This window comes from Protomyctophum bolini, assembly GCF_963924005.1.
Source record: "Protomyctophum bolini genome assembly, chromosome: 21".
In the NCBI taxonomy this organism is placed as follows: domain Eukaryota; kingdom Metazoa; phylum Chordata; class Actinopteri; order Myctophiformes; family Myctophidae; genus Protomyctophum; species Protomyctophum bolini.
Genome location: NC_137882.1, coordinates 8,206,386 through 8,350,564, shown reverse-complemented (window position 1 = coordinate 8,350,564; position 144,179 = coordinate 8,206,386). Strand labels below are relative to the sequence as shown.

General features: G+C 43.6%; 1 protein-coding gene across 6 annotated transcripts; it reads left to right on the top strand.

The window, feature by feature from the left end:
- The first annotated feature begins 23,917 nt into the window (after positions 1-23,917).
- Positions 23,918-134,020, top strand: csrnp1b (cysteine-serine-rich nuclear protein 1b). 6 transcript variants are annotated; one of them, XM_080793936.1, is made up of 6 exons: positions 23,918-23,967; positions 68,629-68,686; positions 125,835-126,033; positions 128,641-128,903; positions 129,629-129,928; positions 130,605-134,020. In XM_080793936.1, exons 3-6 carry the CDS (start codon positions 125,853-125,855, stop codon positions 131,613-131,615), a joined length of 1,755 nt encoding a protein of 584 aa, XP_080650062.1. In that variant the 5' UTR covers positions 23,918-23,967; positions 68,629-68,686; positions 125,835-125,852; the 3' UTR covers positions 131,616-134,020. The 6 variants fall into 6 exon arrangements, 3 of the variants coding, with proteins under 3 accessions (XP_080650062.1, XP_080650061.1, XP_080650063.1); XR_013966159.1 differs by lacking the exons at positions 23,918-23,967; positions 68,629-68,686 and adding an exon at positions 116,681-117,022 and having other exon boundaries at positions 130,605-132,888; positions 132,935-134,020; XR_013966160.1 differs by lacking the exons at positions 23,918-23,967; positions 68,629-68,686 and adding an exon at positions 116,681-117,022 and having other exon boundaries at positions 130,605-132,896; positions 132,935-134,020.
- The last annotated feature ends 10,159 nt before the right edge of the window (positions 134,021-144,179 follow it).

Genomic DNA, 144,179 nt, shown 5'->3' with positions numbered 1-144,179 from the left:
GCACACTCATGCAGGCCTTGTGCACTGTTGCCCTGTCCGAGTATTATAAGCGACTTTGGGCTCGTTTTATTTTATAAAGTCGCTTGTAAATATTGGTAATCGCCTCTTGCGTTTTTTTTGGGCTTGTTTCCCTAAAGTGTACATGCTTATTTGGGCTCGTTAAAGCAGTGGTTCTATGTCAAAGTCCCCCATTATTATGTAATTGTCCGCGTACCCCATCTGAATATTTTGCGTCACAGACCCCCATACAAGATTTGTGTTGTTATTGTTCAAATGTTTCTAAAATATTCCACATTTCTTTTTTTGTGGGGGACAATAGCAGATCTACAAGCTCACAGCTCGTTGCATCGTGACTGAGCTTGTAGATCAGCTACTTTCAAAAATACAGTAGCTTTTAAAGTGCTCATAGATTTGCTTCTGTCGGGCCAGCTAGTTTCATATAGACCTGGTTGATTATTTCTCTCGAAGAATCTGGCAACCCTGGACTTGGGTTGTAGCAGGTTATTTCTGTCCTAGACTTGACTGGAGTGGCCCAGCATGCCCACAGACAGCAGGCTGAGTCAATCACAGCTCCCTGCACTGTCATGGTGTTGATAAGATTCCCGTCCACACTGCCCCGGCCTTCCTCCCCTGTCCACATGCATACCCTCTTAGACTTTATTTCGGTTGCATGGCTCAGTGTGTGACTCTCTATGATGTCGGTTTGTTTACCAGCAGCGTTGGCGTCGTTCAGCCTAAGATTAGTGAGGCGCCACAGAGTTCCTTCGCAATTTAATCATCTGCGGTACTAATCGGCCATTACCGTGCCTGCATTTATTTATTCCTGTTTTTCCCCGTAACCCAACTGTAATTCAGATTCCAAACTGATTTAACAAACTAACAATTTTCATTTAGAAGACATGATTAGATGGTACTCACCAGATTCAGATGCTGTTATTTTTTCGAAATCAATATCACCTATGGTCCGTCTTCGGGTTTTATTCACCACCTAGAGAGAGACAATTTGGAGAGATAGAATGCTACCTCTTTTTTATTATTCCACATTATTAGAAACGGAATCCAAAGGAAAGTACGCACATCTCTAAATAAAAACGTTCAGGTGCTGAACAAAAAGATACGTACAGGAGAAGGAGAGAATGTCCACACACTGTTGAGTACCTCCCACTGGAATTTTTATTTAATAAAGGATGACAACGTTTCGACCCCTTGTGGGTCTTTGTCAGGCATGAAGACAACAACATAATATTTATACAGTACATACAACTAACAGTTGGCCTTAAGTTCTACTTATTCTATGTGTTCTTGGCTTGACACTACTCAGCCTGACTTCATAGATGTGGGGGAATGGTAATTATCAGGGCTTGTTCGTTGTTAAAACATGCCTCTATCTGTATATAACGCGCCTATTCTGTTGTCCTCGTACCTGGCGAAGATCCACAAGGGGACGAAATGTCATCCTTTATTAAATAAAAACTCCAGTGGGAGCTACTCAACAGTGTGCAGACATTCTCTCCTGCTCCTGTTCCACATTATTGACACTAAACAGTTTACCTTCAGTGTCACCCCATTTTCTTTAGTATTAGCTTTAGCATCATCAGGCATGGCAATGGGAGCACCAGCAGATGTTGGGCCTCCTTCCCGCTTCTCTGTGGGGGGGTCCTTGTTCCCCTCAAAACCTCCTTTCACCTCCTCTGGTGTAACGTAGGCAGCGCTAGGAGGTGTATCCGTGAGTCTTGTGGCTCTCGTCACCGGGCAAGGGGTGTCACGCTTGGACTCAAACAGAGCTCTCAGGGCCCCCGTGCCCCCGGAGCTGTGCTGTAGGCTCCCCATGGACTTACTGCGGGTCAAGTTGGTCTTGACCAGAGCGGGACGTTCCTTCTCCTCATTCCTCTTCAGCAGGGTGTCCAGTGTGTGCTCTGGTTGTTTGCTTTCCAACTGGACGCTCACGTTGGGAGAGGAGGACGTGGTGGTCGTCGACTTTAGGGTTGTCTAGTGGTGAAACAATGAAACCGTACACATGTCTGGCTTGCAACAGTTTTCTTGTCAAATCTCATTGTTACACTAATAGGTAAAAGAAGATTTTTTTTACCTCTTGCGGTGAAGGTTTCAGATTCGGTTCGACACGTTTGGTTGAAGACACATCCATTTTTCTTTCCAACTGGACGCTCACGTTGGGAGAGGAGGACGTGGTGGTTGTCGACTTTAGGGTTGTCTAGTGGTGAAACAATGAAACCGTACACATGTCTGGCTTGCAACAGTTTTCTTGTAAAATGTAATTGTTACACTAATAGGTAAAAGAAGATTTTTTTTACCTCTTGCGGTGATGGTTTCAGATTCGGTTCGACACGTTTGGTTGAAGACACATCCATTTTTTTGCTCACTTCCACTGTGGTTTGGTATCTGTGGCATGTGAGGAGAAGACATAATATCACCACACAGCCATAACAATTACATAAAGGTCAGACTGGGCGACGATGACTAGTGGTTGTCATAGTTACTAAGTAAGCCTTGCCGAGCCATGAGGCTCATAGGGCAGGATCTCCTGTTTCTGTATAGAGTGAGGTTGCTTGATGTAGGCCTACAAGTACATCCCCAGGGTCCAGCCATGATGTACACCCCTGGACATGACTGCTATGCTAGTATGTCGCAGATGCTTACCCCCAATCCAACCATTGATGCTGAGTGCCAGGCAGGGACGCACTAAGTAAGTAAGTAGGTCGGAGGAGGAGGAGCTTATTGACGGTATCAGCCGAAAACACGGTTCAGTCCCTGTTACAATGCGCTAGACCCCTGGGAGATCAAATGCTAAGGTGGAGTGCCATTTCTACCATCAGCTCCGCATCCAAGCCGTGCTACTCATATGCTGAGTTGGCGGTGCAAGTGATCGAACCCATGACCTTGTGATCCAAAGGCACTGTGTGCCATTTTATAGTCTTTCTTATGACCCGGCCGAGGAATCAAACTCTTGAGTCTGACCTCCCAATCTCAGGACCGGACAACATAACCACAATGCCACTGAGCTGGTAGTTGTCACAGACATGGACGGAATTATGTAGATGGAATTTATCTTACCTAGCAACAAGCAGGGACACCGATGTCTTCCGGTCTTTAAGTCCTGCTTCTGTCCAGATGGGCGTGTCGCATGACGAGGCGACGCTCTTCAGGGACTGAGTGCGTCTCAGGTTGCTCTTCCAGTCCATGGTCCAGCCCGGGTCATCAGACTTCCCTCTGATATGAACGATAAGGCCGTCATCACACGATTAGCACACAATAACAAATGACACTGATCAAGTGATCATCCCCTGTATCGCGACTTTGAACGCATGCCATCTGGACGAAGATACAGGAAAAAAATGCCTTGTGTCTCTGTATGTCTGTTTAGGGTGCCCCCAGCACCTAGTCTCAGCACACCTAGTCTCAGCGCTGCCTCCAGCACCTAGTCTCAGCACACCTAGGGCTGTATTTTGCGTGTCTTAAGTACCAGGTCTTATTCCCTAACTTGAGTAAACTAAAGACCTGGAGGCGTGATCAATGCTCTTTGGCCACTCAGAATAGCCAAATGGCATTGATCACGCCTCCAGGTCTTTAGTTTACTCAAGTTAGGTAATAAGACCTGGTACTTAAGACACGCAAAATACAGCCCCTAGTCCCTAGAGGGGAACGTAATTATGGTAATCCACAGTCCTGTTTATCAAAAGCAATGCATATATATAAAGGTTACTCAAGTACTGTACTTGGCCTTTTGAGGTATTGTTTACTCTCTTCAGTATTTACAATTTTCATTTTTCAATATGTTTACTTCTATCCCACTACATCTCAGAGGGAAATATTGATACATTGTATACAAATATTGATTGGTACAGTATTGATACTGCTTCTTTTACAGGGCAGTTTCTACTCATAAGTATCCCAAATCAATGGATATTCTATTATCCTATAACCACTGATAAACATTTTTGGCATCTATTGAAATAATACACAAAGATGAATATTGAGCACTTACAGTAGGTGGGCCATATGCGGCTCGGGAACAGTTGGTTCCCAAGGCTGTTTACTACTTAACCACTGAGGTAATGTGATGATAACGAGATTATAATTTAAAACATGATCAAAGTCCATTGATTATATTATTAATTTAGAGCATACCTTTTGGATCAGTCAGTCAGACAGACAGACAGTCGAGTGTCTATTCCAAGTGACACCCAGAAGAAGACGTTCTACACACCACATCACAAGATTCATGCACACTGTTTTTACAGTGTGTATGAATCTTGTGATGTGGTGTTTTGAGACCAAAGTCCTTGTTCCTTGTTCCTTGTTAATTTTCTGCGTCTTGGTGGATAATGATCTATGGGAATGTCTAGGAAAAGGCCAGCAGCAAGCCAGCCAACACATGGCAGGACATAGATCGTCAATAGATCATTACCAGTAACAGAGCGATAGTATAATTAAGTCTCTAGAGAGATGTAGAGGTACAAATGCACTGTCCCACTAAGGGGACAAATTACTCAACCTACAGATTTGTGCCATGGCCCCGGACTCTCTCTCTCTCTCTCTCTCTCTCTCTCTCTCTCTACATACATACATACATTGCATTTTGGTTTTGAGCTTCCGTTTTTGATGTCTATTAATCAAGTGAAGTCACCTTTATTCAATTGGCAGATGCCAAAAATAGTTATTTATTTATTTAAATTAAATATTTTAGGGGCATGTCTACTTGCACAGCCTGTGTGATCTACTGGTAGATCACGGTCTACCTTTTGGGCACCCCTGCTCTGGATTAAGAGCGTCAGCTAAACACCTACATTGTAAATTATATAAATTGAGAGAGTACAGTTATTGAATATTTTTTAGACTGATGATAGGTTCTTGATGGTTTCCTTGCTTACTGTAAATCGCTCTGGATGAAGAGTGTCTGCTAAATTGTGAATGATACATTGACAGAGTACAGTGTGGCATGTGATTACCAGTCGTAACCTACTAGTATCTATACTGTCTTCCTCCCTCCAGAGGTGCCTTAATGCCTGGGGGCTTACGCCTCATGAGCTTACATTATTTTGTACATATTACACATTTAAATATATTATAATTACCCCCACAGTGTCAAGCTGTCAAGCATGTGAACTCTGAAGTGCGATACACAGAAACCACAAGAACAGAATAGTGAAATATATAGTGAAATAAGAATATAGTGAGAAAATATTTAAATAAAATATAGTGAAACTTTTATTTATTTATTTAGAGAGCCAATTACTTTACCCCACGGGCCACCCGAGCACCCAGTTCAGTGGTGTTTTACTAGTTGACCTAAGCCTTTAAGCAGCAATGTTGAACAGCACCTGCAAGCAGAGCACCAACGTATCTTTGACCTGGTGAGCCAACTAGCGGTGGTTTACATCCCCCCTTGTGGAGGACAGTAGCGCTGGTAAGAAACTAGCAGTATTTCCCAACCAGGGGTACAAATACCCCTAGGGTTACTTGAGCAGCTTGCAGTGGTGGTTACTGTAGCCTACATTTAAAGATTCAGGATTAATTACAATTTATTTACTGAATGATGAATTATTTTAATTAGTAATTTCATAAGCTCATTGCGAAGATGGTATGTGTGTGCCGGAACTAGTTCCCCATGGTTGACGTGTCATCCGAAGAGGTCAAATTCAATAAATCATCGTCAAATCTGCTATTAACGTGGATAAATGTCTCAAACATCCCAGTTGCTGTCTCTCTAGATTCATGTTTTGGGGAGCCCGATGACAAAAGGATAAAAAGAAGCCAAGCCAAAACACCAACACCAGTCCAGTGAAAATACATTTTGTATGCGTATCCACGGATAAACCACAAAAAATATATTTAATTCTCCCTGCAGCCATACTTTTGTCTGAAACTACAGATTGACAAAACAGCGGCCGATGCAGTCAAGAGAGTTCCATTAGTAACACAGCATCCTGTTGGATTGATCATGGTTCAATCAATGTTGGATAATACTTGAAAATAATTAGTGAGGCGGTATTATCGCATGGCAAACAGCTCAAGGGACGCATAAGGTAAAGGTGGGAAAATGTCACCTGAATTCCCGATCCCCAAGACCGCCAAACTTTGTAAACGTTGAATGTTCCTCTGTATGGGGTTTTGCCTTTTGTATTATACTACACGTTGTTTCAGCTTGTACAGCAAACTTGTATGTCTGTGATCATTTGGCTTAGTTACGAAACATCTCATAATGCTTTCCTACAGCCTGGAAGGACAATTGCTCCAGGATTATTCACATATATTTTTGAAAACTATTAGAGAATGCACAAAGATGCACAAGAAATATGAATCATATTTCTTGTGCATGCTGCCTGTGGGCCAAGGATCTCTTGATGATGTGGATTGGCCTAGTGGTTTAATTGCAAGATTTGCTGCAGCAGACACCGACTGAGAGACGGGTGAATTAACCCATGATCTCCTGGCAGAGATACATATTTATTCATGCTATTCTACTTGCTATTCTTTTCAAATGTATACATAGTGCTTATCCAGACTATCACTCCACTCCACAGTAGGGTTCCTACTCCTAGACATTAATATCTCTATATAATGTGTTTCTTGGTGTCAGCAGCTCTGTGTGTGACCTGTAATTAGAATGCCACTGCTTGAGAACTACTGTGGCCACTTGATCTTGTCTCAGACACCAACGAACAAATGTCCCGGAAGTCTGTCTCCCCACCCAGGGATTACGAGTCCGTCTGACCTCAGGGGTTGAGTTTAAAGCAGGGGAGCTTTCATGGTCTCTCCTGGCCTCAGTGACCCCAACCAGACATGTGTTACATTACATGCTGCAGCAAAACTGCATCCGCAGGGAAAGTGTTCGGCTCTCCTGTACACGGCATTCAGTAACACTACTAAATATTTATAGCCATGTGAATTAAACAGTGCTGAATCATTCTTGGTATAGTGGGAAATGTGAATTGGATAACTCCCTCCACCACGTGGCTGGGTATTTTACTACAGTGAAATCACAGCTGCGGCCTGATTGGGATGTAGCTTACATGGTGCGACAAATGTTGTAGTAAAATAGCCTAAGCAGCAGTTTGAAGAAATCTGCACAAAAAAGCCTTTGAATTTATTATGTGCGGTGTAAAGCAGTTTGACAAGCCCTTGAACTGAGCTTTAAAAATCACAACGGCATGTATAAATACCTCTAGATGTGCTTAAAGCTTAGCAGTAGATTCTTTATTAGAGACTCCTTGGTTTTACACAGCTGTAAAATGGAGGCTGGGGCAGTGGAGTGTTTCGTCGGTGCTCAATCTTCACTGTTCATAATATAGCTACACCCTGTCTCGGCTCCCTCTCTGTAACATCATTTATACTTTATCATACCGGCATTCAGCCACTCACTGAAAATAACAGATTTTCAAGCAAAAAAAGAGAAGAACATTACGCAAGCGACATGGTCGTTGATTTTCAAAGCAGTGGGTGTATAGGTTTGTTACAGCTGGTTTTCTCTGGCCCTTTCATTGTATTTATACATGTCACCTAAACTCTCCAGAACAGATTCCGAGCTACGCTACTGAATCTGTCGGCAGGGGCATTCAGAACGCGTACTGTATACAACAACAATGTATACAGTGGGAATGAAAACATATACGTAGGCACCCCACCGGAAGAGGAGGGCCTAAGGTGGAGCAACCGGGCAACATCCTGCTATCCACATTCTGTTTGGCGCCCCCAGAGGAAAATTCACCACTCAGCACAGCGAGTCGCTCGCCTAAGCTCGCTCGGCGGTGACTTGAGCCACAAGGCACTTGAGCACTCGGAGGAGGCGTGCAACTTTTTCAATCTGACTGGCTTGCATACGGTCACAGGGCAGGCTTCAATGCATCATGGGCTGTGCTTTCATCGCACATTACTTGAACAAAAATAATGAAGACTCTCTCTCTCTCTCTCTCTCTCGCATATATATATATATATATATATATATATGCTCCTTTTTTCTCATTAAGCAGATCTACAGGCTCACAACGTGCCATAGCGTGACACATTGCTAGCCTGTGGATATTTTTGCAGAATTTCAGCCCCAGAAAAGGGGACGTGTTTAATCATTCCTCAGACAAAGAGAAAGCAACAGTACGGTGGCACCCTCACACTCATCCCTGGGGCAAAATCTGGAGATTCTGAATATTTTCCTCCTCTCTCTGCCACTCATTTGAGTACTACGCCCATTCATCCCTCCCCCTTCACCCCCACCCCTGTGGGGCTCAGAGGAGATGAAAGAGAATAAGCAATGCACAGCAATTGACTGCAAAATCTGTAGTGGTGTTAAAAGACTCGAGCCTCCCCCAAATTGACATTAATTAGCCTGTGGACCCCCTTCGAAAATACATGCCAGGGACCCCCATAAGAGAAACAGTGATTCTCAACCTGTTTAATGTCAAGGACCCCCAGTTTGACATGCATTAGTCTACGGACGCCCCATTTAATGGTATTTCTATCTCTGGGACCCCAATTTATATTGTAAAATCAATGCTAATTTAACTCTGAGAGTGTACAAAATGGGGTCCATTTGGTTCCTAACTATCATTTAGCTGGGGACCTGAGAATAAAAAGTCTTCATTGTGATACAGGTGACTTAAAGTATACGGTACGTAGTTCCAGCTGATCCAAGCCCGAACAAAATAGATTAATTGATAAAGTGAAACTGAAAATGCACTATCAATATTTATTTACCAGCCTTTTCAATTTGGCAGGACAAGACTGGGAATGGGAACCACTGCTCTGCATGGATCTGTGGTTGATTTAGAAGGACTGAAGGAGGTTCAAATAGTGTGTCATTTGTGGTGTACTGTCATTACCTGGGTGAACACATTAATGATGACGTCATACTAAGCGCCGGGAATGTTGGGAAGGCGACAAGCTAGACCTACTTGTAAACACACGTTGATGGATGCTCTGAAAACTATTGTTCAGTAAACTACTTTACCCAAGCTCTGGTAGTATTCCTTGCCTCCAACAAAGAACACAACATCATTTACACGTGTTTGATACAGAAGACATCAAACAACGGTCAGCTTATCAACAGGCTACTGAAAATCAACATAGCCTCCCCAGTCCCCACTAGTGAAGGGAAGCGAAGGGAGCTGGTATGGACTCACTCTGGGGAGTGATGGGCCCTTCTTTCTTGTTTAACGTCAGCAGCTACAGGTGGCCACAAGAGGGCGATGAAGACCGGAACACCATGCTCGTATCGCGCGCGTGTGTGTGTGTGTGTGGCAAACTGGGTCACTTCAGTCCAGTAAAACCCAGTAAGACAAGCGAGAACCTGCGTGCAGGAGCTGACCCAAAATGAGATTATAAAGTGGAAAAGAGTTCATAATGCAAGGTTAGTAGGCCATTAGCCCTGAAACATGACTGTCATGATTCTCATGTGAACCATGGCTAGTAGGCAACCCATACACTCAGCAAACGACTTGTCGTCATGGATGAATGGACATAAAGTAAAGAAGAAGCAAAGAGGTCCAATTCAACATAGGACTGTAGGTTTTGTATGTGTGTGTGTCTGCCATAATGTCCCCTATAGCCTGTATAAACTATAGTATATCCCTCTAGTTCTGCGTTTAAACAGCTGTATAGTTTGTTTGCTAACGATATAGCCACGCTAGCTCAATCACTATATCTGTTTCTTCTGTGACGCATTTATTCTCTCTCAATTCAAATTTAAATTCAATTCAACAGGCTTATTGCCATGACATTGTGTTGTTGCCAAAGCACAAGTACAATTATGACATAAACAACATAACGTAAAATCTAATTTATGTAGTGTGTCCCTTTTCTTATGACAGGAATTGACATATTTTGCAGCCAAAAACTGCACATTCTTTGTTGTTGTCCCCCCCACCCCCCCCTCTCTCTCTCGCTCTCTCTCTCAACTCACTGTCTGTAACTGAAAGGTGTGTGAGTGAGTGTCACAATGTAACACTGTACAGACAGAAGGCCAGCAGTCATGAGGCTGACACATGGAGCTGGCTCACTATGGGAGTCAACATGGTGCATGAAATTCACGCTGCTCCTTAATGTGTCTCACAGGCTCATTATTTACGTAAGACTGTCTGGGTTCATTTCAAAACCACCAGACTTGTGAGGACAAAAGGTGTTTTTGTCCACGTGGCAATGAATCATTAACCTGAACAGGCCTATTATTATACACTACTAAAAGTAGTTCATTTGTCAGTAGAAGATGTCGGTGACTCACAGGCGTCAGGCAGACTTGTGTTGTGATTTAGGTTGACCATCTGAGTGTCTCCAAACCAAAGGGGGTGGTGGGTGAAGATCAGCTGAGTCGTGTGCAGAGAACATGTCAACACCAGGCCGCATTGCACATGCATTCTAGTTTATTAAACACACACAGAGAAATATACAATAATACATGTTGAACAGCGGATATATGACGTCCCTAGCAGATTATAGAAACGAGGGTAAGAACAGAATGAACAGGAACAAAGCATGCATCTCATATCATTGCACACATGCAGTCAGTCTGACTCTGTCTGATATACAGTAGTGGCTGTGGATATCAATATGCTTACGTAGATGAGTCTAGACGGAGTCGAGCATAAATCATAACAGACTGGACACCGGTAAAGTTGTGTGGTGTAGTAGTTGGCTGACCAAAATGTAAAATATAGAAGATTTACAACAGCTGGTTGAAGGTGGACGTTCCTCAAGCCATTTAAATGAACTTGACTTACTTGACTTATTCCTGTAGGCTCCTAGGTGGAGCATAGGGCCTGCTGGTGTTGGTTTTGCCACTATTCACTTATTGCGTACATATTTTTCTTTGTTATTTTGTTTTCTACACAGCTCTCTGCACGGGAAGGCGAGGAGGAGATGAATGGGACTTTTGCAGAATATAAGCCAGGTAATGTCATAATTTATGGGAGTAGCCTATCTAATGGGCTGACGTGGGACCCCTGTGTCCAGCGGTGTCCCCCTCAATGTGTACTTTTTTCCTCGTAAAAGGAGACATTCAGGGCTTTGATTTGATGTATAGCATGTATAGGATATTTTATTTTATTTATTATTATGTTATTTTGTTTTCTACACAGCTCTCTGCACGGGAAGGCGAGGAGGAGATGAATGGGACTTTTGCAGAATATAAGGTAATTTTTCCTCGTAAAAGTAGACATTCAGGGCTTTGATTCGATGTATAGCATGTATAGGATATTTTCGTGTTAATTTTTATAACTGCCTGTCAACGTCTGACATAAAACGGCCCGCCTAGCTCGACTTTCTGTTCAAGAAGAGTACGTTACTACAAAAGCAGGTGTTGCATAAAGGTAAATATCTCCAGAATGGATGATGGTAAAATCACATTTTTAAATTTTAGTGGACAAATTAAGCTTTCTTTTGAGCTATGCGGTGTGCTTCTCGCTATAAGAGAACATTTGCTGTCGGCCTTGGAAAAGGTTTGGTCGTCTAATGCTATCAGCGTAGCGTCAGGGATAATCATGCTGAGGGAATCGCTAGCACACTGAGTGTTAAGTGAAATGTCCAGAGAGAGAGAGAGAGGGAGAGAGAGTGACCTGGACGTTAGTCCAACACATGGCTATGATTTGCAGAAATATTTGCTCCTGCCTCCAACGTAACGGCACAAGGAAACATGAGGAGTGGTTAAAGCAGGGATGGTTGTGTGTCCATATTCTTTGTCGTTCGTTCTGTGTGCAGTGGTTCTCAATCTCAACCTTATCTCGACCGTGACCCCCCCCCCCCCATTTAAGCATTACATTTTGTTTCACTCTGTTCCACATATTGTGAAATAGCTCAGCTATTTTTACAATTGAGCACCAATAACATAGAAACAGAAAACTGTTAGGATTTTGATGCTCCCCCCCCACCTAGGAGTCCCGACCAGGTCGGTTGAGAACACAGTGTGTTCTAGAGTGGCCTGGCAGCCAGCAGGTGTCAACTAAGTACAGTGTGTGCTGCATGCAGTTAGTAGAGCCAGCAGCCTAGAGGAACGTGCTCCAGTACAGCTGAGTGGGAGGCGTTACGAGCCAAACCCTCCCCTTCTCCGTGGATGTGAACCAGAGGAGAACCCGCCCCCAAGCTCCTCCCATCTAATTGTAGCCCCGGTTCGGAGCAAGCCAGGCTGCGTGTGTTTTGTGTGTCATCAGCAGTGGTGCACGTTTCACACGTGTGACTGCTGTGGAGGAGCAGCCGGAGAGAGCCCTAAGCTGCTTTGTGAGGGCTTAGGAGAGTAGCCACTCGCTGGCTACTCACAGGGTTGTGTGTGTGTGTGTGTGTGTGTGTGTGTTTGCTAAACGCCCAGAGGGGGTGACAGCATAGTTGAAGCATTGGGAGCACGGTGGCACTGCTGCCCAGGGTTTCATATGACAATGCTGTTGGGTCAGGGGCTGCACACACACACACAGGCCACATCAGCAATTCACTGCATCGTGATCACAAAATGAAGCTCTTTGTTCAACAGTCAATAAAAAAAAGGAAAGTGTGTTTTATAATCCTTTGACTGATTAACGATTTGCATTTTACTGCGCAAAGACAACTGTGCAGCAAGTGTCGTTCTCTCATCTCGGAAGAACAGAAAACATACACATAGCCGTTTTTTAATGCATGCAGTGCTATTTCTAGATGGCGTGGCAGTTTGTGCAAAACCGTTGGCTTTCTTAAAAGGCCCGTGACAATGCTCATTGCTCAAAGTCTGGTCGGTCTGTTATTGCAAGGAGAAATCAGGTTGAACTCCTGCACTACTGACTGGAACAGTTTTACGACTCCCCTAGTGCGGGGGGAAGAAATATTAATTGTCCTGCAGACTGAAATAAAAACTGCCTGCATAGATATACTCCCTCCCTCCCACCACCACCACCACCACCTCCCCTAACCCCCGGCTGCACACATGCACATGCACATGCAAAGAGCCTGTGAGGACTCAGGAGGAGAGGGAGCGTGATGTCCGGGACTTTGTGTTGTTTGGTGCAGTTGATGTCACGCTCCCACCCTCCTCCTCCTCCTCCTCCCCTCTGCTCTGCATCCAGCCAGCCCTGTGTTGTTGAGAGCAGGAATATCAGGTTTCCGGTCTGTGTGCACAGTGTGTACTCACACAGCTTCCCCCCCTGTTCCACTCTCTGTCAGCACAGCAGCACACAGTGGTGGAAAAAGTACTGGTGTGTTTTACCTAAGTAAACACATCAATGCTGCAATGTGGAAGAAGTACTAGTCTGAAGTACTTTGATGTCCAGAATTCAAAATGTACTTGAGAGAAAGTACAGACGTATTGGTATCAAAATGTACCAAAGTGGAAAGTGCTCATTATGCAGAATGTCCCATTTCATGTTTTCAAATGTTTTTTTTTTTTTTAAATGGCAGTGATGTATTTCAGTGTAATGGGTCCCAGGACCCAAGGGCCAGGGGTGGTCTTTTAGATGGGTCCCATGGACATTTTATGAGTCCTACTTCAATGATTAGTACAGTATTGCATCCCAGGACCCCCGGAGGGTGACATGATTGCATCCTTTCTCAATTTAGTGAGTTTATATGAGGATGCAGGATGCAGGCTATTTGCATCACTGCTATTTTGAGGTACTTTTAGTACTGGAATATTTTTAATTTCCAATATTCTTTTTACTTCTACTCTACTTTTGATTAATATTGCAAAACAAGCATGATTAACCCATTAATAACGTGAATAACACTCCTTTCGCCGCTCTCCAGAGGTGGAAGAAGTAGTCTGATATTTTATTCGAATAGATATTTTTCAAATTCTTACTTTAGTACAAAATGTACTCAAAAATAACTTAAATTACCCAAAGGAAAAGTACTAAAATGTTTGAAAAATATCAGATATACAAGCTTGTAGATGGGCTATTTTCAAATGTATGTTTTATAATATAATTTATATCTGCAAAGTAACCAGTAAACTAATAAAGTTTTCAAACAATTGTAGTGGAGTAAAAGTACAATATTTGCCTCTGAGGGGTTCTACTGGAGTAGAAGTAAAAGTGTAGAAAAGTGGAAAAATACTCGAGTAAAGTAAAAATACCTCAACATTGTAGTTCAGTACAGTACTTGAGTAAATTACTTAGTTACTTTTGACACCACTCTCCCAGGAGCTCCTGTTAGAGGAAACCAAAGCCACTGGCAAAAAACTCTGTCACCAATGGAGCCCGCTAGCTACAGTAGCTGCCACTGCCAGGAGGTAATTATCACAGGGAGCTAAAATGGCCCTTTTGTACGCATTGGGATAATTGGGTGGTACAGCAGGCCAATAACGATGCTGTCTAAAAAATACTTAATGAGTTGTTACAGCAATGCTCTCCGAAGCACTGGTTCCCAAACGTTTTAGCCCGTGACCCAAAAAGTGAAATTTGATTGTTTCCCCGGGACCCAAACTATAGTGTGAAACTAGCAGATCTACAAGCTCACAACGCGGCGCGAATAGATTGAATAGAGATCGTCTATTTTCACTATTTAAAAAAAAACAACATTCGTTTTCTAATTTATGGAATTTCTTAGATTTTTGGTTGATTTCTTCATGAAATTAGTGAATTTAGTTTATAACCTTTTGCTTTTTTGGGGAGTGTTTTTTTTTTAATGTTAATTAAAATTAAATACAAAATGCAGGAAATAAAAAGTTAATGGACCCAATAAAGATGTGTCCGTGACACACAAACTTCCCGACCCAGTGTTTGGGAACCAGTGCTCCATAGTCCATACTATGACCAGTATGACTGACCGGGGTATTTTTGTGTCTTCTTCTGTGTGTGTGTGTGTGTGTGTGTGGTGGTTGGTTGGTTCGTGCGTTGGCCCATTCATGGTTTCATTCTGTAACTGTTTGTTTCTACACATTCCACTGCGCTGTGTGGAACCCAGAGTGACCCCGCTGTGGCGCCAGTAAAGGCATGGTGTATGGAGGAGGAGGAGGAGGAGAGGGGGGGACATATGAGGCCGCCTGCCTATGCAGTACCGTATGTGTATGAAGAGAAACACGTGCTGTCCGCTCACAATGATATTCCTTAATTTATGTTAGCAGTGGTGGCCATTTTATTTTGTGGTGCCACAGATAGAAAACCCATTAATCTTTAATGAACATAAAACAATTGATTCTGTCAAAAAATATTTTAATATTGAATTATGTTATATACTATATTTAATAAATCCCCCCCCCCCCCCTATATATATTCTTTCACAGAGAACGTTTTAAACTCAAACCTTTGCTTCTGGGGGGTCCCTGGAACAACATATTTTGAGATGGGGGTTCGGCCACCAAACGCGTATAATTGTGGGGGTCCTTTCACATGAAATAGGTTGAGCACCACTGATATATAATCTATCATAGGTTTTTCAGAAAACTGTCGGGATTTAGAAGACATTTTGTCTAATCTGGTGTTGGGTCTCAAATGTGCTGCAGCCAGCTGCGCCAAAAGACTAAAAAGCGGTTCTGTGGTTTTGACCGCGTGCCAGCCAGTGCAGCCGTGCCTTTTTGAAATGTGATCCCGCGTGCGATACGTCACTCACTGCAGCTCCTGGAATGTCCTGCACGGAGACAGAACAAACTCAGCGCTTAAAGGCCAACTGTAATCTCTTATCTTTAGCCGTGTGTGTGACGTCTTGTGCCTCGATACTGCCAAATTGGCACTTATCTGCGTTATTTGCATGAGATAAGCCTGGGTTATTGACATTTCCTCATTGGTAGGGAATGGCCTTCTTAAACGCACATTGTTTAAACAAAATGTGCAGAATTTGTTGACTTCTGTGCAAATCTAATCTCAGCAGCAGGGATAGAAATCGCATGTTTAAGTTGAGATCTTGCGGTCCACTATCTGTCACCCGTTCAGAGCTTAAACCAACAGACAAAATATAGTTTAATTTAAAGATGTCTTAAATGTCAAAGGATCACATTGCTATTTGCTACAGTCCAGTCTGGCTGTGTGCACTATTGTAGTACTGGCATAACTGTGCCACAGCACTTTCTGCTCCACCGGCCCTGGCCACTGGAGGCAGTGTCCTGCAGATTGATGATGATGCACACACACTCACACACACAGCCTTGAGGAGCGTGACTTTTACAATAAGCACATGATGCAATCATGTTCGATACACTCGCACTATTGCAGCATTTGATTTATCCTATACGTTGCTGGACAAAAGGCAGACTGTTCCAACAGATTGTCTGTTTCTAAGTGAACATGCTCTAAAAGAACAGGAGAGCCACGTGTTGTCCTCACAATGCAAATGGCCGTCGGAACAACCCACAGATTCTATAAGCATTCGGAGATTGTGGAATAGTTGTCTGGCTAGTATACGCGAGACTAAAGTGCACACAGAATGCACAGAACTCTTCCTATTTCCGGGCCGATTCCCCACTTCCTTTACAGGTGTTAGTTACCGATTCCATTTAGTGTGCAGTCAAGTGGTTCTCAAACATTTATTTCAAGGACCCCCATAACTCGTACGGGGCCATTTGAAACCCACTCTCAAGGACACTTTGAGACTCGCTGGTGTAGCAGAGTGTTTCCAGTGAGCCAACACACACAATAGCAGCACACTATACTAACTCTGACCAGAATGGAACAGAGCCTTCATTTGTGTCAGCGTAACACCTGTGAGGCCCAAGTTCTTTCCAAAATGGCGTGTGTGCATATAGAGCCCGAGTCTGTCCACGTCGTTCCCCGACCGGCCTGGTCGTGAAAAACCACCTCCCGCCTATGGAGGTCGAGGGGCCGGCCCTGTTTTCAGACAGTTATCAAAATCACAATAATCATTGTCATAATAATTGGCATTTTATGTCATTTTATTGGTGTTTGATGATATGGATAATGTATCTGGCCTGCTGAGGGTGACGATGAGTTGAACTTGACACTTTTGCAAACTATGCGAGCACACAATCCTCCCCTTTCATGCAAAGCAAACATTCAACTTTTATTGGTGGGCGGGTTTGTGTTTGTTAGAGCGAGCGTGCGTGCGTGCGTGTGCTGCATGTAGGCTGTAGGGCAGTGGTTCCCAAACCCAAAAGAGAGATTAGGGTTTTGTCCGGGACCCAAACTAGTGAAAATAGCTGATCTACAAGCTCACAACAGTTGGATGTCTTCATGAAATTACTGCCATAAATCATTGAATTTTGTATTTAATTCATGAAAACAATTTTTTTGGAGGGAATGTTTTTTGAAAATGTTTTGAAATAATAAAAAAACTAAATGTAGGAAACAAAAAAATAAAGGGACCCATAAAAATGCGTCCGTGACACACAAGTGGGTCCCGACCCTGTGTTTGGGAAGCAGTGATGCAGTAGGGTGGAGGGTAGAGGGTGGAGCGTTGGTGAGGCTACACATGACCAGTACAGGGATGATAAATGACTCTAAGAGACTCCCTCTCACAGAAACAGGGAGTGTGCTTTTCCTTGCGCTCGCCTCCACAGGAGCACATGCAGGCTGATAGTTATTGGGGGGGAAAAGGCCTCCCTCTATCTAGGTTATTGTTGTTCAGCTCGTTTTAACATTAGAGCGTGCATGTCGTTTGTCTGCACTGTTAAGACTACTGTTTGACTGTCTGCACCCATCCAAGACTTGGAACGCATCTGTGTCACCTCAGCTTTTAACCGTTATTTTAAAGTTTAGCTGTGGAAAAATAACAGATTATACAAGCTTCAAGCACCGAGATCTGCTATTTTTGAAAAATCATGAAAATGTGGCACAAATCTTTGAATATATATTCTTTCACAGCTAACCTTTTTAACGCAAATCTTTGCTTCTGGGGGGGGGGGTTTCCTGGTGGTACAATACATTTTGAGATGGTGGTCGGCGGCCAAATAAAATCAGAAAACTGTCAGGATTTAGAATTAATTTGTAGAATCTGCTTTTGGGTCTTAACAGGTTAAGTCCTTCAAATGGACGGCATGCTGTTGTCCTGTACGTGTTTTACTTTTTTCTGACGTACACAGCAAAACAATCCTCGGGGGTAATTTAAGTGTGTATGCAACAAAAAAACATCCATTTTGGTTACATTTCTCAGTTACAAATGGATACGCTTACACGGGCGGATTTTCACCGTGCATGCTCGAATCGCCCGATGTCACGCAGCTGCACCTCTCACGGGCATGTGTTAACTGTAGACGCTGCACTTTTCTCAAGGTTGATTAGCAGTGCCACGCACCTGGGAGGTCACATTTCCATAATGTGATTCCTGCTGCGCCGTAGTAGAATCCTGCTACGTTCTAGCGAGCCGCTGTTTAGTGTTTACCGCGAGAGAAGGGATCGCTTCTGGAAGTCTTTAAGACTACCGCCTCGCAGGTCATAAATAGACACTTCTGTCGTGTGCATTGTAGCCTACACCTCTGGGTATGGGAGCGGGATGGGGTTTGAGCGTACAATAATCAGGGGCAGTGGTCTAAAGCATTGGTTCCCAACCTTTTTATTCTGAAGTACAAAAAAAAACACCTCAGAAAATATGTGGCTCTCCAAGTAGCACCGTAATAAGTGATGTTAAAATACAGGAGCGTATACCTGCCCTTTTTGTTTCATTCCTAAGCCAATAATGCTGCTGCTCTGACAAAACGAATCACTAGTCTGATCACTAATCAGCACAACTGATGATATAAATCCGTTCTCAACTCTTCTATTAACAGCTCTTCTTTCAGCACGGCTGGATAACCTTTTTCAACCAATTGCTCAGTCAGAAGAACTACCTGTAGGTAGTAATATAAATATTTCATTCCACTCTTTTTGTGTGTTTGTGTGTGTTTGTGTGTGTGTGTGTGTAAGATCGGAGACAGTTGAGACAGAGGGACTTTGTGTAAAGAGATCCCTCGTTGGAGGTGCCGTGTAGAGGGGAGGGGGGCAGGCTGGATGGAGGGGCAGTGAGAGAGTGCTGGTGTGGTCATGTGTAGACTCGAGCACCAACTGTACACACACACACACACACAGGTAGGGCAGTCACGATTACAAATTTAAGTTGCCGATTAATGCCACACACAAATAAGTGTCGATTTAACGATTTAATAGAGTTTTCATGCATTGAACATTGGAACGTTACAATTTGTATTTCAGCTGGCCTTTTAATCCCAAACCACACCCAAGGGTCGGGTCGGGACAAAACGTTTTTTTTAAGGTCAACCACACCAATGCAACTCAATGATTTGCATTGGTGTGTGGTTTACCTTAAACACCGTTTTGTCCCGACCCGACCCTTTGGTGTGGTTTGGGCTTTAGGCTTCATGATCACAAATTGCAAAGCGCAGATAATTATGACAAATAACTCAAATATATACAAAGAAATCACTGACGCATTTAATACATTTTTCTTTCCAAAAATGTTTGCAAAATATTGGAAATACTTGATCTACAAGCTTACAGTTTACAACACGTGCTGTAAACCTGTAGATCACCATTTCTTTTGCTATTTTTGTAAAAATGATTGAAAACGTATGGACATCTTTCAATATGGAGACGATTATGACGAAAATGAAAGAAATAAAATCCCCGTGTACATATATAATACTGCAGTGTTTGTATTTGTTGATGACACGTAGACTATTATTGTGTTATTTCTGTTTCATGCTATGTAGTCTATGGATCATATACTGTACATACTGCCTAGGACCACAATGGAAACGAGTCCCCAGGCCAGGACCTTTTTAGTCTTACTGTACCATATGCTGTTTGCATTTCTGACTAATAACGTATTCAATCAATTAATCACACACACACACACACACACACACACACACACACACACACACACACAGATCCATACCGTGCCCCTCCTCGCTCCCTAAGCACTATACTCCCGGGTCGCCGTGTGTGGATATTAATACACTGCTCTGCCTCTGAGTGTGCTCGGCGCAGGAGTGAGAGTATCTGACAGGCGCTATTTATAGCCGCTGCAGGCAGGCCGGGTGGGATCCCATCCCGGCGCACGGCACCACGACGCCATCCAGCCCATCCCGGAGCCGCCGGCGTTCTGCAGGAGAGAGGCAGACGCTTCCTCCTCCTCCTCCTCCTCAGCGGAAGGAACTGTGAAGCCCGAAGCGACCAGGGGGTGGAGGGGGACGGGACGCAGGCAGCCGTGGTGCCCATGCCAGGGGATATTAACCCGCTGGAACCTGACAGTTTTCTGATCAAATCTATGTTGCTTGCTACTGTATGTCAGTGGTTCTTCATGTCAAGGACACCCATGTGTTTGACCATGGACACCCATCTGGAAATATTTAGTTCCAGGCAGAAACTCCAGAAGGAAAGATTTGAGTTTAAAATGTTCACCTTACAAATTTATATATTCAAAGATTTGCACAAATGTTCACGTTTTAGAAGGAAAGATTTCAGTTTAAAATGTTCACCTTACAAATATATATATTCAAAGATTTGCACAAATTCTCATGATTTTTCAAAAAATGGCAGCTTGTAGCCGTTTTTGAATAGCCAAACAAATAATGGTTCAATGGTTCAAATCTAAAATGACACTGATATTTTCTCGGTATTAATGGGTTAAGGCCTTTTTATGGACAAGGCTGGTGGCAATTATGGCTGGGGAATATAATACTATAGCATGACTCTTACAGTAGAGCGAGAGAGAGAGAGAGAGAGAGAGAGAGGGAGGGAGAGAGAGACACACGTGCACTGTGCATGACCACCTAAGCAAGAACACATGTCATGTATTATTCATGCAGGTGTGCAGCACTCTTTGCCCCTCTGTCGTTCCTCTCGCACACTGCCTTTTCACACGTTCGGGCGTGTGTGCGACTGTGAGCACACGCATAGTCACCCATGCGCATACGCGCACACACATACACACACACCCACACACACACACACACACGCCCGGGACCAGCTGCTCTGGGTGTGCGGTGCCTGGTGAAAGAGTGATGGACCCTCTAAGGAATGCGTGTGTGTTTTTGTGGTAGTGGTGTGTAATCATGTCCACATTTAGAGTTGAGGCTTTACAGGAGATGAATAAGAGATGATTCACCCATCATCACGACCTGCATGAAGTCAAAATCCTGTTCATTTAAACCCCTAGTGTGTGAAAATTGACTCTTAACAAGGCTCCATTGGGGTTCAGTTATACACTGAATGTATTATTACTATTCTTTTTTTGTTTGTTTTAAGTTTCCCCAGGTTGTGAGCTTGTTGATTAGCTGTTTCTTTGTTGTTTTGGTTGATCGATTGAATACTTTTTTTTATGATGTTTAATTTTTTTTAATACCTTCTATGTCCGTAACGCTACGCCAGTGCTCCGGGCAAATACGGGCCAATAGTTCACAATTTGTTCGGCTTACAATACCTGTTAAGACGATCCTGGTCTTGTGTATTCACTATAGCATATCCATATACAGTACGTACAGTAAACATGCATGGGAGGGAGGACATTTCTGGGGTGTTTTTCTGGGACCGTTTACAAATTGCAGACGGGTGTTCTGTTATGGCGCTTTTGAAGGAGGGTATAAGGAGTCACACTTTGTTGGGAAGGCATTCCACATTTTTGATGGCATTAGAGCATGTGGAACGAATTGGACCAACATGTTTGTACCGAGTCTGGGTTGAGCGAGATCAGTGGAGCTCCCTCTGGCGAACACTGTGTGTGTGTGTACTGTACCTACAGTATGTATTGGCAGAGCGTCAGGGGGGGGGGGGGGACCATGCTGCATGGCTGTATCATGCTGCACATGCATGGCTAGATAACACCGCATGGCCTGACCTTGGGCTTGGATTAGACTGATCTGGGCTCTCTCCTCCTGGTCTGTAATAAAGCGGAAACATGAGAGAGATGAATTATGGTAAGCACCGAGAGTGTGTGTGTATATAGTCATATACCCCCCCCCCCCCCTCTATAGCATACTGATCACACCAATCCTATAGGACAGACAGGGGACAGGCCCAGAGAGAGATGCGTGCACAGTGCGCGCGCACACACACACACACACACACACAACTGACATTTCGTCTAAATGCCTTAAACACGTTGTTACTTGTTATTGAAGAAATAGTTTGCAATTGGCAGTTATTTTGTTACGCAAATTAGGAGGTTAAAAACTAAATGCTTTGCTTGGGAACCATGTTTTTCAGATTCGGCACCTTTTGAATTTTGTTTAAATAGCCTTCCTAATGTTTACCCCCAAATGCTTCTACCTTCTTATAAAATGCCCTTTTCATAAAATCCACCTGTCAATTGCGTATCAGAGTGATACTTTAACCAGGACTTGTACATGAGATCATATACATAACATTTGTATTTTAGATGTCAGCTTTTCTTGTCTTGTTGTAGTTATTGTAGAAGCACCCTTGAATTCTGTAAAACTAGAGCGGTGCCCGTTCGGCACTGCTGTACTTGGAAACGATGAAAGTTGGAAATGCATGCCCCACCCAGACATTATGTCTGTGTACCTTTTTATGCCCATATACTGTATGGAGTTCTTTGTCAGGCATGCCTGAGTCTATGCAGAGACGTCAGAACAGGCCAGCTCCATATATGGACACTGGGCAGGGGCCCTGTAGCTGTCCAGAGCCCGGGCAGAGGCCTTTTGGGGCCGGTTCTGGACAACCATGGGTCCGACCAACACTACTTCGGGCACTGCACCCTCTGCACCCTCGGGTGGGGCGAACAGTTCTCGTTCTCGAAATGATTATTATTTAAACTTGTGAAATGGGACTGCACAATGAGTACTTTTAGTACCTTTTGTGGCTTTCGCCTTTATTTTATATTTTTTATGGAGGGACAGACAGTAGACAGTAGTAGGAAATGGGGAGAGAGATGGGGGGTAAGACATGCAGTAAAGGCCGTCGGGATCGGGAGTCGAACCCGCGGCACACTGCCAGACTGGATTACCTGCAGCCAAGGTGCCTGGACCGCTGAGCCATGGCCCAGAGACTTTTAGTACTATATTTTGATGCCGATACCTTTGTACTTTTACTCAAGTACATTTTGAATACGTTTTTCTTTTTTTTAACCTTTCTGCCTTTATTTATAGATGGGACAGGAAAACGGGGAGAGAGAGAGAGAGATGGTTGGGATTCGGGGAAAAAATCACACTGTCAGGCATTAGAGCTTATATAGCGCTAGGCCAGTGTGGCACTTGGAGCGTCCGCTAGGCCAGAGGGGCACCCCCAGGATGGTTACTTTTGAGTAAAACGATGTGCGTACTTCTTCCATCACTGCACAGAGCACCTCCGTCCCTCCTCAGATCCGTATAGCGGAGCAGAGCACCCTAAGGCTCACCAGGCCTCATTCATCACCAGTGACATTTTAATAAGAGGTGCGCGTGACGGCTATGTGGCTCATCGCTGCCTCGACGAAGCAATTTGCTTCCGTGGCATCCGTAGTTCCTCCCGTATCTAAACATGCCCGCTGTAATCAGGCCAGCGTGCATGCGGCTGCCAAAGTGTACATCTACATTTCATTAGCATAACAGTTTTGGCAGCCTCGTGGCGTTCATATATATACCTGCACATGATAATTTTCAGTGCTGGAGTGGAGAGAGAGAGAGAGGGGGGGAGAGGAACAGAAAAAGATGGATGAAGCCCCGGTCCCTGCCGGGTGTGCTCAAAGTATGGCGGTGAGCGAGCGAGCCGCGTGCAGCCAATAGAACATATGATGGATGTCACGGATGTTCCGTCCGGGCAAATATCGTAGAATCAGCAATAAAACGGCACAGCACACTTCTCGTGGCTCTGATCTATAAAATCAGCCACAACCCATCTGTTTATGTCTATTTTATGTATCCCGCTGAAAGCTTTACTACTAGAAAGTGGGCCTAGCATCCTGTTTCTCTTCCCTCCTCCCCCCCCCAGGGCCTGCTGTGGTCCAGCAGCACACTGGCCGACAACGTGGAACCGGAGAGCGGTCTGCAGTGTCTCTGCTGGGGGTCTTCTGGGAGGATTTTGGCGGAGGACACCTAAGCCAGGAGGACTGCTGCGGCCAGACAGGACTCCTATGCTGTAGATGGATAGCCTGCCCTGCGTCCTCCTCGAACCCGTTCCCAGGGTAAGCTGCAGTGTTGATTTTGTCCACTGTTAACTATATGACAAAAAGTGTTCGTCGACAAAAAATGTTCACGGACGAAAACCAAATAAGAACTAAGCTATGATGACTAAAACGAAGACTACCGGTAAATATATTGACAATTTTGTCAACAATGGAGAACTAAAAGTCTTTTAGCCTGGTTGCGGACGGGTGTTAGGCTCTGAAAGCTAAAGAGTGAATAAAACTAGAGTCGTCTAATTATTTCTGAAACATATTACATTTTAATCAAAAGAATATAACCATAACTAAATCAAAATGTGCTGTCAAAACCAACACTAGTAAGCTGTGTGCCACCAGACGGTTCTAGTTACGCGTTTAGAAACCTAGCGGAAATACACAGCGTGTAATATATTCATGCCGTCATTCATAATGAATAACTCTCGCATCGCAAGCACAATAGCGGCGGCAGTCGTCGAGTTGGACACCTTGCTGACGGAATTAATTATGACGGATGCTTTTAGAAGTCGCTCGCCTGCAGTGGTTTATTTATTCCCTTTACGGCGAACAAGCTATTTAGACTTTTTTTTTTTTTTTCTTTGTTTATTTTTTCATTCTGTTTTTGAATAATAATGTGTGGCCTTATATGCCCGCTATTATTCTCTGCAGTATAACACGTTTCATAAGAACACAAAATGTGCTTTTCAAGGTGCTTTTTCAGTGCACTGCTGTATTTCTTCATGTAATGATGACAGGTACGCTCATGAGACTTTAAGAAATTATGATCATTTCCTGCAGGCAGTGGATTTCTCCTCTCCTCTCCTCTCCTCTCCTCTCCTCTCCTCTCCTCTCCTCTCCTCTCCTCCTCACCCCCCCCCCCCAACCCCGCTGTTGTACATCTTCTCCTCTTTTTTGCTGCTGTAGCAGAACTGGACTTGATGTTCAGTACTTATGACACATCTCAGTTGCCCCCTCCAGGGCAGCCTCCTCCTTCCACAGCTTGCTCTGTGTGTGTGTGTGTGTGTGTGTGTGTGTGTGTGTGTGTGTGTGAGAGATATATACAGTGAGAGAGAGAAGGACAGGAATAAGTGAGTACTGTTCTGGCAGCAATCAGATTTGTGCATCTGTTTGACTATGTTGCGTCACCTTTTCTGTAGTGTAAACATAATGATCCACTCTGTACTTTGACTGCAGAGGGGAGTTTATCTCCCTAGTGAGTGAGTATGTGTGCGCGTGAATGAGTGCGCGAGTGCCTGCGTGCGTCTGTGCGCGAGTGCCTGCGTGCGTCATGTGCGCGAGCCGTGCGTACGTCCGTCCGCCCGCGTTCTGCTTGCGTATGTGGAGGGGGTCACATGCTTTCCCCGAGTCTGTCTGCTTACCTGATGGTTGCCATGGGAACAGCCAGACGGCAGGCAGTAGACTCAGGGGGGGGGGGATTGTGGGAACACGGAGAGGAGGTTTTCGGGGGCGAGGAGGAATCTCTCTGGATTTCTGGAGACTGGGTTGTTGTGTCTGTGGCTTTTAGAAGAGACAGCGTTTCATCTTTTGATTTAAAGCTTTTCCTTCGGCACCTTTTTCTGATTTTCTGGGGCGCAAAAAAAAAAAAACCCTTTCTTCTCTCTCCCTCTTGTTGAACCATAAAATAAAAAACAGACCCTTTTAACAATAGCTCATAAAATATGACTATATTTTATTATACGAATATTTGTTTTTAATGAATGTCCTGCTGTTTGCATGTGCGTTTGTGTGGTAGCAGCTGAGAAATTAAAGGAGGGTAATTTAGCCAAAAGGCAGTTGGGTTTCTTTATTTGGCCAGGTGCTTGAAAAGCGCCTGGACTACATTTGCTACTTCGCTACTAGCGACCGTAAAGACGACCTTAGTAGACACTTTTTCATGATTGGCTGCCTCTAGGCTGCCTCTAAGCATTACCTATAAAACCCATAGTCTGAACGGCATACAACCCATACTCTGAATGCCGCAACGTGAAGCCGTGAGCTGAGGCAGAGGCTGAGGCACACAAACTGATTATAGATGTTCATAAACGATCGAAAATATGAATGCTTTTTGGATCATATATCGTATAAATTAAAACGATAGCAATGTAAGCTAGCAAAGTGAAGCAAACTATTTCTCAGTTTTTTTTCCCCTAATTTTTTCCGGGGGGGGGGTTGTGTGTGTGTGTGTGGGTTTCAAAGTAAAAGCGGCCATGTCTTTCCGGCACCCCAGAGCTCCTATTTTGAAGGAATCCCGGGCGCTGATTGTGTTAAAGACATTCTTGTGTAATTTAAATGAGTAGATACACATTTGTCTTTGACGGCAGGGTGTCGCGGCACAGCAGAGGTTAACATTAACACACGTACGCTTGGCTCTCTGTGCTCTCACACTGCATGGCACACGACTGATCATTTGCATTCCCCTCGAGGAGGAAACAGAAACGCACTGTTGTCCTGCGAACCCAGCCCCGTCCGTCTACTCTCTCTGTGTCTTCAAGACTTCCCCGAGGCGCCCGCAATGCATGCCTCTGAGTTGTAAACAAGCGAAGCGTTACTCTCCCGTATAGCTAACAAAATGCCGCCACGCTGAGCACTTAAATCTTTAAATTGCGCCACCTCCTCCGGTTTATTACGCTGACACTCAAATAGCAAAGATGTTCCCAGCTTTTATCGCACCAGTTGCACACACACTTCTCCCTTTTGTGTTTTGCCAGCTGCCCCGGGGAGAGGTGTATGTGTGTGTGTGTCCTGTGTCTCAATGTGTACGTATATTTATGACCGAGGCTAATTGTGTTCTCGCATCTCTCTCACCAGTGGTGGAAAAAGTACTCACATTTTGCTGAAGTAAAAAGTATACCGATACTGCTATGCCTGCAGAAACACTCTTTACCAAGTCTGGTGCATAAAATGCACACGCATTGTGAGCTTGTATTTTCAAATAGCCCATGCTTTAATAGGGGCTGAAGTGGTAAATGTACAGGTATATGTATGTAATATCAATAATCCAAATCTACAAAGTAACTAGTAGAAACTATTGCTATTTTCTAATGGCCGAAATATATATAGGAAGCTGCTACTGTCTGTTTTGTAATAATAATAAAATAAATCTACAAAGTAACTACTAACTAACGTTTTCAAATAAATGTAGCGGAGATGAAGTGGAGTAGAAGTAAAAGTACTGGAAATTGGAAATAAATAAGTACAAATACCTTGAAATTGTTCAAAAAGTACAGTACTTTAAGTACATGTACTTAGTTACTAACTTACTTTCCACCAAGGCTATCTCCTACATCTGGAGGGAAACATGGAGTCGGGGAGTCGGATCACACGTCTTCGACCCCACGACGACCCCCCCTACACACACACACACACACACACACACACACACACACACACACACACACACACACACACACACCCTCCTCCCCCCCTCTTGTCCTCTGTTTCCCTGTGTCTCCGACTCTCCGTGCACTCGCTCACCCCTCCCTGTCCCACCCAGCGACCCAACAATGCCCTGCAGGGGTTAAACCTGGGTGGAGTGGTAGAGGGGAGGGGGGGCAGGCAGGCAGACAACAACACAGCACAGACGACAACACAGACATACAGACAGACGACAACAACAAAACAGCACAGACGACAGACAGACAGACAGACAGACAGACAGCGAATCTGTCTGTCTGTCTGTCTGTCTGCCTGCCTGTCTGTCTGTCAAACAGTGAGCGAGAATGTGTGTCTGTGACCACAGTGCAAATATGTGAGGCAGTCCAGTCCGTCTCCGCTGCCAGACAGTCACTTACATAAAAAACACAGCTCCCGTTCACTCGCCATTCACACTCACATGGTGGGCCATGTGAGAGATCGCCTCTGTCTCTCTCTCTCTCTCTCGCTGCCACCGCTGTCTTGTCAGACGCTCTCACAGAGACATCCCAACACGCGTGCGATCTTCAACATTCATTCAGCCCAAGGACCTCCTAGCTCAGAGGTGCATGAAGCCGGGACCCCCTCACCCACCCACTACATATTGTATCAAATTGACTCGTAGATTAAACCTTTTTCATAGATTTCATAGATAGCTTCATAGACAGCACTGTCGGTGTGTATTGGATTCGTGTTGATTTGTATTTAACAACTTAAACCATCAGTACTTGGTAAACTTGATCACTCTGTTGGTCTGCTCGTTATTCCCCTCTACGCCAAACCTCTTTGTCTAAAATAGCTGATCTACAGGCTCACAACGTCTCGCGTATAGCTATAGGGTTCTCCTGAGAATATAGATGCTAAAAGGTAAACGAAAATCACACTCGTGTGAAGTGAGGGGCGCCTGGTAATGTTTCTTTAAATGTCCTAAACAATCATTAAAAGTCCAGAGACTTGGCTGCCACTCTGTTTGTTTAAAGTGAATAGTTTATACATAAACATTACATTTTGACTGCTTGTTGTGGGATTCTTTGTGGGTTTTTTTGTCCTTTTATTTTTGTCTTTTTCCTTTCCTTTTCCTTCCTTTTTTACACACCATTATATATTATATTCTTATTTTGACCATAAGACCCATTTTTCTGGTTGCCAAGTCTCCAGATTTTCTTCAGTATGACACTGATTTACTACGATGCTATGGCATATGATATTGCATTTCTGGTAATATTGTCCACTAATTTTTAATGTCCGTGGCAAAAAATGTCCAAAAAATGTCCACCACAAGCCAGCATGGCGATGACCCCTGCCCACAACCCCCCACTCCAATCCCCCCCCAACCACACCCCCGCTCTGAGCCGGGGGGGGGGGGTGTGTGCGTGTGCGCGTGCGTGTGTGCGTGCGTGCACGCCGCTGAGCGGAGCAAGTTGTAAAGTGCTGACTAAGTGCAAATGGGCCTGGCCGCCGTGTGACGTCATGGTCACCGTGACAGACTCCAATCCAATAGAATCCACTGTATTTATAGATTTAAAACAACGTTGAGACAAAGAACAGTCATAAATACATTTGCGTTAATTCCACCCCCCCCCCTCTTCTGTGGCATCTATCTTCCAACGCTGCGCCACTCCACGCCCCTCGCGCAACATTGATCTGTGCTCTGGCACCAATGTAGGCTTCTCTCACCACCTTCAAAAGAAAATCCCCCCCCCCACCCATTTTCTTTTCCTACATAAAAAAAAAGAATTTCAAAAGAATATTTTTTTACATAAAAACATTTTAAATATATATATATAAAAAAAAGAAACAAATGAAGTAGTGAAAATAGCCGATCTACAAGCTCGCAACGTGGCACGACGCGTTGCGTGCTCGTACTGTATAGATCTGCTATTTTCACTAGTTTGGATCCCGACTTGAGCAAACGTCTAATCACTATTTCGGATCTCGAACCTCGAACAGTTTGAGAAACTCTGCTCTATACTCGATCTCAAACGTTTAAGCTCGAGATCCAAGAGAGCAGTTTGAGGACTCCCTATATTCACGGATTAGGGCCGATTCATACTCCTATTTTACCGCTGTTTCGGCGCTGTAGTGCCGAAATGATTTCGAAATTTTCAGTAGCACCGAAGAGACGACTTTAGGACGGTACCCACCCCCCCCACCCCCCCCCCCCCCCCCCGAACCTCAAACGACGTCACAGACTTTTATTCGGCTCTAAAATAAGAGTATGAATCGGCCCTTACTCTTTCTTCATTGATATGCAGCGGGTTGACACATGGTTCTTTCCACTGGAGTCAGTTGTATTTCAGGGCCCACAGTCCAAGCATGTGCCTCTCGTTTTCCTACAACATCAACACGGCACAGACAGTCACTCACACTGCGTTGTCTGTACGGGATATAGAGATATAAAAAAGGAAGCGTGTCCTTCTATTAATAGTCCCACCACCACCCCCCCCCCCCCCCCCAGGCCACATAGAGACGACACAAACGGCGCAATCCACTCGATCCACAGTGGCGATGCTTGTTTCCATTTTTAACGTCTCTGTTTACCCGTGTCCACACAAGGGAAAGAGGCAGGTTCCATTTTCATCCCAATGCAAATAGAGTGCTCTCTATACCAACACAGATCAAGAACAGGATGGGCCTGTGAAGCTACTAAACACACTAAAGAGGAAGTGTCTCTGGTGCAGTGTTGGCACTGTGATTTACACAAGTGCAAAATGATTGTGTTGCAGCTGTATTATATGCATAGGTAGGTATACTGAATAAAAATAAACAGTAGGGCGAATTCTGGGCTAGTCTAATAAACTAATTAAATTGCACTTTCAAATGTAGCCTATGTTTCAAAAATATTCTGTTCTATTCAAGACATGCATTTTTGAGCCTTGAAATACATTGTCACAAATGTATTTCTGTATGTTTTTAGCATTGTTATATTTTTTGCTATTGAAAACTAGCAGATCTACAAGGTCATGGCTTGGCACTGAGTGCCACCTCACGAGCTTGTAGATCTGCTATTTTTGAACAATCGTGAAAATGTGGCGCAATAGGTTTGTTTTTATAGCGGTGAATACACTGAATCACCATAAGACTGGTGGTCCCAAATGCCTCCAAGTAAAAGTAGCAATACCACAATGTAGACGAGTCTGTTACAAGTAAAAGGCCTGTGTTCAAAATTAGCCTCAAAATATATTAAGTAAGTACCAAAAGTACTAAAATGAAATAAAGAATTGCCTCTAAAGTGGTTAATGTATGTTTTATCATATAATTACTTATACAAAATAACTACTAACTAAAGTTTCAAAATAATTGTATTGGAGTAAAATGTACAATATGTGCCTCTGAGATGTAGTGAGGTAAAAGTAAAAAAAACAAAAAAAACAAAAGACAAATAAATAAATAATGTAGTTAGTTACTTTACAGCACTGCTCCATTCATAACACCTCATATTTCCTGTTGGCTGTGATTCATGCTTTTATCTTTCAAAGAGAGAGAGAGAGGGGTGGGGGGTACCCTACTCATTCATGTTCGTAGTGATCTCATGCTGACTCATAGAGTGGGCGACTTGATGTTCTCATTAAAGTGCATTGTCAGATGATCACAACCAAGGCCTCTCTTCGTCGTCATACGTCATGTGTGTGTGTGCGCGTGTGCGACTGCGTGTGCGTTCATGACTGCACGTGACTGCAGAAAGTGACCTATAGCATGTGATTTCTATCTAAAGGACTACAGTTGTGTCGCAGATTAAACTCTTTCATAGAGTTCATAGATAGTTTCATTGACTATCATCAGTGCTGTTTATATTATTATTATTATTTATTTTTAATTTCAGACATTTCAATGCTTGATTTGCTCTTCTTCCCCTCTACACCGAACCTCTGAATATCTGCTATTTTCAGATACTATTCCCCAGAATAGAGAGGCTAGGGTTCAAGTGGTTAAAAACTAACACACACACACACACACACACACACACACACACACACACACACAGATTCGACGTATTGGATTACTGTGATACAATTTACTCAGAATTTCAACATCTGCACCGCTGAGTCCACGAATGGTCAATTACATAATTGTGGCCACATAGATTTCACAGAACAGATACACAGAATAGTACTTAAGAAGCCTTACTGGGAGCCTACTGGCCTATGACCATAAGTCATGGGCAGTGGTGGAAAAGGTACTTCTATGTTCTACTTAAGTAAAAGTATCAATACTGCAATATACACAAAAGTAATAGTACTCATTATGCAGAATGTCCTATTTCAAGTTTTCAAATGTATACAATCATTTTTTCAAATATCTACTAGCAATGTAGATTGGCCATTTTCAAATGGCCGAAATGTATATGCTATGGCTGAAGTGGTTAATGCACTGTATGTTTGGCACAGTAATAATCTAAATCTACAAAGTAGATGTAGTGGAGTAAAAGTATTGGAAATTGGAAATACTCAAGTAGGCCTACAAATACCTCAAAATTGTACAGTACTGAAGTAAATGTACTTAGTTGCTTTAGCCCATTCTGACCGGGAACCCATGTTGGTGTTAGCATCATGTTATGCTTTATCTATTGAAAAATATCAGATCTACAAGCTCATAGCGCGCCACCGAGTGGCGCGCTACGAGCTTGTAGGTCTGATATTTTTGAAAAATCGAAGAACGACTGACATTTTTAGAATCTGATCTCAGGTCAGAATGGGTTAATCAGACCAGTGTGTGTCCAGTGGAAACCTCATATGAATCTGATCTCAGGTCAGAATGGGTTAGTTTACACAATTGGTCAGGGACAATGCCATGATGTACAGTGACCCCCTAGGCATGACGCAGGTATATGTCGCAGGGACATCCAACCCTTGATGCGGAGGAGTGCCAAGCAAGCAGGGAGGGAGGCATCCGGTCCTATTTTTATTGCCTTTGGTCCCCAGACGCCACTTTGAGAACGGCTGAACTAGAACATGCAGTAATTCCCGATAGTCAAATGGCATCCGACTGTCCTTTGCCACATAATAATAGCGGTGACAAAGTTCTCATGAACGCATCCTTCTGGTTGCACACGCAAATTCAATAGGAGAGTTTGTGTACAGTGAAAAACAAAGAAAAATAAATCCTCTCCCTTGTAGAGAATTGATTGATTGATATGTGCATTAACAATGTTTACATGTACAGAGAAATGCACATAGTTATACATCACTATCAAAAGGATAAATGCAAGAAAAAGCCAACGGCTTATTTCCATTGCAGTCCCTTAGTTGAAAACAATGATTGAGTGAGTGTATGAGTGAGCGTCCATGTGAGTGTTTTAGGAATGTGTTATATAATTATTATTATGTTATTCTTATTTTTAGAATAGCTCACTACTTGGGTCAGTGCCTTAATCCATTCTGAACGGGAACCCATTTTGGTGTTAGCATCATGTTATGCTTTAGCTATTGAAAAATAGCAGATCTACAAGCTCATAGCGCGCCACCGAGTGGCGCGCTACGAGCTTGTAGGTCTGCTATTTTTGAAAAATCGAAGAGCGACTGACATTTTTTTAGAATCTGATCTCAGGTCAGAATGGGTTAATCAGACCATTGTGTGTCCAGTGGAAAACTCGTATGAATCTGATCTCAGGTCAGAATGGGTTAACAACCCACTAAAACCGGGAAAGCATCCGTGGCATAGACTTATGTTACATTTTAGCGCTGGATATTAAAACATTGCAGATATCCTGAAGTTCACAGCTTGGACACTTAAACTTTGTAGCCTCACAGTGGCCAAGTGCGATTTTTCCGATTCCAAAAAAATTGCCCTTGGCAGATAGTGTGATATTAAAATGGTCAAGCCAGGCTACACACTTTGTTGCCGCGCTGCAAGCTTGTACATCTGCCATTTTTTAACAATTTAGAATAATCTTGAAAGTGTAAAAGGCATTTGTAGAATTGAGTTAAAGACAGACAGACAGACAAGACAGATACAGTAGTAGAATAAAGCTTTCAAGAGTTCATTAAACACTCGAGACATTTAAATATACATATATATATATATATACACACACACACACACACATGCGAGTGCTCTCGCACTGCCTGTTGAGAATGCAGCACGTGTAAAAGGAAGAGGGCGAGACAATCCAGACATCCCCCAACCCCCCCCCACAAGACTTTGGCCGCTTGCCCCCATCATGTCTTCCCCGAGTTCAGGTCGCCTAGCAACCGGTCCTCTGCCATTAGAATTTTCATGCATCACTATGTCTGCATTGATGTCATGGTTGCCGCGGCAACCATATGACCGAGTTACCGTGACACTTCCCCACTGTGTTAACGACCTATAAGCCCTCCGTATGGTGTTGACGTGTATTCAGTGGCGCCGTGGACAGTAGCAAAGTACATGTACTCAAGGACTGTATACACTTTTAGATGTATTTTGTTGTACTTTCTTCTGTATTTTCAATTTCCAGTACTTTTCCTTGTACCCCACTATACATCCCAGAGGAAAATGTTGTACTATTACTCCACCTCAATTATACCGGTCTGAAAACTATAGTTACTAGTTACTTTGTAGAATTTGAATATAATTACAAAACACACAAACCACTTTGTATATATATATATATATATTGCGGCCTCTTGAAAATAGCTGATCTACAAGACACGTGAGCTTGTAGATCATTTTTAAATACATTTTGAACTTGTGAAATGGCTCATTCTGCACAATGAGTACTTTAAGTATATTTTGATGCAAAAAGATCATCATACTGCCTGTCTAGAAAGGAGGTTTTCCAGATTAACTCTGGACAGACAGACGGTTTTCCAGATTAACTCTCGACAGACAGACGGTTTTCCAGATTAACTCTGGACAGACAGACGGTTTTCCAGATTAACTCTGGACAGACAGACAGACGGTTTTCCAGATTAACTCTGGACAGACAGACGGTTTTCCAGATTAACTCTGGACAGACAGACGGTTTTCCAGATGAACTCTGGACAGACAGACGGTTTCCCAGATTAACTCTGGACAGACAGACGGTTTTCCAGATTAACTCTGGACAGACAGACGGTTTTCCAGATTAACTAGTCTGGACAGACAGACGGTTTTCCAGATTAACTCTGGACAGACAGACGGTTTTCCAGATTAACTCTGGACAGACAGACGGTTTTCCAGATTAACTAGTCTGGACAGACAGACGGTTTTCCAGATTAACTCTGGACAGACAGACAGACGGTTTTCCAGATTAACTCTGGACAGACAGACAGACTCTCTTGAGTCTTGCAGAGTCATGATGCCATAAAAACATATTGCTTCTAAATTGACCTCATATGGCCCCAGTCCCTGCCTCGGCCCGTGCTCAGCCTATCAACTCCTCTACATTACCATACGTACCTACTGGAATACGCTATGTTTATTTATTTTTTTAACTTGTTTATTGCCATAATTATAGGTCATTTACAGGCAATTTGTTTCATATTATGACGTGTTCATTTTCTCTCAGTTCATTTTTTTAAGTGTAAAAAGTAAGAAAAAGAGGAAAAAAACTAAAAAAACAAAAATACATAGTTTGAGTAATACATAGTAATATTATTTGCCTTGCGAGTGCCTTGGGGGTGAACTTGAACTTTTCACTGTGACATGGGAGGTTTTAATTTAGGGTATCTCCCGTCTCCTTTTGAAGTTAGGGAGCTTAATTTGTAACTGGGCTGTCATATATTCCATTTTATGTGTTTGTTTGAGTTTTTGTAGCCACTGATCAATAGTAGGGGGTTGGGTTTCGCAACTATCAACAGAATATGACCATTATTAAACTATGTTTTAATGGTAACAGTTTTGGGTGAATTAAGTGGAGAAGATTTAGGTTTTTGTCAAGAAAAGTGGCAGCACAGAAGTTATAGTGTAGAATGTGTGAATAAGTAGTAGAATAAAGTTGCACACCGGCCGCGTTTTTTGGAAAAATCCGAATTTGGCCCGGTGTCCAGGGACCTTAAGTGTCATTTTCAATAACCATAACAGTAAGTAATTTACAAGACATTCTCTAAATAGTTTTTTAAATATTTACTGTCAATAATTTGGGACATTACGAAGCTACAAAAAAAATGGACGTTTTAAAGCAATACCAGTCTTCCCATTTGCAGAAAATAACATCACTTATTTATTAAATCTTTCCGGAATGCACCCTCATGATGCCCCCCTAGCTCTAATACTGCCCACTCACAGAGTGTTGGCTTTGCACGACGACACCCCTGATCCCATGCATGGGGACGTTGTGTTCTACAACAGTGTTCTTCCTCTCAGTACAGAGTTTAAATACGCATGCAGATCATGATGGAAGCACTTTGGCAGTCCCCCAACGGCTGACTTGGCAGTACAGTAGTGTCAACGGAATAAACAGCGGCTGCAGGGAAGGCACCGTCCAGACTGCATTAATCTTCGTTCCATGAATAAACCAGTCGCACCCGCCGGTTTCACCTGCGGAGACACTACTCTGTGGCTGCCGTCCTCGTCGTCTTTTCTCTCGTTGTGCGACTGTGTGAGTGTGGAAGATCCCCCCAGACTGTTCTTTTATTTATTTTTTGTCTTCCTTTTCTTTCCGGGCTCTCTTCCCAGTCGGCAGAATGCCCTTTGGCAGTGCCAGACGTGGTGGTGAGTGCTGATTCCTCATGCCCATCCTTTACCTTGCTACCCCACAGCCCTCTGTGCCAGTGCCATTGACTGTCTGCAGCCTGAGGCTTGCAGGCAGGCAGGCACAGCACAGTTACAGTTACAGTACACAGTGAACTAGACAGATTATCTTTGTCGAGGGAAGAGATCGAGACAGATTATCACAGAACAGTCCTCACCATCAGTATTTATTTTCCCCCTGCGGGCCAGCCAACAAAAAAGTCTCTGTCTTGTACAGGATGATTATCAGCTAACAATATGGTAGGTAGTTCATGTGGATGCTCCCGGAGTCCCGGGGGGAGACGCGGCTTCCACAAAAGGATTTTCTCTGAAGCCTTCAGCTTAGCATTTCCGTTTGGAGACAAATCTACGCTAAAGATCAGCCGCTTGATGTGCCTTTTGACAAATCTTAAGTTGTATCACGTAGATAATCTAATTTCTGATTGCCAGACACAAATTGCTGGAACGGGACGAATCTATGAATAGTTAATGAGGAGAGAATTAATGCGTCAACATTCTGCCACAACTTGGGGGGGGGGGGGGGGGGGGTTGTAGTGCATGTGGCGTGTGCATTGTGACAGATGCAACAATCTCATCACACAGGCATTGTTATAGACCTTAAAAATGCGTGTCAGCATTTTTTTTGCTACTTGCTAACATAGACTGCTAACATCGTACGTCTCAGGAAACCAAGGCTCATTGTGGCTGTGATGGTTGCGGTGCGTTTAGCCCTTATTCCTCAGAAGATTCACTCTCTGCTGCAGCTGCTGCCTAGCCTGGGGGGGGAGGGCAGGGGATGGGAGGGCAGGGGAGAGAACCGGAGAGGGGTCATGATGACTCCTCGAGGCACGCCGCGAGGCCAGCGTGCTGACTAAAGTATGAGCAGGGGTCCCGTTCCTGTGACCGTGTTTGCTTGTGTTCACAGCTGTGTCGAAATGTTGTGCCCACCGTTTTGCGGGCCTCGCTGCTTCTCGTGCTTATAGTCCGACAGGACGGGACGCGACGTGGTCATAATGGAAGGGAGCCTTTGAGAACAATGAAAGCCAATCAAGCAGTAAATGGCAAACTCGACGTACAGCAGTTAAAAAAAAAAAAAAAAGCAACTCTCTCATTAGTCCTAACTTTCGTGAAATGCACAAGGAACATCAACCGGGATGGAAGTCTACTCCGGCCGCTCTCGGCTCTGCCCTGATCTAAATATAGGACTATCCCACGGCTTTATGGCTTATTTGGCAGGGCCAGTGGCTGCATGGTGAGATTACCACCATTCCAGGGTTTTGACAGGCTGCAGTGTACAGTAGATTCATGCCAGTGGCATTAATGACGTGCTTTTGTCACCAGTGGATTATCTTAAGATTGTTTGTTACTACAGGCCCGTTGAGGAGCACCACAGACAAACCCCCCATTTAACATGGTTTGTGTGAGACCGAGGCAGCGCAGAAGTATGATCACATCTGGCCGATTCTGGCCTCCCTCCCACTGGCTCCCTGTTCGCTGCAGAATTTGCGGCGCGATGCTAGGGGGTAATATTGGTGTCAATAAAGGGAACAAGAAAATGCACCCACATTGAAGGTGGTGAAACCTCTGGTTTCCTCTTGTTTCATGTCCCCTGCGTCTCCCCGTCCCGACATCATTACATCACATTATTAACACCGCTCTCGTAGACATGGGTCACGTGCTTTCACTTTGGCACACGAGAGATCCGTTTCCTCAGCAGAAAATGGTCCAGGTCTGTCCTCCAATTTGCAGAATCCTACATTTCAATAACAATGCGCCGTGGTGGTGCAGGGCACAACATGCTGCAGCTCTCTTTGAAGAGAATGGGAGAAGACACGCTGATTGTTCTAATAATCGATGTTGTACCCCCCCCAAACACACCCATGACTAATTTAGAGATGAACCCTGCAGTACATTTTAGACCAGTGATTCCCAAACTTTTTAGCTCAAGACACAAAATAAGAAATCAGATGTTTGCCTGGGACCCCAAAGTTCTTTGCTAAGTTTTTATTGTAATTGTGAAATTATTTTGGAAAAAAACACTTATTTCGAAAATCTGAGATTTTGACAACATTTAGGAAACAATATATTCACTCGCGACCCACAACAATTTATCCATGTCCCATAAATGAGCCCCGACCCACTGTTTTGGTAAACAGTGTTTTAGACCATACATTGTCTAAATAGGACCCATCTTGTTTCATTGTTTTCTTTAATTGCTTACTTGCGTTCTGTGAAAAAATTGTGAAGCGAAATATTGGGAAAGCATGTGCAAAGTATATATTTATTTTAAAAAGTACAACTATTTTTCAGAAACAGCGACAGGATTAAGTAGCATTCCCTCCTCCACCCTCCCAACAATCCTAAAAAATATTTTCAGACTCTCCTCAGGAGACTCTCCTGCCACTTTCTCAGAAGAGTTCTCCGAAAACAAGCCGAGGGGCACGGACAGAGACAAAGTCCTTTGTGAATGCCGAGATTTCGCAATGACAGATTCTTTTCGGCGTGTGTGTGCCGTGTCGTGCCGAGGCCTGGCAGGCTGGTGGTTTGTGTTTATTCTGAAACAGGATAGCCCCCTTGGGACGTACTGTTCAGTCCTCGCCACCTGGGGAACGTCTTCCAGAGCAGGAGGAGGACTGCATCTGCAGAACAAACAGTGTGTCGCGTCTCAGTCTTACTACTGTCCTGTACCCACCCAGTAGTGGTGGAAAGTAACATAGAATCTCCATAGCAACCAACTAGTCTTCCTGGGGTCCACATAAGAATAAACATTCCAGTACAGTACACATACAATTACAATTACACTTTTGTTAAATAGTCAGTATTCAACTTACATTCGTTCGAATAAAATAAAATAAAAAATTGCCAAGATTACAAGTGAGAGTGGGAAAACAAAACAAACAACACTTCACTGTATCAAATGGAATTTTAGATACTTTTTAAACGTTAATTTACTGTAAATGCAACAGAGGTTTTGAGGCAGGTTATTCCAAAGTGACAATGATCTATAAATAAATCTCTTTATTTTGGGCGAGGTAACACAAGCTGCCCATTACTGGTTACAGAGACCACTCTGTAATACTTGCTATGTATGCATCCCGTGTCTATAATTCTTGATAAACATACTTATAATGCATTATAAGACTGTATAATTATAGTTATGAATCAAATACTCATAATGCTATAATAATATGTAAGTAAGTATGTCGTAGAGGCTTATTGTTGGTATCAGCCAGTGCGCAGGAGTCTATTCCTGTTTAACAATGCGCTGGCTAGACCTAGACTTCTGGGAGATGGGTTTCCAAGGTGGATCGCAACACCTACCAATCATACCACATTATAAAGCATAATGACTCGGTCAAAAATCATAATTCTTTTTCTTCTAAATTTGTATCCCACAATTTTCGAACCCATTTTTCACCCGGTGCCAATTACCTAAGCTGTAAGCCTGAGCGCTACACTCTCTCTCTCTCTCTCTCTCTCTCTCAACTCGCCAACCTGGGGAGAGCCCCGAACTGAGCTCATGCATTTCCAACTTGACTAGTTCCCAACAGGCACCGCTCTAGTCACACTATAATGCATCATTATTATTCCATGGATGAAATGGGCCTATAATACCTCTCCCTCGCTCCCCTGTCACTTTCCCAATCCCACTCTCCCTCTCTCCATGTCCCCCTGTTCCTCTCCCTCCACCCCCTCCCTAATCTCTCTCTCTCTCTCTCTCTCACGTTCCCTCCCCCTCGGAGAACAAATTAGACGTGCCTTTTTTATTATTATTATATATACTGTATGTTTATTTGGGAGGGACAGCTCACAGACAGAACACCAGGTCACCACACATACAATGCTGTGTAAATACACCGGATTTAGTAAGAATGTTAGTTTCCATCCACACCACAGTCCCCGGTCATGTACTTAAGTGTTGTTGTCTAAGTAAAGACAACCATACTGTATTCTGCCCTTATTGTGTTGTTTACTGTGCCAGGTGGGGGCCACAATAAGACCAGGGCTCTGCCCAACAATAATTATACAGCAATTGGGATCAGCTGCTGCTCGTCCAACCCCTTTGCTCCCCCCCCCCCCCCCCCACCTCTCCACCCACCCTGCAGAGCAAACGGTTACGCAACACCCCACCGCCCAGTTGGAGTGGAGTTTCTGTCACCATGGAGACTGAATATGCACTGAAAAATATTGTTTGGTTGGGGGGGGGGGGGTTGTTCAAGGTTCCACTCTTTAGCAGGGTTAATCCATGTGAAACAGACAGAAGGGAAAGTCGAACTAGGACACGCGGATCAGTGCGGGTTGTTTGAGGGCAGACATGAGACGACTGTTTGGTCCGAGTGCGTGTTTTTGGACACTCAGATCATTCTGCACCACTATCAGAGCGGACGTATCAATAGAATCAGTAGAAATTGTCTTTTATTACCATGTACAAGTCCTGTATTCAAGATTTACTTGAGTAAAAGTACATCAACATGTATAGGTGCAGAAGGTCCCAGATTTCACAAGTTTTCAAATGTATGAAAATCCTTTAAAAAGTGGCAGATCTACAAGCTTTGCGAAGCTTTGTGAGCTTGTAGATTGGCTATTTTTAAATTGCCAAATCATGCACAGTTGTTTTGAAATAATCTATCATAAAGTAAGTATAACTACCGTTTTCAAGTCATTACAGTGGCGTAAAAAGTACAATATTTGCACAGTACTTGAGTAAATGTACTCACACACACACACACACACACACACACACACACACACACACACACACACAGAGAGTGTGTGACGGTGCATGGCATGACAGTGCACAGGGAAGGAGCATTTCAGTCTGAGCTACGGCCAAAGTGTGTCACCGTTTGTTGTTGTACGATACTGGGGGTTTAGTCGAGTTCACGACCGACTTCACGTGACAAGTGGTATTTTAGTCCAACTGCGTGGAACTCGACTCGTTTAGCCTTTGTCCCTGTTTCTCGCGGTTGACCTTATCTCACTTTCTGCCTGCCTCAGTGCCTGGCTGAGTCTCTGTCTCTGTCTTTCTCTGCCCGTTTTCTCCTGCCTCCTCCTCCTCCTTAACTCCTCTCTCTCTCTCTCTCTCTCTCTCTCTCTCTCTCTCTCTCTCTCTCTCTCTCTCTCTCTCTCTCTCTCTCCTTATTTCCCCCACATCTGTGATGACTCATGCGTGCCTCCACACGTCTAAAACCTCCTCAGTCATGACATGATGTTTTCTTGAAGACGACGTGGTGATGAGTCATTCCCGGCCGGTACACTCCTCCGTACTGATGTAGGCAAAGAATGTAGTCCTGTACATAATTGTACACAGGATGACAACAATGCTTTTGTTATACGTGCATGCATGCATGCATGCATGCGTGCGTGCGTGCGTGCGCTCGTGTAACTGTGGGTGTATGAACAGAACACAGGAACTATTGCTGACCAATTATTGTTCCAGCAATCAGCCTTTCTTTCTTTCTTTCTTTTTCTTTCTTTCTGGTGTTTTTCATGGCTGAAGCACGGCTTCGGGGGGAGATTCAGGGATGTTGTTTCTCATGAAAGGAACATAGCAACTGACAACACGGAAACTTTCCACCTGCAAGGATTAAAATATAATTACTGCATCGTTCATTTAGTGAGTCAAAAGGATTTGCCTTTCAGCTTTTCTTCCCGTTATTCAGCTGATTTAGAAGACATAGTCCATAGTGGTTTTGGTATTCCTTCATTTATTCCTTCTCCTTAGATACAAGCAGTCAAAACAGCATCCTGGATACCAACAGCGTAAAGTAAACACTTGTGGCAGGACCCTGCAGACTCCAGTGCTCTGTGTACTGCAGTGGTGTCAATTAACTAAGTACATTTATTTAAAGCACCACTTCACCACTTTTCAACCTATCTTCATATAATTGATCCTAGTAATCATGATGAAATGTCATGTCTTTCTGGCACCCCAGAGCTCCTATTTTGAAGGAATCCCGGGAAGGATTGTGTTAAGGGCCTTGCAAACGTGAAGTGAGGAACGCAGGCGTAGTTTCCTGGATTAACACAGGTCTCCTCCAGGTCTGTTGAAGAGGGGCGCAACAACGCAAGCGTGACACTAGACAGGCTACTCATCTCCATCCCCCCCTTTATCTTACTAGTCATGGTCAGTTTTCTATTAGATACAGAGGTACTACACTTTATCGTACTAGTCACGGTCAGTTTTCTATTAGATACAGACGTACTACACTTTGGGACAAATAGTCTACTGGTTTACAACTTTCTTCTCTGAACTTGTTTAAGAACAAACTGAAGGTTGTTCTGATTGACCAAATCACTTAATTTCCATAGTTTTGTATTCTCTTCTCGTCTCTAATCATGTCTTAGATTATGAGTATGTTTGAATCATTTTATATATATGTTTATATACTGCAATCACGTCTACTGAAAATGATTTATACCTTGTTATAATGTCTTTATTGTAATTTATATATAGGTAGAGGCCTCATATAACCCCAGGGCTTCTTGCCTCCTCCTGGCACTTTCCCTTTTTTATTTTCATGCTTTAATGTATTGCTAGTCTATACTGTGCTAAAATCAAATCAAATCAAACGGTATACTCAAAACAAATTGAGACATCAATGTCATATGGTGTACTGCTGTTTGGAACAGTGACCTGCCTCCAAGCCAGCGGTCTGTCTTGATTATTGGTAACAGACTAGGCACCCTCCCATTTTTGTCACACTGCCCGAGTTGAGTCCCAAATTCGTACACCCATCATCAACCCATACTAGCCTCTTATGTTCAACGAACAACACACTAAAACGTCTAATAGAAGCCAGTTGTCTCTCGTCGAATAATCAACTTAAGGAAAACCAGCCCCTCCTCACATGATGGGGGGGGGGGGGGGGGTTATTGACGCAACACAATGGCTCTGTGGGTAGAGATGGATCGACCTTTGGCCTCCAGCCTGACCTCTGACCCGGCCTCTCTCTGATCATCTAATTGGTAGAGGGAGGAGTGTACTTTTCAGGAGCCTTGAAAAGCTATTTTGGCAAGGGTGGAGAGTTGGATTGGGACCAGGCAAAGCCCTGCTGGGGAGGGATGGAGCGAGCTGGTGGTCTCGTTAAGGACGATGGAGATTGAATGGTGTCATTGTGTCCGCCAGGCCAGCCGTCTATAGGGCCTAGGAGTCATGGGAGCCTCCCTTCACTAACCATTAACCCCTACTAGACAGGTACTGTATATAGGTTCATATTAGGGATGGGAATTATTGATTCATTCATGAATTGATCATCGATACGTTTTGATAACCTTATTGATCGATTAACCGGTTAGTTGATAAGTGCCATTAAAAATAAATCTTAGAACCTTAATTTCCCTCAATGTCTAACACATAAATCTACATTTTGCTGATATCCAGAAAGAATGCAAAAGGCATATTATATTCCTTAAAGCTGCTATAAGCAATAATATGTCAATAGTTTAATGACCTTTTTATTTTTTGGGTAGAACGCTCCCAAAAAATGTAGTCTCTGTGACACATCTAGGGGCCGCAATCTGCATTCAAAGATGTTCCTAGAAGCTTTGTCATTGGTCGGGAAAAAAACCCCGTCGCAATGACTAACCAATCAGGAAGCAGACAGGCAAATCAACCAATTACAAAGCTTCTAGGATTTTTTTTTAATGCTGTCAAAGTTTTGACATGTTATTGCTTGCAGCTTCAGAGCCCATTTCAAGGTGACGCAGGATTCCATCTTGATTGTGCAGATAGCATAGCATCTAACCGAAACACCCGCAGGAAAATCGCCGACCACCCGAGGCATGACTAGCGACGGGACTGCGATGGGCCGCCAAAAACACTATTTGATTAGAATTGGAATCATTGATTTAGATTCAGAGTTATTAGCGTTAGGAGATTTTTCCTCCCATCCGCTATAATGGAAGGGGAACACACAAACCAGAAAGGTGCTCCTAGGTGCTGACAGCATTAGATTCACAGAAAGCCACCCAATGATAGAACCGCAGCATTTTCGATTAATTGTTAACTGTTCAATATGTTTAATTGAAGAATTTCTTGGGGCACCCACTGGCCAAGTGGTCTGGGTGCATGCCATTGCCTGCACATATAGGCTTTGGCCTGACAGCGTGTTGCGTGTTCGAGTCCCGTTCCTGATGACCTTTGCTGCATGTCTTTCCCCTTCTCTCTCTCCCTCTTTCCTGTCCATCTTCACTTGTCTATCAGAAAAGCCAAAACAAATCTTAAAAAAATAAAAATAATAATAATAATCTCTTAACGGCGATTAATTAAGTTCATATACAGCCCACGCTGAGTCAATAAACACACAGCCAATAGAGATTTAAACAGAACAGTCATCCGCATTCAGCCACAGCCGGGGCGGAGATTTACGATCGACGAGATTGCGTCAGCTTTCACAAGCAGTTACGTTATGAATAATACACACGGACCATATTTGACGAGCCCCATCGACTGGCGGCCGTAAAGTTAGTTTAATTCACAGCGGCGGGGTCGGTTCGGCGGCGGCTGACTGCTCTTCATAAAAAACCGGGGCCTCCTCTGTGCTTCTGTTGTTGTTGCATTGTGGCAACAACGGCACCATTTGGTTAATGGCACATTCATATTTTATCTCATTGTGGGGAGATCTGATTTAATGCCGCGATGCAGCGCGGAGAATCTTCTGGCAATCAAGGTACTGTTTGTTTCCCCTCCCACAGTGTTTAGATGGGGTCGGGGGGGGGGGGGGGGTTGCTGTAATAGCAGATGGCCTGCACCGGCAATTTGTTATTTTAACTTCTACAGCCACATATGCTTATAGTCTTGGTTTTTCACTGACATGCTTTCTTTTAACAATCACACACTTTGTGTGTATTACGGGTATCTCATCTGTTTATGCTTTTCATGCCACAGTAATGACACCCAAGTACTTGCGATCATGTTGGCCTTGTAAGATGTAAAAGAAGAGGGAGGTGTGTGTGCGCGTGTGTGCGCTACATTTATGTAAGGCAGAAATGTGTGTTTTAGTTGTGATATTCTCTAGTATCTTAATGTGCTTGGGTTGCGCACGAGTCACCCAAGGCCATTAAATATACACACAGTGACAGTATTTGATGTGATAGTGAGTCAGTGTCTGTTTTCAATGAAGCTACAACCCTCTCTGTCTGTCTGTCTGTCTGTCTGTCTGTCTCTCTCTCTCCTATTGCTTCACACACTCAGCAGCTCTGATTTGTGAATGGTCCTTGTGAGGACTCATGGCACGCGTAGAAGAATGCACACACGCGCGCACATACACACACATACACACACACACACACACACACACACACATACATACACACACATACACACACACATACACACACACACACACACACACACACACACACTCACACACAGTGGTGGAAATAGTAATCACATTTTTAGTAGAAGTAAAAGTATCAAATACTTGAGTAAAAGTACAAATGTATTGGTATAAAAAAGTACTTATTTACAGCACCAAAAGTAGAAAGTACACAAGTTTTTCACAAGTTTTTAAATGTATGGAAAACATTTAGAAAATACTTCTACTGGCCGAAATGTAGGCTATGAGGCTGAAGAGGTTAATGTATGTTTTGTAATAATAATCAAAATCGACAAAGTAACTATGTAATTAAAGTGCAGTGGAGTAAAAGTCCAATATTTGGTTCTGCCATATGTAGTGGAGTAGAAGTAAAAGTGTTGGAAATTGTAAATACCTCGAAATCATACTTATGTACAGTACTTAAAGTAAATCTACTTAGTTACTTTCCACCACTGCACACACACAGACTATCGTAAAAACATGCTATTTAAATGCCCATACCTGGGGTGGGTTTGGCAAAAGGGCCTTTCGTCACACACACGTCTGCGACTGCGTGTGTGTGTGATACACACACACACGTCTGCGTGTGTGTGTGTGTGTGATACACACACACACGTGTGTGTGTGTGTGTGTGTGTGTGTGTGTGTGTGTGTGTGTGTGTGTGTGTGTGTGTGTGTGTGTGTGTGTGATACACACGCAGACGGCCTCCTCACCAAGCATGCTGCTGTGTCAGTGTTTCTCCTAGGAGCATGTCTGGAATGTAAACTAGAGAGAGAGAGAGAGAGAGAGAGAGAGGCGCAACACGACTCTGGAAATGTGCTCATCATGACCTATCACAACCTATCTGTGAGCATGTGGAATGTGTGACTCACACACACACACACACGCACATATACACACACGTAAACATAAACACAGGTGCGTGTGGCTATAGGGCTGTTAGTGCGTCTACTATTGTTATTTGTCTATTGTTTTTATTTTTGTGTCACCCAAACCTACGTTTTTCACGGTGCATGTGTACATACTCCTACTCGTGCTGCATCCTTGTGACGATAGATCTCTTGAATCTTGATCGTGTACGGTATATGCACACTGCACACACTCAATGTACAGAGAACTGCACACGCACGTCTGTGCAATTACTTTGTCTGTGTGTGTATGTGTGTGCTTGTGCGTGCGTGTGTGACTGTGTAGTGTTGTACATACATTCTTGTGGCTGATGAATAGGGTGGAGTGTGTTATGACTTATGAGTCAAGCACGAAAGTCAGTCTTTTTTTTTTTAACCGTACTGTAGTAAAATAAAAAAGGGCTTGTTTACTTTTCCTGTGTTCTGTAAAGAGGCACCTCTAGACCAGGCTGAACCTGAGGATTGTGCCGTTTTATCTTTATCAGCTGAGCCCTCTGCCTTGTTGCGCCCACAGGACCACAGACAGGACCGCTAAACATTAGCCGCTAATGCTAAACAGATGTTCATTCCTCAGCTGCTCAAGTGCAGTGAACTGTACAGCGGCTGGTTTCGTTGGAGTGCGTTCTATCTGCATTAAGGCTCTATCTGCTCCAGTTTATCTCTCTCCCTTCTGTGATATAACATCCACAGGATAACAAGGTAAACACGGTTGTGACCTTATTTTCTGGGCCCGGGTTCCACGGCCTGTGGAACATGTGTAGGGAATAATAGGCACGGGACGATGATCTGTGTTATCGTTTATCGTGATTAAAAAGCCGCTCGCAATAATCCTACCGTGAATTGGTCCTCCTGTCATACACCAGGATGAAATTAAATTCAGTACCACTTTAAGGACCACTTCACCACTTTTCAAACTACCTGCACCATATATAAATGCCACAGTGTCTCATAGGAGGGCTGTAGGCAGTTTAGAAACCCATCCAACAGTGACTTCATCGATGAGGAAACCAATCTAATAGAAACTGCAGGCTTTCTATTCCTGAAAAGTTGCAATGCGATAATTGAATCCATCGTTCTCACAATAATAATAAAAAAAAATCTGCCTAACGATGAATTGTGGTATTTTATCATGAACATTAGTGAGGAGTGGACCAACCAATTGGTCCCTGAATGACTAACCAGAACGCTCTTTCTACCTTGTTCCACCTGGTCCAGCCTTGTTTATATTGAATTTGCTAAAACATTTTTCAGAAAAAAATCCTAAAAACAAACATGATATGATATGCCCAGTCACCTTGCTGCACCTGTGATGTTCCTTTTTACTGACGCCAAGTTTAAAATAAGAATTGAGCGAGTAGAATATCAATATGAAGCAACTGAAAAACACAGTTATTGTTATTGAAATACTTATTTCAATGGTAGTGGATGGAGAGAGAGGGGCACAACCACGGGCGGGACTTGACAAAGGGTGAATTAACGAAGATACGTTGAAAAGTGGTGAAGTGGTCCTTTGGGATATTGTACTACTTATACAATATCCCTGTGATATGACATACTGTTCTATAAAATATAAATATCGGATCGGGAAAAATCGGTATTGGCAGATGCTCAAAGTCAAATGATCGGCATCGGATCGGGAGCAAAAAACCATGATCGGGACATCCCTATACCCACCAGTTTGGGAGATATGGCTTATAGAGTAATGTCTATAAAACAGCGATTTGAGAAAGCAAGCTTGAAAGGTTCACTTCTGTGGACAGAATTTCATATTTACATGTTGATTTAAGCTCTGACATTTATTTCAGACATTCTCTAGTATGTGAAGCAGACTGCCTGTGCTATTAACTCATTTTGGATAAAGATTTAAATACGTTTTTATCCTCTCCTGAACAGTTAGTCTTGCCACCATGACTGTCTGTATCAAAAAGTGTCACATATTTTCATCATCGTAACAATGTTTGCCACAATAACCGTGACGAGACATATTCTAAAAATAAGGCAGAGGAGGAGGAGGAGGAGGAGATGGGCATGAATGAAGGGGGGCGGCGAGGGTTCACTGGAAGGCTAATAACAGCCAGGGTTTTACATGCCGGCTTCTTGCCTGGTGGTCTGAGTCTATACTGTGTGGTCTGGTGGTGACCCAGCGCTGCTCCCGACTCCTGCCGGGGTGGTGATGACCTCGCCTACGCATGGAGGCGTCGGGACGGAGGGATGGATGGGCCGGGGGAGCCAGGCAGCCACGTGGGGCCACGCTATGACTAACACAGGCAGGGCCCTAGCCAGGCACACACAGATGGTCTGCGTGTGGGCGGAAGAGAACAGGACCATCATCAGATATCTGGTGAAGGGAAAAAAATTAATAGAAAAAGAGATTAGGTTAGGTTAGAGCGGACTGTGCCATGATCATATCACCTCCTCCTCTCTCTCTCTGTCTCTGTCTCTCTCTCTAGGCATTTATCACAGGGGTCATATGAGCCGGAATCCTTTTATTTGGTCGGACAGCAGTTCGGAACGTGTATTAGCATATCATTAGCATTTTTCACGGGGGATATGATTTATCAAAGCGCTCAGCAATCAGCAAGGGGGTGGCGGGTGGGGGGGAGGAAACCTTAATCAGCCAGGGGAGGACATATGGCTGGCTGATTAGAGAGAACTATTCACCTGCTGACTGAGAGCTACATCCTGAATTAAGATGCCGCCGTCACAGCGGGGGGGGGGGGGGGGGTCGGGTTGGATTGGATGGCATCCAGAGCGGCTGAACGCAACCGTTAGACATGCATGCATATCCTTAAGCAAGAGACAAAGATCCTGTTTTATAATTCAGGGTCATATGAAGGAGGCAGGTTGGGCCGGTTTTCAAAGACAGTTCAGGTGTTGTGTGTGTCTGTGTGTGTTCTGTAACGGAGGCTGAGGTTAGACACCGCTGCGTCTGACACGACATGCTGTTTATATAAGACCTAAACCTGTGTTTAGGGAATGAGATTTTCAGAATCTGTTATCTTCGGTAAGTGACGCGGCGGTATGATGCAATCAGTGCCATAGAGTAAGACAGAGTTACAACATTGAGGAGGCAGAAAACTGAGCGCTCAAGTGCTGTTCATGCAGCCTGCGAGAGTGACAAGCTGGAGTTTGAAATACTCTTGTTTATTTACTTTTTGGTGATACTTGCTCTTTAGCACCGTGGCTTGCTTTCGGAACAAGAATTTCCCTATGTTCTCTGAGGGCTGAGCCTCTCTTTTGTGTCCCCCCCCCCCCCCCCACACACACACACACACACACAGGGTCTGACCCTTTCTTCTCCAGGGCTTCATTCAGAGTTACATTCCCTTAAGAGGACATGCCATCACTACTTATTACACACCCAGGGAAATATACGGGGCAAAAGTAAAGTAGGCCAAGCTTGGCATTATGTGTGTTTTCTTTTTTTTTTCATGCTGTGAAGTTATAGGCTGGAGGACAACTGACAAGGCCTGCTTGTCCAGTAGCCGGGGGATGTCACAAGTGCTAAATAGACACTGACACGTCTTAATTTACACGGTACCGTGGAGCGGCGCGCTGCGTTATCATAAGTCCTGCCTTAAACAAGCGGGAAGGCTTTTCATCACATTAAACGGTATTTGAGGAGTGAAGATATTTGCATAGTAAACACGATGTTATTTCATATAGCAGCTTCTCTCCGAGGTGATTAAAATGACCCCCTGGCTTGGGTCTTTTGCGATTCCGACGGGGTTGTGCGGAGGCGGCGGTGGAACAGGCTCTGTTTAGGGAAACACGTTCGTGTTGCAAGTTGTTGGAGCCTAGAACGTGCCTTCGGCACGCTGCTAGCTGACACATCAGGTACGCTGAGAGCTCCTCAAGATAACGATCTTCCAACAGATGGTCCACTGACCTCCCCCATATGTTATTGAGCTCTGCGAGTAGGAGCGTTTCATGGGAGATCTCTCATTTATACTGCTTATTATCCTATCCAAGGCGAAGCGCATCCGAGGAGCGAGAGCTGTTGTTGGCACAGATTTGCCTCCTCTCTGCTCGCTCCATGCACTGCAGCTCTCTGTGCTATTGACTCTTCAGATGATGTGGCCGAGGAAAAATCCCAGCTCTTGTAGTGAAACAAAGGCAGAGATTTAAATATAACTAAATGCAAAAAGTGAAAAATCAGCTGATGTTGCGTTTGGACTTGGAAAAAGAAAAAGCAAAGAAGGGCCAGTCTTTTGTTCTGTGATCCTGTTAATCTCAGTAAAACCCCACACAATATCGAGCGGGATTAAATGTATCCAAGCTGGAGATCCAACTGGCCGTTATTAAAAGCTAAAGGGGTGTGAGCCTCATTAGAAAAGGAGTTGTCAAGTTCTCCTGGGACTGTCCTGGGTGAAAAGCCTTTGAGCTGGCAGATACTGATAGTGCTACAACTATCGATTCATTTCTTATTACCGTATTCTATTGTTCTACGTTTTGGATTATAATCAAATAATCCAGAAGCACATTTATTTTTATTGATTTTCTTTAAAATATCGATCAACAAATCGATTAACCACTTAAGCATCGTGTTGTGCAAAATTGTGCGAAGATTCAAGATGGCCAATCTACAAGGGCTTCTAGATCGACTACTGTATCTTCACGATTTTTGAATGAAATGTTTTTGTGTTTTTGTGCCGTGAAATCTTTTCAGAATAAAGGCGCTAGAGAGTCCCAAGCAGATGAGGGAGATTTCCCCCTGAAACCCCCCGCCTTTCATTTCCCCCCAAAACCGGGAGGTGAAATCTAAATATTTACTACATTGTCGTCGTAAAAGTGATCTCTCTTTAGAAGCCTTAATATTCAAAACGAGATGCATGATGAAGTCAGAAATTAGGACAGAACATCGACGTTCTGATCGAAACCACAGACACCGCCGTAGATTTAAATAAGGAAGTAAATAAGGAAGATTGTCGGCCCGTAAACCAAGGAAGCTTAGAGAAGGAAAGGTAATGGTCACGTGACTGGGCTGCGCGCTGACACCTTTATGGACACTTTCAAGGGAGCCAAAACTCGCACTGGAAGTTCCATGAATACATGTCAGTGAATGGAGCCAGCTGGACATGCTCATGATGGAGAAAAAAAACATTATTTCTGATTCTGAACAATTGAGACCTTTGTCATATAATCGGTTCAGGAATATAAAAGAAGACATATCAGTATCGCAGGTTGTTTTCTAATCCCTCGCTTTTCGATGTGCACAGTATATCATTATATCATTTTAACCCATTCTGAACGGGAACCCGTTTTGGTGCTGGCATCATGTTATGCTTTAGCTATTGAAAAATAGCAGATCTACAAGCTCATAGCGCGCCACCGAGTGGCGCGCTACGAGCTTGTAGGTCTGCTATTTTTGAAAAATCGAAGAGCGACTGACATTTTTAGAATCCGATCTCAGGTCAGAATGGGTTCATCAGACCAGTGTGTGTCCAGGTGGAAACCTCGTATGAATCTGATCTCAGGTCAGAATGGGTTAATTGAGGATCTAAACAGCAGCAGGTATCGTTTCTACTCTCTTTCTCTGAGATTTGGCTGCCTACGAGCTTGTAGATCTGCTATTTTGGAAAAATCTTGAAAATGTGTGCAAATCTTTGAATATATATTCTTTCCCATGAGTGAACGCTTTTAACTCAAATCTCTGGAACATAATTTTTAGAAATGGTGGTCTGCGGCCAAATATATATCATTCTGGGGGTCCTTGACATGAAATATAGTTTGAGAACCACTGATATAGAAACAGGTTTTTCTGAAAACTGTCATGATTTAGACTTCTCATTTTCCACAGACCAATAATTGAACAGTCACCGGCTCATATTAGGGGCTGCTGGCCGCATGTCTAAACATTACTTTTCTGCACAGCACACCATCCATAGTCACTCAGTGAGGAGACCTATACGACGACTACTATTGAAGCTGTGACTTTAATGGCTTAGTGTTGCTTTTCAGTGTGGAGAGACGGGGTGATTGAGTTAATAGTTTTGTGTCTGTCGTGTGTGAGAGTGAGGTCCTCAGCAGTGGTCAGAACGCGACCCCGTTTTCCGCCCCGAGGTGGGAGGGGCTGGAGGGAGTGCCGTGGCTTGTGATTAGGTGAGACAGTCAGTGAGGTAGGGAGCGCTCCGTTATGTTCATTGTAGGGGCGACGAGGATTTACTTATTATCGTGTCACAATCCGGACGGGGCTGAGTCGGCTCAAGTAAACTTTTGCAACGTTCGCCACGGCAACTCGTTGGCTTTAGCTCGCTCGGCGGTGTGTCTCGTAGCTCAAGTTCGTTTCAGACGGCGCCCCTCCACCACGGTCTAAAACTAGGGTGAAAGTTCCGCCCACCACGGGGCATGAAACTAGCCGTCAGAACAATGCAGGGACAGAGAATGACAAGAGAGTGGACCATCGCCAGTGTTGCCAATTTAGCGGCACACTACTGGGCTGGCGCTTTGGCATGGTGGGGGGGGGGTTCAGATGAGCATATGGAATGATTCTGTACAGGCCATATATGGAGTGTGTCTTGAGTGTACACTACAGGGTTTGATGAGTTCAGATAAACATTTGGAATGTTAGAACAGGTCAGCTCCATATATGGAGAACTAAGTGTGGCAGCGGAGGCAGTGTCTTGAGTGTACAGGGTTTGATGAGGGCCCAGGTAGAGCCGGGCCTTAATTTTCAGGCCTGTTGAATGGAAAGGTATCAGTCAAAAGGGAGACATCGAAGGTGTCTCCCTTTTGATGGGTAGGGAGGATCAACATATTGAATGTCAGAACAGGTCAACTCCATATATGGAAATTTAAGGGTTTGAGGTTTGAGGTCAGATGTAGAGTTGCTGGCCGGCTCCATGTATGCAGATCTAGGTGATGATCCAGTCTTCTCCATGCATGGCTATCCAGGGTTTTATGAGGTCAGTGTCTGATCTTCATATATGAAGACGGCGTCGACCATATATGGTGGCGGGACGTGTCACGAGGTGTAACGGGCTGACGCCCATATATGGTGGTGTGACCTGACGGACGGACGGACAGACAGGTTTTCATATTATTATCTGCGACCTACTGTCGCAACAAGTTCACAGCACGTCGACACATTGTGAGCTTGTGGATCGACTATTTTCAAATAGCCAATGCATTATGGGGTTATTATTGTACTAATGTATTTAAATGGCTTAATTAATTGAATAGGACCACAATGGTCCTAGGGCCCCTAGGGCTTTTAACAATCATTGTACCGGTGAATCATACCCTGTACTAATTGCAAACTGTTAATACAGTAATCAATCACTGAATCAATCGGTAGATTTAAACTGCTCTCGACCTGGCTCGCTTCTTTTGGGCTCGTTTTCATAATAAACCAGGTTGCTTATTTCTCTCGCAACATCTGGCAACAGCACCTGGCCATATATCCCTGCCATCTCACTGGTCTGGCTCCTTGCCGTACGTAACTGTGAACCCCCTCGTTGAGTGATTTTTTACATCCTCTCACATCCCCCTGTATCCAGGGGGAAAAAAACCTCATGGACAAGGGCAAGAGCAAGGTGGGGGGGGTGGGGGGGTGGGGTGGGGTTTGTGGGTGGTAGAAGGCAACAAAGAAAGAAAGAAAAAAGGAAAAACCCCCAGCATACGTTGGTTCTCCAGTTTTTCCATTATAAGCACAGATACAATGGTGCATTCATCAGGCTGCACTCAGCGCTAATTTCCCTGTAGGCAATGTGCTCCATTTCACTGTCTGCTTTAAAAAAAAAAGAAGAAAAAAATCACCCCCAACCAACCGCCACCCCCCCATCTCCTCTCTTCTGCTTCCTTCTCCTCCTCCTCCTCCTCCTCTTCAGCAAAATGCTGATATGTGTGTAGGAAGAGTGCTTATTTTTCCTCATCCATTACCGGATTAATTAAAAAGTGGCTCTTGCCAATGCCCAGACGGATACTCCCCAATACTTCAAATGAGCTTAACCCATTCTGACCTGAGATCAGATTCATACGAGGTTTCCACTGGACAACACACTGGTCTGATGAACCCATTCTGACCTGAGATCAGATTCTAAAAAAATGTCAGTCGTTCTTCGATTATTCAAAAATAGCAGACCTACAAGCTCGTATCGCGCCACTCGGTGGCGCGATATGAGCTTGTAGATCTGCTATTTTTCAATACATAAAGCGTAACATGATGCCAACACCAAAATGGGTGCCCGGTCAGAATGGGTTAATCACCATAGCACTCCCTAATCTCCTGATTTAAAGAATTGCTTTGGAACATACAGTACTGACAACTGGACTATCACGATACCCCCCACCCCCAAAAAAAGAGGCTTTTATCTGGGAATATGTTGCGCATTGACTCGGTTCCCTGGCTGCTCTGGCAAGCCATCAGCTTGTATTTATTTATATTTTTGATTTGTAGCACTGGAAGTGCAGCTATTTGATGGGGGTGGGTGGGTGGGGGGGGGCTCTCATCTTGGACACCCTACTTACAGATTTGTCTGTGTTCTAGTGACATGTTGACGCTCCCTGCGCACACAGGGATAGACTTGTGTTCTGGGGAGATAGTGCTCTGTGTGTGTGTGTGTGTGTGTGTGTGTGTGTGTGTGTGTGTGCGCGTGTGCGTGTGCACATACGCACGCGCACGCTAAAGGCAGGCATTCTCTTGTAGGTCTTTGTTGTGCAGTGCACATGTCATGATGGATTTGGTCACTGGCGGCAGTGAGCGAGACTGACACGGGAGCATGCAGAGCTGCATGCCTGCAGGAAATAAACACAAGCTCAGCCTATTGTGGCCGTTTCTCTCTCTCTCTCTTATTGTGGCCGTTTCTCTCTCTCTCTCTCTCTGCAGTGCTCTTTCTTTTTTTGTCCCACAGCGATATAAACTCCCGCTGTCTAAATGCGTGGCTTGTTTGTTCGCTCTCTGGAATAAGAGGAGATTAAATAAATAACATACAAACAAACAAGCGTGCTTGAATCACATTACAACTTAAGCGAGTTGCCATTTTCTTCATATCCTCCGCGATTCCTTGCTTCTTCATCCGTTGATTAATTAATCCCCCCCCCCCCCGTCATTAATTGTTTATCGGCATGCATTGCTTTAATATTCCCATGACCAAATGAATGTGAATGGTTGTGTATTCATATGCAAAATAGTGCTTTCAGGCCAATTTATCAGCTAATTGCAGATAGGGTAAACTGAAATCCCCAATAAATACCATATGATACAAGTCCGAATATATTAGTCATTATGGCTGAAGCAAGTTGATACATGCAACATTGTAGTATATCATATAGCATGACAGATTTATGTATTTAATTAAAGGAGATATAGCCCACCCCCCAAACAATCTTATTTTCTATCAATTTCACACCCCATGAAGCCTTGAATTCATGGAGATTTTTGTGATTTTTTTTTTCTCGCATTTCTAAGCCAATAATTTGATGAACATCTGAGGCTCCTATACTGACCGATGACCCGGCCGTCATATTATTGGCTTAGGAATGCGACAAAAAAAGTAAAACCCCCAAAATCTCCATTGAATTTAAGGCTTCGTGCGGTGTGTAATGGATAGAAAATAAGCCATCTTTTGGGTGAACTGCTCCTTTTAACCCATTCTGAACGGGAACCCATATTGGTGTTAGCATCATGTTATGCTTTAGCTATTGAAAAATAGCAGATCTACAAGCTCATAGCGCGCCACCGAGTGGCGCGCTACGAGCTTGTAGGTCTGCTACTTTTTGAAAAATCGAAGAGCGACTGACATTTTTAGAATCTGATCTCAGGTCAGAATGGGTTAAGACGGGAGGGGGACGTGTGCGTTTTGGGGGCTCGTCAGAGAACTCTGTGTCCAGGTGCCAGTCGTCAGCTGGAGACTGGCAGCTATAATGCCCACTGTGTCCTGTGGGTCCCCCCGCGTGTGCTGACCCACAATCCTCTGCTACTGCGGCTCTACGCGCCGGGTCCACAGAGAGAGCAATTAATCCTCCCCGTTCTCCAGGCTCCTATTTGCATAAAGATCTCAAAGAGACTGAGGGGATAGAGATACTGCAGCCGCTATGCTTAATTTATGCCACGTTGCCGAACATGGCTGATCTGCGAGCTCACGGCGCATGGCGGTTGAGACGTGTCGTGAGCTTGTAGATCGGCTATTTCTGGCACGCAACACCGGCGAATGTCAGAGTACAACTCTGGGCTTTAGTCTTGGGGTTGATGCGGCGCGGAGTGTTTCTAATCTGCCGGCGCAACAGACTCCCTCTCTCCTCTCACCTGCGCTTTGCACCCTTTTCATGTTCCGTTCCGCCGAGTGCCGAACAGCGGGAGGTCCCCGGAGTACTTTATCTGAGGTCTGAAGCGAAACCCCCGCGCTGTTGCCGGATTCACTTCCCCGCCCGGAACTGCCAGTTTATACAGCACCCTTCGTGGATGACAACAATGCAAGGGTAGATGTGTCTAAAGTGGTAGATTGCCCGATTCACCGGCAAGGACAAAACCCCTATTGTTGCCATCCGTCTCTGACAATTGGAAAAACAGCCCGAATAAATCATTCATTCATCCCCGCTGTCAGTTAAAAAGCAGCTCGTGAACAACGTTACACGCAAACGAGACCCATGATGGGGGGGAAATAGCAGGGGGAATCGACCTATCCCAGATCTTGTGTGTGTGTGTGCGTGTGCGTCTGTGCGTGTGTATGTGTGGGGGAGAATGGCATTGGCCTTGTCTTTGCTTTCTGCATGGCTGCATGAGCGTGCTCAGGTCCGGAGGGCAGCCAGTCAGAGAGAGAGTGAGAGAGGGGTCGCATGCTTACTCTGCCTGGGTTGGGTGGATGTCCCCTGTAAACCCCCGCCTCTGGCCTCCGGCCCTGTGCTAGGGGGGACACTGGCCTCCCCCTCCTTCCCCATGTACCATCTGCTTCCCAAATACGGAGCCACCCAGGCTGTGGGGGACCATTGGCCTGAAGAGTGGAAGCTGGAGGAGGGCTAGATCGTTTCCCCAAACAGCGGGTCGGGAGCCATTTGTGGGTCATGGACCCATTTTTATGGGTCACGACTTTGAGTAAAAATCTAATGTTCTTTTCTCTATATTTAAAAAATATATATATATTTGAAAAGTGTTTTTTTTATACATACAACAAACAAATCTAAGAAATTCTATGAATAAAAATAATGAATAAGAAGTATAGCGAAGCCACACGTGTGCTTGTAGATGTGCTATTTTCACAAGTTTGGGTCCCGCGCAAAACGTCTAATCTCTGTTTTGTGTCTCAAGCTGAAACGTTTGTGAACCACTGTGCTACGGAGTGGCAGTGAAAGACAAAGGCTTTGTATATGTACAGCTTTTTGTGTGCAACATATCTTATCTCAAGAACCTGATCGGTTATTTTTGGCTAGTATCGTGTAATTGATATACAGGACCACAATGGGAACAAGCACTATACAGCTCTTTGTGTTATCTTCTTAGCATCATTGTATAATTGTACCGCTGTAGTGTTTAGAAACTGTTTCAATCAAAAGTAGCACTAGATATTACCCCCCCATCCCCCCCAGCCCCCACTCCAATATATCCCCTCTGGTTATCTGAAGCATGAGGGATGCTTCTCTCCTGAACATGTGCTGCTTAGACCGGCATACCAAAGAGTCAAAGACAGACGGTAAAATTCCCGTGCCATTTTTACACTCTCTGGAGTCATATAATTAACTTTCAGGGCTTTCGCTGTGGTCTGCGATTGATTGTGACGGATATAATGTGCCTTCCGTGTGATAAATGTGGGGACGAGCGGACAGACACCGGATCCTGATTTATTAACAAAAATGTGGAAAATGTATTAAAAAAAAGAAAAAAAGTCGAAAATGTATAATGGACTGTCGGAGACCCCCATCAAGATAAGGGTTAAGTAACTAACTTAAGGAAGGGCCGCCGCCGCAATGTAATCCTGCATTCAACAACGCAGCCGAGCGAGCACTGCTCCTTTGCAACTAACGAACGAGCCACCTGGGGGGAAGAGGGGCTTGATGATTGTTCATTAGCAAACTCAGTGGGAGCCTGCACTCGACCAACCCGCCGAGGATCTGGGATTAGACGCTCTGCTCTCGCCCGGAGCGGTCTCATGCATTCTGCGGTGGAGCAAGAGAAATAAAAGATGTATAGTCTCATCGCTCAACAACCACAAATATGGTTTTCTACAAGGAAGCATCCTTGTATTGCGTTGTTGGCAAACAAAGGAATGTTTATTTCATGCCAGGGGAGACACAGTTGGTTCTTGCATTGTGCTTTGCGTAGTTATACATGTGTGACTATCTGTGTATGCACAGTTGCACACGCGCGTGTGCAACCCCACACACACACACACACACACACGCCTCACAAGCGGAGAGCAGCCTAAAGTCATTAATGTTAATGTATATGTGCACTGCATTCCCGGCCTATTCCCTGTGCATGAGACTCTATATATAGGACTGTAATGATAGCCAGCTTGGGGAGATGAGAGCAGTCGAATTAATAAGCCTTGGTGGAAGATCTCGGCGTCGTCTCCAGACAATGCCGTGGCTCTCTCTGTGGAGAGAAGCACAGATGAAATGTTAAAGAGCCCCCTTTTTTCTAACCCCCCCCCACCACCCCCCCCTTCCTCCCTCTCTCCGTTTCTTTCATTGCATCTCGGCGAGATGACAATGAATGGATGTCTGGTGCTGCTAGAGCCAAAATGGTTCTGTGTCAAATTGGAAATTCATTCCAGTCTCCTCTGTCTGAAGCATCTTGAGATTCGTGTGCTCGTCTGATTTATTGATGAGCCCCGGGAGCAATCTGTGTATGATTTTTTTCTGTAAAGGGGTTAGAAGAGGGTTAAGTTAAGGATGATGTCGTATGATCATCATGCTAAAGAGAGCAGTATACATCCTAGATTCAGTAGACAATGGCGACAAACTGCAGTCAGAATACCAGTGCTGTGTAGTCCAGACAGTACCTTTCCTATTCTGAATACCAGTGCTGTGTACTGTAGTCCAGACAGTACCTTTCCTATTCTGAATACCAGTGCTGTGTACTGTAGTCCAGACAGTACCTTTCCTATTCTGAATACCAGTGCTGTGTAGTCCAGACAGTACCTTTCCTATTCTGAATACCAGTGCTGTGTACTGTAGTCCAGACAGTACCTTTCCTATTCTGAATACCAGTGCTGTGTACTGTAGTCCAGACAGTACCTTTCCTATTCTGAAAGTATAGTACAGGTACTGCAGCGTCCAAATATATATGGTTGAAACTTTATACTTGTTTGTTTCGATGGCACCGCCCCTGCATATGAATGAACAATACATACAGTATCAATGCAATGTAAATACACCAGACTTACATCCGCACTCGCCACCAAAAAAAAAAAAAACAAGTGCATTACACAGGGAAAATCAACAGCATACATACAAAAACAGAGGTACAAAAGGTGCAAAGTATATAAAATTAGTTTAAGGCTATAGGATTAAAACAACATTTTGACTTTGCTCATAAAACGAAAGAGCCTCGGCTTTGTGAACGGACTATATGGCAGCAGACGGCATTATCGGCGGGCGTAATACACACCATCTTTTATCCCAGTGCAGCCAAGTGCAACAGAGTGATTTTAGGACAAGACCCCTTTCTCTCTCTCTCTCTCTCTCTCTCTCTCGCCCGCTGCTGTGATGTGTGGCCAGATGAGTCGGCACCCAACCAGACGTGGGTGAGCTAGGGATAAAGATGCCCGTTGCTAGGAGTGATCGACAGTCTCAACCCCCCCCCCCCCCCCCCCCCCACACACACACACACACACACACACACACACACACACTCCACACAGTGTGTGTGTGTGTGTGTGTGTGTGTGTGTGAGTGTACAGCGTGCAGTTCTAGCTGTTTCCTGGAGCTGCCCCCCCCCCCTGGAGGTCCGGCTTCCTGAGATGTGACGAGCGGGTGGCGAATGTGTAACCTCTCTGTTAGCAGCATTGTATTGTCGCTCCCTGGGGTACGAAACCTCCCATCTCCAGATTTGGACTTTTTTGTGTTTTTTTTTTTTTTAATTTGATCGTCACCCCATAAGGCAGTGGGTTTTCAACCCTACGAGAGATAACAGGCAAAAACATCCATCAAATTAACAATTGTTCTACATCCTCTAATTGTGCAGACTTCTTGTAAATTAAGTAATTAACCCATTCTGAACGGGAACCCATTTTGGTGTTAGCATTATGTTGTGCTTTAACTATTGAAAAATAGCAGATCTACAAGCTCATAGCGCGCCACCGAGTGGCGCGCTACGAGCTTGTAGGTCTGCTATTTTTGAAAAATCGAAGAACGACTGACATTTTTTAGAATCTGATCTCGGGTCAGAATGGGTTCATCAGACCCAGTGTGTGTCCAGTGGAAACCTCGTATGAATCTGATCTCAGGTCAGAACAGAATGGGTTAACTCTTGGACCCCTACGGGTCCATTTGGTTTTTATTTTACACTCTCAAGATCTAATCCAGGTCCATTTGGTCATTCAGCTGGGAATCCCTTCAAGGACCGGCAGGTCCCCGCACCAGTATAGGCTGATGAGAACCACTGCTATACGGCATCACACAGAAGCCTCAAAAGTACAGCAGATCTACATGCTCTGAGCTTGTAGATCTGCTACATTTTGCTAGAATAGTTGTGGATATACAGTAGGCCTATGAGGTTTCCACCCCGACAGAGACTATGGGCTGTATATCCCCCAGCTATGTGCATGTGGGCGACTGCATGGGGAGCTTTGTGGCTTCCGTGGGAATGTTTGGCGCAAACATTATCACTGGGCCGAGTGCTGCTGCTGCTGCTGCCGCGGCTTTGAGATGCGAAATGTCTCTACATTAAAAGCAAGCCCAGGCCATAATGGAATCGTCGGTTAGATTACAGCGGTGTGTGTTTTTTTTTTTTCTTGTACTGTGGCATAGATAGACTAAGCCTTAAGCCGCATGTTAGGCAGCCCAAATGAACCGCGATCCTAATAGAGCTCAATGGAGCCTCGCAGAGGACTCTTTATTAGTCCTCTAAGGCTAAGCAGTGCCCCCTAAATCGGCTGGGGAGGGGGGGGGGGGGGGGGTGTTAGGTTTCCCCTTCAGGTCTGAACTGGATTGACCCCCTCCAGGGGTCACGACCCCTTTCCTGTTCACTTTAAGTCAGTGATTTTGTGACATAGCCGCTTTAATGTGGACAAAACGGAGGGCTATTGTACCCGTGTGTGCTCACCGCCACTCCAGACAGCTGTTGGCGGCCATTAACGTTCGACCGAGCAAAGTCACATTCAGATGCTAATCAATCGATCAATATTTGTTCCTCTTGTTTTCGTCCGCCGCAAAGTGAATTAGGCGATTTTGAAATGTGGCCGACCGCCGCGGTGTTGTTTGGCAACACGCGCAATGTGTCCTCTGAAAAGGTCTCTCTGCAATGTGTCCTCTGAAAAGGTCTCTCTGCAATGTGTCCTCTGAAAAGGTCTCCGGCGCAATGTGTCCTCTGAAAAGGTCTCCGGCGCGAACCCAGAAATGATTTTTCTGCCTTTTTTATATTTTTGTCACAACTTGGAAGAGGTGCCGACGAACAGTAGAAAGTACTCATTATGCAGAATGTTTTATTTTTGAAAATATAGCAGATCTACAAGATCACAATGTTTCGCGTCGTGGCACATTGTGAGCTTGTAGATGTTATCAAAATCTACAAAGTAACTAGTAACTAAAGATTTCAAATAAATGTAGTGGAGTAAAAGTACAATATTTGCCTCTGAGATGTAGTGGAGTAAAAGTAATGGAAATTGAAAATAGTAGTACAAATAGAAGTACAAATACCTAAAAAAAAATACTTAAGTAATGTACTTAGTTACTTTATACCACTGGCTGCATGCTCCCGTGGATGACAGGAGGCCAGACGCGTACACACACACACACACACACACACACACACACACACACACACACACACACACACACACACACACACACACACACACACACACACTCTTCACCTGTTTGCTTTGTGTTTGCCATCTGTTCCCGAAGACTGGCTTTACAATACCGCTTTGAGATAACAGGATTTGTATATCACGAATCACTGACGGCCCTACACTGAGCGGTTGAGATTGAAACTCAATATCCAAATAGGATTTTAAAAAAAGAAAATATTTAGTGATCTTCTGGTGGTGTATTTTTGAGTGTGCACACCATTCCAATGACTGGCTTTGTGTGTCCCTATAGCCAAATAAATCGTTGCAGTTTGTTCATTAGTAGAGTTCAACCTAGCTGTATTTAGGCCACGTATTTAAATACTTCCATGTAAGCTGTGTGAAGCTTATTTCACATATTTCAGCATATTTCATCATAATTTTGCCATGCTGGAGTGAGCGAGTGTGAGTGAGCGAGTGGCCGAGATTCTGGGTATTGGAATTTGGCCGTGGATCATTGGACGACCTGCTCTACCTCTTGAGCCACAGTCGCCCTGAACAGCTGCAATACTGCTGGAGTGCTGGGTGACTTAAAGTGGCACTGTTGAGCAGCCTACAGGCCCATTCACACTGACCACTATAACAATAAAGATATAACTAACAACACTGTACCTTACAGACTGAGTACAGTACAGTAACTATCACATCACAATAAAAGTATAGTTGCACCGCTCATTTCACACGTGTGATTTTAATTCATTATAGGCTGTGCTAAACGGCATATTATGGCATCAGACAGTAACAAAGCAAGTATTTGAAAGTAGCTTATTTGTCCAGTGCCAATGATGGCAATTAAATAACAGTGAAACTGAACCACTTTCGCAAAACACCAGGTTACGTTGCCATCTTCATTTCTTTGTTTAATCTTCGGAGCCCTAAACTGAAACATTCTTTCAGGCAGTACATTCAGACCAAATGATATGTATTCTCTGGAACAAGCAGCCCCAAGTATAGGCAAGTCTAAAAGTAAGCAAACAATGCTGTTGTTTACGGAATTTAAGTCTGAGGATTTTACTGTGAGAGTTTCCTTGATGTGGAAATGTCACAAACGAGGCTTCCTAAAATAGCCGCGAATGAACGGAGAAGATCAGAGCTAGCTAGGGAGCATGAGATGGGAGACTCTACAGTGCCTCTCCAAAATCCCTTTTCACCATTTTTAGAGTAGCAGAGGCGCCTCTAAGATTTGTTTAGTACTACAACTCTTTTATGAGTGTTTTTTCCATCTGTTTCACTTGACGTTTATGATGGTGTAAACCTCATGTCTTGTCATTTGTACCAGTGACCTAAAGTGGCACTGTTGAGCAGCATAAAGGGCCATTCACACTGACCACTATAACTATAAGAACTGCAGCCAGCAGCATTGTTGAGCGTCCTGCACTGCTCAGTTCACACATGTGTGATTTTATTTTTTATTCATATGAATATGAAGCATCAACAGACAGAAAATTGATTTGTTACTTCCCCCGAATTTGTTACATTTTCGCCAGAAACTATCAAAATGTCTATCAAATATGTGTGACTGATTTTATTTTTGAAACTCTAAATTTAAGGCCAACTGGAAGTCAGGGGTGCTCAAAAGTGTGCGTGCGTGCTCGGCTCGTGCACTTAACTGACAGGGAAACAACTTTGTTCCCCCATATATTGCACTGCAGTAATCTGATCCTTTTCACACCTACAGCCGGCATACAAATAATGATGATTTGTTGTGTATTAGCTTGTCTGACACAGTGACACCTTAATCGAGGTGAGCAACTGCAGAATGGTCTTTGGGGCGAGAGGCAAGAATGCAGCCAATACACGACGATGATTGCACAACAAAATGGGAACGGTGCAAGACCAGCGCCAGGTCTGGGGAAATAAATAGATAAATTGTCCAGTCATTCGTGCAGGGACATTCAGACCGTTCAGGCACCCCCTCCGCCGCCGTGTCAAGTTCATTTTTGTGACCCAGGCATCCTTTGCACTTGATGTTCTTAGTCTTTCACCAACGTAAAGGCTGCACATTGTGCTCTGACACGTGACGTACTGTATCCCGCGTGCCTTGTCAAAAACGGTGCAAATGCTTCTGTATTTTCTTTTTCATTTGTGGCAACAGAAGAAACAAGCAATAGCAAATTGTTAAGTAACAGATTATTTCTTTGAACAGGACCACCATTGGAAACAAACAAGCCCTCAGGGCTTTTGCGTTATCCTTTTATCACCACTGTACAGTCGTACCACTGTACTATTTACAAACAGTTTGTTGTTAACGTAGTATTCAATCAATCAATTTGCGTTATGTTAGTCATTACACAAACAAAAGTAATCTTGCTTTGTAACGCGTTACCACCGGTCGGGTCCTATTGAGGTTTAGATCTAGATAACTTCAAGATTGCAGTGCACGTCGTGTGAAAGAGGCTTTAATATATTCAACACTCATTGTTCTCCAGCCAGTGGAAACCTTTCATTCTAAGGCCTCCTGCCGTCTCTGCAGCCACACCAGCTCTTGGTTTTTCAAAGAGGGCTTAATCATTTTAATATGAAAGCTGCTAAGTGCCCCCAATAATCACTTTGATGAAATTGAGATAATTTTAAACAGCCCCAGCCACATTTCAGCTTTTCACCTCTTCCTTTCATCATTCCTCCTTCATTCATTCCTCCCTCCTCCGTTTTTTACTAATGCTAGTGGACCTTTTCTTATGTTGTATAATTTACAACCTCTTAGTCGTTCCCAGCTCTTGATTTGATTTATCATGCCTCTGGCTTTCAAGTTTGTCTAGGTTTTCCACCTTTCTTCTTCTTTTTTTTTTTAGCTTTTAGATTCTTGTTGACTAGGGGCTTAATTAGTTGAAAAAATTAATAAAAATGTGATTCTCATGTTTCACAATTATGTGAAACTCTGCAAATAATTATTCAAACACCTTTTTCAGCAGCTGTTGCATCTTGCCCTCATCTCCTCACCATTACACAAGGGTTGATAACCATAACAATGCACAGCCCATCTCCTCGTCCATCAGGCTAACAATGAATCAATTCACCATAATGACCATGGTCATTACAGCATTTGACCAAAGGTATGACACCGACGAGCACAAAGAGCAACACATGCATTATAAAAACATGTATTTCCACCAAAGATCATAATAATAATAATAGCTCGGATTTGATTTCTGAATGCTGTAGTATTCCATAATTCCAAAATACTCCCCCAAAAATATACTGTATAACAAAGAAATAATAATATTGTATATTGTATTTACTGTATTACAAACATGTAGCAAATGGAGACAATAGTGCTCACCTTGAATGTGCTTAAACCCTATATATTTTTCAAAAAAAGGAATTGAAAGAATTCCAAAAAGGTGCATCCAAAATGTAATTCAAGGACAAAGTACTTACATTCCCCCCCCCCCCCTTTTTATTGGCAGACACCTATAAACGAACGCTTACGTTTCATCATTCCACCCTATATATTTTATTGACCGCGTTCCCCCAGGGCTCAGTACTTGGTCCACTGCATTTTCCCCTTTACTCCCAACAATTGCATCTCTACAAGACTCATAGGATTCATGTTAATTTGAAAGGTGATGAATAAGGGCCATACCTTGAAGGTTGTATTAGGAACCAATGTCTGAGGAGCAGCACTAACGTTTACAGGGCTGTCTAGAGTCTGATGCATTATTGGAGTGTATTGTGTTCTATTAGGGTGGGCGAGCTGCATCACTGACCTCCGTCTTATAAATCAGATTATTACATTAGATGGACGACGTTGATTGATGTGTCACGGGGAGATTTATGCTGGCGAGTTGATATGTGGAGAAATCACAACAACCGTTTTGACCTCTTTATCCCCATGACCGACCACTGGTGGAACCGTGGCGTTTTTAGCAATGGAAGGATCAATCAATAATATATATATTCCAACTTAAGGTCTGTCAGTGCCACATGTGCTCCAGATTTAGTTTGAAGATAAATACAAACCCTGTCCTACATTCTGCACGAGCTCAAACTTTTAAACTGGGTGGATATTTACTTTGAAAACAAAGCAGGAGGGGACATGATGGAGCAGTAGGGTAGCAGTGTGGCCTCAAAGCTAGAAGGTCCTGGGACATCATGACTCACGTGCATCAGCCAGTCTGACACCTTGATCGAGCAGTAGAATGGAAACATGCAGCTAGACCATGGCATGCACCAGGCTGTAGTTCAGACACTATTATACAATCTACCTCTACCAGGTGACGTGTTGATTGCTTCAGATTAGCTCAGTACTGTAGGTCAGGAAAGGTTCTCAAACATTTTCATATCAAGGACCCCCAAATGAATTATGTATTAATTGTAATTATGTATGAGTATGTATAATGTATTATGAGTGTCTGTGTCGTGGACTCGTGTTATTTTTTGGCCTATAACTGTTGAACCACTGAAACTTTTCCCTGTATTCCTTATTTCCTTCGATCAGATGATGCATGAAAGTTAATCTATATAGGCTACTAGAATTACCATAATTTTAGCATTTTATTCAAAACACACTGTCATAGAAACTTTATTCAGAATGCCCCTTTTCTTTAAACACAAATACCGTCCTATACCGTTCACCCCTGCGAATTCACAGGATGGTAGGAAGGTATGAAAAAATAGAAACTTCACTGAAATAGCTTATTAAGTTTAAATTATTATTATTATGTTAGCAAATTGTATTAAATCAAGTTATTCAGTAAATTAAAATAGTGATGGTATTATATTAACTTTTGTGGCTAGTATTTAGTTTTTCTCCTCCATCAGTTCCAACTGCCCCAGGCGGTTGTTTGCCATTCAAAGTCATATTTTCTACAGCGCCGTTTCCATTTCACTTCAAGTAGTAGCTTTATTGTTCTATTCAAATAATGACCTTGATAACTGGAGGCAAATCCTAGATAAGTAGTTTAGTTAACTTAGTATAACTTAGTATTTAGTTAAGTAGTATAGTTTAATGTGTGATTGACGGTTAAATCGTTATTTAACATATTTAATCCATTCTGACCTGAGATCAGATTCATACGAGGTTTCCACTGGACACACACTGGTCTGATTAACCCCATTCTGACCTGAGATCAGATTCTAAAAATGTCAGTTGTTCTTCGTTTTTTCTAAAATAGCAGACCTACAAGCTCGTAGCGCGCCACTCGGTGGCGCGCTATGAGCTTGTAGATCTGCTATTTTTCAATAGCTAAAGCATAACATGATGCTAAACACCAAAATGGGTTCCCGTTCAGAATGGGTTAAGTACCAACCAAAAGCTGTTCAGTTTGCTTTCTTTTCATAATATATTACCGGTATACTGTATCAACAACAAATGATTCAAACTTGTCATGTCTCATTGATTATTTAAAATACAGGTGTGTTGAAGGAAGTGAAACTGTGATATTGAGTAACTTTGATCAACTCTAGCCTTGTTATTGTTATGTTGATGTAGCACTGTATTGCGGACAAGATTGCAGTGCACGTCGTGTGAAAGAGGCTTTAACCCATTCTGACCTGAGATCAGATTCATACGAGGTTTCCCACTGGACACACACTGGTCTGATCAACCCATTCTGACCTGAGATCAGATTCTAAAAATGTCAGTCGTTCTTCGATTTTTCAAAAATAGCAGACCTACAAGCTCGTAGCGCGCCACTCGGTGGCGCGCTATGAGCTTGTAGATCTGCTATTTTTCAATAGCTAAAGCATAACATGATGCTACCAGACATACTTGTACATTTTTTTTGAGTTGAGACAAATAAACCTTCTTTATATCATCAATACAATGACGTAAGCTACACTTGAGACCATACATACAGTAGCCTATATATTCCCATTTTAGAGGAATAGCATAAGAAAAATATATAAATTATTCAGTGGTATAAAAACACAGTGTTTTGGCCTTCAACACTTGGTTACTTTCTGTACCTAACAGTGTGTGAAAAGGCAGGCATATAATGGGAATAGTGGGCAGAGCTCACCTCAATCCATGACTGAGGACACCCGGGGACATGGATTTGGAATGAATCAGAAATCAGACAATTTAATAGGTTACAAATACAGTCTGTGTCAGAGTGAATGGACGCATAAGCCATTATTGTTCCTACAGTATATGGCCATCAAACATATACACACATATCCATAGACAGTGGCCCATGGCATATTTAGGCTGGTGCCACATGAGTGACAAAGATGGAAACGAACTGGTGCAAATTAGTCTTTTGTTGACTTATTTATCACTCCATGTTGCGTTACCTTGGTATCTGTGGCTGCCTTTTGGCAGTGGCAGAGCCTTGTGTTTTATTTATACCGCGTCTCATCATTTATTAAAAACTCAGTCAGTGGGGCAGGCGAGAGCCATTCTAGGCATGGGAGTCGAGTCCACAGCCCGCTCGGAGGGAGCCATCCTTTGCTTCCTGCCAAGTGGGTCTCTCTCTCTCTCTCTCTCTCTCTCTCTCACACACTCTCTCTCTCTGTGTGCCTCCACAGACTGTGTACCAAAAGCCCCGGGAGCCAGAAGGACAAAGGGAGAGAGGAGTAGTGGCAGGTCAGAGTGTCTAAACAACTAGTCTTCAAGAGACAAGAAGGTGGCACACACACACACACACACACACACACACACACACACAAAAAGAAAGCAACATTTTGGAAGGTAACTGCCTTTTTCAGGGTTGACCGTTTTGACACTTGTGTCAGCCGGTGTTGCCGCATCTGCCACTTATATTAAAAGCGAATTTGGGCTAACGTCTCTTGTAAATATTGGTAGTTGCGGATTGCGCGATTTTTTCATTATTATTTAAACCACTTTGTCCCTCCCTAAATCCCCATCTGAAAATGTTTTGTGCCCCTTATCAGATTTGAGTTCAAGTTTCAAATGATCTTCCAGATAAAATATTCCACATTTTATTTCCAGATTATTTTGGAAATAGAAGATCTACAAGCTCACAGCGGGCCGCATCGCGATGCGTTGTGAGCTTGTAGATCGGCCATTTTCAAACGGCCTATATACATCGCTCACAAAATCCAGGTGTCAACCTTCAAAGCATTTCTCCCATCTCACATGAGAGGCAGAGAGGATTCGGGGAATGCTGTTGATGTTGTTGTGTTCTCCTGGAAGGCATCTCGATGGAATATCGACATGATGCTAGAGCCAGACAAAGGATTCAGTCTTATCTTGTAAACGTGTGAAAATTAAAGCTTCAACAAGAAAGCCAGTAATACATAAAGTTGAATATTCTATCATTCAACCGTTTTAGACCCATTCTGCAAAATGCTTTCTAAATCAGTATTTCTCACATTTAGAGATTTTTCTAAAATGGCCAACGTGAACATCTAAAGCGAAACAGATGCTTTCCCAGTGCCTGATGGGTTAAAATAAATTGCTGAAATGATATAATTTTGTCATTTCATCATTTCTAAGCCAATGGATTTCAGAAAATTGCAGTTTATGCAGAGATTCTAAAACGGCAGTCCTTAAAAACCTTGCATCATAATTATATTCAGTTCACTCTTCGTAATGGCTGCGGTGTAGTCATTATCCTATTTTTGGAATCTGAAATGCGAGATCTTTCACTTCTGTGTAATGCACACGCATGACATAACGTATAGGTGTATTTAAAAAGGTATTTAAATCAGTATAAATAGGCCTAGACCTCATTATGGGCTCAGTGCTGTCATAAAACAAAACCCAACCGTTTATTTAACTGAGCCTCAGCTTGGAGCCCTTCAGGTCTCCTCCTGATAAAGGGCTTGTGAACTGAACGCCACACACTTGACCTCAACAAGTCATTTTGCCAACGCCTCATGCATTCCACCGTGGGACAGCCCATTGTCCTAAAGGACAGGAAAAGGCCAACAAAGCGCGATGAAAATTCCCAAAATTCCACCAAACATCAATGTGAAAGGAAAGACCCAGTAGTAACCCCTCTGAGGAATGTCCTACTGCTGTCGCCAATCCGCACTGTCAAGACGGAGGGTGGGGGTGGGGGGTGGAGAGACACATTTTCATAATTTCAAAATGTTAACTAAAGATTATGTGAAAGGACTGCAACAAGCCGCTGGCTCTATTGCGTTGCATGATAATAATCCAGTGGAAGATATTGTGCACACTTCATCTGCCTCACACGCTAAGCATAGTTATTTGTCTCTGTGTAATGCGTGCATGCGGCGGACTGCTATGAAGAATGACTGTGATGACAAATATTGGTTATGTTTAAATATGTATTGTATTTATATGTGGACTGAATAATGATGTGATTCAGACATACCTCAACTCTCAGCGGTGCCGTGTTGCGGGACGGTTGGGGGGCCGCCAGTGGGGGGGGGGGGGGGGGGGGGGTTCTGAAATGACGGCTTTTCAAAATGCGAAATGGCGGCTTTTCAAAATGCGAAACGGGAACTGTACGAGGGGGGGGAAAAAAGAGGGACGCGGCGCGGCATTCCCACACTGCGGTCCCAGGGATACCTCCTCCCGGGCAGTGCATCTGTGGGAAGGAAGGGGCGGCGCCATGTCTTCTGTCCATTTAAATACAAAGTGTTGCCTGTTATAGCACGCCAGACTGCAACACTATCTGCTCCTTTGTGGAGCTCACTTCACTTGCCATGAAAAGGTTGGGAGTAAACAGCGTGCCCTACTGTGATATACTGTAAACATTACTTTGACCCTGACCAGCCATGCTCTATTCATCCGTCCATCCTATCTATCCAGAACACCTAGGCTGTAATATACTATAATATACTGTGATATTACAGTAGCCTATACACCCGTCATCCGCTCCCGTTCAGCCGAGACTCTGACAGTCAAATCACATTCATTATCTGATCTGACAAGTTTCAACAACAGCGAGGAGCATGCTTATATCAACTGATTATATAAGCTTTTTTTGTGCGTGCACATGCTGCATAGTGACTTTGGTACAGTAAGTGTTATATAAGCCATAAAACGTTTTGAACACTACCGGCCTCTGTGACCTTTGGCCAAAAGATGTGTGTCCTGTCCGGGGTGCTCAGTGCACCTGGCATGGAGCTATAAGCAGATCACCTTTTAAGGCACGCATTCTCTGCTGTCTTTTCTTACGATGTCACTGTTCCTGCTCAGCTGTCTTGACTGACAGCCAGATAACAGAGGCATGTGGATAGCACAGAGAAAGTCATCACTTTTCTCGACCATTGTAAAGTCACATCTTTGAGAGTGTGTGTGTGCATGTGTTTGTGGGACCCCAACTCAGACAGATATTGAGAGCTACGGTATACAGAAGTGTTGATTATTGCTTCAGATTATCTCAGTACGGTTTTGAATGATCAGATCATTTTCATTCATATCAAGGACCCCCAAATGAATCGTGCATTTGGACGCGGACCCCAATCTGAAGTTGAACATATTGTGTTACCACCAGGGATCCCCAATATACAATATTCCATGTGTTGTATATTGGGGATCCAAAATGTTTTCAAGATTCTTAGTAAATAGCCGTTGCGACGTTGCACAGCGTAAGCTTTTAGAATTTAGATTGTCTATTTTCATAGCCAATTGTATATAGGATTAAAGTGGATAAACAGATTTTGATGCCATATTAACTAAATTCAATGGGGACCCTTTGGACCCCCTCCTCCCCCCTCAAGAACCCCATTCACTTAATGGGATACCGTTGACAGCAGGTGAGAGGTGATGACGCTTATGAGTTCATTAAAATGGAAAGGCTTGGTTTTACATTTCACTGCAGTGACACAATGCCCCAGAGAGTCGATCTGTGGCTGTCGGAGGTGCTTGTTTTGTCCTAATGTATGATGTCTATACGGTCTCTTCCCTTTGATCTGTGGCGACGGAGAGGCATCAAAGAGACCACTGTGGAGTGTGTGTGTGTGTGTGTGTGTGTGTGTGTGTGTGTGTGTGTGTGTGTGTGTGTGTGTGTGTGTGTGTGTGTGTGTGTGTGTGTGTGTGTGTGTGTGTGTGTGTGTGTGTGTGTGTGTGTGTGTGTGTGTGTGTGTGTGTGTGTGTGTGTGTGTGTGTGTGTGTGTGTGTGTGTGTGTGTGTGTGTGTGTGTGCGTGCGCGTGTGCGTCCCGCCTGTATCTGTGACTGGCTGTGAGTGTCGAGTGTGAGGGGCAGTGATAGAAGAAGTACGCGCATGTTTTACTTGAGTAAAAATATCAATTCTGCAATGTGTTCTGTTACAGTAGAAGTAAAGTAGAAGTCCTGTATCCAAAATTTACTTGAGTAAAAGTACTAAACGTATCGGCATCAAAATATACTTTAAAATACCAAAAGTAAACATACTAATTGTGCGGAATGTCCCATTTCACCATTTCAAAATGTATATAAAATATTTTGAAAATAACTGGTGCTGGATAATCTATACATTGTCTATTTACAAATGCCATAGGGCTGAAGTGGTTAATGTATGTTTTGTAATAATAATCAAAATACCACAATATATCAAAGTAACTAGTAACTAAAGTTAGTGGAGTAGAAGTAAAAGTGTAAAAAATACAAATTGTATTTGAGTACAGTACTTGAGTAAATGTACTTGATTACTTTCCACCACTGGTGAGGGGAGAATTGAAGTCAAAAGGAAATTTCTTTAACAACACAATGGATCGAAGAACATTAATAACATTTTAATAACTAGAACTGCACTCTGCCGAGTGCATACTTGCTTGTTGCACACTAGTAGGCCATAAATGGCCAACTAGTGCGCAAGCAGAGCGCGCAAGTACTTTCGACCGCTGTAAACTGTCACATCTCAGTATCTCTGTGAAGGAACGTTTGAAATGTATAATCATTAGGTGTAACTATTTGCTACCTACCTACTATTTTACAGAAAAATAAATCATTGATATGTGATGAAAAAAAAGGTATATAAACTGAATTAAATTATATTATACAATACAATATAATTATTTTATTACTTATTGTAAATTGTTAATTGTTTTAAATGTATTTAATCTTGGACTATAGTGATATTAATACTAAATCATGATCAGAGTAATATGTGTCTCTAACTTCAATTTCTGTAATAATACTTTCAAATTTGTTAAAAATATACATGATCTAAAATACTTCCGAAATCTGTAGTTGGATTTGTATTTAATTGTTTAAAGCCTAATCTTGACATGAAGGTCTTTATAGTTCTATCTTTTTCAGTATAATGGTCTTCATTGAAATCTCCTATTATCATAATTGCAGAAGTCGGAGATGATAGATACTTTACCATGTTTTTGAGAAATGTGTTTAATTTCGAAAGGTCTGTTTTAGGTGATCTGTACATAAGAATGATATATAGATCTTTATCTTTTACATGTATACATACGTGTTCTACTTTTTCTAAAGCCGTCAACCATTTTTTTGGGTATGCAAGAAAAGCAGCAAATCTGTGCCTGGTTTGCTGGGACCAGATTACACAGATGTCCATTTTTCTTACGTCATCATTGAGAGCTAGTCATACATATACACACCACGTACTCTGGTATACATACGTGTACATATACATATACTATATAGAGTATGTAGTTGTAATTTGATTAGCAGTATACTGTGGTTACTTGGTGCCAAAAAGTGACAGCCGTCAACCATTTTTTTGTGTATGCAAATCTGTGCCTGGTTTGCTGGGACAGAAAAGTGGTTGACGGCTGTCACGTTGAAGAGACCGGGCGAAATTATTACTTGCGTGCTCTGCTTGCGCAAGTAATAACTGTCTATTACCATTTAGGTAGTCACGACGGCTTACCCTGAATGTCACGCCGTTTGAACCATTTTGTTTGGTGGTGCCCCAGAAACGGAACGTTATTGAATATCTTTGCCAGTGTGCTCACGTTTGCACAAACACCCCAGTGTTGTTAGCCTGGGGTTTACATTGATATTCCCATTTCCTCCTCGGTCATTTCTCAGCGTGTGAGTGGTGCGTGCTATAATGGCCACTTGAATCCATTGTTAGATTTCCTAATCACCTGGGTAATTACGGACAGTAGAGAGTAGGCATTCACACACAGAATGTCACGGATTGATGATGGTGAATAGAACTCAGATTGTCGGGTGGGTTATCTTGTGGCGGTGGTGTTGTGCTGTGTACAGTATCACTTTTCATGTATTTGAGGTTGTGATCCTTCATAACTTTTGGACTTTTACGATTCCTTAACGATTCCCTCTTAATTAAAACACCTGCCTGTAAAAAAAACAAAAAAAACAGGGATGAGGGCAGGGAAACAAACCTACCTTCTATGATGTCACTCAGCATCATGAAGGTACTGAAAGACCTGCCCACCTCAGACATCAGCAACATTATGAACATTATAAAAATGTAATTGTCCGGGTGAAAATCACTGGTGTTTAGTAGTTAAGCGCCATTGACACCGAGCACTAGAACTATATCGTTAGCCATTCTATTTTTGAGGGGCGCTAGCCCCTCAATATACCTATACACAGGTTTAATGTTTGTCTTTAGTTCAAAGTTTGTTTAGTAAAGGCATTGACAATGAAGGGAAAATCTGCGTCATAATGTGTTGTTTACGTCATATTGTCTCTTTATTGTTAATGGCGTTTAATGTTTGTGTTGGCACCGTTTGTTTTACATTACACCTGATCAACATGAGATAGACTTTAATATATTAGCGCCCCTCACTTCACTTCACACGGGTGCGATTACTTTTTTAAAGTTGGTGTGAACTCTGCCATCCACTGACTTTTCCCCTCTTGTATTCCTACCTGGTTGTAACGCAGCCACACAGCTACTACAAATGCCATTTTCCCACGGTACACCAGTAACACAGAACACTCTGACTCAACACAGTGTCCATTGGGCCAATCATCTTCCTTTTTGTTTTCCTTTGACCGACTGACCGTTTGTCAAAAGCCAGGGCTCACAAGTCGAGACACTGCATTAAATGTGTGTGTTTTTCCCTTCCTGGTGGTGGCCTCCTGCCAAGTTACCCTGGGAGCAGGCAGAGAGACGGACAACAAAACAGATCCTTTTCCTCCTCCACTCCGCTCTGCTGTCACTGATTTCTTTGAAGTTTCCACACGATCAGCACAAGAAGGAGGGAGGGAGGGAGGGAAGGAGAGAGAGAGGGAGAGAGAGAGACTCCACGGCGGACGGGAGTGTTCGCTGGGAAACCCCACCCTCCCCTTGTCGCGTTCGTTTGTTGACTTCCAGCTCATTTCACAGGCCTCTCTCGTATTTTCCAGTCTTATGGTTTTACCCTGCGTTTAAACACTGACATCATGCATTCCATTTGTGAAAATCACCTCCAGAAGCAGACGTGTGTGTGTGTGTGTGTGTGTGTGTGTGTGTGTGTGTGTGTGTGTGTGTGTGTGTGTGTTGTAATGTAAACTATGTAATCGTCTGCGAGACAGACGTCTGATTGTTAAAAGTCCTGATAACCACTTGTGTTTTAATGATTTTGGATTCCTTTTCTCTCTCTCGCTCTCTCGCTCTCTCTCTCTCTCTCTCCCCCACACACACACACCCATCCCATCTCTCCCACATCCAATTCTGATGGGACATTGTATCCTGATGCGTTCACCGAGTGGCTTTGATATTGCAGCTGAAATAGCCATGGCTGATCCCAGCAATAACTTGGGGGGGAGATTTGGGTGATAACGCTGAGGGCCGAAAGTCATCCAGTGTGTGTCTACTTGGCCCAAGGGGGAGGGAAAAAAAGAGTATTACAATAACAAGCTTATAAGATTTGAGAAAGAAATATTTCTTTCTCGCTGTTCTCACAGCACACACGGACACAAAGACAGACGATGGCTCTGCTTTTCGGTGGGAAAATAAATCAAAAAAGATTCGGTGTGGCTCAGAATGATGAGAATAAGGAAGGGGAGGTTTACGGAGGAGAAGTGCCAGGCATTCGTCCACGGTAATGCGATCTGTGGTGATAGCGTGTTGTTAGTTACCGTGGGAGGAAGACGGAACATGTTAGGTGCCTGACTTCCACAGGAGAGGAGAGAACGAGAGCACTGCCATATTACACTACCATGTAATATAAGGCCTGAGGACCGCTACGGTAGCCACAGGCCAACATTCTTGGGCTGGATAGTCGTAACCACAAGTGCACGGTGCAGGGCTCTTCACGTAAATATTTGTCAACAAAAGATTCTTTTCCCTCCTTCATGGCAGCAAGTATAGAGACAGAAATAGCATTATAACTACTACTTAGCCAGAACCTGCAATTGAGTTCGATGTTATTCTTTCCTTTCGTCTGTTGCAGGAGACGGACAAATGAATGATGACAGTGCTGGGTTTCAAGCCGATGTATTTTAATGGTGTTTTACTGTAGTATCCATTTTGTACAGTAAAGAAACCCTTTTTTTGCTGAAACCTAAACACTTCTCCATCCACCGGGATCTTGCGAGGAGCTTATGTGGGAGTATACTCACGAGTGTCACTTTGCCATAACCATCACAAGAAAGTTTAAAATAACGCAGACAACTGAAAACCCCAATTAGCGTGGTCCTCCTGCCACCGTGCAACTAAATCAGTCACTCTAATCACAAGTTTGAGAATTAAGAACTCTCTCACAGCTGGTCTCTTTCCCCATGACAGACAACTGTCTCCCTCTGTCACTGCAGGCTGCCTTTATCGCTGTGGAATCTGTCTGTCTCTACTGTAGTATATTGTGCACCTTGCATGTTTTTACCATTCTCATTCCAAAACATCTCCTTCAGCTCTTGGTAAAACCCTAAAAACCTATTCTGGATGAGCATGCAGCGCTGCTCTCTGGGCTGATGTGAGACCAGACTGCATGCAGAGGTTGTGTATGAGGGTATCGACCTTATATTCAGACTGCTTATTCCCTCAAGACCTCCCTCTGAGAGGAAAAATGGGGTACACACACAGTCATAGTGAGCACACAGGCATGGTGCTGGATGAATTCATGGACTGTTTTCTTAAGATTTTTCGATAAAATTGGTCAGCGGTGAATATGTGAGATGTGAAAATTGCTGCAAATTATTCATCTACCACCTCCGATTCACATATTTCCCTGTTGCATTCCAACAGTTTTTGTTGCCTTTGTGGTGGAATCTCTTGAGGAGCGAGGCACTTGACAGACCGGTCTGCACGTTCACTATTTATTCAGCATGAAGTACAATTTACGACGTATGTCTAATCTAATCAAAGCGTGAGACCGAGAGCAGGCGGCGGAAGCAAGCTCCTTTTGTTGAGTTTCAGGCAGCTTACACACTCTTCCTTTCCATATCAAGCAGACAGAATCAAATCTATTCTTACCTACTGTACCAATCACAAGGTGTTTCAATCCTATGAGCATCCTTCATCTAGCCGCAGCAATGGCATCCATGTTGCTATCCTAATATGTCCTGGTCTTTATTTAAAGGAAGAGGAAGAACATCTGCACACCAGTTTGTAGAGCTCAGAGACTTACTTTATTTTAAGGCAACAAATTGCAACGTTTCAACCGACTAGGACGGTCTTCATCAGGCAAATATTTTAGTCTTTAAAATTATATTGTGAAAAATATATCTTTAAAGTGAACATTTTTAACTCAAATCTTTGCTTCTGGGGGTCCCTGGAACAAAATATTTTGACGGGTCGGAGGCCAAATACATATATAATCTTGGGGGTCCTTGACGTAGAAATGTTTGATAACCACTGACATAGAGATAGGTTATAGGTGATAGGTTTTCCAGAAAGCGGTTACACTTAGAAGGCATTTCTAGCCTTGGGTCTTAATGTGGTTAAACACAGACAGACGTTTAGTGACCAGTACACACACAAGTGTCCAGTATCTGGTCATTGTGACCCTGCCAGCAGTGGCGGCCTTATATATGTTTCAAACGTTTCAATTGAAATGGGCCTCGGCCTCCAGGGGCCTCCCGATTAAAAAACAATAATACTTTTTTTCTTTTCTTTTTTTCCTTTTTGGTAATTATTATTATTTGTAGTAGTAGTAATATTGCATTGCATCACAGCCTTCCAATCAGCCTTGTAATTTATTCAGTCTCATCATGTACGTCCACTTACCACTAGTTGGCAGTAGCTAATAATTACTGCAGGTACTTGACCCGTCATCTCACATTGACCTGTGTTGTTTATCTGTAATTGTTCCCACTTCCCAGTGGTGCACTAGCAGTGCTGAGAGTTTCGATTGTATCATTGTATAGCCTATGCTGCCTCCCAGTTATACCTTACAGTAATTTCAAGACAAAGTATTATAATTGTTTATTCAAGCTGCTTTTGTGTATTTTTCTACTTTTTTCTACATTTTTTAAAATGATGATGTCATGAACGGGGCCTCTCGATCCTTAAGGCCACCCCTGCCTGCCAGATATCATAATGTGTCATCATGTCGCTATGAGCTTGTAGGTCTGATATTTTTGAAAAATTATTTCAGAGTGAACATTTTAACTCAAATCTTTGCTCCTGGGGGTGTCCCTGGAACAACATATTTTCAGATGGGGGTGGAGGTCCTTGACATGAAATATTGAGCACCACTGATACAAAAACAAGGTTTTTCAGAAAAGTGTCAGGATTTTGAAGACATTTTTTAAAAGTTTTTGAAGATTTTCGATGTCAAAGCAGTTCAAGCAGATAGTGGTGACGCAATACTCACTAATCTGTATGACCAACAAACATCACATACCGGTATGGCTTCAGTATTTACTCAAATGCATACACACAATGTACAGTAATTCCTCTTGCACATCACCACATATAAATTCCCTAACGCATTCAAGCAGTTTTATTATGTCTGAGATAATAAGAAACAGAAATTGCATCATTGCATAATCCAGTAAATGCAAACACCCGGTACCAGTAAGTAAGTACTGTGATATACAGTCGACATGTTTTCAGAAAACATGCCGCTCCAAGCAACATCGACCATGCATTTCCATGGTTGGGGAGTGGTGACATCATCCAAAAAAAACATCCTCTGCGCTTGTGCTGCTGCTTCTGCAGAGGAGCCTCGCAGAGAAGAAAGTCTGTCTAGGGGCCATGGTATATTTGCATAGAGCCTAGACAGGTCCATTTTCATCTCGCATGCCACCAACACTCACTGCCTGTTGCTTCAAGCCCGCCTGCCAGAGCTCACTCAGCCTCCGAAATAACTACGACGTAATATTCAAAGAGAGGTGTGTGTGTGTGTGTGTGTGTGTGTGTGTGTGTGTGTGTGCGCGCAATATAAGATATCTCCCTGCGCAGACTGAGCTCATCCCTCTGCCTGTGTGTGTAATTGGGGTGTGACCTAAATATCTGACTGAACGATGCACTTGAGCGAGTGTGTGCAGCCTCATTGACCTACATATGGAGGAGAGAATTGGCCAAAGCTCTGCCAAAATCAATACCGCAAGCACCCCGTACTTGGCACGACGGAGGCTAGTCCCGTGTATGAATGAATTGGATTGTATTAGCATTGTTGCGGGGATGCTAATTACTTTCATTCACTGGCATTAACGCCGCGATAAACAACATCAATAATGAGTCGTCGAGGCGCTTGTTTTCAACCTGTTGGCCGGTTGTGAAATCAGTCACCCATTTAACAGCAGAATGATAGTGAATTTATTTTAGAATGGATAGGCCTACCTTTTAACGGGATTCTTTGTTTTACCTTTTTATCATTTATTATTATTTCGTTCTGTATTTATGATGTTGCAGATTATATTTCATACAGCAGAGAGAAAGAGAGAGAGGCCCTGTTTACAGGCTGTGCTCCTTGGTGGCTGCATCAGGTTTATGTTCGGCTCCGCTCAAAAGAGTTCAATCTCTTTTTAAAAGGGCAAGACAATAACTGTCTCCGGGGAGCTGGTCCACTTCTTCACTTCCGTTTATCCTCTTTTGTTACCTATACGCTGTGAGGGGGAATGGCTTGTGCAGAGTGCCCCAGCACCTTGTTGAGGCTTCAGTGTTGAGAAGGCATTGTGTGCCGTGGCGCGCAGTGCACCCTCCCCTCCCTCCTTCTTGGGGGGGGGGGGAGAGCATGCAGGAGAGACAATAAAGATGACCTGCCACAGATAGCATCTCCCAGAGTGCAATGGGGTGGTGTGAGAGACTGGGAGATAGCATCTAATATGCCCGTGGACATCGTCACAGAGGGAGGAGGACTGACAATTCTAGTTGTCAGTGACAGAAAGCATCCAAAATATATCCAGCCAATCCAGCGTTACAAATCCAAATGGTGAAGCCTTTTTTTGAACGGGCTTTTAGAACTATAAGCTATCAAAAGAGGTCTTATGTATTTGTTTGTTTATTTACATTGTCATTTATTTGTGTTTAGCAACGCTATAAAGCGTTTTATAAATCTATTTTGTACACAAAATGTAGTATTAACATAATTTGAGCGGTAATTAAGTGGCTGATCCGTTATTGGAGACTAATATGGTTGTCATAAATATTTCAATTAAAGCGCACACCTAATTAGCATGTCAAATTGTCAACCAATTCCTTTCGATGCGTTTTGCAGTGGATCAGGAGGTAGAGTGGACGTCTTGGAATCGGAAGGTACCAGGTTTGATCCCCAGCTCCTCCTGGCCAGAGCCATAGAGTATAGACAGAGTTGTGACATTGAGGGGGCAGAAAACAGCCCGGTCACGTGGTTCATGTACTCGCGAGAGTAAACTTCTGGTGCCCCTATTCGCCAATAGAAGTCTATGTAGAAGAGCCGCCATTCGACTGGCCCCATGAAGTGAACAGTGTTGTCGTCACTCCGTCTTACTCTATGGCTCTGCTCCTGGCTACGTATCAACGTCCTTGAGCAAGACACTGTTGGTGTGTTAGTGCCACACACAAAAGCTTAGGGTTAAATACTATAGCACAGAGAACCAAGGAAAGCAGCCGGAATTGTACAGTGAGAGAGCAGGGGATGGTGAAACAAAAACATAACTGATTGACGCTTCATTGCGTCATTGGAGCGCTCACACACGTGTTTGGCATGGGTTTGTAGCTTGGTATTGCTGGCTTCAATTTGGCAACTTGTTTTGTTGCTACTATGGTGCGAGGCGAGCGCAGCGTAGGTCGTGATTTCTTCACAGCAGACATTTTGACGTCAGAATGTCAGATATCCATTACGGTATTTGATCGTGATGTGTCCAGTTGTCCACTCCACTCCCTGTTGACGCATGTTGCCCCCAATGAGAAGGCCTGTCGCAATCATTACACAATCACAATTATGTCCATCATCCATCCATTCATCCATCTTCAACAGCTCCACCAGAGAAATCCAGATTTCCCTCTCCAAAGCAACATTAGTATAACTTCCTCCTGGGGGATCCCGAGGCGTTTCAAGGCCAGTGAGTTGATGTAATCACTTCATTCACTTCGCAATGATGTGATCATTACAATTATCTGACATAATTGAAATCATCATATTACTTTCCATGTAGTTTGTACATTTTCAAAAACAAAACAAGAATCCATAATGTGCGTTATTTGTACTGTATGACAATGAATGGTCAAGTAAAATGTTGTAATTAGTGATGGGAGATTAATCGGCTATCGCTATCAGCCGATTCTAGTTGTTTTTAGATTAATCGGCATCTGTTCGATTAATCAATCAGACCGATGAATTCATCAGTCCGATTAATCGGACTGACAATATTAAATATAAATGTATTAAAGTTCAATCTGACTTGCCTAAGCCTGTTACATGTATTTTTCAGAATGGACAAAATTATTATAATTTTTTAATACAGAATGAGATCATATCGACATCGGTAATATCGGTTATCGGCCATGACCGCAATTGATTATATCGGATTATATCGGCCAAAATGTCTCATCGGTACATCCCTAGTTGTAATCGTGACTGAATGAGAAGGATTGGTTTGGAGTAAAAGTGTCTCCTATATCTGCCTAAACGTCCTGTGCTTCACCCTCCCCCTCCAGGGGTAAACCAACCCGTGGCTTGGCTCTACTTGAGCCCTGTCATTAGGAACATCCTCTGGGTCTGGGAATGTCCATGAACGAGCCACTATGTAGTAGTGAAGAGGTGACCAGCAGAGCGGTGGCATCAGAAGAAGGGCTATAATAAAGTCACTGTCATTGTAGCACTGTTTAGTCTATTCGTGTGGACACAGAGAGGTCTGTATCATTGATAATTACAGAGGTGGGAATTGTTTGCTTGTCAGTCATTACTTAAAGAGCTAAAGGTCAGAGTAATTAGAGTTTTACAGCATCCAGTGTCTTGCCTGCAGACAGACCCTTCAGTGTCCTGTTCTATTGTTCTCGTCGCCGCACGCGGCAAAGTCCTTTAGTGTTGACACAGAATGGAACTTCACACTCAGGAGTGTTATCTTTTTTTGTTCACATTTGTGATGCGTTGCGAGCTTGTAGATCTGCTACTAGTGCTATATGTACTGAGCACGACGCCAGGGAGGGTGCATGCAATTAAAGTGTAACTGAGGCTTATACCCTGCACCGTTTGAGATACGTCCATATTCATGCTAATTTGAATACTTTCAAAGTGCCAGGAATGGCTGCTGCTCATGTGGCTGTTGCTTCTTCCCCCTCATTTGTTCATCTCATCTCCCACAGGCTTTTGTTGCTCTCTGAGCTCTGGCAGGGCTCCGCTCGTTGTCATTTAATGCCTCGTGCAGCCTCGGGGAATTCTCTTTATTGATTGGCTGTGGATCATAAAATACAAGGGGAAGTCAATGATCATGACTTCACAAAGATGACTTGGTTGGAACACATTGTATTTTCCCTTTCTATGTATTTAACAATATATAGTGCTGTTTCTTTTTACATTCCTGTGTTTGTTAAGTGGTGCAACCCCCTGGGGACCCCCACACGGTAACTCTGTCATTCTTCGTCCGTTTCGGACGCGGGGCGGTTCGCCGGAACCTGGCCGGCACCCTGGGCGCGTTTCTGCGGGTCTGGAAGTTCCGGGGGGGCCCCCCCACACGGAGTTGCACCACTTAACTTCACACTGGTGTGATTTTTTTTTTATTTTCTTGTTTCGTTCTCTCTTGCAGTGCAGTTTAAGGAGAATTAAACCCCTCGAGATGACAATTGCCGATCTATAAGCTCATATTGTGTCGCAGGGCTTGTAGATTCTCGGTGCAGAACACCTGCGTACGACCTAGTATATAAGTAACTAACTAACATTTCTTTCTTCTTTTCTTTTTTTTTGCGGCTTTCGCCTTTATTTTATATTTATTTTATAGAGGGACAGACAGTAGGCTGACAGGAAATGGGGGGGGGGGGAGATGGGGGAGTGACATGCAGTAAAGGCCGTCGGGATTGGGAGTCAAACTCGGACTACCGGCCAAGGTGCCTGGACCGCTGAGCCACGGCCCAGGCCATTTTTATCATTTTTATGATTTAAAAAAAGATGCTGAATCTTTTCATATAGGAACAAATCTTTAAAAAAATCTAAAGCACAGCTGATTGCTGTTGTGATTATGTGCAGTGTTCACTCTGGCATCTTCAAAGATACAGGCTACCATTATTTTTCCAATGTAAACCAGTGAAACCAGCCGACATGAAGATACAGTGATATCATTGATATGATACATGCAGCGTTTGTGGCTGCCACCAAACGGCTACAACAGCTACAACCAGGGCTGGACTGGGACAAAAAATTCGGCCCGGTAATTTTCACGCGAATTTGGCCCAGACCAGCCCACCACAACCAGCGCGCAGATAGCAGAAACTATACCGCCCACTCTGTCGAGGCACACACAAACAAACAAGCCCTAAATACCACCACTTTTACAGAACAACATAAATGATACAAACCAACAGACAACTACACAACCCTTTGTTGCTCTCACAAGAATGATGCTGGCAAAAGGATTCAAGATAGAGGGTTTATTTGTCACTCACTGTTACAGGTACAGTGAAATTATCACGGTCGCGGCCCACCGGGAAAATTCCCTGTATGTCCTATGGCCAGTCCAGCCCAGTTCAGCTACAAATAATGCCGTGTATAGCTTTGTGTCTTTTGTATCTACCAGTATGCACAAGCAACGCAGCATTACCATGTGGATTCTTAAAATGTATTTTTTTTGTGGGTGTATATCGTTAATTATTGATGGTGTTTCTCATTGTGCGATAACGATGCCTTCAACCTGTTGCATTTACAGCACTGATTCCCAAACAGTGGGTCCGATATTCTTTTTTAAATATTTTATATATATTTCGACATCGTTCATATCTAAGAAATTCCATGAATGAAAAAAAAAAACTTTTATAATTAAGAAGTATTGAAATGACACATTGTGCGCCTGTAGAGCTGCTGTTTTCACTGTGACTAGTATGTGTTTGCGGGCAAACGTCTAATCTCTCTTTTGTGTCTCGATTTGAACTTCAAAAGGGGGTTCTTATAATATAAAAAATGGCCTCTTATAGGTCTGTAAAGAGTGTAGAATGTGTTAATACAGCATCACAATCGTTTTAACTCACTTTATCCATTGATATGTTGGCTATGCAAACATAGCAGATGTACAAGCATGCAGCGTGTCACATTGTGCTGCACTGCGAGCTTGAACATCTGCTTCTTCTTTTTTCTTTTACACAAATCTCTTCTGGGGGTTCCTGGAACGCATCTGTGTTTGTAATCACATTAACCATTATTTTAAACTTTAGCTATTGAAAAGCCCATAGCGCGGCACTCGGTGCCGCACCACAAGCTTGTAGATCTGCAATTTTTTGATCGTGAAAACGTGGCGCAAATCTTTGAATATATTTGGCGCAAAACATTTTCAGATGGTGCTTTCCGGGGCCAAATACATCATTTTGGGGGTCCTTGGCACAAAACCGTTTGAGAACTACCGGTGTATAGTAGGGTGTATTGGTAACCACGTCCAGTTCTTTCTGATGCTGCATGCACACGGAGAGATTTCCATCAGTAACTTCTAGTGGCACTAATTACCTCGCTGAGCGTTTCTCACCATCCTCTCCATCCTGTTGCATAACATTTCATTGTAAAAAACATTCGCCGTGTTTATCGACATGTGATCTACGCAGGAAATGATTGTCAGGGCTTCTTCAATGTTAGGAAGTGCTTTTTTTTTCTTCAATTCTTCTTCTTCTGCCCAGCCTGACCAATGGCCGGGATTAAAGGCAGGAAATTGAGAACAGGGACGGTGCCAGAGGGTGTGTGTGTGTCTTTGTGTCTTTGTGTGTGTGTGTGTGTGTGTGTGTTTGGCGCTGGGGTGTTTTGTAGAGGCAGCGAGTTGGACTGTATTCCCGCCGACCCCCCCCCCCCCCGGATTGGCGCCAAAGAGGCCCACGCACAGGAAGCTTCTCCTGCTAAATACAGCCCCCCCCACCCCCCACACCTCCTCCGCACACAGGTCCGCACATTCAGAACGGAACAGAGATGAACAGACAGTGAAAGTGGTCTCTGCTTCCTCCCTACCCCCGCTTTTCCATGCTCTCTCTCTCACCCCCCCCCCCCCCCCCACCATCTCTCTGTCTCTCCACAGCTGTGAGCTGAGCTCGTCACTGTGTTTTAATGAGCACTCTCTCTCAGTAGAATACTTTCTACACACCTCTTGTTTTTTGTCAGAGAGAGAGAGAGATTTATATTTTCCTTCCTTTATTAAACACTGCCGGGTTGTACAGACCTATATACAATACATGCCTAACTTATATGCGAGCAAAAAGAAACAAATCACAGTAACGCAGCCATCTTCCAAAGCTGAGAGAGAGAGAGAGAGAGAGAGAGACACTTAATGTACAAAGGCTAATCTAAACATCCATGACCGCGGTGCGACCCCGCTGCTCAGTACCCAGACTGCGTGCAAAGCACACGGTGACCCCGTGAACCCCTCGGTGGGTGCAGACAGACACCCTGTAAAAAAAAAAGCGGGGGGACGGGGGGGACGTGGTTTGTAGCGGTGTCGGAAACGGCCTTCTTTACGACCTCCCCTCTTCTTTCATGGGCTACATCTCCTTTCATGGGTCCCCTACATCCCCCCCTTTTCTTTGCCTGCTGTGTGGATCCTGAGCCAAGCTCGCTGTCCCACTAATCAGCTTTTAGCACCACGCCGTCAGGGACCCCAGGATGTGTCCAAATTCAGCTCCAAGGCCAAGCATAGCACTGGATCCAGACCAGGGGTCTTCAACAGGTGGGGGGGGTGGGGGGGGTGGGGGGGGGGGTCCTCAGAGACTGCAAGTGCAAGGGTTCTTTATACTTATTTGCAGCGTTCTGCATTGTGAAAAACACCTGGTGAATAGTATATGTATATACTAGATCTACAATATGCATATCTACAAGCTCACAACGTGGCGCGAACGTTAAGTTAAATCCCTGCATTATATTTTCTAGCAACTTGTCCACTGAAAAATAAGAGAACATTATACTTGAGAACAGCACTTGAGAAAATGTACTTCCTCCATGGCGTAAAAAAAATATATGGTGCAGTGATTTTTTTATTTATTTTTCCATTTCCTAATCTTTTGTGCTATAGAACAGACTAGGAGAGCCGCAGTAATCTGGGCAGTGTGGACTCCAGGCTGTAGGGCTCATCTCAATCTGCCGCCGTTCCCTTTGAGTCAATGAGAACTGTGTGCATCAGCACCCTGTGGCTAGCAGGCAATTTGGCAGCATGACATTTAGAGTTTAGCACTGGACGATTGGAACACCATTTCTTTCTCCTTTTTCTTTTTTTTTGTGCTGATTCCAGGGTTTCTGAGCAACCTGTTTGTAATAATTACAGATTATTGGAGGCACAGTGGTATACTTAAACACCAAATATACAGTGCCATTTGCTGACAGTTTAATCCTGTTAACTGTTGCTCTGCCATGGGATGATGAGGATCAAACCATGGTTAATATCCGCCAGGCCCGATAGTCGGCGCCAGTGGAAGTATTTAGGCCTGACGTCGAAATTAAAAATATATATATTCTAAATTGACAGTTTTCTGAAATACCTCATGTTTCTGTATCAGTGGTGGCAGGTGCTCCATATTTCATGTCAAGGATGAAATTATGTAGTGGTGTAATTGGCCACTGACCCTCATCTGAAAATATGTTATTCCAGGAACCCCTCAGAAGCAAAGAACGTTCGCTCTGAAAGATTATATATTCAAAGATTTAAGGGTTATGGAATAAATAAATATTTTGAATCAACAACAAGCCACTTTACGTTTAGTATCCACCAGGTGCTTTGTACAATGCAGACATAGGATGCAGCTGTTTGTCTTTATTATATTTTGCGATATGCGAAGAAAGACACCTGCATCCTATGCCTGATGAAAGCATGGCAAGTTACTGCGGAAACATTGTTAAATACAAGCCAGAAATGATCCATCGTGTGCATATTTATCTTAACAAACAGTAAATAATGGCATTTGAAGTTTATCCCTCCCTGATGTCTAGTATTTCAATGTTTGGGAGCATTCAAATTGTGCTGCCTTTGAGTAAATCATCATACAGTTGGCAGGCCTGAAGTTTGAAAGTGTGTTGCATTCTCTTCAGGACTATAGTAGTAACTGCTAGGTTGATGAATGTAGTGAAAGGTGTATATTTTCTTCTAAATATGGCAGAGCAAAGGTATAAAGTCCCTTTAAATGGAAATACTCAAAGAAGACAGCCAACATGAAGTTTTCCGAGCAGTTGATGCTCACACACTTCAAAGACAGCCACTTTTGTGTGTGTGTGTGTGTGTGTGTGTGTGTGTGTGTGTGTGTGTGTGTGTGTGTGTGTGTGTGTGTGTGTGTGTGTGTGTGTGTGTGTGTGTGTGTGTGTGTGTGTGTGTGTGTGTGTGTGTGTGTGTGTGTGTGTGTGTGTGTGTGTGTGTGTGTGTGTGTGTGTGTGTGTGGTAAGTTTAAAGTAGGCCAGAAGTGAGTGGAACATATTTTATAACATTTTAAAATCTTAATCATCCAAACGAATCAATTAAATGTACAGCATGATGACTATTAATCAAATACCCTTCGATCAGTGTGTGCGAGTATTCCCTGCGTTCCCTGCACTCCATGTTTGGCATCAAAGGTCCGTGTAGCTCAGTCGATAGAGCACTCCTCCTTCCACCACAAGGTCATGGGTTCGAACTCGGAGCGTGAGTAGCACGGCGGCTTGGGTGCGACAAGTCGTGCTGTAAGTTCTGGGAGCTGATGGTAGGCTAGGTCTAGGCTAGGTCTATCGCATTGAGAAACGGGGATTGATTCCTGTGTTCTGGCTGATACCGATAATAATCAGCCTCTTAATTACTTACTTACTAACAGACACACATGTACAACAGGTATTGCATGACCCAGTAGGCCATGCATTCCTAAATTGCATCATTCATGACTTGCATGAATGTCGCAGGGACTTGGGTAAGTCCCTGCGACATACTAGCGTCATGTCCAGTGGGTGTACTTGTACATCAAGCTGCCTCATGCTACAGAAATGGGAGATAGGCTCCTGCCCCATGGGCCCCATGTCTCGGCAAGGCTACTTACTTACTACTACTACTATATGTTGAGACTTACCGGCCATTCTGAGTTCTTCTTTATTTCACCAAGTGTATTCATAATGTGTGTTCATAATACAGGAAGTAGTATAGCAACAAAGACAATATTTCACATTTTCGGATATAAGTCCTTTGTATAATACTGTAGATTTACATAGTTAAAAACAACTTGTCTATGTTTATATAACACCGCCTTTATGTACTTGAACAACACAACAGCAGACAGACAGACAGGACACTGTGACAATGACACAATACAAATAGAAATACCTGTCCTGCACTCACTTCCATTGTGGTCCCACCAGGCAAATAATAGGTCTGACCCAGTATTATGTATTCCGTCTAGGGGTTTTAGGATGTCATGTGTTCTTTTAGTCCAGAGACATGTGATGTTGAGAGTGCACTGTGTACTGGCAGATTGTTATGTAAGGCCATAAGTGGCCGTATTCACACTAATAATATAATTTGATGTTTGCACCACTATAGGCCTGTCACAATTATTACGTAATCGCAATTATTTGTATGACAATTAATTTGTTATACAACACGAGGCGTTGTGTGCTCGTATATTGGCTATAATTGTCTCCACCAGGCCAAAGGCCTAGGGGGAGAGTATGTTTTGCACTCCGTCCGTCCTTCCGTCCGTGTGTCCGTCCGTCCTTCCTTCTGTCCGTCCGTTATCAGCTAATCTCCGGCACCGTTGGCCCGATCCATGCCCCTCAACGGCCTGTTATAGCGCCACCAGGAGGCCGCAACCTGACCTGCCCTGGTGGAGACCTGTGCCGATTGGCACTTTATATAGTTTTCAAATCTTTAGGTTTAATATTTCGACACATTCTGAGGTCCCCCATCAGTGTGGTGTAAAAGCTGATCAGTGTAGCACCACTCAAAAACAAGACAGTGTTGTGAGCTTCTTGGACACAGAGACTTGTGTCAAAGAAGGCCAGACAACATCTGTATCACCTCAGGAAGCTGAGAATAATGTTCAGGGTAGCACTTTTGCTATACTAGCAAGAGCATCCATTTGGTTCCATTTGTACACTCTCAGAGTTAACAATCACTTATAGCTGGGGACCCCCTGGCAACCCCTCAAGGACCCCTGGGGGTCCCTGGTCCCCACTTTGAGAAGCACTGCCCTAGGGCTCACATGCAGACACAGACTGCCAAGGTGCACCACTGGTGTGTCAAAGCTCTGGGCTCAGGAGTTTTCTTTCCCCCTGAGGCTATGAATGATTATCATTGATTATCATCACATTGTGGATGTGTTTTCAAACTGCAATACATGAAAATGCGATGTATATAATAATCCATCTGTAATGGATGAAGCCTTGGCCTGGAAGAGACGTCATCAAGGCGTCGCCAACCTTCTTCAAGTGTTTCAACACTTAAAGGGCCACTTCACCCCTTTTGCAACCAGATCTTATTTTAATGATGTTTGGGATTCAAGAAACACTTTCCTGGGGTTTTAGTTGCAAAAAAAATAAATAAATTGGGGACCCCCCCAAAACAATTTGGTGACCCCCCCGAGGGGTAGCGACCCACAGGTTGAGAACCCCTGTTGATCACCTACGTTGTCATATGACAAAGTAGTTAGGGGCTCATTCAGTGGTTAAAACGATTAGAGCTCTTTGGACCAGGAGCTCATCTAAGCACCTTCATATTAGCAGTGATTGAAGAAGTACTCAATCAATACTGCAATGTGGATGTACTCTGTACCAAAAGTAAAAGTACTTATTGTGCAGAATGTCCCATTTTCCCAAGTTCAAAATGTATGCAAATATTTTGAAAATAGCCGACAATGAGCTTGTAGATCTGCTATTTTCAAAAGGCCCGGAATATAGGGCTGAAGTGGACTGTATGTTTTGCAATAATAATCAAAATCCTCCAAGTAATTAGTAACTAATCTTTTCACATAATTGTAGTGGAGTAAGAAAATCCTCAAATGAGTACTTGAGTACATGTACTTAGTTACTTTCCAGCATTGCCAGGTCTGATCTGTTTTGGGGGTCTGGCCTGGTTGATAAGAGGTCTCGTCGTTAACCACAGCCAGGGACGATGGCAGGATTCAATTAGACATGATGAAGACAGAGAAGGCGTAACGCTCATTTCCTGCACGGCAAACCATTTGTTTTCCTCAAGCCCTATTAACACATTCTGAACGGGAACCCATTTTGGTGTTAGCATCATGTCATGCTTTAGCTATTGAAAAATAGCAGATCTACAAGCTCATAGCGCGCCACCGAGTGTAGGTCGAGCTTGTAGGTCTGCTATTTTTGAAAAATCGAAGAACGACTGACATTTTTTAGAATCTGATCTCAGGTCAGAATGGGTCAATCAGACCAGCGTGTGTCCAGTGGAAAACTCGTATGAATCTGATCTCAGGTCAGAATGGGTCAATCAGACCAGCGTGTGTCCAGTGGAAACCTCGTATGGATCTGATCTCAGGTCAGAATGGGTTAAAGGGTCCCGTGCATGCTGCCAGCTAGACATGATTTTCAACATCTAAATATAACTACAATTTAGGCATTTAGCAGACTCTCTTAAACCAGAGCGACTTTACAGTAAGCAAAGAAAACAGAAAAAACACGAGGTAATGCATAGACATGGTAAACCAATTAAGAACCTAAACAGTATAATAGCATACTGTATCTATCAATCAATATTCATGTAGCATAGTTCAAGTGCATTTCAATGCTCTTAAAGCGGCACTATGTTTTTGATTGATTTAATACTTTATTATTCCATTTTGAGCTTGTAGATCTGCTACTTTGAATCCTGAAAAGTAACAGTTATGGACATATGAGGTTTCCACCCGACATAGACCTGTACTCTATACTGCCAGTAAGACGCCTAGAGGGCGAGAAGCGACCTCGCCCTTTAGTGCACGATCTGCCTCGTTGACGGCAGACTGCTGGGTGAGCGCTGGCGCGTTGGCATGGGGGGGGGTCAGAACAACGGAATGGAAGGAATTCTGTACTGGCCATACTGTATAAGGAGCATGTCTCGAGTGTACAGGGTTTGATGAGGTCAGATCAATATATGGAATGTCAGAACAGGTCGGCTCCATAAAAACGTCTGGGTTTCTGAGGCTAGGGTCTCCGCATCTCCATCCCCGATGATGTCACATGATGTCAGGAGACCTGGGTGGGTGGAGATATGGTGCCCAGGTCACACTAACTGACGGGAAATGCTCGATTCCATAGTTGACTGCAAAACCTTCGGTCGCAAATACCTCTATATATTGTTTGTAGCGCTAATGGTCTATTAGTGACCATTATATAACGTTTACTGGCGAGTACAACAATATATGAAGACAATAGAAAAACTGTAAGAAATTTGAAAAGCCTCAACAAAAGCTATAGAAAAGGTTCACACTTTTAGTGTCTGACGTGTCGTGCAGGAGATAGACATGCTTGCCATGACATGCACTAAAACCACACTTCACACCCACGTAATGTCTGAAACGCATCCGTTTTTCACACGTGTGTGTGTGTGTGTGCGAAAGGGGAAAGAAAGACATACATTGTCTCTATTACTGTCTATTGACTGTAAGACTGAAAGACACAGGGAGAGGTGTTCTGCAAACAGAATGCTATTTAAAGTGGCATGTTATTTCCTGCATGCTGCCACACTCACCACAAATGTATATTCTCCCCCCCCCCCCTTTCCTTATCTCCAGGCATGGCTGGTCGCTCATAATTGAGCATTATCGTGGCAGTAGAAACGGATGATAGCCAAACACGGTTAGCCCAGTGGGGGCTCAGCTGTTTAAGAAACTCATCTGTGCTGTGCGGTTTCTGCTGCCGCTGTGTATTAACGGGGCTTTGGAGTGCTCCTGAGCTCGGCGGACTTTTTATCCCCATCACTGTTGTGTAAAGAGAGGGGAGTTTAATCCTATCTGGCCTGCAAATCCTCCTCTGGGGGCCCAGACGCCGTGGAAACATGGCAACCCAATGCACAGGCGCCTGGCTGGCCCTCTCTGTCTCTTGCACGCACACGCACACACGCACGCACACACACGCACGCACGCACACACACACATGCCGCCCTGCTGGATGGCTGCCAACGCCACTGCAGTCACAGGTGAGGACTGTAGTTTACGGCAAACAAAGGAAGGGCTTGTCCACGAGTTAGTAGAACTAACATATATGCCGCACATACGTAGCATGCAGTGGTAGAAAATGTTGCCCCTTGTGCAATTGTATGAGAAAATAACGAAGAGAACAATTCATGCCGGGGGAGTTTATGGACAAAAATCCACCTCAACAGAGTTAAGACTGTGTACAGGGCTTTTAAAAGGCACATATTTTATTTCACACCACATTTGTCAGCACTGAATGAATCAACAGGCTTGAGGTGAGTCGAGGATGCCTGTCCTCTTTCGACTCTCCTGCAGAGAGTGGGGGTATAGGTATAGCGGGATCTGCAAGGCTGATTATTATGCAGCGGCCAAGAAAAATCAGACCAAATGAAAACACTGACCCCCTCTCTCTCTCTCTCTCTCTCTCTCTCTCTCTCGTCTCCTGTCGCACGCCATCTGTGAGCCGGGAGAGAACAGTTCTCTAATTGTTGCTTTGCTGCCGCGCTGCTCCCTGTTGCCAGCCAGCTACATTATCCCTAAATGACACACGCGGTGTTATTTTGGGTGATCCGCAAAACTGCAGCAGTCGGTGGGACTCCTGCGTTAAAAACACACACAAATGATAGTCTGCCAGGTTTCGGTACACAAATCACCCACTAGAAATGAGCAGTCTCTGTCCAGTCTATGTATACTTCAAACCAAAACAAAACGAAAAGGTTTCAACAAAAGGAAAACTGTGTGGTATGTCTCACTTGACTGTGTTTTCTGAGATGTTCCCTTTATGATATCAGTTGTAATATCAGGGGAACTCCCAGTTTAAAAAATTAACAGTAGATAATTTGACTAAAGCCCTTTTTAAAGGTCAGTGGTCATTTGAAACAGGAAGTGTACTTGGAAAGGGGGATTCCTCTGAATATCAGATCATTGCTTACTTACACTCTCTCTCTCTCCATTTGACTGACAAATGACCATGGCCCAATATCACGTTGCTGATGTTGACCTGGATGAAACCCTACACCCGTCTGGATCGCTGCCAACACACAGCTTCAGGTGCAAAGTAAACACACGCGGCAGGAGTCGGACCCTGTAGGTCATTGTTGTTGGTCTGGGAAGTCAGTTGTTGAATGGGGCAGATCATTCTACCGCAATGACTCCCAGAGTATCATTTGCACACATTTTTAGATTAGATTTAATGAAGTTGAAATATTTGCGTGCCGCCCGGGAAATGAGGTAGAATATGTGATGGGAACCATTTTAATCTCATGGCTTATGTGCCTATAAACCCCCCCTCCCAACACACAATATAGACAGACAGACAGACACTCACTATTGGTTTTACTGTATGATAAAGTGTCCACAATTTATATTGGCTTTACTAATACATGATAAAGTGTCCACAATTGATATAGATTGCTAGCTTGGCTCCAGCTCTGAATCGCTAGCCACGCCCGCTAAGAAAATATGTTCTGGCGATTCAGGTCTGGTGACTCTCCTTACGACTGCGTCGGTATCGTTGGAAAATCCGATCGCAGCAGCTGATTGGCCATCAGCCCCCTCACTCGACAGCGTCAGACAACAAACATGGCTGCCCCCACTGTGGTGACTCACGACCGTATCAATCTGGCTATTAAACAAACATGGCTGCCCCCACTGTGGTGACTCACGACCGTATCAATCTGGCTATTAAACAAACATGGCTGCCCCCACTGTGGTGACTCACGACCGTATCAATCTGGCTATTAAACAAACATGGCTGCCCCCACTGTGGTGACTCACGACCGTATCAATCTGGCTATTAAATCGACGTATGATAAATAGTTTCTTTACAGAAACGACAGGTTTTATAAACATCATCATCTGACATATTTTACCTCTTTTGTTTACATGCTAGTAGCGCTCGTTGGCTGTGTTTGTTTGGTTAGCAAACGGGTTAGCCAGAGCCACATGATTGACAACAACGTCATCTGCTTTCCTACTATTTCTGATTGGTTTGTATGAACCAATCGCGCGAAGCGCCGCCCCCTCCGCTATTCATGTCAGTGGAAGTTGCTCAGTGGCGTTTTGAAGCAGCCAGGAGGACTGTCTACGGGGTTTCCTCGTCATGAATCCACGGGTCCGCCTGCAGTCCTTCCTCTTACCACTAGGGCCCAGCGCTTCAACGTTGGAGTGCCTCACTGGCCCCTTGCGTGGGGAGGGCTTTCAGTCTGAATAATTAAGTGAAACGAAATGAAAATTCAGACTGAGTGTCAGGCTAATAGATTGCAGCAATCAGAGCTGTATGCATGCACAGCTGAACCATGCAGTCAGTCACCTATAGTCATTCATTCCATCACATCTTGGTGAATTAACACCAAGATTAGTCGCAAATTGTGTCCATGCTTGAATCAGAATTATTTCAGACCGATTAGCACGCCTCTTTATCCCTCCGAGGCTTGTGTACTCCTGTAGGCAATCTCTGCCGGCTCTGCTGCGGCGCCCATAAATTGGGAGTAAAGAGGTTGGACAAACACTGTGGGCTAGTGCGACGCGGCAGTGGGAATGAGAGGCCATTTAATCCTTTGTCATTATCTGGCAGGTCCTGCTATAGCAGACATCTGCTGGTGTATGCGGCTACACTGAGAAATCTGTCGTTATAGAAGCCAGACAGAGGGACACACCCAGATCCGATCCATTTAGACTGCCTACTACGTACACTAAATCAGGGTATGAGTGTCATTTTCTGCAATGGAGCGTGCTGTTCCCAGTGGTGGGAACAGCACGCACCGTGCTGACATTGTTTACTTAAGTAAAAGGACACAATACCACAATGTAGAAATAGGCTACTTGTGAGCTCTTAGATCGGCTATTTTCAAATAGCCAAAGTATATACAGTATAACGTTGAAGTGGTTCATGTATGTTTTGTAATAATAATAAAAATATTCAAAAAGTAACTGGCACGTTTTCAAATAGTTGCAGTGGAGTAAAAAGTATAATATTTGTCTCTAAAATGTAGTGGAGTAGAAGTAAAAGTTACTTAGTTACTTGGGTTTACACCACTACCTAGGCCTAACCACAGTGGTTCCCAAACCTTTTCATGTCAAGGACCCCCAACTTGACACTAATTAGCCCATGGAACCCCATTTGAAGAGATATGCCAGGGACCCCCATAAGAGAAGATGTTTAATTTCAAGGACCCCCAGTTTGACATGCATCAGTCTTGATGGCATTTCTATCTCTGGGACCCCAATTTATATTGTAAAATCAATGTTAATTTAACTCTGAGAGTGTACAAAATGGTCAATTTGGTTCCATTTTGTACACTCTCAGAGTTACAGATCCATAAGGGTCCATTTGGTTCTAAACTATCATTTAGCTTGGGAACTCCCTCAAGGACCCCTGGGGGTCCCCGGATCCCACTTTGGGAACCACTGACCTAGGCTGTACATACACTAAATTAGGGTATGAGGAGCGTACAGCAGGCCCTGTTCTGTGTGCTCCTGGCTTTGTATCAGTGGGTTGAGCTAGACCTGGGGACCACTGTTGTATTGGATGGGGATATGGGCTAAGATAGTGCTTTTGTAACACTTTATATGCATCCCATGTCACTGTTTCTCCACCAATAGTCCATTGACTACTAATAATTCTTAGTTAGTTAATTCTAACTCCCTTTTTCTGTTGAATTTCTTGACCTCCAACTCGTCTTCATCAGTAAATGACTGCATGGATGGTAATCATAGGTCACCAGGTTATTCAGTTCACGTTTTCTCAACTAGTGGAAAGACAATGTAAAAATCAACAAATCCTACATTACTAAATGCATGCTCAGGGTCAGGGACCACATGCAATACCTCCATGGACCACCAGGGTTCCACGGACCACCTGTTGAAAACCCCTGGGCTAGACGTACAGTCAGAACAAGGTAAGGTTTAGGCATAGTTTATAGAGGTGGCGATTGTTCCGAGGTCGCTGGATTTGACCGGGGGCAAACGTGTTTTGGGGTGAGTAAGGAAGTAGCCTTGCCGAGCCATGAGGCCCATATAGGGCAGGAGCCTATCTCCTGTTTCTGTAGCGTGAGGCAGCTTGATGTACTGGACATCTCGCAGGGACTTACCCCCAATCCAACCCTTGATGCTGAGTGCCAAGCAGGGTGGCACTGGGTCCCATCTTTGGTATGACCCAGCTGGGGATTGAACCCCAGCCTCCCAGTCACGGGGCGGACACTGAACCACAAGGCCACTGATCTGGTGCTTTCTTGTATTCAAAGTTTGTATTTGAAATATGATACGGATGCATAACCAAAACCAATTTCTTTGAAGCCAACAAATATATTTGAGAACAACACGGGACCTGACACCTTGCTTGTTTTTTTTTAAACACTTAACCACAACATCTTTAATTCATTCCCCCCAAGTTTCACCTATAATGCCATGACCAAAACGGAGGTGCGTGGGGGGAGGTTGAAGTGGTTAATAATCATTGGAAAGGCAATGTGGCAGACAGAGGAAAAACAGATCCAGAGGAAAGAATACTAATCTAGGGCCTAATCCCCTCGGCATCTGTCACTCTGATGCACTAATCAGAGCAATGGGAAAACATGTTGTTCAGTTGTTATTATCTATGGACACACCGTTATGGAATTGTAAAGATTTGCCGTGATGTATCGTGTAACTATTTGTTCGACCTAGAGAAGCAACAATAGAAAACACACTCTTCTTCCCCCGTCCTTAAATGCGTATAATATAGCCCAGCTTTACTCCTTTAAGGTGGATTTTAGTAGATTAGGCTTGCCTGAGAGAATAAAGCCATTAGGACCACACATAGAATTAAGAGTATGTTTATAAATGGTTTGTAAAGGATTTACAAACTGTCTGTAATTAGATTATATAAAAACGGTTTAGGGACCCACTTATTTTGAGTTCTTTGTGGTCCTTCGGTGGCTTAATTTAATTTACCACTGAACATTTGCATAACAGCTTTTACTAGTTTGCATAGTATACATACAGTGTGTGTAGTGGAACGTGCATAGCTAACCATGACACATGTTTACGCATGGCGGCATCGACATTGTTGACTCGTCACAATCAATCAACACCTCTGCGGTCGCTTTGAAATTCGCCGCCTATGAACATCGCTCCCTAGAAGACTCAAGTGTCAACTCACAGAACCACTACAATCCAACCGGATAAATGTTTTCTTTTGCAGGGTTTTTTATATTTATTTATTTCTTGGCCATATCAGGATGTCATTAGCTGGTTGGCATAGATCCCCCCCCCCCCCCCCCCCCCCAACCCTCCATCACCCCCTATGTGCACCTAATCTGGCAGAACTAACACTATCACACACTTTACCATCAACAGCTCGTCATTGAAGTCTGATATCATGGCTGATGGATTCATGGCCGATTGCCAGTCCGTATGGATCCATTGTGTGTGTATTGGGGGGGAGGGGGGGATAGGGTTACTAGGGCATTGTTCAAAATGATTAATGGCACCTGAAGGTGTGAGTGAGCTTGGCTGTACTGACGGGCTTTCTCGGGCAGTTTTTAATCATCGTCACACACGCAAGCTGTCACTCCCCTGTCCCTCAGCCCCATTAGCTGAAGAGCACCGCTGTGCCACTAGCTGCCAATCCTGCTCAGGGGGCTTCCACCGTGAAGGGTATGCATCAGGAGAAACAGGCCTTAAGTGGCGGTCAAATGTCTTTGGATGCGTTTGATTTGTGTACATCCTGAGGTTCATGTTGTGACTCCTGACACCACATGAGGGGGGGGGGGGGGGGGGGGATGATTAAAGTGTCCACAGCGCCCTTTAAATCTCACATGTGTCATGGGACCCACTCTTTTAATCTCTCCACAATGGATGAAAAACAGACATTCCCGTGCAACTTAAAGCCCTCCCTGACAAACAAACAAAGAGCATGTTTACACAGGCTAAAGAGGAGACGTGGAGTAGGCCCTGCTGAGCTCTGATTGAATCTTCTTTTGCTACCTTACACTGTCGAGTGACTGTGTTGTGTTAGCCCCGCTCTGTGCATAAGAGCATCGGCTGAATGCCTAAATTATGAATAGTAAATTGTAATGTTAATAACCTAGATGTTTTACTGCAGTGCTAGAGTGCTACAGCTGTAAAAATTATGATACTCTATCATGAGTATTAAGGGATAAAGCGGAAGTGGAGACTCCTCCTCACTTCCGTTTCATCAGTACAATCTAGAAATCACCTAAGCATATATAGCTTGTTGCTTAGCGGAAAAATAAAAATAAAATGTAAAGATATATTTTTTTTACTCAGAGTTCGGGAGGTGTAGTTCCAGACTTTATATAGCATTTAGGAGATTGTGGAATAGTTGTCTGGCTACACGAGACTACCCACAGTGCAACATACACACGTAATTTTAACCCATTAAAACCGGGAAAGTAACTATCGTTTTAGATTTCAGCTTTGGCTATTAACTGTAGGAGAAAACTTTCGCACAAGTAGAACTCAGGTGTATGCACAGGTGCGTAGGCCAGTGGACATCAATGAAAGCAATAGAATACAATACTTTGGCTATTAAAACATCGCAGGTCTATAGCTGCGAGCTTGTACATCTGCTATTTTTTAACAATTTTGTCCCTGTCACAAAACATTTTCAGATGTGGGTCCACGGCCAAATATATACATCAATGTGGGGGTCCCAACTTATTCCTTTGGGGTGGTTTTGTCTCCCTGCTCTTCTATTGAGACATTTAGATCAGGGTCAAAGGTCATGAGCTGATATTTAATGTATTCCCTGAGCAAGCAGGCCGGCTCTATTGGATCAATGGTACAAACGTCAGCACTTAAAGGACCACTTCACCACTTTTCAACCTACCTTAATATAATTGGTCCTCACTAATGATCATGATAAAATGCACAAAAAAATTTACTCGGTCTGTGTCTCTGTGGGCAGTTCAGAAACCCGTCCAGCAGTGACATCATCGATGGGGAATCCAAGCTAATAGAAACGGCATGCTTTCTAGTCCAGAAAAGTTGCAATGCGATAATGGAAGCCATCATTGTCACAATAATACAAATCTAAATATATGTTTTTTTAATCTTGTTTAAAAACAAAATCTGTCCTAACGATGATGTCACTGGTGGACGGGTTTCTGAAGTGCCCACGGTCCTCCTATGAGACACAGACTGAGTAGAACAACATTGTGGTATTTAATTTTTTATCGACTAATTATATGAAGATAAGTTGAAAAGTGGTGAACTGGTCCTTTAAGCAGGAAACCAGGTACAAATGTGTGCTGACTTCAATACATAACCACTTAACTACAAATGTTTTCAAATTGGGCAAATATTTATTAATTTGTATTTATTTATTTCCCCACCTACATTGACATTCCTAAAATCGGGATGCCTGGTTTGACGTCGTTAATAGCCAAGTCGGTGACAACGCAATTGGGCACAGCCATAAAAACAATGTACACATGTTATAAATGTATAAGTTCTAACTATCCACTCAACGCCGAGCAATGGTCGACAGACAAGGATAAGAGCAAGTTGTCTGAGGTCAGAGTCTCTTTGGTTCGGTCTAACCCTGAAAAGATAGCACACTCCTTTTACTTTTACACGACACAACAAGGTGGCAAAACAATCTGTCTGCACGTGCAACAACTCTTCCACACACACACACACACACACACACACACACTCACACACATACGCGCACAAGCAAACGCGCACAAGCATTTTGGACGGTATGCACAAGTGACATAGCTCTCTCCACTAATGGGTTCTTGTGCTCTGCGCGTGACATGCGAGACAAGTCCCTCTCCATTTCGCCCCCCCTTGACCTTCCTCCTGGTACACAAATATTGCTCATTACACGGGGGTTTATGTGCTGGATATAGTCATTGACCCTCCGTCTGCCTCTCTCTGGCACCGGCCTTTCCCTCTCTCTGTCTGTCTCTCTTCCTCACCTCCTCCCCTGTCCATGACTACGTACTGACGGGGCAGTAAATTATAGTGGCTAGGGTGGGATTAGGTATGGAGAAGGGTGGGGGGATCTGAGAGGCAGGCTAGAGGAGGAGGACATGCACATATACACGCATGCATACACACGCACACACACACACACATGCACAGAGATGATTGTCTCTTCGTATGCCAGACAATTCCTCATTTTACTGCTCATTCGCCTCCTCTTCTTCCACCTGCAGATTGCACCATAAATCAATCCACTTTTATTATTTTTTTGCTCTTTGCTCTTTCCTTTTTTAAATCTTTTTTTTACAAACCTCTCCCACTCATTCACTGCCTTCATGTAATGGTGTGTTTCAATGCTTCAAAGTAGCATGCAAGGCAGTGAGGAACCACAAAGCTAAAATACACTCATTTATACTTTGTCGAACGGCCGCACGGCGACACTTTTAGTTAAGAGTGGATCATTTTACCGTCATTTGACAAAGTGTGAATTAGCGCCTTAAACATGATTTATGCTTTGGGGCAACAGAGTCTTGTGCAACGGTGTCACTTGACAAGAATAACACATTTTCCCTTTTTTTGTTATTTCAGTTGAACATATGTCACACAGTGGAGCCCTTGTGGTCGAAGTGTAAACCATTTTAAAGTGCGAGGCGTTAACCGATACGCTCAAGGTGTCTTCTGTAATTATCACCGGTTTGGACCACAGTGTGTGTGTGTGTGTGTGTGTGTGTGTGTGTGTGTGTGTGTGTGTGTGTGTGTGTTTATTTTTTGTCTTTGTGGAAGAGGAGCCTGTTGTCTTAATATAGGGGGATGACCTCAGCCGTGTCCTCCCCTAGGCTCCTACTATAGATGGACTGTGCACACACAGCACATGGACTCGCACTCCAAGGCAGCAGCAGCAGCTGATGGAAACAGGAATGTTGTGCAGACTTCTACACCAAATGACCTGGAAAACATTGCCCGGCTCCATCGCTCACAGTCATTGCCTGTGCGTACAGTATCTCAGCTGCAGCTTCTTATCTGAAAGAGACCTGAAATCTATTCTAAATGCTATTGTCTGGGTCATGTGTTTCATGGCTTTTTGTATTTGATAACCACTTAGAACTGGGAAAGCATCTGTGACATTTTAGATTTTTAGCGTTGGCTATTCAATAAAAAAAGCAAGTCTCTTGCACACCTACAAAGGCGTAGGAGAAAAGAGCTCAGAAGACCAAACCAAATGAGGGCCCAACGCACTGAAAAAGACAAAAACTTAAAATGCAGACTTGTTTTGAAAATACAAGCTCACTTCGCTCCTCTCTAGGAGCTTGTACATATACTATTTTTGACATTTTTTTGAGCAGATCTTGAAAGTGTGAGAACTATACTGATTTATTATTAGAAGGCATTTCTAGAATCGGCCTCAGGTCTTAACCAAACGAAACCCCAAAAGTTTGTTTAATTATGGTAGTTGCATGGGTTTGTCTACTGATTTTGTGATATAATGGGCACTTTTGTCAGACATTTGTGAAATACCAAAGCTGCCGTCTTGTATAGGAACAAATGTGCTCTATGAGTACATGCTAAACCCATTGAGCACTGCTCTGTTGGTGAGACTCCAAACTATTTGGCATTCCTTTCTGAGTTCTCTCCCTAAGCCCTGCCAAAACATTTTAGAAAGAATTGCATGTACTTGTGTGAATACGCTCAGGAATTCATCTCCCCTTTCTCTCTCTCTCTTTCTCTCTCTCTTAGCATTAATTTAGCCCACGTGTGTGTGTGTGTGTGTGTGTGTGTGTGTGTGTGTGTGTGTGTGTGTGTGTGTGTGTGTGTGTGTGTGTGTGTGTGTGTGTGTGTGTGTGTGTGTGTGTGTGTGTGTGTGTGTGCGTGTGCGTGCGTGCACGTTTTTAATATGTTAAATTAATGCTCACGAGTGTGTGTGTACGCAGTGTAGTCAGCGTGTGGGGTCTTTGTGTCCAGGAGAGAGAGACCTGCTCCAGTGATTAATGGGGTTCCTGTGTTGGGCTCTGCAAGGCACCGTACACAATCGCTGGCCCAGACCACGAGCCCCGCCAGCCTTGTCCTTCACACAGTGGGAGGGAGGGTGTTGTAGGGCGGGGGGAGATTTTCTCTCCGCGCCGTCCTCTATACTCTCCTTTTCCCGCACTCTCTCTCTCTCTTTTTCTCTCTCTTTCTGTCCTTTCTTCTGCCCACCCATTCTTCTTTTCCCTCCTTTTTTGACCCTCCAAAGCACACACTTTTTCCTTCCCACTGCTCTCCCGCTAACCTGTCTTATAGCTCCCTCCTCTCCAATCACAACACAACTGCCGATACACCCCCCCCCCCCCACACACACACACACACACACACACACACACACCTCTTGTAATGTTTGCCAGGAGGTAACAATGGCATAAAAAAGAGAGAATGAGAACACCAGAGATGTGTCAGCACTCAGCGTGCAGCAGATTTTTTGCGTTGGGGACGACCGGAGGGATTGGCAGAGGAACAGAGGGGTCTGAGCGAGTGCGAGAGACCTAAAGTGTGGTGAACCCGACCCAACTCAACCCAACCCCCACCCCCGTGGCTCGGGGTACCCTATTCTCCCCTATTCTCTAGTGTTAAACAAGCCTTTTAACTGGGCTGTAACCTGCGGCCCACCCTCAATGGGGCCTTTGTGGGAGTATATGTGTGGACACTGGACAGTAGTCCCTCGGCAAACACCGCTACTTGTCCCTTTCTCGTATTCTGAGACTGAAACCGGAGCTGCCAGATTGCGAAACAAACAAGCAACTAGGTCTGTGAAAAGAAGCCCAAACAAAGTTTATGGCCACCTGCCACAAAGGCATATAGGCCTTTAAACCTATATTCAGCGGCTTTTTGAAAATCCCACAACGCGTAGCGATGGGGCGCGTTGTGAACTTGTAGATCTGCTATTTTTGAAACATTTTAACAACACACATCTTGTATGGGGTGACTCCCTGGCATGAACTCCCTGCAGACAAATAGGCATATTCATTTGGAGGTCCACTGGTTTAAACAACATTACACAGCAAGTTCAAAATAAGTAACAGCACTTTAGAAACAAGCCACCCGCAACTACCAATATTTACAAGCGACTTTACAGGAAAACAAGCCCAAACTTATAATAAGCAGACAGGGCAACACTGCCAGTAGGTCTGGAAGTAGACACTGTTGGTTCTGTGCATTCCAGCATCGTGCGTACGTGAGTGTGTGGAGAGAGAGAGAGAGAGAGACCACCTTAAGCACTACAAATCATTGTGTGTAATGTGTATTCCTGTACTGTTGGCACCGAGTGACCTATCTTGGTGCCATGGTACAGAGAAATACTGTACAAGTTGCAATGTGACACAGTTCTGTTTACACATTTCTTTATTCCGTTACAGTTTAATTGTACATGCGGTACATTGTTTTGTTTTGATTGTTTTGTTCCACTTTTGCTTTGGCAATATGAAATGTTTGTTTTCTCATGCCAAAAAAGTCCACATTGAATTTAAACTATAGAGACAGACAGGCGAAAAGAGAGACAGACAGACAGACAAGATGTTTATCTTATCAGGAGGAATGCTGCAGGTAGTCGGCTGTGGGTAGCCTGAAAACCAGCTGAATCTGCCATTGCAAAAAAAGAGAAAGAGGAAAAAAAAAGCCCTCAGCAGATTAGTCTGATTGGATGTCGCTGCTCCTGCAGATGTGGGGCGCCAATCAGGGCCCAGTATGCAAATATGCGGCGGGTTTATCACCAGAGGCATTTTTCTAATCCGCCCCTTGGACATGCAGCTTCCACACAGAGATTCCAGACTAATATCTATTAACTACGCAGTGATATTATCTGGCCATGCCAGGCTAGGGTGTGGGTGCCTCCATGGCCCACATAGAGAGACCATCAGCTCGGAGCCTCGGACGAGCCTGCATTTGTTTTAAAGTCTTGATTGGACAGTACAGCTGATCATTTGATAAAGCGGTCCATGTCATAAGCACTTTCTTTCCCAAATTTAAGTTCAACTTTTAAAATCACTTTGCTTGTCCATCATGGTCTTCTAAAAGCAGCCACTACAATGCGGTCACCTTTTCGTCATTTCTGGTTCCTTAGAAGCACTTACGTGTACTACTGTAACTACTGAATAAAGATTACACAGCCATTTCTATAACGAGTAACACAATCCCATGGGTTACAAAACGATTGTAATCATAATCTGAATATTCAGGATTGTGGAAAAGTGAATCATTGAAAACTAATTTTGCTATTGACAAATGCATTTAAAGAAAGACCTTTAAATGTAATAAATAAAAATGTAATATTATGCATATTTTGTATAAGTATCTGCTCTGTTGTAGCGCTGGCAGCTCTACAACAGAGCTACAACAGAGCAGATACTTCAAAATAAGCACGGGACAGATAGTGCAGGAGTATACGGATGATTGATAGTCTTTATGGTGGCTGTATTCCACTGGATGTCCTTTTCCTGTCACAACAGCTCACAAATCTGGCTGCTGTGTTTGCACATTGCTGTAGTATACCCAGCAGGTATGGACTGGAGGATGTAGATAGATAGATAGATCGATCTTGTGTCACATTGGGTAATGCTAGCCTAATTTGTATATCCCCTAGAAACGTATTATTAATTGAATACTTTATATTAACAGTTTGCAAATAGTGCAGTGGTACGATTTATACGATGACAAAAGGATAACACAAAAATCCCTAAGGGCTTGTTTCAATTGTGGTCCACACGTATTCAATTAATCAATAATTGCCCAAAGGGGTCCCCGGACCCTGGTTTGAAAACCCACTGCTCTAGGGAGTGTAAGTCAGCCTCGTGTAATAGACTTTGAATGACGGGGTGGGAGTCCTTTTTTTTTTACCACTTTCCTCAACAGCATGCCCTGACATGATGTCTTTCGTTGGCACTTAAACAACCACGGATTCATTTAGTTAACCCAGTGCAGCCTGAGGCTAGATTTCATTAGCCTGGGCCTCACTCCCAGGGTCTCTAATTGGGGCCTCGCTGTTGTTGGCGCGGCACCTGCGGTTGGTCTTTGCTTGTCACTGTAGCCGTGGTAACAGCGGCGTGCTGGGACACACCGGTTCTCTGAGCCTTGGGTGACACAGAGAACTATACTCCTTCCCTACCGTCGGTCTTCCCCTATACCAGCACCATATTGTGTTCCTCCACCCCCAACCCCCGTAACCCTCTCAGGCTGATTAGACTGACACCCATGCAGATTTTGTTTGAGGCCAATCAATGTCTGTCTGTAGGGCTCAAAAGATGAAGAGTCCTTTGTAACCAGCTCATGGTTGCACCCTCGGGTCAGAGCCCCCTAAAGCCTAGTCCCTACCCTAGTGGGTGATATCAATCCTGTCATCTCTCTGGTGTTTATATACATAATACAGTATGTATATGTTTGTCTAAACGGCTTGTGCTCACTAGGAGCATATATCTGACACAGCCCAGGGTTAGGCTACCAGGCCTGGCGGAGATCACTTTTCTAGTTTATTTTTTACACAGTAGGCTACACTGTACAATCTATAGTATTCATTTAAACTTGAAATTAAATTAATTAATTACATTAAATAGGGATGGGTCCGATTAATCGATTAATCGATTATCGTTAATAGGATCCGAAATCGATTATGAAAATGAATAATCGGTAATCTTTTTTTTTTTTTAATGAAAATCTGTTGGAAAGGCAATATTGTCATCCAAACAGGACAGGGCTATAGGCCTACCAAAGTGTGCCTGGGATGTGTCTGTGTAGCTGCATGACTGAGAGGAGTGTGAGTGGAGATTGATTACAATCAAGATACAGGTTTGGAGGATTTAGCAGGTGTTGGGAATTTACCTAATCAGGCCTAGGCTGGGGTTGCTATGGTGATCAATTGGCTCAACACTGGACCAGGACCACCAGTGGTCCTCATTTAAAAGATGGAGTTAGTAACCATTACCAAATGGACCCTTATTAACTCTCAAGAGTTAAAATTATTGTTAATCAACTACACCAGGGGTTCCCAAACTTTTTTGACTTAGTTACCCTTTGTGGGGAAGATTTTATTTATTTGTAGGGTTCATTAATTTTTTGTTTTTTTTAATATAAAAAAAAGCCCCCCCCCCCCAAAAAAAAAACCCTGATTAATCGATTAATCGTTAATATTGAATTATACAAATCGATTTTCATTTTGGACACATTTACTCATCGATTGGTGTCAGCGGTAGTGTGTCTGTTAAATTAAGAAAGGAGTCAGAGCGGGGTAACTGACAGGTCACAAACATCACGCTTTAAATCTTCACGACCACAACATGATTAGTGCTTTGCCGTCACTGTCTGGAACTTTCTGGGTGCTTGTTTGTGCCACTCAGACGGCTTGCTTTCCCATGGCCCGTTCTGTAAGACCACAAGACCCAAGCGCCCTTTGAAAAGGTTGCACAGAGACAATGACAGTAGACAGGAGGAGGACAGGGGGGGGGGGGGGTTCTTGGTATTTTGGCGGGAGTCTTGGCAGTGCGTACTGCGTAGGTTTCCTTCTACTTAACTTGTGTCAGTGAGAAAGTGTGACCACCGCCGCCCGCGAGGGATTTCCATTCCATGGCATCAGTCTGTGACAAACAGGTATAGGTTTTTGATAGCCGTCATTCTGCTTCTGCTAATGACAGAAGTTCAAACTGGCGTGACTTCCATGCATGGATGAGAGGGTTTTACCTTATTGTAGAGGCAGGCTTTTTAGTGCTTAATTGCGTTATACAATTAAGTACAAATTGTAATTTAGTTACAAAATGATTGGTCGGTCACATCTACACGGTGGTTATTAATTAATATCAGAATCAATTCATTGTTACAATACATAATACACACTGAGCATACATTGGATCGAAATGCTGTATATATGCAATTATCCCATTCTGAACGGGAACCCATTTTGGTGTTATGCTTTAGCTATTGAAAAATAGCAGATCTACAAGCTCGTAGCGCGCCACCGAGTGGCGCCCTACGAGCTTGTAGGTCTGCTATTTTTGAAAAATCGAAGAACGACTGACAGTTACTTGTTTGTAGACTTTGATTATGAATACAAAACGTACGTTAATCACTTCAACCCGATACTACTACAAGCTCACAATGCGTTGCATCTTGAGCTTGTAAATCAGCTATTTTCAAACATTATTTTTAATATATATATATATATATATATATATATATATATATATATAACATTTTGAGAATTTCTGAAATGGGACATACTGCATAATGGTAGTGCTTTTGGTACTTTAACTATATTTTGATGCCAATACTTTTGCACTTTTACTCAATTGCATCTTTTACTTTTTTTGAGTATTGCTAAATTGCACTATAGATACTTTTATTTAAGTAAATAAATCTGTATTTTTTACCACGACAGTATAATGGATGTCGATTGAACAGCCAGTGTGTGTGTGTGTGTGTGTGTGTGTGTGTGTGTGTGTGTGTGTGTGTGTGTGTGTGTGAGAGAGACACCATTGTTATCAGTCTTGTGTCAGAGCAGCAGAGAGATTCCTGTTCTTCAGAAACCACTGCCTTTTCTGGAAAGCATGTGTGTTGCATTTGAAAAAACATCTAAACGAGGAAGTGCTGCAGTCATAAGGAAATATGGCAATGATAGACCATCACGTTTGTTGGCTGCCACTCGATGCTGGCTAATGTCTCCGGCGTGCCGTGCATGGCTTTCAGCTGCCTTTTCAGCCTTTATGTAGCCGTAAAGCGCACTTTGTGACATATTGATTTCCGTGCAATGCAACGGCGCTGTCAGGAGCTGTAAATCCCATTAGATATGCATCCCCAGTCCCCACCACCCCCACCACCACCACCACCACCACCACCACTGCAGCTGCATTCTCTAACCTGTGTGCTCCAGCCGTACGGTGCCGTGTGTGACTGCCAGTGCCAGTGGTGAAAAGTAACTCTGTACATTTTCTTTAAGTACTAAGTACAATTGTGAGGTATTTGTAGTTTTGTATACTTTCCTTGAGTATGTCCAATGTCCAATACTTTTACTTCTACTCCACTACATCTCAGATCCAAATATTGTACTTTTACTGCACTACGTCTATTTGAAATCGTACTCTGTAGATTTAGATTATTATTACAAAACACATACATTAACCCCTTCAGCCCTATATACATTTCAGTCATTTGATATTAATAACCGATCTACAAGCTCACAATTGTGAGCTTGTAGTCGATCTGCTATTTTCAAAGGTTTTTATGCAACTGAAAACCTGTGAAATGGAACATTCTGCACAATGAATACTTTCTACTTTTGGTACTTTTTTAAGTACATTTTGATACCAAGACTAGTATATTATTTCTGCATTGCAGTATTGATACTTTTACTTAAAGTAAAACATGTGAGTACTTTTCCCACCACTGGTATAACTGCTGCAGCTCAGAGCAGAAGTGCACGCACTGATCACAAAATGATGGGATGGAGTGATGATGAAGTGGCTAGTAGGATGAAGGCCAGTCGTGGGGTTGTGTGTGTGTGTGTGTGTGTGTGTGTGTGTGTGTGTGTGTGTGTGTGTGTGTGTGTGTGTGTGTGTGTGTGTGTGTGTGTGTGTGTGTGTGTGTGTGTGGAAAGGAGACTTTGCTCACTCACTTGAACCGACGACGGCCCGCTGAGTGTGGCTGAACGACGTGATTGGATGGGCAGTATGCTCCCAAGCAGGGCAGGGGCTATGGTCGCCTTATCTAATACGGCCTGTCACTCATCGTTAAAACCCTTTCAGCGCCACCTTTACGGCCTAACACTTTCCATCATATTATTGTGTAGCATGGTGTATGTATGGTGTATTGCTACAAATTGGAAGCACCCCCCCCCCCCCCGAAAATAAAGATTCACTCACTCACTCACTCACTCACTCACTCACACAATCACATACACACACACCTATTAGAATATATAGTGCCGTGCACAGACATCTGATGGCGGCAGTAGTTAAGGGAGGCATATAGAGAGAATCCTGTGTCTAGAGATCACCGACCTGATCATATGGCCTCCGTGCATAACGGCGCTGCTTTCAGTATTCAACAATTCCCTCGTCATCCATCATCACCATAGGCCGCGGTTTTGAAAATAGAGGACACATGCCGCGGGGTTTCATAAAAACACATCTTCCTGAAACAAGTTAAGGTATTCATCCGGCGGTGCAATAAGGCACAACTTCTTCATCAGTCTGATTTAAATGGAACAGGTACCTTCAACCGTGGGCGGCCATGATGAAGCACCACGTGAGGTCACTCTTTTGATCGTCTATTAACCAATCAATAATAATATGTCAGGAGTGAGTCTATATAGCATGTCATGCCGATGAATAAAACATTCAGCCAAAGGTTCCTATAGGAGAGATACTCCAGAATGCATTAGTCAGACAGCCTTGTGACGTTGCCAAGTAAACAAAACAAAAAAAGGGGATGGAGAAAAAAAAGAACAACTGGCAGCTTTTCAGCCCTAAAGCTAAAGATGTGTCCAGAGAAGTGGTGAGAGAAAAACACACATACACAGAGAGGGCAACCCAAACATAAAGCCTGTTTGTTGGCGAGTGAATGGAGCCATTTTCTTGTCCCACTGTGAACGCGGCCTGAGGAAAATAGCGGCCCGAGTTGATGAATTGACATCATTTATACGTTTGTGCCTGTCTCGTAGCTGAACGATGATATCTGGTGAATGTTCTGTTCTACAAAGACAAAACCACAACCTTATTTTAGTTTCTTGGAATATAATTAACATTGATTGCATGAGAACAAGCCGTGGCTTCGTAGAAAATGTACTGCAAAGGTAGACAACTGAAGACAAACAGGTCTTTGTTACAGGAGAGGTTCTGGGGGAAACACCATTACATTTATTCGCCCATCCTTAAAAGATGGGGGTAGGGGTTGGGGGCGAGAGACGGAGAGAGAGAGACAGAAAACACAAGTGACCTCTCCTTTAATGGGCAGCTGATGATGTCACATCACTACACACAGATTCTTTGGTCTCCAAGTAAAGCAGCCCTTCTGGGCTCTGATTGGCTGACTGGCTGGCTGGCTGGCTTGTGAGAGGGGGATGGTGTTTGTTCCCTCTTGCCTGTGGATTAATCCCTGAGCCCTGAGTGAGCTCAGTGCACGTCTTTTCTCTCCTGTAACTTCTGTCAAAGAAGCCTCATCATGCACTGTATCCAGTAGGACGGTCTGCCCTGCAGTCAGTGAAGTGTTTTGCCAAAGGGTTCTTGCTGTGTGAAACGGTGGAAGCTTTCTGTTAGTGGGTGATTATAGCATTGACGGAGCACTCAGGTGCCTCTACTCAAAATCCAATAAACTTGCATTAACACCACAGCTGCATGTATTCCTTAAACTTGTATTCCCCCCCCCCCCCCCTCTTCAACAAGTCTCATCCCCCCCTAGGCAGACATTGTACAAGTTGTTTTGTTCGGCTGTGATGAGCAGTGGCATGAACTTGGTACACCGCATTGTGCCGTCCTCCCTCTCTCCGTGGTGAAACACAATGCTTCATGCTATCACGGCACTGTCTGGGGCTACAGGTGACCAGCTGTCTGCCTGTGTTCCACTCTTCAGGGACAGCTGGAGCCATCAATCTGTTCCCCCCCCTGAGCCCTGCCGGCTCAGTCGGCCGGCCCTGCTCTGACCACAGCAACCCCAGCGCACACCGTCTGATCTGCTCTGTCACTCCTACAGGCGACAGTCCTGAGTCCTGCAGCTGCTAACAGAACACGGGTACTGTTGTTGTAAACCCTGCACTTTAAAGCTGAATGCTTGGAGATGGGAAGTCGCATTTACCTCCTTTGTTCAGTCGCAGGTGGTTGCAGACATTCATCGACTTTATATATATCTACTGATATACTGTACGTTGCTTCTCCAACCTCGGCGTGAAATCTATGGACAGGATTTTGTGACATTAATTTATAGATGCCACTGGCATTTCAGTCAACAGCCCCATGAAGTCTTCTCGGTAGGAGTGGTTTTATGATGTCTCTGATGGCCATAAATTGATACATTGTTGAGCCACTCCACACAGCACGTGCAGTCACAGGCCTCCCCCCCCCCCCCCCCCCCCCCCCCCTCCGCAGATGGAAAGCATTGAAGCCCATTATTGTGCTCTTGGAGGGGCGTCTTCCACTGTCAACTCTTTGGCACACTTTTAAAGAGAGTGGCCCTAATGTATTCAGGCCTGATTCAGTGGCTTTGGCACCAAGGCCACCCTTCCCCCAGCCTACACACTCTCAACCACACTCTCAAACACACACACACACACACACACACACACACACAGCTCTTTTTCCTAGAAGAGGGGAGTAAACATGTGTGAGTCGCACTGTTCCCCTGGAACTTTTCCTTGTTTGTCAAAAGGAGGAATTCGGTGGGTCTGTCGTACGGACTTCAAAGGACAACATGAAAAGAGTGAGTGCCACAGCCAAGACTTTTCCTGTTTATCTGGGTGGCTGAAGGGACAGTGCATTGAATAAGTGACAAAACCTGTGTTCATTTTCTGGTAACCTACGTTTGCGCATTATTACTTACATGATGGGTGTCTATTGAAAGGGGCATTTGTTTATATAACCGTGAAAGGAGAGCAAACCTCTCAGGGATCTGGTCTTTGCCAAAGTGGCACCCATACTGTACTATTAGGCTGAACCAAGACCATGAATGCAGTGTAGGAGCATGATGCCTGTACTCCCCTTGACTGCTGGAACAGAGGGCTAGTTGTTGATGCCGATGATTATTAGGTATATAGTGAAGAGGGCAGGATTCCTCTGTAATGGCTGTTACCCATGTGACTCTGTGTAACGTCCTCGGGGCCTATGCTAATTGTGTCTTAAGAGTTGCAGCACAACAGTGGAGCTAATTGGGTGGAGTGCGTCTACACGCGTAGACTCTCAGTCTTTCCCTTTAGGCGTTATCTCAAACACACACCCACTCACATACAGTATTACACACCTGGTGCACATGAAAACAGAAACAAACAATTGGGATAGTATCACTATTACTACACGTACGTACGCCCTCTGTCTGACCAGGCTAGAGTAAAAAAGGAACTGTCGAGGTGTGGATGTTTCCTGGGGTCGTTTTTTTCTTCCCTTTGATATCCAGACAGTCCTGAAAAAGTGTTACCACAGCACTTCTGCTAATACCTGCCAGGTAAGAAATACAATGCTTGTATAGCTTTATGGTAGCCTCTTAAATTATAGAGCTCCCTTCCCCGAATAATTACTCTGTAATCAGACAGCAACAAACAAAATGTAACAATATTTACTGACTTTGTTGCATGCCGCAGGTCTGTCATTCGCCTAATCTTTACTGAATAATTCACCTGTGAAATTGATGGATTTGGGTAAAGCGGTGCAATTACAGACAAAGACAGCATGCATTCTCTCTCTCTCCCCATAGAATCCATAATTTTCCATTTACCATTTATTTTTTCTTTCACTCAAATTACTGTAATTATGGAAACAAACGAGCTGTAATTTAAAGGGTTACTGCTTTCACTCACTTATCAGTGCAGAATTGGACTTTAATGTCTACCCTGTTCATGTCAATACAGCCGACTTTACCAAAACCTCATCATGTACAAAAGAAACATTTGTTTCTGCTGCTGGTCAGAAGGCCAGGGCATACAACCAGATGTTCTTTCGGGAACGCCTCTGCTTTTAGCCTGCAGTATATTGTCACCTTAAATTCAAGTTGGGTCCATTTGGGGTCCAAATAATTCACATTGGCTACTAATCATTTTCAGCAAGGTTAGGATAAATAATAAATAAAACGGTTGCACACAAAGGCGAGAGTTTGTTAATATTAAATGTTTCCTTCTGTCAGTAATCAGTATGCTAGGTCTACACAACCATGGTCAGCAGCGCATGAACGAACAATCAAGTGTGTGATCCTCTTTTTATACTATTTGCCTAAAAACAAAAATCCAATCCAAAGTGAAATAAAAACTACTGTCCCTTTGCAACTAGGGCTGCAACTATCGATTAGTATAGTATTCTATTGAGTACTTTTTTTTGTACTCAATCAAAGCATTTTTTTAAATAATATATCAACAAATCAATTAACCACTGAAGCCCTATTTTATACTGTTGCACAATGGTGTCATGCATAATTAGTGAAAATAGCTGGTCTACAAGCAATCTGCTATTTTCACTATTTTTGTTTTTTGATTTTTTTTTTAATTAAATCTATTAGTACATAGCCCCCTCAAAGCAAATGACTGGCATGATGCAGAAAGTAACCATGTGCGACACCTGTGATTAAGATGCTAATGATGCATGAATGTGTTTGTAGCCATTAATTCACTGTCACATGTAAATGCAACTCTTAATGACAATGACCAACAGCCCATAGTGACAAAAGGGCCAAACCCACCCTTAGCAATGGACACTTAGAATATGTACACAGCTTTTCGGAGACCTCATCCCAAAGCCCTGCTCACTGGGAACACCTGTATTGACATTGGCAGGGACACTGTGCTTCTGCATTCGGGTCCAACGAAAGCACACCATCTCTCAGTGCATTCCCCTGCTTGGCCTCCTAAAATTGTAAATACCCGGGAGGGGTTGACTTCAGGGGTGGAGTGTGATGGGAAAGGGGTGTGAGTGAGACATTGTTGACACGACTTCTGAGGACAATAAACAACACTAGGCTCCGAGTCTGAGAGATCAGCTCCAGTTTACAAGTCAGCCAAATATTCAAGGTGGTCACACTTGCAGATGATCTATTATCAATATCCTCTCATTAGTGAAACTAACAAACCAATTTGTTTGTGTGATAGCTGATACATCAAATGGGTAGTTTAGTTTGTTTGGTGTTTGATTCTACACTTGTACTTTCCTTTCACATGATTAGACTACCGGTATCATTCTTTATCGTGTTTTTGGGGAAACAGTGACTCATAATTTCACATTCAGCTTAGTCAGTGTGTTTTCCCTTTAACTGGAAATTAGCCACACGCAACAGGCATCACAGCACCTAGCTCCTCCTCCTAGGCTCCTACTAGGTCATTATTGGAAATTATATTATCTGACAACTGATGCTCCATGGGTCGACTTGCACTACAGCAGTGGTTCTCAAAGTGGAGTCTGGGGACCCCCCTAGGGGTCCTTGGGGGAGAGACAGCGAGATCAATTCGTGGCGGTGACGACTCGCCACGACCTATTTTTTCCGCCATGGCGTATTCTTCATTTTCCGCCATGGCGAGTACAGAATCCGCCTTGGCGAGTACAGAATTCGCCGTGGCGAATCCGCCATTGTTTATTTTTTTTTTGCGTGCCCTGGTGCCGTGGTGCAGTCCTAGTAGTAGAATTCTCGGAATTATTTCATCCTCTGCTAGCGTAACGGCTAGCGCTCTCGCCCCTATAGTCAAGGCACCGTGCAGACACAGGTTCGATTCTTGCAAAAAGCAAACTTTTTTTTTTTTTTAAGTTCTTTTTTTACCCGTACATACAGTGTGTGTGTGTGCGTGCGTGCGTATACAGTGTGCGTGCGTGTATGCGTGCGTATACAGTGTGTGTGTGTGTGTGCGTGCGTGCTTCATCGTATTTATTATTATTATTATTATTATTATTAATATGCAGGTAATAATAATAAATACGATGAAGCACGCACGCACGCACGCGCACACACACACTGTATACGCACGCATACACGCACGCACACTGTATACGCACACACGCACACACACGGTATGTACGGGTAAAAAAATTACTTTAAAAAAAAAAAGTTTGCTTTTAGCAAGAATCGAACCTGTGTCTGCACGGTGCCTTGACTATAGGGGCGAGAGCGCTAGCCGTTACGCTAGCAGAGGATGAAATAATTCAGAGATCTGTGTGTCTATATGTTTGTGTGTGCGCGCAACGTTTATAAGAAAGAGAGAGAGAGAGAGAGAGAGTCACTCACCCCCCCCCCCATCCCCTCTAGCGCTCTCGCCCCTATAGTCAAGGCACCGTGCAGACACAGGTTCGATTCTTGCAAAAAGCAAACATTTTTTTTTTTAAAGTAATTTTTTTACCCGTACATACCGTGTGTGTGCGTGTGTGCGTATACAGTGTGCGTGCGTGTATGCGTGCGTATACAGTGTGTGTGTGCGCGTGCGTGCGTGCGTGCTTCATCGTATTTATTATTATTACCTGCATATTAATAATAATAATAATAATAATAATAAATACGATGAAGCACGCACGCACACACACACACACACTGTATACGCACGCATACACGCACGCACACTGTATACGCACGCACGCACACACACACACTGTATGTACGGGTAAAAAAAGAACTTTAAAAAAAAAATAGTTTGCTTTTTGCAAGAATCGAACCTGTGTCTGCACGGTGCCTTGACTATAGGGGCGAGAGCGCTAGCCGTTACGCTAGCAGAGGATGAAATAATTCCGAGAATTCTACTACTAGGACTGCACCACGGCACCAGGGCACGCAAAAAAAAAATGAACAATGGCGGATTCGCCACGGCGGATTCTGTACTCGCCAAGGCGGATTCTGTACTCGCCATGGCGGAAAATGAAGAATACGCCATGGCGGAAAAAATAGGTCGTGGCGAGTCGTCGCCACGGCGGATTCTGTACTCGCCAAGGCGGATTCTGTACTCGCCATGGCGGAAAATGAAGAATACGCCATGGCGGAAAAAATAGGTCGTGGCGAGTCGCCACCGCCACGAATTCATCTCGCTCCACCTGCCTTGGGGAGGCAAACTGTCCTAATAGACAGCATCACAATGAATTGAACCACTTTATCCATATTTGATATACCGGGTATGTTGGCTATTTTTATTTTTAATCATTTAGAATCTTCTCTTCTGGGGGTCCCTGACACGAAACCTTTTCGGGTCACTCTGCAAAATACATATCATTTTGGGGGTCCTCCTTGACATGAAAAAGTTTGAGAACCAGTCTACACTACAGTCACACACAAACAAGTTTATTTCCAGTGGCTTTCCCCCCTGCCAACAAAGCCTAATGTCAAATGACGTCATAGTAAGTCTATTACCATGGGTATGGTTTATACAAACAAACAGACAGGGCGTGAAGGTAAACGTATACAGTGTCATAGTCATCATAGGAAGATACATGTATTACACACATACTGCCAGTCAGCCAGTTGGCTGGGAAGGCAGGAAGCAGCAGTGAGCGTGGGCAGGCTAGCCTCCCTGGCTGTGTGTGTCACCGCCTGCGTCAGACCAGACGCCAGAGAGAGAGTCAGAGAAGGGGAGTTTTCCATTTCCACTGACGAAAAACGCTGCGCGTCTGAGCCGAGTGCTACAGTCAGACAGGAGAGGCGCTTCAGCTGGTACGGTGCTCCGCTGCTCCCACAGCAAGACGAGACAAAAGCGACCATCCAGTTTCTATGAGAGGAGGATAAAAAGCGCATTTTGGATTAAGGCTACAATTATTCCACCTGGATTTATGTTATTATTTTATTATAGTTTTTTTCTGGGGGATGCATTTTCACTGATGGTGATCGGATACGCGCATTCGTGGTGAGTAGGCTAGAGTTGATACTGACTGAGGAGAGTGCGCTATCGGTTATTGCCAGAATTACTGTATGTCTTTAACCTATCACTCAGAGGTGGGGAGAGAAGACAAATAGTTTGTAGATGTTCTTTTCCCCGTGTCACCGGCCGCAACAGTAGAAAAAAACTGTAGGCTAGTAATTTATCAAATTGTGTTGATGACATTTTTACACTGACTGACGCTTCATTGTTTTGAATCAATAGACTTATTCGCCTAATTACATCTATGGCCAGGCTACTTGTTTTTAAAAACAGTTAAACGCGTAATGTTTGACGGTCATGCTTTAAACCAGACGTTTAATTGAGATTTTCGGCTACAAGCGCGGATCGTTGTTGTTTTTTAGTTTGGACTGGAGATATGTTGTTTTAGTACTTTTAATGGTCACAGGTGACCATTAAAAAATGTTGATAGCGTTTGTTGATTCTCTGATTTCTTATTGATTGACGACTCTCTGCAAATATGATCACTAGCATGATCAATCACATTTATTCCCCGCAAACTTCACGGGTTGATTTGGATTTGTATGACCGCGCGGTGCCCTTAGTTTGGTTGGTAGAACAATCAATTAATTTACCTCGAACTGTTCTGTTGATGAGGCTTTTGTGTGAGTAGAGTTCTTGTCCACATCAGGGGTGGTGGTGCGGTGCGCCTCCTGAAGGCATATCGCTACAGCTGGTGATAGAAGTGCTGTCATTTGAATATTAATCACCAAGAGCCATTGATGATGACACTTTATGTCGGTGACGGTGTACAGTAGCTCGGATATTTATAACCATTCAATTGGTTAACGCCAGTTTGTTCTGTATACAGACACATTAAATCATTCCACCAGGTAATGGAATGTTATTGCGCATTACTGTTTCCTCCTCAAACAAACGTCGTAATCTAAAAAGGACGTATGGTTGCAATTTATTCACATTGAAACTATTGTGCATATAGGGCAAAAAAATATGTTTTTGACATGCAAATGTTTAAAGTTGATTTGCCATTGTGATTTACTGATTTTATTTAAAATGCTTGTTTGAGCAGTTGCTTATTGTTATTAGCCTATTTGCCATATGAATATTATTGTCTATTGTTTATTATTGAAACAGCATTTTCTTGTGAATTATGTTGATAGTGATCTGTATTGGATCTAAGCTTTATCTGTTTTAGTGAGTGACAGTCAGAGAGTGTCGATTCAATCGTCTCTAGTGCGACCTCACTCGGATCCGTTTTGGAATTATGTTTTTCCGGAATTAGACTAGGCCTACAGCGAGCCAACATGAGTGATCCTTTGTTTACACTTTACAGAATAATCTTCAGTAGTTTGTGCTCTTGCATTTGATTTATTTCCCCGTTTCTTAATCACAGTTTGGGGTTGCTAATTTGGCTATTCAGTGTATATTTTGTTTTATGTATTTATTTATATTACTTTCACAAGCTTATTAGGCAGCTAGTTTGTGATATATTCCTGGATGTTGTAGGCTACAGTACCAACATTATTTTTTTGTATTGCTAATTTCAAGTTTTTAGGTAAAGCTCTCTGGTGCAAGAGCATTTTATTTTAATTCTGATTTAGGCTACACGGCATGCACATTGGTGTTGCATGCCGTAAATAGCAGCCCTACAAGCTCACAACGCCTCACATTGATGATGGGTTGTGAGCTTGTAGATCTGCTATTTACTGAGCACAACAACTAAGTATAACTGATGGTCTAGTCTAGAAGAGGGATCGATTCATGCCATTCCATGGCTCCTGCCTGCCTGGCTGCAGTGCTTATTGAGCTCCGGCATATTATTGCAAGAACCTGCTCCTTAACCTTGTGTTGCCTGCCTGCCCCAGCCAACCCCGGCAGATGTCAGAGACAGTATAGATTAACGGAATGACCACTTCCTGTACACTGTGCGTGTTTGCTTCACAACCTGCAGGAAGCAGTGTCTTCCTCCCACAAACAGTTATCAAGCTCAGAGCGAGGTTCTTCTGTCCCCAGCCCCCCAGGGGAGACACTCGGTTCAAACCAGGTTGAACTGCAGTACGTGTGCTTGGTTTCATGTTGGTCAGTGGTCACATGGAATGGCCCCCTGCAGCTTCTTGCATGTGTTGTGGTGGGAGGGGTTTTGCTGCCCATCTCTCAGACCCTCGGCACAGTCAGGGCTCCCATCTGCTTTGTCCTGCCTTTCCCCTGACATTCCACACAGCTTATGATGTACCACCAAGTGCCCTAGACTGGAACATGACCCCTGAACCCATGACCCATGACCTTTCCCCCCCACACTCCTCTCTCTCTGCGCCACACACACACACATCATTTCAATCAAACCATTCACGTATTTCACACAAACAAACTAAGATTTACATGCTTAAATTCAAAGGTGCTAGCTATCCTGATATTGCACTGATATCCCCCCCCCCCCTCTTTGAGACACATTGTTTCCAACCATGCAAATCCGCCTGAGTGCAATGAAGATAACTGCTACACCACTCACAGATGACTATCTATGCTTCTATAAATATGATCTCTACCCTGAAATAGATGCACGGACCTGCACAGAGTGGTCACGTTAGAAATTCATATAGCCTAAATGACACATTGGGCAGATAATCGCTTGCAGCAAAAACAGTCTGAGCGCAGGTTGTCTTCCCACTCTTGTCTCTTAGTTTTATCAGCTTTTTTAACCATTCTAAAATTCGGGAATTATGCTGATGTCACCTCAGTGTGTATCAACAAACCAATCCCAAATCACTCGCAGTATATGAATACTTTCCCCCCCACTTGCAAGGCAAGCACCTGGTTGTTCCAAGTCCGTCTGCCCTGCACAAGTTAACAGAACAGATTAATGACAATAGGGCGAGCATGTGAGGTCCATGTGCAGTACAGTTTGTGCACGTTAATACCCTGTCAGGTGTACTAGTGTGGATGAAGGCAAGCCGGCTGCGCGCCTAATGGCAGAGAGGTGCTTTCCAGTGGTTAGCAGTAGAAAACACATCTGGATTAGATAGAGCCCGTGTTCTGAATCTTCTCCCGCTATTACAGTCAGTGAGAGACAAGCGGCGCTGCCAGAATGGAATTCCTGCGGCTTGCGAGACATGACATTATTTATTTGTTTTGTGCGGTCCCTCCCTCCCTCTTCCCTTCCCACCACCTCTCTCCTCTCCCTCCTGCTTTTTGGAATTGGCGCGCGAACCGGGTCGGGCCACGGGAACGGAATGTTTTCTGTGGCACGGCCACATCGAACGCTGTTCGTCTCTCTCTCTCTCTCTCTCTCTCTCTCTCTCTCTCTCTCTCTCTCTCTCTCTCTCTGGAGTGAGAACAACAAACTAACTCACACGCAGAGGATGGGGTGGAAACTAAAGCCCTCTCTCTCTCTCCCTTGGCTCAGCTGTGCCAGCAGGTGGAGTGTTTTCCTAATGCCCATTTTGCTCAACAAAAATTGGCGATCCCAAACAACTCAACTTGTGAGCTTTTAGATTAAACATAAATAAATGCTAGTAAAAATAAATAAACGCTAATTTATAGGCCACTGACTCCTACGAAAACGTCACGCGCCAGTGGTCAGGCGTGTGACCTGTGTGACATAGGCAATGTCTGTAGCCTATAAAAGGGACCCCTGCATGCACCACCCACTCATTTTATATCAAAAACACCTGATAACAACTTTGACTGCAGAAGACCCGCCCCCCCCAAAATAAATTTGGGGACCCCCAGTTTTGGAACCAATGGGTGTGCAAGCGAGCGTGTTTCTATGTAGGTGTCAGCCCTGCGTCAAACGTATGTAATCAATTACATTCTTTCTCTTCTTTGTGACAAGAGTTGTAAGAGTGCCTCGAGGAAACCTGCTTGCCCAGGCACATATCCACACACACACACACACACACACACACACATATCCACACACACACGCAAAGGACTCTCAGGATGAGCGCTCAAGACTTGAGTCGGCCAGTCATTCAGAGCCACTTGTATGCAAATATTCTTGGCAGATTGATTGAGTTAGTTTAGCCTCTCAAACACACCCACCCACAGAGTTATCAGCTGCACAGGGGCTGGACAGGCAGTGTATGGGGTCAAAGTCAACCATGACTTGGCCTTTCTGCGTGAGCGTGGCAAATAGGCCAGTTTAGACAGGCTTGGCTGGCGACGTCAGTATATGTCTGGATAGGATTTTTGTGTTCCTTAGTTTGAGCAATGCAACTTTTTTAATGAAATGTCGAGTGTTAATGTTCTTCATTAATTAATCTCTGTTAATATTGTGCCAAGTGCCAACTCTGCTTCTCTCAAAAACAAGTGAAAACATTTCTCAACCCATCAGATGAAAGTGATTATTGCGAGAGATGGCATGGCATATGTAATGTATTTCTATTCATTCTCTTGGGTTTCCCACTAAACTTCTTACCAGAATTAGAGAGGAGTCTGTAACTTAGGGATTTGTCCGTAGGCAAAATGGAGCTGAACTGGCATTCAGAAGTCTTGTTTTGCAGCATGTGCTGTATCGATGGATGCACGCATGGTATATATTTTTTCTTATTCAAATGAACATAGTCGATTAGTCGTGCATCTGACTGGAGCTGAGCAGTGCTTCTGATGACAAACCCCCCCTGTCTGTCTGTCTCTCCATTGCCAGAGATTTATCTTTGCTTCTCGGTGACAACTGGTTGGGGAGCACCTCGGCGGATGCGTCCTTTATCTTCCTGCCTGTGTGTGGTTGATGGAATGACAGTGATGCATAATTTAGTGTGCAGGGAAAACACGCTGTGCTTTCTCTCCCTCTCTCTCTCTCTCTCTCTGGCTCGCTTGTCCGATCACATCCACTCTGTTTAAGATCAGGCGTACAGTACACAGACTGTGCTTCTTTCTTGGGAGGCTGCATGTGAAGTCCTCTTTTTTTCCCCCTTTGTCTTTTATTTTGGTCTCTTCATTTATTTTTTCCCCCCTCTTGCCCTTTTACAAATAAGCCCTTGTACTGTTGCTAGTTGGCGTCTTCTTTCCCCTTTCACTCCCCGTTCCCTTCCTTCACATCATTCTTGTGTGGGTGCAGTGGCCGGGTGAGCCTGAGAAACTCCAGATTGACTACGAGCTGTCTCCCTCACCGGGATTAACCTCTTCACCATTGTTTCTGCCCGTTGAACAGGATTAACAAATCAATGTGTCAGGTAGACTGCAGTTTACAAGACAATGACCCACTTTTGACACCAGTGGCCCCTCTCTCTCTTTCTCTCTCTCTCTGGGTCTCCCTCCCTCTCCTCCCCTTCTGCCTCACTGCAGCTTTTAATTAAAAAGACTTTGCTTAGCTGGCGCTATGTACTCCCTTGGGGACCCCTCACTGCTTTGTTTTCATTTTTTTGAGGGTGGGGGTTATACACTGTGTTTGTGTCGGGGAGGGGTAAGGTGAGACTCCTTTTCTCCTTATCTTTGTAGATGCTTGTATAGTGTACTGTTTCGACTGGACAATGTGTCAAGTGGGCTAGATATGCAACAGATGCAGCGCCCAGCGGTGTTCCCAAAATCAGCTCAATGCAAATCCCGTCGTACTGGACAGGTGGGAGGGTGGAGAGAGAGTGGTTTTAACCCATTCTGAACGGGAACCCATTTTGGTGTTTAGCATCATGTTATGCTTTAGCTATTGAAAAATAGCAGATCTACAAGCTCATAGCGCGCGCTACTAGCTTGTAGGTCTGCTATTTTTTTTTAAATCGAAGAGCGACTGACATTTTAGAATCTGATCTCAGGTCAGAATGGGTTCATCAGACCAGTGTGTGTCCAGTGGAAACCTCGTATGAATCTGATCTCAGGTCAGAATGGGTTAAGAGATTATTTCTCGGGTCAAGCAAGTCGACGGACGACGATCAGCACCATTGCTTTCCTGATGGGATCGGTGCCGTACTAGGAACTGATGAGCTTAGTTTATGGCGTCAAGCAGGCTACATCGGTGTTGGAAGACGGAGTAGCCTTTTTGTCGGCTACAATGATGCCGTACTCTAGCATGACCTATCGCAAGGTGATCCATTCATCATACATGCTCTAGGACAAGAATATCTCTCTCGCAACAATAAACCCCATATAGCTCTGAAGCTATACCCGTGCTGCCTGTACAAACAAAGAGGTCAGCCTCCTGCCCTTGACTTTGTCTTCTCTGCTGCTGTGCTTGTCACATAGAGCACTCGTCTTCATACAAAATTACCCCCCTTTTCCTCCCTCCCCTTTTTTCCTCCCTTGTGCTGACACTTGCATAACAGTCAGATAAGCCAAGACATGCATCCATCCAGGCCACACATGGAATACGGAGTTCCTTGAAAGTGATTGTACGATCGCTCTTGCATCTGCGTGGCACACCTTGCTTTTGGCACCGTCTGCCAGGAGGTTGTTGTGACAGTTTAGCCTGTTGGCTTGTGTGTGTGTGTGTGTGTGTGTGCTTCTACGCATCGGATAACATTCATGGCACAACTCGGATGATTACTAGATAATCGGTCTAATGTAGAAGATCCTGGACTGGTGTGGGAATACTTGGCTAACCCTGCCTATACTTGCTAGTTATAATTTGTGGACTTACATATTTTTTTGTTATTCACGTTAGTTTTGCTTGGTCACAAATGCTAAGAATGTTAAATAGATAGCATCTTGTTTAGACAGATGCTAGGTTTGTTTTTTGACCTGATAACGCAAGTTTCTTTGAAGCGCTGCATTGATCTCTTTGCACTCAATAATATTTTAAAATGTCCCCCAGCGTTTATTGAGAAGAGTTCATGCTTACTGCGGGTCTCTCTGGATAAGAGCATCTGCTAAATGCCTAAACTGTATACGATTGACAGATTTTGAAAATCATACCCGAGTGCACAGGTGTGCTCGCTTGCCAACGTGTCAAATGCTGCTGAGCAGTTTCCCTATCTGGATTAATATGTTTCCAAAACCTGTATCTGTCCCGAAGAACACCGACTATAAGCTCACCCAAAAAAAGAAAATCTAAAATAAGAGTGAGTGATCGCAGTTGCGTTTACCTTTTTAAAGCTGCACAGTTTTGGGAAGCAGTTGCTAGATAAGGATTTGGCCGTGTTACAGGAGGAGACTGATGAATGCATGCAGTGCAGGCTGAACAGTGTTACAGGAGGAGACTGATGAATGCATGCAGTGCAGGCTGAACAGTCGCTTGAACGAACCTATTTCTTTATTATGAGCAAAGTCTTCCTCATCTCCCTGGCCTGTACAGTACAGTACAGTACATCACTGAAGGGAGTGTATGGCTGGAGCCGAGCCCGGCGCTGCCGTTTCCATGCCTCTCCTTCCTTCCTTTCCTTCCTTCCTTCCTTCCTTCCTTCCCATCGCTGCTGTTTGTAAGTTTAGCAGGAGCTCATCCCACGACTGTGGTGATGCCCAATCTGCAGTCACGACACACACGCACACGCATGCATCCTTCCTTGGTCTGTAAAGCGGCATTAACGATGGTTGCACTCTGGGTGCGTTTTTCGGAAAACGGCGGAAAAACGCAGCAAGAAATGTGTGCAGGGACCTGAAATGTCCAGGAACCACGCACAGAATACACATAATGTTATCATACGGCAGTTTAGTGAAGAAGGATCGCAACTGCCAATCTCTGTTCATTGAGTTTTTTCCCTGCTGCTTATTACATTTAGCTGTTTATTGTATTTTTTTCTGCTGTTTGTTTATGTAAAGCACTTATGCGATTTTGAAAGGTTCTATATAAATAAAGTTTTATTATCTCATTATTATTAAGCCTTTTAACAAGGATAACACAGCATCAGCAGCATCTCCCTAGTCACTCACTGAAAATAGCCTACACATTTTGTTGATTGGCTATTTTCGACACGTGACTGGTGACCGTTCTGCAACTTTCTGTCTCTCTCTCTCACTCACATTCCATCTCTCTTAACACTCCACTGCTCCCCCCACCCCCTCCCTCCCTCTCTCTCTCTCTCACTCAAAGAATTGATTGTTTTTATCGCTGAAGCAGCAGCTTAGATAAACAGGAGCCGCATAACAAACCATGTGAAGCATGCTCGCTCAGGTTCTTCAGTGTTTGCTACGTGAGCCATGTAAACATATTACAGCCATGTAAACATATTACAAACTGCTTTTGGATCTGTGAAAGCCGACCACAGGGAGGGAACGGTTTGAACCATGAAACATCTAACACAGTCCGATAATAATAGTCATTTTTGTTTGTTGCTCCTTCCACAGAAATATGTTGAGTATTATTTAACAAAAAAGATTGACCTCAAGAAAGAGTTAAATTGACACTTCCGATTTTACTGTGCAGCTCTGATCAATGCTTTTGCTGAGCTGATGTGATTTGGAAGTGGGTGAAGGGTCCAGTAATTGTTGACTTATGCGAGTAGGCCTGATTGATTGCTTCCTGTGCCATGCCTGCCCCCCCCCCTCTCAGCTGAGTGCAGCATGAGATGGCCTGCGTACGGTCTCACATGGCCAAGCACAGAACTGGCTTGTATTCAGCAAAGAACTTGCTCTATTTCAGGCAGGCAGATGGTTGCAACCAAAAGTTTTGCTTAATAAAAAATCTATGCCAAAGAGGTGTTTCCATTCAAAGCATAGCTATTGTTTATTCATTGATAACATTTATTAATTGTATGTTTGACATCGTGACGGCGGGTTAATGGCGTTAACCCACGAGGCATTTCTGTTGTTCGCGGGGCGTCATCGCGCCATCATTAGCGATGTTCAAATGTGAACGGTGGGGGAAGTAATGGGATGCAAATGATGTTGATGAGGGAACATGCTAATAACCCCTCCCCTCCCCTCCTCACCCTCCCTGTGTGTTCCACAGACTGCCTGTGTCGACACCATGAGTGGGCTTCTGAAGAGGAAGTTTGAGGAGGTGGATGAGGACCCCTGCTACTCCTCGCCCTCGCCCTCCCTCTCCTCCTCTGCCTACTCGGGCTGGGACTCGGAGGGCGAGAGCTGCTACTCCGACACCTTGGATTCTACGCCCAGCAACCCCAGCTCTCCAGCCACAAGTTTTAATGGTGAGTGCTCTGACTGCTCTCACGCCTCCTACACAGAATCATAGTAAGAGGGTTAGGATGAGCACTTTGTGCATCTGTCTCCCAATGAGCATATTCACAGTAATTCTTGCTCTTATGTCATTGGGGGGGCGGGGTTATCTTTACTGCTCCATCAATTCGGGGAAAAAGCTCTGATATCAAACGTATAAACCGTCAGGGAGTTTTAAGGGACTCGGCCAACTGGCAGCATATAAAACACTTCACCCAAAATTATTTCAGACGTGTGCAATGAATTCCCCTTTTGATTTCTGGCACTGAAGCCGCTGAAGCGCTAATCTCATTATGTGGAGAATGTTGCACCTTGGCCCCGACTCACCCGGAACTCCAGAGACGCCACAGGCGAAGCCTTGACCTTTTTTTCCCCGGCAGAGATGTGCCGTCGAGCCGCCGTTGGATGCGTTTCTGTTTTTGGCCCTTCTTTTGACTCTCTGCTGTCCCTTCAGGGGATTTGGGGGGGGGGGGGGGGTGATATTCATAAGAGTAGAAGTACTGGAAGACGGGGCAAACAGTTGTGAGGTTCCCAGGATGGCAGAGGCAGGGAGCCAGGCGGAGAAGTGTGGGCAGGGTGCCATAGCCTGGGAACACACAGAGCCTTGTTGTAGGGCATGGGCACGCACCCAGCACAGGTGCTGGAAGAGACCGGGTGAAGGAGGCGGATAGAGCCATGAGGAAAAGAAGGCATGTCGGAACATTGAGGAAGATGGAGGATTGTGTGGACCATTATAATCCGGTGTTTGTGTTGGAGAGAAAGTCGTTGTGCTTGCCGGGAGGGGATGGGGAAAAAACAGGAGCAAGGCTATCCCATTAAGAGGCTGCGGAGGAGAGTGTCATTTGTCTTCTGCAGGTGTCATAAGCCTGACTGGATATGATGGATGCAAGACTGAAAGGGTCTCAGTTTGTCTCATCTGTATTACCTGCGGCAGCAGATGCGGGGACAAACAAGACTATTGTCTGTCTGTGGCGGATGAGAGGGGCGGCAGACAAGACCACGTTAAAGCCTGCCTACTGGCGAGGGAGGTCTGTTCTCTCTCTCCCTCTGATCTACACTGATCAGGTTTGTCTCCCGTCCTTGACCCCCCCCCCCCCCCCCCCGCCTGATTCTGGAGGGCAGTGGCGTGAGGCGCTTGTTGTTGCACGGCGGCTGCTTTCACCATGTGAAGTGCAGTAGCCAAAAACAGCATACGGTATACGCAAACTTCCTCCGGGCTCGGTTTTCCCGCTAAGATCCTGAAGTAATGCACAACACATGTGGGTACACGGTTATCTATCTTCCGTCCACAAGATAAGCATCGGTGAGCTGGCAGCTTACGCAGAGGAAAGTTCCTTTCTGCTTGCCTTTAACCCATTCTGACCTGAGATCAGATTCATACGAGGTTTCCACTGGACACACACTGGTCTGATCAACCCATTCTGACCTGAGATCAGATTCTAAAAATGTCAGTCGTTCTTCTAATTTTTCAAAAATAGCAGACCTACAAGCTCGTATCGCGCCACTCGGTGGCGCGATATGAGCTTGTAGATCTGCTATTTTTCAATAGGTAAAGCATAACATGATGCCAACACCAAAACGGGTGCCCGGTCAGAATGGGTTAAGCAAGGCTCAAAAGTCATGTTGAATATTCCTGTGCGGAAGAGGTGGAATTTATAATAAAAACTGGATAAACTGTTGGGCTCGTTCCCACATATGGTTCCACTTTGATCCCCATGTGGTTTTATTGTATACTATGGTGTCTGCGCACAGACAAATGGGCCGCCTCTGTGGTCCCTGAATGGTTTTAGCAGAGGAAGGACCTTTTGACTCTTGCTGGTAACTCAGGTGGTCTGGTGCTGTTTGTGTGTGTGTGGGGGGGGGGGGGATAAGATGGGCAACGTTCATCCCCATTCTGAGAATTGATGCTGTGCTTGCCCCCCCCACCCCTCTGCATTTTCCGGAAGCCACAGCCCTCCAAAACATGTACGCACTAGTTTGTGATCCTGGCTGGATCTGCTACCTTCATTCTGCTGGCCAGCATGGGGAAATTCCTGGACTGGGTGGTTGTTTGTCACGCAGGAGTGGGGGGGGGGGGGGGGATGGTAACCAGAAGACGGAATGGATTTTGACTCTGCTGGATGCAACAGGTGTTCCAAGAGTCTTGCATTATGATTTCTTGTAATTGGGGTTCATGATGAGGCTTGGCTGAAGTCGAAGGGCGAGAGGCGACTCGTTGCTTGTCCCACACTGCCCCCTAGTGACAAAAGTGAAAACTACTCGAGCCCAACGGACGACTGGCGAACATTATTTGCCAACACTCACTGATCAGATGGGGCTGTTTGGTGTGTTTCTTATGCCTGAAGAGAAGGAGGAAGTCTACACACCGTTTTGAATGCTCTAGGCCACATATGCCGCAACATTGTGTGTGTGTGTGTGTGTTTCTTTTTACAACTTTTAGTAATTAATTATTTTGGGAGCATTCAAAACGGCGTGCAGACTACCTCTCTTCAGTTTATCTCTTGTTCGAGCACCCGTTACAAATGTCCTGACCACCAGTGTTTCCAATGCGTCTCATTGTCCATCTCTCCGTCCCACAGTCACGTCCATCCTGAAGACGGCCAAGAGGGCCCGCCAGGGCAACAACGTGACCTTCGACCGGGTGACGGTGTGCTTCTTCCCGCGGTGCCAGGGCTTCACCAGCGTGCCCAGCCGAGGGGGCTGCTCCCTGGGCATGACGCAGCGGCACAGCGCCCTGCGCTCCTACACCCTGGACGAGTTTGCCGTGGAGCAGCGGCAACTCCGCCGGGAGAAGATTCTCACGCGGCTCCGCGAGGAGAAGCTGGACGCTCTCAAGCTGAAGGTGAGCTCGGAGCGTCATGCCGCCGGAGCGCCATTGAATAGTTTATTAGACAGTAAAAAAAACAGTACAGTACAGTCAAACATTTCTATCCAGTGGGAAAAGGCTTTCACCCATCAACCCATTTAGGCCTGGCGTCAAAATTAAAAAAACGTATAATATATTGATATATAATATATTTTGTGCCGCATTTTCACGATTTTTCAAAAATAGCAGACCTACAAGTTCATAGCGCCTGTTTCTTAAAGAAAAATCTTGAAACATTTTCAGATGGGAGTCCGTGGCCAAACACACCCCCATCTAAAAAATAATCAAGTTTCAAGGACCCACAAAATTCTATTATCCTTGACAACTTGAAAACTACATTTAGCAGGGCATTAATTGTAGAATCGGCCTCTGGTCTTATATGGGGTTAAAGCTCGCACACCTTTTCTATTCTGTTGTTCTTCTGCCACAGTCGCTAGTCTTCTTAGGGCTAGGGTCCATAAAACAACATACAGTATTCATACCAACAACACCTGACACTCATCAGTCTAAATCTAAATTACACTATTATAGTATTTAGCTTTTGATTTGTTTAACATTTACCGACAATGAGTTCCACTGCTCTATAAATAAACAGTTTTTGAATTCTGTTTTGGAAGTTCCAAAGAACCTGTCCTGTCCTGTGTGAAATCTACGTTTTATAGACCCAAATTAAATAAAATTCATGTGTCCTTCGTGTCCAGCTGACCATGAACGGAACGCAGGACAGCGAGGAGGCGGAGAGGCTGACGCTGGCCGATATCCCAGAGGACGCCGTGGACCTCGGCAAGGTGGCCAGCCTGGACGACAGCTCCTTCCTGCACCCGTATCCGTCCAAGCAGCGGCACGCGCTCCTCAAGGCGGCCGGCGTCAAGAAGATCGACAAGGAGGAGAAGCGGCAGCTCCACGAGCTGCGGCTCTCCCGCGAGAACTGCGGCTGCGACTGCCAAGGCTTCTGCGAGCCAGAGACGTGCAGCTGCAACCTGGCGGGCATCAAGTGTCAGGTATGATGCTCATCCCCATAACGCTGCATATATACAACCGCTGATTTGGAAGTCAGAACCGACATTAGAGGATGCCGCAGTATGTCTCCAGTGATGCAAATAGCCTGCATCCTTAAGCCCTAACCACACCATTCAACGCATGGAATTCAATGGCCCAAACCAAACCAAAGGGTCAAGATGGTTTTAGCATTAACTCCTTGCAACCGTTTGGACCCAAGGAGTTGCATGGTGACCCTTTGGTGTGGTTAGGGCTTTAGACTCACTAAATTGAGAAAGGACGCAATCATGTCACCCTCTGGGGCAATACTGTAGTCAATTGAGTACAGCAATACTTTACTCAATCTAACGTTGAAGTAGGACTCATAAAAGTTCCCTGGGACCCATCTAAAAGACAACCCCTGGGTCTCGGAACCCATTACATTTAAAGCCTATTTACATCACTGTCTACTATTTTGACATTAACAAATTAAAACCAGGAAAGCATCTATTGTGTAATTTTAGGTTTTTGCGTTGAGCTTGTACAATCTATGCTATTTTTTGAACATTTCTGAAAAATCTGGCAATTGTGAGCACCACTGATTTAGAAAGCATTTTGTAGAATCGACCTCAGGTGTTAATGGATTGTTAACAAAACCACCTGTCTCTCTCTCTCTGTCCCCGTCTCTCTCTCTCTCAGATGGACCATTCCTCGTTCCCCTGTGGCTGTACCAAAGACGGCTGCTGCAACACGGAGGGCCGCATCGAGTTCAACTCCAGCCGCGTGCAGACGCACTACATACACACCATCATGAAGCTGGAGCTGGACCGGAGGCTGGAGGAGCACTCCAGCCCGGAGGAGGAGGAGGAGGAAGAGGAGGAGGAAGAGGCCTCCATCCCCTCCTTCCCCTTCAGCACGGAGCTGGCGTCGGCCGGAGAGAACAGCTGCAGCAGCGACATGACCGACTCTTCATCGGACTCCTCGGGTCAAAGCGAGGACTGCGACGCAGTGGGTTGCGGGAGCGCGGATGTCGGCGAGAAAGGTCTGAGCCGCATTCTGAGCTTCTGTGACGTGGACAATGAGGACCGGATCGGGGATGGGAACGTCAACGCTAAAGGCGCCTGTTGCACAGAGCAACGGCGAGAGCAGCACCAGCCGCCATCGGCGATTCCATACGGTAGCTTTAGCATGGTGGACTTCCCGGACGAGAACGACAACATGGGCGCTGCGCTGCTGGACCCGGTGGACGGTCACACAGACAATCTGCTGGACTCGGTGGACGGTCACACAGACAATCGGGCCACGGCCAACTCGGAACTGCTGGACGAGAACGCCAACCAGGGCAACGCCCTGTTCCACAGCGGTAGCGTGCCGCACACGCCGTCGCCTTCCATCGACCGCTCAGAGAGCTACAACATGGATCTGAGCCTCTCGTCGGAGTCCGACCTGGAGTTCTTCGACGGATTCCCCTGCCTGGGTCCCAGCTCGCTCTACAACTCCCTCAAGGAGTACGAACACATGGACAATTTCTTCCAGTTTCAGTTGCCCAGCTACCCCAGCCAGCCTCAGGCCGGTGACCCCGGGACCTGCCTTCTGGAGTCTCTGATTGGCCTCTCGGAATCCGTCCCAGAACCCCCCGCCGCTTTTACAGACAATCAGCTGTTGGAGGAAGCCATGAAGTTGTCTGTGATGGAATCAGTCAAAGTTTAATGCAGCATGCTAATGCTGTGGACAGTGTAATACAATTACTTGGGGTTTGGGGGGAGCTGTACATGCACATAAGATGTCATTGCTAATGGATTTGATGTTGGAGGAAGCTGTGATTGCCCTCTTGCCTATTTAATGTTTAGAATTCCAGACTTGCCTTCAAAATGTTAGTAAAGCTGTTGGGGGAATTATTGCTGCGTGAAATGGCAACTAGTGTTTCAGTGAAAGTGAAGTAAAACTAAAAGAAATCTGGCACAATTGAACCACCTTACCATAGCCCGTGTAAACCAATGATGGTTCTCAATTCCTAAGAAAATAGTACAATTAACCGAACCTAGAAGTTCAACCCCTAAAATAACAAAACACTGAGCAAGCATTAAACTTTATTGGGGCAAGGTAGGGATACTAGGGAAGCTTAACACAGCTGAATGTGCACCTCAGGAATTTTTTTCAAGCTTGCTAGATTTTGGAGGCAATGCATGGTGACCATTGCTGTGATGGATAAGGTTTTTGCCTTTCTACAATACCCACAACATAGTCATGTTCATGATGAGCTCTCTTTGGACTTCTCTTTGGACTTTGATATTTAGTCCCGCGTGACTTGAGGTGTTGCGTCCTCCCTGTGTTGTATCAATGAAGCTATGGGACAGCCCCTGATTCTATTTTCTTTTTCTTTTCTCTCCCAAGAGTCTTGTATGGTACAACAACAACAAAAAATCCCTCTCAAAGCTCCTTGATCTGCACTTTATCTGTGAAAATAGTTCTGTATAAATAGGCAGAGTTTTGGTTCTATGGGGTCGATTCAACGGTAAAACTAAATTATGGAGCTTCTTATTTATGAGTTACATTACCTGGCATTTTCTGAGGAATAATGCTCATAACAAGGCAACAAGCAAGAAAAGGCTGTAACTGTATTATCTATATTCATTTTTAAATTATTTCCTATTATGAGTTTTATTTATTTCTGATAGTCTACTTTCATTCTAGCAGCACTGTGGTTTGGTATTCTTCACCTGAAAGTGCAATCTTTCCTCCCTGTCCCTTCACGACATTGTTATGGGAAATGGGACCACAAGTCCAGCAAAAATATTAGTATTTAATATCTATTCTGTTATACTTTTAACACTTTTTGGGTAACTTATTATGTTATTTCACTAGTTATTTAATTTAGGACAGTTTGGCAATAAAATGGGCTGTTGTGAAGTTTACTGGATGTGCCTGTTCATCAGGGGAGACATGTCCTCCAGTGTGTGTGTGTGTGTGTGTGTGTGTGTGTGTGTGTGTGTGTGTGTGTGTGTGTGTGTGCGCGCGCGCGCACACAGTGCATCTACTTTTGAATTGAAAACTGTGGAATCAACCTTTTTGTGCTGAAACTAAATTATCGGTCTGTTGTATCGCTGCCTAATGTCACCATAGAAGATTACACTAATATTTTGTAACTAATTTATGTAGGTTGAAGAAATAAATCCTAATCGCTGACAAAATTATTTTATTAAAAGAAAATTTAGTCATTTTCAATTCCGGGAAAGAAATAATCTTTGTAATATATGAATTATAGATAAATGTATACTTATGAAGGCTAAATTGCTGTCTAGCATTCTGAAGTATTTTTCATAGCCAGTCTAATGGTTAGATTATATTAGCAAAATGCCACTAAAACTAAATGAATTGAAAAGATCAATTTGATTGTACTCATCATTTTTGGGAAGGTTGTGACCTATAGCTCACGCTTAGTTTGAAGTTGTTCGTGGGTAAAAATTGCATATATTATACAGTTTTTATCACATGCAAAAACAATCTGAATGAGTTGCCTCATCAAGTATCAAACCTATCAAAACCTTTTTTAAATGGCGATTCTCCTGACGCCGGTGTGAAAACGAGGGACACGTTATGTACATATCTCACCCTTTCTACAGCTGTTTCTACAGCCACTCTGGACCGTATAGGAGTTATGCATGCAGGTCCCATTTGTTAAAAAAAAAATAATATTCCGATTTATTGTATACATTGAAAAAGTGCAGAGCAGCACATTGGAAATGTATTACCTGCTTTTTGCCTTTTTGATTTCTTTGAAATTCACCTCTATATTCTTACGCCATAGAAGGGGACACGTAAAAAAAACATTTCTCTTTTCTCTTGTATAAAACATCAATTCTCATGAAGAAACGGCAACAGTGAGTGTTTATCAATGTAATGTATTACGGCTTCTTTTTTGTATTCTTTTCAAAGAATGTGTCTTACATTTTTGCCTTTTGTGTTGTACATATTTCTGCTTTAATGGTACTGCAGAGCAAACAAAGCTGCTTTATTTTTTACATATTCACACTTTAACTTACCGTTCAAAAACAGTTTCTTTCATTCAAGCCATTTTGACAGCTTGTCCCTCCAAATAAAAAAGGAATAATGTATTGATGCTTGACTGTTTTTTCTTCTTTTGTTCATAAAATCTCATCTGCCTCATTTGTTGAAATTGTTTGTCGAAATTTGTCGAAATTTTGATTTTTTTTTGGAAAAATTGCGAAATTGCGGAAAAAAAGATTTATTATAAAAAAATCGTTTTCGCAATTTTTCAAAAAAAACTCAAAATTCCGCAATTTCCGCAATTTTTCAAAAAACATGGGCTATAACCCATCGTTTTTTTTTTAACACTCCGCAATTTGCTAATGTTTCCCATCCTTTCCGGTAAATACAACACATTGAGCAGGGCACTGCAGGGAGTTGAACCCCGTTCCGGTAAACCAGAAGTCCGACACCAGTGCCTTAGTTTTTGTGTTGTTCATTTACAGGTCCAGGTGTGCATACGCATGTGCGCCTGTGTGTGTGTAGGTGCACGCTTCAATATAACCCATCGTTTTTTTCATTTTTTCAATATTGTCAAATCCTCAAAAATGATGAAAAACCGCGCGCTATAGTATGCCGTACGATATGGGCTATAGCCCACTGTCATGCCTCTTGACGGAAAAGAGTATTTAGCATCATCTAGTGGTTGCTTTGAAGACTGCTGTCAGCTAATGTGTTCTAGTTTCCCTGTGTTCTTATTGGCAGTTGTGATCACATGTCACAAGGCCTTTACTTCCTGGTCAGCCATTGTTTTGAGAAAACACACAGTATGTTCTACAGATACAGAATATTGAATCTCTTGCCATCCACCTGTTTTGAGCCTTGAAGAAGCTTTGTCTGTGAGTTTATCTTACATGTTTCATCTCTGGGAATAAGTAATTATGCATATTTTGCTGTTTTATTTTACATTCGTGAGATTTATGGTCAATTGTCTACCATGCCATTTGCTATTACTTGCTTTGTCATTTGTCATGCAGTGTTCTTGTCTAGCTGATTTAGGCATTACATTTATGTTTTATTAAGAGCTTTTTTGTGCATTTATTTTCAGTTTCACAAATTGCTGGAAAAGCATTGTAAAGTTGATGAAGAAGTGTGAAGTAAACAACCTCCAATTCTACGTCCGCATCTCGTCAAGTCTTTCAGTGCCTAGTACCCTTCTGTTTAGCTATCTGTCACTTCGTGGAGTTACACACGCAGGGGACAGAATAGTGAAAAGACAGCATCACAGCGAGGCCATTACAGTTATTCTGGCAAACAAGACAGCGGCTCTCTGCTTCGTCTTCATACAATAACTGGAGTCCAGCATACACAAGATGGACAAGGAGGCAGACACATGCAATGAACAGGATGTTCAATCTTCAAGTTCATCTACAACATTGTACGCAACAAGATCTCGTGCTAGTTGCTCTACTGGCTCCAGCAATTCATCAGCAAGCCTAGCAGCAGTTAAAGCACGCGCCAGAGCCGAAGCAGTGCGCGCTCGCAACACCTTTGTTAAAAAAGAAACCGAGCTCATTGTCAAAAAGGCTCAGTTGAAAGTTGAGGAGGCACGAATGGAGGCTGCTCTAATCACACTGAAGCAAGAGCAAGAGTGTGCAGCTGCCGTGGCTGAGTTTCTTGAATCAGCCGCTCTAGAACTGGGATCTCAAGCAAAACCCAACTCACTTAACATTGCATCAATCCACCACGAGTCTAGAGAGAAAAGAACAAGTGACTATGTTGACTGCCATTCCAGACTTGAGTCTATTGAGTTGTCACCGCCCCAATCTGAGTGTCACACTGCACCCGATCAGCCGCATAATATCCCCCACACCCCTCCACCACTAGACAGTAAGCACATTCATAGTCATCCAACTAATGATAGAATGGGTTCCGCTTCGGCTTATGCCAAACACTCCTCCAGAGTACACAATATGACACCACAGTCATCTGTTCCTTACAACACAGGCATAAATGACTTTGCTATCTACATGGCTCGTCGCGAGATTGAGACCTCTGGGATGACCATCTTCGACGATCGTCCAGACAATTATTGGAGCTGGAAGTCAACCTTTGTGAATTTCATAAGAGGACTGAAAATCACCTGCAGGGAAGAGCTTGACCTTCTAACAAGGTGGTTGGGCACCCAGTCATCAGAGCAGGTCAGGAGAATCAGAGCCGTTCATGTTAGTGACCCTGCTGCTGGGCTCAGGATGGCGTGGACACGCCTTGATGGGACATATGGGTGTCCTGAGATCGTTGAGAAGGCTCTTTTAGACAAGCTTGAGAGGTTCCCCAAGATTAACAACAAAGAGCCCCTAAAATTGAGAGACCTTGGCGACCTGTTAAGGGAGTTGGAGTCAGCTAAATTAGAGGGCTATTTGACTGGACTCGCTTACTTGGATACACCTCGGGGTGTCAACCCTATAGTGGAGAAACTGCCATATGGGCTCCAAGAGAAATGGATGACACAAGGTAGCTTGTACAAGCTAAAAAATGAAGTTCAATTTCCACCATTTTCATTCTTCACTGATTTTGTTTGCAGAGAGGCCCATATTCGCAATGATCCGAGTTTCACACTCAGTTCATCTGGCATGGCAGTAAAACCAGACAGCTATGTAAAAAGTTACACACAGTCTAGAGATCAAGTTTCATCCCACAAAACAGAAATCATGCCAGATCCATTAAATAACTTTAAAAAAAGACTGCCAGCAGTAACTTGGACATTAACAGGCAGTGTCCAATTCACAATAAACCCCATCCACTAATGCGATGCAGAGGCTTCAGAGCTAAGACACTGGAGGAATGCAAAACATTTCTCAAAGAGAGTGGGGTTTGTTTCAGATGCTGCTCCTCAACTCATCATGTGGCTAAAAACTGCAGAACGACCATTCAGTGCAACGAGTGTGACAGCGACAAACATGTCACAGCTCTTCATCCAGGACCAGCCCCATGGACCGCCATAGACTCTGACACAGAGCATGGCGGGGAGCAGAGAGAAGATGCTCCTGCCGAAATAGTCTCCAAATGTACAGAAGTACATGGCGGAACCAATACCTCTAAAATCTGTCTCATAAAGGTGTATCCAGCAGGACAACCACACAGATCTGTAAGAGTCTATGCTGTGCTCGATGACCAGAGTAACAGGTCTCTCGCTCGACCCAAGTTCTTCGATCTGTTTGACTCACATGGAGCAGATTCTCCCTACACGCTGCGCACATGTGCTGGAGTGACTCAGATGTCTGGCAGAAGAGGAGCTGGCTTTGTAGCTCAGACATTAGATGGAAGATCCGACGTGCTGCTTCCCACACTCATAGAGTGCGACCATATCCCGGATGATAGGTCAGAAATACCTACACCTGAGGCTGCCAAACGCCACTCTGACCTTAGGCCTATAGCTCATCTCATACCTGAACTTGACCCTAATGCACAGATTCTCCTCCTCCTTGGCCGGGACATCTTACAAGTTCACAAAGTAAGAGACCACCGGAATGGGCCAGACAACGCTCCTTATGCCCAACGACTAGACCTTGGCAGGGTTGTCATTGGAGACGTCTGTCTGGGCGCTGCTCACAAGCCAAATGGCGTCAGCACATACCAGACCAATGTTCTGAAAAATGGCCGCCACTCTCACTAGCCTCTACCCTGGACAATTCCTTGCCTTATCTTTACAGTCTGTTAGATATTGATAGTGATATTCCTTTTAATACCAGACGGGGAATGTCATGCCTCTTGACGGAAAAGAGTATTTAGCATCATCTAGTGGTTGCTTTGAAGACTGCTGTCAGCTAATGTGTTCTAGTTTCCCTGTGTTCTTATTGGTAGTTGTGATCACATGTCACAAGGCCTTTACTTCCTGGTCAGCCATTGTTTTGAGAAAACACACAGTATGTTCTACAGATACAGAATATTGAATCTCTTGCCATCCACCTGTTTTGAGCCTTGAAGAAGCTTTGTCTGTGAGTTTATCTTACATGTTTCATCTCTGGGAATAAGTAATGATGCATATTTTGCTGTTTTATTTTACATTCGTGAGATTTATGGTCAATTGTCTACCATGCCATTTGCTATTACTTGCTTTGTCATTTGTCATGCAGTGTTCTTGTCTAGCTGATTTAGGCATTACATTTATGTTTTATTAAGAGCTTTTTTGTGCATCTATTTTCAGTTTCACAAATTGCTGGAAAAGCATTGTAAAGTTGATGAAGAAGTGTGAAGTAAACAACCTCCAATTCTACGTCCGCATCTCAGCTATAGTATGCCGTACGATATGGGCTATAGCCCACGGTCCAAAATGATGAGAAACGAGGCTAACTTTTTTTTTAAAAATTTCAAAAAACATGGGCTATAACCCATCGTTTTTGTCAAATTGCGGAATTGCGGAAATTGAGGAAATTGAGGAAATGGTAATTGCGAAATTTGCGGAAATGGAAATTGTGGAAATTGCGGATTTTTTTTTCATTTTTTAATTTTTTTCAAATCCTCAAAAATGATGAAAAACGGCGCGCTATAGTATGCCGTACGATATGGGCTATAGCCCACGGTCCAAAATGATGAGAAACGAGGCTAACCTTTTTTCCCAAAATTTCAAAAAACATGGGCTATAACCCATAGTTTTTGTCATTTCGTCATTTTTTTCAAATCCTCAAAAATGATGAAAAACTGCGCGCTATAGTATGCCGTACGATATGGGCTATAGCCCACGGTCCAAAATGATGAGAAACGAGGCTAACTTTTTTTTCCAAAATTAAAAAAAACATGGGCTATAACCCATCGTTTTTGTCATTTCGTCATTTTTTTCAAATCCTCAAAAATGATGAAAAACTGCGCGCTATAGTATGCCGTACGATATGGGCTATAGCCCACGGTCCAAAATGATGAGAAACGAGGCTAACTTTTTTTTCCAAAATTTCAAAAAACATGGGCTATAACCCATCGTTTTTGTCATTTCGTCATTTTTTTCAAATCCTCAAAAATGATGAAAAACTGCGCGCTATAGTATGCCGTACGATATGGGCTATAGCCCACGGTCCAAAATGATGAGAAACGAGGCTAACTTTTTTTTCCAAAATTTCAAAAAACATGGACTATAACCCATCGTTTTTGTCATTTCGTCATTTTTTTCCAAATCCTCAAAAATGATGAAAAACTGCGCGCTATAGTATGCCGTACGATATGGGCTATAGCCCACGGTCCAAAATGATGAGAAACGAGGCTAACTTTTTTTTCCAAAATTTCAAAAAACATGGGCTATAACCCATCGTTTTTGTCATTTCGTCATTTTTTTCAAATCCTCAAAAATGATGAAAAACTGCGCGCTATAGTATGCCGTACGATATGGGCTATAGCCCACGGTCCAAAATGATGAGAAACGAGGCTAACTTTTTTTTCCAAAATTTAAAAAAACATGGGCTATAACCCATCGTTTTTGTCATTTCGTCATTTTTTTCAAATCCTCAAAAATGATGAAAAACTGCGCGCTATAGTATGCCGTACGATATGGGCTATAGCCCACGGTCCAAAATGATGAGAAACGAGGCTTTTTCCAAAATTTCAAAAAACATGGGCTATAACCCATCGTTTTTGTCATTTCGTCATTTTTTTCAAATCCTCAAAAATGATGAAAAACTGCGCGCTATAGTATGCCGTACGATATGGGCTATAGCCCACGGTCCAAAATGATGAGAAACGAGGCTAACTTTTTTTTCCAAAATTTCAAAAAACATGGACTATAACCCATCGTTTTTGTCATTTCGTCATTTTTTTCCAAATCCTCAAAAATGATGAAAAACTGCGCGCTATAGTATGCCGTACGATATGGGCTATAGCCCACGGTCCAAAATGATGAGAAACGAGGCTAACTTTTTTTTCCAAAATTTAAAAAAACATGGGCTATAACCCATCGTTTTTGTCATTTCGTCATTTTTTTCAAATCCTCAAAAATGATGAAAAACTGCGCGCTATAGTATGCCGTACGATATGGGCTATAGCCCACGGTCCAAAATGATGAGAAACGAGGCTAACTTTTTTTTCCAAAATTTCAAAAAACATGGGCTATAACCCATCGTTTTTGTCATTTCGTCATTTTTTTCAAATCCTCAAAAATGATGAAAAACTGCGCGCTATAGTATGCCGTACGATATGGGCTATAGCCCACGGTCCAAAATGATGAGAAACGAGGCTAACTTTTTTTTCCAACATTTCAAAAAACATGGGCTATAACCCATCGTTTTTGTCATTTCGTCATTTTTTTCAAATCCTCAAAAATGATGAAAAACTGCGCGCTATAGTATGCCGTACGATATGGGCTATAGCCCACGGTCCAAAATGATGAGAAACGAGGCTAACTTTTTTTTCCAAAATTTCAAAAAACATGGGATATAACCCATCGTTTTTGTCATTTTGTCATTTTTTTCAAATCCTCAAAAATGATGAAAAACTGCACGCTATAGTATGCCGTACGATATGGGCTATAGCCCACGGTTTTTTTTCCAAAATTTCAAAAAACATGGGCTATAACCCATCGTTTTTGTCATTTCGTCATTTTTTTCAAATCCTCAAAAATGATGAAAAACTGCGCGCTATAGTATGCCGTACGATATGGGCTATAGCCCACGGTCCAAAATGATGAGAAACGAGGCTAACTTTTTTTTCCAAAATTTCAAAAAACATGGGCTATAACCCATCGTTTTTGTCATTTCGTCATTTTTTTCAAATCCTCAAAAATGATGAAAAACTGCGCGCTATAGTATGCCGTACGATATGGGCTATAGCCCACGGTCCAAAATGATGAGAAACAAGGCTAACTTTTTTTTCCAAAATTTCAAAAAACATGGACTATAACCCATCGTTTTTGTCATTTCGTCATTTTTTTCCAAATCCTCAAAAATGATGAAAAACTGCGCGCTATAGTATGCCGTACGATATGGGCTATAGCCCACGGTCCAAAATGATGAGAAACGAGGCTAACTTTTTTTTCCAAAATTTAAAAAAACATGGGCTATAACCCATCGTTTTTGTCATTTCGTCATTTTTTTCAAATCCTCAAAAATGATGAAAAACTGCGCGCTATAGTATGCCGTACGATATGGGCTATAGCCCACGGTCCAAAATGATGAGAAACGAGGCTAACTTTTTTTTCCAAAATTTCAAAAAACATGGGCTATAACCCATCGTTTTTGTCATTTCGTCATTTTTTTCAAATCCTCAAAAATGATGAAAAACTGCGCGCTATAGTATGCCGTACGATATGGGCTATAGCCCACGGTCCAAAATGATGAGAAACGAGGCTAACTTTTTTTTCCAACATTTCAAAAAACATGGGCTATAACCCATCGTTTTTGTCATTTCGTCATTTTTTTCAAATCCTCAAAAATGATGAAAAACTGCACGCTATAGTATGCCGTACGATATGGGCTATAGCCCACGGTCCAAAATGATGAGAAACGAGGCTAACTTTTTTTTCCAAAATTTCAAAAAACATGGGATATAACCCATCGTTTTTGTCATTTTGTCATTTTTTTCAAATCCTCAAAAATGATGAAAAACTGCACGCTATAGTATGCCGTACGATATGGGCTATAGCCCACGGTCCAAAATGATGAGAAACGAGGCTAACTTTTTTTTCCAAAATTTCAAAAAACATGGGCTATAACCCATCGTTTTTGTCATTTCGTCATTTTTTTCAAATCCTCAAAAATGATGAAAAACTGCGCGGTATAGTATGCCGTACGATATGGGCTATAGCCCACGGTCCAAAATGATGAGAAACGAGGCTAACTTTTTTTTCCAAAATTTCAAAAAACATGGGCTATAACCCATCGTTTTTGTCATTTCGTCATTTTTTTCAAATCCTCAAAAATGATGAAAAACTGCGCGCTATAGTATGCCGTACGATATGGGCTATAGCCCACGGTCCAAAATGATGAGAAACGAGGCTAACTTTTTTTTCCAAAATTTCAAAAAACATGGACTATAACCCATCGTTTTTGTCATTTCGTCATTTTTTTCCAAATCCTCAAAAATGATGAAAAACTGCGCGCTATAGTATGCCGTACGATATGGGCTATAGCCCACGGTCCAAAATGATGAGAAACGAGGCTAACTTTTTTTTCCAAAATTTAAAAAAACATGGGCTATAACCCATCGTTTTTGTCATTTCGTCATTTTTTTCAAATCCTCAAAAATGATGAAAAACTGCGCGCTATAGTATGCCGTACGATATGGGCTATAGCCCACGGTCCAAAATGATGAGAAACGAGGCTAACTTTTTTTTCCAAAATTTCAAAAAAACATGGGCTATAACCCATCGTTTTTGTCATTTCGTCATTTTTTTCAAATCCTCAAAAATGATGAAAAACTGCGCGCTATAGTATGCCGTACGATATGGGCTATAGCCCACGGTCCAAAATGATGAGAAACGAGGCTAACTTTTTTTTCCAAAATTTCAAAAAACATGGACTATAACCCATCGTTTTTGTCATTTCGTCATTTTTTTCCAAATCCTCAAAAATGATGAAAAACTGCGCGCTATAGTATGCCGTACGATATGGGCTATAGCCCACGGTCCAAAATGATGAGAAACGAGGCTAACTTTTTTTTCCAAAATTTCAAAAAACATGGGCTATAACCCATCGTTTTTGTCATTTCGTCATTTTTTTCAAATCCTCAAAAATGATGAAAAACTGCGCGCTATAGTATGCCGTACGATATGGGCTATAGCCCACGGTCCAAAATGATGAGAAACGAGGCTAACTTTTTTTTCCAAAATTTAAAAAAACATGGGCTATAACCCATCGTTTTTGTCATTTCGTCATTTTTTTCAAATCCTCAAAAATGATGAAAAACTGCGCGCTATAGTATGCCGTACGATATGGGCTATAGCCCACGGTCCAAAATGATGAGAAACGAGGCTAACTTTTTTTTCCAAAATTTCAAAAAACATGGGCTATAACCCATCGTTTTTGTCATTTCGTCATTTTTTTCAAATCCTCAAAAATGATGAAAAACTGCGCGCTATAGTATGCCGTACGATATGGGCTATAGCCCACGGTCCAAAATGATGAGAAACGAGGCTAACTTTTTTTTCCAACATTTCAAAAAACATGGGCTATAACCCATCGTTTTTGTCATTTCGTCATTTTTTTCAAATCCTCAAAAATGATGAAAAACTGCGCGCTATAGTATGCCGTACGATATGGGCTATAGCCCACGGTCCAAAATGATGAGAAACGAGGCTAACTTTTTTTTCCAAAATTTCAAAAAACATGGGATATAACCCATCGTTTTTGTCATTTTGTCATTTTTTTCAAATCCTCAAAAATGATGAAAAACTGCACGCTATAGTATGCCGTACGATATGGGCTATAGCCCACGGTCCAAAATGCTGAGAAACGAGGCTAACTTTTTTTTTCAAAATTTCAAAAAACATGGGCTATAACCTTTCGTTTTTGTCATTTCGTCATTTTTTCAAATCTTCAAAAATGATGAAAAACGGCGCGCTATAGTATTCCGTACGATATGGGCTATAGCCCATGGTCCAAAATGATGAGAAACGAGGCTAACTTTTTTTTTCAAAATTTCAAAAAACATGGGCTATAACCTTTCGTTTTTGTCATTTCGTAATTTTTTTCAAATCTTTAAAAATTATGAAAAACGGCGCGCTATAGAGTGCCGTACGATATGGGCTATAGCCCATTGTCCAAAATGATGAGAAACGAGGCTAACTTTTTTTTTCAAAATTTAAAAAAACATGGGCTATAACCTTTCGTTTTTGTCATTTTGTCATTTTTTTCAAATCTTCAAAAATGATGAAAAACGGCGCGCTATAGTATGCCGTACGATATGGGCTATAGCCCATGGTCCAAAATGATGAGAAACGAGGCTAACTTTTTTTTTCAAAATTTCAAAAAACATGGGCTATAACCTTTCGTTTTTGTTATTTTGTCATTTTTTTCAAATCTTCAAAAATGATGAAAAACGGCGCGCTATAGTATGCCGTACGATATGGGCTATAGCCCATGGTCTAAAATGATGAGAAACGAGGCTAACTTTTTTTTTCAAAATTTCAAAAAACATGGGCTATAACCTTTCGTTTTTGTCATTTCGTCATTTTTTTCAAATCTTCAAAAATGATGAAAAACGGCGCGCTATAGTATGCCGTACGATATGGGCTATAGCCCATGGTCCAAAATGATGAGAAACGAGGCTAACTTTTTTTTTCAAAATTTCAAAAAACATGAGCTATAA

Coding starts and splice junctions, on each gene's coding strand:
- csrnp1b (XM_080793936.1), top strand. CDS start 125,853: ATGAGTGGGCTTCTGAAGAGGAAGTTTGAGGAGGTGGATGAGGACCCC. Junction 126,034..128,640: donor TCCAGCCACAAGTTTTAATG/GTGAGTGCTCTG, acceptor TCCGTCCCACAG/TCACGTCCATCCTGAAGACG. Junction 128,904..129,628: donor TGGACGCTCTCAAGCTGAAG/GTGAGCTCGGAG, acceptor CTTCGTGTCCAG/CTGACCATGAACGGAACGCA.